We start from the raw sequence: 117,902 nt of genomic DNA, 5'->3' as shown, positions 1-117,902 counted from the left end.
GTCACCACATATTTAACCTCATCCTAATATATCTCTTTGATTTAAAAAGAGACAATAACACTGTCACACACCTCCCTTTGTGCCAGTTTACTTAAACCGTGTAAAAAGAAAAAGAAAAAAGAAAGCCAAGATTTCTCTGTGACAGAGTCGATATTGATGTAATTCTTCCTGTCTGTAAAACAACAGAAACTATTTGTATATGATTTACAGCCTCTCCATTTCACGTTGCACTTACAGCATGTTTGAGTTTTGTGTGGGGAGAGGAGCGAAAGTGAATGGTAAGTTCTCATGACTAATCTCTGAGTCTGTTTCAGTCCATATGCCTCCACTTGCCCCCGTATTGTCTACATTTCCTCTCATTTGTGCCAATCAAAGCAAACCCAGGGAAGAATCCTACCTTGGGCTGTTGATATTTCAATCACAAGACAAATGATATTAGGAAAAATAGGTTACCTTTTATGCGCAGCTATCATGTGACCCAACAGACACGTACGGTAACTGTCAGGGCACGTAAATCACCTACACTTTTGGCTGCAATCTAAGAACATGCAAGAATTTCCATTAAAACGACTTCACTTTAAATCAATTGTTCAGTAGGCTGCTATACTGTATGTGATGTATGAATATGTACAATAATCTAACAAAGTGAGATGCTCTAAAATAGCAAGTACAAAAAGCGTAGCCATATATAGGCTTTAAAGGATCAAGTGTGCACATTTCAAAGTGACCAAGTAAATAAAATATCCCTGAGGCTGCAGTCAGTGGGTCTTTGCCAGTGGGAGAGCCCAAGGCTGCTGGTTGCTGCTGCCTCTTGTTAGTTAGCTGCAAGCACCCAGACATCCACTTAGCACATGGCTTTTATGTCCAGCACCTTGAAAGAAGCTGAAGCTGCCGCTTTGGTAAAGGTGTGAGTAGCCAGATAGAGTCTAAAAAAAAAAAAAACTCTTTGTACATGTGGGCTGCACATTCAAAGGCGAGAAAGCTATTTTAGCTAAAAAAAAAAAAAGCTGTGATGAAATATCTTAGCCCTAATCAGTCACTAAGAAGACTGGAAAAATACTGCATTAAAAATATCTAAAAAAAACAACAACTGAACTACTGCCAGCAAACTGCCTGAGCTCGGTGAGGAGATCTGTGTTCCTGAGTAAGTGTCAGATTAGATAACATTCCTGCAAGGTAGGAAGATACAGGGTCTTGCAGTTTCCTCTGCATATCAAACCACACCTGGATGAGGCCAGTCCAAGCATTACTGGTTTCCACAGCCTCGGGGCTCCTTTCACACTGACAACACTGGGGCGAAAAACACCAGTTTCCTCATATATTTTAATGAGACCACTGCATTGGCACGATGGGGGTTCATGACGAAGAAGCCCCGGGGCAACAAAAGCACACGGCTGCACAGCTAAAAAAGATTGTTCTGACTCAGCCTTGTTTGTGGAGAAATGCAGCATCATCGCGCGATGTCTGGAAGCCAAACTGTGACGCTAAATGGCACGAAGTGTGCTCAGTGTAGCATTTCGGTCGAGGTTAAACGATTGCTGGTGTGCAATGTCTTGGCATTTCATAAACCTTTAATCTCGGTTTATTAATTTAGATTTCAGAGTCTGCTTGTAGCCCGCAGCAGCGCGCTAACACCATTTCAGCACCCTGAGTTGTGTTGCCAATCGTTACAGAGAAAGCGAGCATTCAACCTCATCTGTCACCCGACTGAGAGAAACGTTTGCTACACATGTCGTCTGCAGCCCACTCAGTTCATCCGAGGACTGAATCTTAACATTGCATTAACACAACTACTCAGACTTGGAATAGCATCCAAGTCTGAATAGTTGGAGTCAGACTTTTTTATTTTTTATTATTTTAAAAAGATCAATTCTAACATTCATGCACTGTTTCGCCTATTAAATCACAATGTTTTTGGTCCAACTAACCTTCAACACACAGTTATATATGTTCACACCCATACACCAGGCAGAATTCAATCACTCAACTTTAATAGCTAGTATTCCCTAATTGGATGATTAAATTCTCTCTGGTGAACGGGTGCTGGATGCTTACGTGTGTGGAGGTTATAATTAAATTATTTTCCCTCGTGCTCACCTGTCATTCACTCAGGTGTGCAGAGTTTTTAAACCAGCCATTTGTTTTAATTATTATAGTTTTGAACATGAAAATGTTATGTTAATGTTATGTTCCATCTTCTTTTAATTAATAGGTACCAAAAGCTTTAAACAATTCATTCTCATAATATCAGACAATATGTCAGACACCGCCTCATTTGGTGTCTACATGCTGACAACATTTACTGAGAAATTTGAACCCCCATTAATTTTAGGAAAGCTACACATGGACGCTGATAAAATACCAAGTATTCACAGATCACAAAACAAATATTCAATCTATGGTCCCTTGAGCAGTGAAAATAAATTTTATATACCAACCAGTCTGTGAATATACAATTTCACAGACTCTTAAATCTGTACAGTAAGCAACGCCCTCTGTTCTTGGGCAATTATCTCGCTTATAACAAGCCAAGTGTTGAGGCTTTGTGGATTCTTGATATATGAGCAAGAAGATGTGGTCAGTACACCTCTAACCATCTTAATGTTCTCAAACAGACTTCAGAAACTGACTCATGCAAAGTGCAAGTGGCAATGCAAAGCAGTTTTCACACGTGTACTGATTCGCATTCAATCAGATGAGCACATTTGGGTGTGGGAGCTTTCTGAGCATAGAGCATGCAGGAGGCAGGCCCAAGCGACAGCCTCCAGGGCTGGTAAATGAAGCCAAGGAGAAACTGCAGTTCCTCAAGTGGCCACTTAGTAAGACTGTCTTCAAAAGCAGTTGAACCCCCACAAACGTCTATGTTAAAATGTTTTTAGAGCATTAAAAACCATACTTACAGCCTGCTACAAAACCCGTTTTGGCCTCTATTGATACTGCTCTTTTCATAGTCATTTGAATGCTTGAGTAAAGGGCACGGCTGTCCTAACACTGACATCTGGCAACTGTTGGTGACTTCTTGGGCATTTTAATGGAAATACCTGATGAATAATATATAATACTCACTTATGGTGAGTGAAATTCTAAAGTTTCTAAATAGTTACTGTTACTTTGAACGAATTCAGAGCTGCTGTGCATCTGTGAAAGCAGCTTAACACAAGTGCAATGTCATGCATGCTTTTGTGGAGAGACTCACTCTTTCATTTATTAGTTAATTTCTGTCTCCCATGTCTCTCAGTTGATCTGATTTTGAACCCGTCCGTTAGATCCTATGTCCCATGACCTCCTGAACAGCAGCAATTGGAGCTGGTTTAGAGGGGTGAAGGGTGTAAGGGTCAAACAGTTTAACCTCAGGTACATTGAATGTAGTGCACAGAGTGGCTATAAGCCTGTTGAATGTAACAAGTAATTTCTAAGACTCCTTGGGAAGTGCTAAAACTGCTACAACAGACTAAAAAGCTAGTACAGTTTGCTGCTTCATTTGCACTGAAAAATACAGGGAAACAATGTTTTTCCTGAAGTAAAATGACCTCTTTGTCTCAGTACAGAGGACGCATAGTGTTTTGGGTAACTTTTCCAGATGGCTGACATATGTGCATTTGCTTTCCAGCTGCTATCACTCTCTTCCTTTTTTTTTTTTTGCAGTAAGGTGATCTGTGCTTATGATCCCAGCTGTATCTTTGCAGCAAATTCCACAGTATCAGCAGTCAAACACAGCTCTCGTCTGAAACGCTAAAACACACCATAGGAGGAAATACAACAGAGTGTGGTGCAGAAAGATGCGAATGCATGTGAACGTAACGCACTTTTAGGCGTGTTTGTGAAACTGGAAATAAATTGAGAACTCTTTGTCAGGTGGTTCCTACAGCCTAGGGAGGGGAAAAAAAAACTTTAGCTCACTCTGCCATTTTAGATAAGAAACTCAATTTCTGTCAGATCCCACAGCCAAGAATTCTACTCTGCAAAATCTGGAGATACACTACTGCCTGTACTTGTCTTCCAATGCAGTTCAGCAGTATTGATTGACTTTATTGACTGTTTCCCAAGTAGCTTTAAAACAGCCATAGTGAGAGCGAGGAATAAGAGCACCACCTTTTATCCTTTTGTCAAGCGTTTCTAAAAATTTTCACCTTTGACCTAAACACATTAAAATACCCAAGGGCATACTTGCATCGTAACACCCCCCTCAAACTTTTCTTTGTCTTGCACCTGTCTCTTTGGAATCTGTCCTTCTTTTGCATGTGCACTGTGAATTTTTTTCCATTCATTTACCAACGCCTAGTTTTTGCACCTGAGACTCTTCTGTCACAATGCAGCAGCCTGACAAAGCTCTGAAAGCCCAGTTTCATACAGGCAACTGTCAGCCAGTATGGTTTTTACACAATGGAAGGTAGGGGAAAAAAAGTCTTCTAAGCCATCCGATTGGAACGGCACAGGAAAACAGCTCAAATAAAACCAGGCAGGGAAGACGAAGATACAGGGAGGTGTATGAAAAGGGAGCAGGAGCATCTGGAGCTGAGCATATCCAGGCTGCCTAGCGATCTACAACGCTGCTGACATCCACACAGCTGGATTCCTGCTTTTATGAACACAAGCGAAAGCGAAGCAAATGCATCAAGTTTATTTGGTGTACACATAAAAAAATCGTCCATTATATACACAGCTATGCATGCAGTGACAGCATCGGTCTTTATTCTTGATTAATTAGTACTTTCGTCTTTTTCTTCTTAAGCTTCCTTTGCAAACACACATCAGAGGTTGATATACGATCAAGCGGAGAATAAGGCATCTTCCATAAAACTGTGAGAACAATTGGGGACAGTTTATTTGGTGAACAAATAAAAGCTCTGAGAAAACAAAGAGTCTGACTAAAACGCCATTCATTTCCAAAAGATGACTGGATTGTGGATGAAAGCGGCTTACTCTAACGATTTAACCCATTCCCTACAGTATGTTTCTAACCACCTTGCTTCGGAGGCCATTAATCCTTCCCTGCTGCTTTTAGTCCAGCGCTCTGAACCTCTGGGTTGTGACATAAGTGTGCAACGCTAATTGGACTTGATGGCTCGCGCTGTTCTTTGGTCAGAAACCAGTTAGAAACAACTGGACGCCTTTTATGCTGTGGTGTGAGCACAGTGATAAAACTCTTAAGTTGTCAGGCTAGTTAAATTATTTCCCAACTCTCTGGATTATCTGTTCAGCCGTTTTTGCATTTTTTTAATGCCGTGCTCTTTGGATAGATTTTACTCTTTTAAACTCTGACACCACTGGGTCCTGCTGATACTTTCACTGCATGTGGGACAGCCCTGTGTCATATCCTCAGGAATTTACCAGTGGCTTTAACTGTGAGGGTATGTGAGAAAACGGAAGCAGCAATTTCAGCGTGTCTCTCTGTGGCTGCAGCGTATCTGCTCTCCTAATCCTTGACACAAAGCTGGGATGTGCAGCACCTTTGTGTGTGTAAGAAATGCAGGCTTAAGAAACAGGCCTCGGCATGCAGGGCTCCTCGCACAGCCGCAACACTGTGGAAACTTAGCTGACACCGAGAACAACTACAGTGATACAGAGCAAAATTGTTGGCGGGGATGAGAACACGCCTACAAGAAAAATAAATGTCTCTTTTCCACTGTTAGTGTTTGTTTTGTAGATGCTCGGTAATTTTTTCCTGCAATATTTCACAGCTGTCTGCTCACTTGAATTGAAACTTAACATGTCCGTCAGTTCAGGAAGAATATTTGGTTTGGGGTTAAAAAGAAAGGAATAATATTAATACTATGCTTATTACTGCATGGGAGAATGTTTTTAAGTAAACTATATCGAGCTTGAAGAAAATGGTGAAGATAGGTTATTGAATCTACTGCTACATTTTTCTGAAATTTGTAAATTGAGATTAAGTTTTGACATTAAAATGCATCCTACCTTGCTAATAGGAAACAATATGAAACCGCCCCATTACCAATAAACCTCTTTCAATCAGCAGCTTTCTTAGAAAAAGTAACAGCATTATCAGCCATATGACATTTGTTCTATAGAAGACCTTTTTAATAAATATATGAACGTTTAAATTGTATTTTACAGCAATAGTTCCCATTCTAGGATTAACAAGCTGACTCTGAGATGATGGGACTGAATTTTTGTTCATGTATGGAATGTACATCCCCATAATGTGCCTGCAGATATACTAGGTCCCTACAGCTCGAGTAATAACTAGCTATAAAAATGTGTACACGTTTTTTTTGGGACTAATTTTTATTTCTAATCTAGCTTTTTTTTAAGATACTCATCTGAAACGTGAGGTGGAATCTGAATATCCATATTTAGGTAAGGGATCACAAGTAAAAATAGTTGGTAACCACTGTTTTAATCATTTAAAATGTGTTAGTTTTACAAAAGATAGATTTTTTAAATTGGAAATCTTAATTCAAATGTAACTAAACTGGCAACTAAAACCTTTGTCTATATTTTGGTCTGAAAAGTGTCATTGAACACCTACAATCTGTACCCTACTGTACCCAGCCTTTTTTTTTTTTTTTAAAAGCCATTACAAAAGGCAGTGTCTGTTTGGGGTCTCTTGTCTTAAAGATTTTCCAAAAAAATTTGGCCAAAAAGTCAAGATTGCAGATCCAAAGTAGCAGAACTTTATTTCATAAATTGGGAGATTTCAGCAGGGCCCCAAAAATTTAGTTGAACTTACATGTTTAAGCATAAACAAGTAGATGTAAATAAATGATTTAGGAAACTTCAAGCCTTTGTTGGATACATTGTTTGTTGCTGTTGTTGCTTCTGTAGCTCTGAAAGACAACGCAGTGTATCGAGGGACGAGTGGTTCTATTCTTGCAGGCAACAAGAACTTTCCTGAAAAAAAAATTCCTTGCATGTCTTTGTGCTCGTATGTGTGTCAGTCAGCCGTGTTGCTGCACCTGGGGGTATCTGCTTTTACTTCCTGAGGTATTTAGAGCAGCTCCCACTGAGACCCAAAAACTTACAGAGAACATCATGTTGCGGAAAAATGTTGGCGTTCTCCAAGGCTGCTCCACAAAGACTGTTTTTGACTCTAATATGTACATCTAGAACATCTCTTCTGACCAAGAATTCAGATTAACCCCTTTCGATCAGTGATCGGTGAGATTTAAAATGATATTAAGAACCAAATTTTAGGGTTTAGACTTAGACCTAAATGTATTAACTGGGAAAATATGTTCCATTTTTGTGGAATTCATAAATTTCTATTTTAGGTCATTCACACCTCCTTTTTTTTTTTTACTGTCCTAACCTTGGGATGGGCTATTGTAGGGCGTAACACATTTAAATGCTGCTATTTTCATTAACACTGTCATGTTTCTCTGGTGCTCCCAAAGGCAGACTCATTTTGGCAGCCATGTGTTGGATCAGGCCACCTGTCATCTTATTTCTGCACATGGCCTCCGCTGTCAAACACTCACTGACATTCCTCTCCGTGCCCCACACAGCACCTGTGATTGGCTTGCCTCTTGCCATCACAGCTGCCAGGCTCAAACTCACTGTTAATTAAAGTGACAGACCTCCCAAAAAGCTGTTTGTTCCAAGAGCTCTGTTTTCTAGCCAAACGTATTACAGCCGAAATGTTAAGTGTCAGGGCTGTAATTACTGAAAACATGTAATATTGATAATATTGCACAGATCATTTGGTTTCATCTTAAACTGCAGCACTGAAGTTAACACTTGGTTTTAGAGCTGAAAACAGTGAAAAGCAATTTTACAATTTTGTGATTTATTGAAGCATCAGCATCCACCTTAACATTACTCTATGTCACATTGCTGGCTTCACCATTCTGTTAGTTATTCACACATGGAACAGAGGCCAAGGCAGCATGATACATGTGGTTTTTGCCATACATGCAAAAAAATTTGTAGCAACAACAGCACTGCCTTTGCCCCTCCCACCTAGGCTCACACAGGTTTGTGCTGGGATCAATGAAAATCCACAAGTACAGTTAAATTTTACATCAGCCTATCCAGTTATAGTTACAGTAGTAACTGACATTCCTCTCTGTGCCCCACGCAGCGCTCTTGCCTCTATAGTTACAGTAGTGACGATACCCTTAGTAGTATACACTTTGAACTTTACATTTTAGTAGTTGAAATTGGGATTTTTCAGTTTTTAGATGATCAAAAAACAAGAAAATAAAATCCACATCTTTTTTTTTTCATAAACACAAAATCTAAACACTAACTTTTACTCGTTGACCAATTACAAGATATTTAAAGACATCATCATCAGATTTTGTGCCCCAGCTTCTGATACCCTGTAGATAAATAACACAACAAGTATATTGGACCTATTAAATTAGGAGAATGCTTTTTTTAAATGATGCAAGTCTTTTTAAATTCTTCCCCAAGTCAACCAACGCTATTATCATTTACAGCTGAATTTAATACCATTGCTTATCTTGAAACAATGACATTTGTGAAGTTCTGGGATATATTAGACGCTAGTGAACAGCCAGTTCTCAGAGAACACATTGGGCGAGAGAAAAATTGGCAGGTGTAAAGACCTGAGCTACTTTAAAAAGGCCAGACTCAATCTGGCTACAGGACTCAGTGGGAACATCTCCCACATGGCAACACTTAAATGGTCCAAGGGGGACAAAGCATGATCTGGCAATAGGGTGAACAAGTCAGATCCACACAGGCTTCCAATTGCAACTTGCAAGGACTTCCTGCTAATGTCTTGGAGTCCCTGCCTTGGCGTGATGGAGCGTTTTGGCGGCTTATGAAGGACCAGCAGCCTATTAGGCAGAGGTGGTCTTCCAGTTTTGGCTCATCACCGTGCATCACATTACTCCAAAAAGCTGAAACTCCAATTGTACAGACGCAACTCAGTTACAACAGACTGAATGAAACACAAATGTACAACATGCCCACGCAAATGGATTTTTTTCAACCTCATCTCCGGGGATGTTTGTTCCCAGAAAGTTGTAATATTTGTCCAAGGAGACAACAGACGTTGCAACACATTGATCTGATCCATCCAGGGACTGGAAAAAAAACGACTTAGTTTCAAACTCATTTGTGATTTCAAAGTGGTCATGCAACAAATTTGTCAAAATGTTTCTTAAACAAAAGAATAAAATATTCAATTTCTGAGAATAAAAAACAGCTGCCTTAATCTTTTTCAACAGGAGATACATTAATATGAAAAGGCTATGCGTGATTATGTGACAGGCTTACTGAAAGCCTCTCTGCCATCACCAAATAAGTGCATGCAGTGTGAGTATCAGTCTTTAATTTTGGGTGCACAACAAAAACGAGCAAAAGTTAGGAGGAAGAAAAGCAGACCAAAGAATCTGGCAGCCACCGAGCCAGTGAGCTTCCTGCTGTTCTCTCTGTCTGTGCATTAGTCCACATTATGGATGATTTTTACAACAATGTTATTGGATTCGCCTCATTATGCAGCAATGGCAATGCCTCTGCAAATACCGTCCTTTGATCCATTTCGTCGTGCTAATTCCTCACTGGAAATACGACAAGGGCGTCAGCAAATATTACCCCCCTGTCCTTCTTATGAGGAGGAAAATAGACTCAACAAGAAGCAAATGGCAGTATGTTTATTTGTATGAGAATTCCTTTAAAGCTGCAGAAAAGATTAATATGATGAAATATGTTATCCATCATATCAATGGAAACCAAACAAAAAAATCAGAATGCAATGAATGATTAAGTAGCAAATTGACCCAATACCCCTGAATGCGATGCATTATTCATGACCTTTACAGTTTAACCGGTCCATGTGGAAGCCAATCTGATGTTGTGTTTAAAGGCATTTCTGCGTTTTTCTACTCTGTATGTGTTCCTTTTTCTGCGATTCAGCTCTGACAGTGACCGACTTTGATGTTTTGTACAGAGAGTGAATAGGCACAGAGTTCAATGAACCAACTGGGTATCTCTGTGTGACTGACTTTTCTTTTCATTTGTGAACACCAGTAGCTAAGCAGAGCCTTAGCCACGGATGAAGCATCCGATCTGTGGCCTCAAACATTGTCCAGCCCCTAACATATTTACTAACTAGAGCTGTTACAATTATTAGTTATCCCTATATGACAAAACAGAAGCAACAGACAAGGGGAAAGCTTCTAAATGAGGGAATCTTTGCTGCAGTGATACTCAATCAAATTAGCCAGTAATGAGGCTTTATTTTCCCTGAATGGCAGCAGTGTTTTTGTTCGGCTGACAGAGGACGGAGGCTATTGCTGAAGGAGTTCCTGAAAAAACGTCCGGTTTTTGAAATGCCCCCATTCAAGCCAAAGGAAAGGATTTTTTCCCAAGCCCACTGTTCTCACACTTGTGCTTGCATCTTAAATAAGCCTCCTATGGATCCCTAAGTTCACAGAAAAGCAGCAGGGGGAGGGGAGCTGGGGGTCGATGGAACTAGGAGGGACATCGAGGGGGAGAAAGGCGGAATGTGTGTGTGCCAAAAAGAGTGGTTTATTAAGATGCTGATTTCTTATTCACTAGTCCTCTGTACGGACAGAAACCCAAAGGAATGCACGTTGAAAGCGACAATTCTCTTTCAGGGGCCATAATGCAAGCTTCGTATATGAGCTGAAAAAGAGTTTTCCCGGTGGGAAAATAGTGACCCCCCGAACCCGGTGAAAAGATAGCTGCTGTGCAGGGGTCTCTGAAAACCAAGGTGCATTGTGGAACAAGCCTGCCGCTGCTTCTCACCTGCACAGAAAGAGAGTGAAAGCCCTCTGTAGGTGTTTACACCAAGCCCTCCTCTGCCTTCCCAGTGGAGCAAAGGAATAACAACGCAAGTCCTGGCTGAAAGTGCAGAAATGTTGCTAGATCTTAATCAAGCCTTTCACGAGAGGCATGGATGACACATCTTTCTGCATCCCTGCTTATTTCACAGATATGCTCACTTTGATCTCTCTACTGGTCTGTGGTAGATTATGTTAAAGACATTGTGAAGCATGAAGATCGTCACAACAGAGAGCTGTCACACCTGATAAGCATCATAAAACACCAGCCAAATCCAAGAGGGTAGATGGAGTAAACAGGCTGAGGGAACCAAACGCGTAGACTAATGTTTTTAAATGTGTTCCTAACAGCCCAGTGGTTGCGGAAAACTTAAACGCTGGTGTAACCTAAAAATAAAATGTCAAATAAATAAAGTATGAACTTCCATGCTTATATTTTTTGACTGGTGGAGCTGAAGGAATACTGTAAAATTCAGATGCATAAATAAGAACCACTTGCACTTAGTCTAAATTCTGGAAGAGCTGCTTGGACGTGCATTTGTTTTCATATATTCCCCGTCTTGAAGCCAACATTATGCACAACTTGTGCCCCATTTGGAGGAATTAGAGATTATCGACCGTTCCAGTTGACAGGAGTGTGAAACAGATGTTGAGCTGGAGACAGATATCCTCAGTGGAGTGTCTCCAAGAATGCCAACTGAACTGACAGACTGCACCGATGGACACATGACATTTTGGTTTAGCATGTGTGTAACAAAGACCGAAAATATAGACCGCATGTTTGACACATGAAAAAAACAAAAGCACCTACACAACAGAGCTGTGATTGCTATAATGACAGCATACTGGCAGCTCCACACATAACTAGTTTCCTGGGTGATATTAGTATTTGTGGAGAGCTGTGCATGTCAGTCACATTAGAGATGCTCTTTATATAGAACCTCAGAAGAACGTCAGTTCAATGGGTCTATAGTGTGGGCAATGCTTTGTAGAGAGCCAAAGGTCAGGGCTTTTCTTCCGACCCGACCCCTCCCTTCTTCTTCCAAACTGTGTGGTGTTGCTGGGGCCATATGTTTCGCTTGCAATAAGAACATTTTTATTTGTTAAATACTATTAACACACATATTCTACATGTGCTTTCCAGTGATGCTTTGCATGAATTTGCATTTCAGAAAAGTTAATCAGTATAATAATAATAATTAAAAAACAACAGACAGGAAAAGCAGTGTTTTTAATGCACCGTGTTCATCAACGCTGAGCGAGTATCCACACTAATAATTTGCAGTTACACAAACATCAACGAGTAGCACAAAGTATTCATTCATCATTTAACGCTCAATATGACTCCTTTGATGGTTTGGGTTAATAAGTAATGACTAATATTAAAATTGGTAGGAATATGGTTAGCTTGTGGCAGCACCTCTTTGTTGTTGGTTCTTCACACTGTTCAAAGTAATGCTTGCGTAAGAGGCATAGTCATTATATGAGCTGATGACGTGCAGTTCCTCTTTTGGCCACTTGAGGCTGGCCAAAAAAAAAAAAGTAGGTTAATTTATCTTTACATAAACACACACACACACACACACACACACACACACACACACACACACACACACACACACACACACACACACACACACGACCTTGTGGGGACATCTCATTGACATAATGCATTCCCTAGCTGCTTACCCTAACCATCAAAAATGAATGCCTAGCCCTGACCCTTACCCTAAACCTAACCATAACCTAATTGTAACCCTGACACTAAAACCACATTTTGAGTCTCAAAAATGCCTTCAAACTCATGGGGACCGGGATTTTGGTCCCCACAAGGGCTGTTGGTCCCCACAGTATAGTAAACTTCCAATTTTTGGTTCCCACAAAGATGTTAATACCTGCCCACACCCCCCCACCCCCCCCCCAACACACACACACTAAGAGATTTGTTTTCTTTGCAAGCTACATGGAAACCTGTTCAGTTTTATTAGAGAAAAACAATCTAAACCTGTAAACCTAATTGTGATAAAAAAAAAAAAATGTAAGGAACACAGCATTATCTGTAAAACTGATAACATTGATTTATTTAGTCAAAAACTTAAGATTCCAGCTGTGATATACATTATTCAACATGTATGTGAGGAGAAGGATTTTAAATTGGATTCTGGATTTAATAGGAAGCCAAGCTAGTTCTCAGTTCTCAGCTATATTATCGCTATTGTGTGTATATTGTATTACTGTATGTGAATGATTTCCCATGACACGCCCTAGGACACTTATTACCTAGTTTAGTTGTGACAAAAGGTGCTTTACATTATTTCAAGTTAAATATTAAAGTTTAGCAAGTGAAATGCTATATTTGTTAGCTGCAATGTTGATATGAAGTTAAAATAATATTACTATCAGCAGGTTCACAGTAGGATATTCATTCTGACTAGAAAAGAAAAACAATATAAATCATATCAATGACAAAATCAGTCTTAAACATTGCTTGAGATTTCAAAATGTAGAAGCATGTAGCAAGAATTCATACATCCATGGGTGGAGTATTTCAGTCCATGCTGAAACAGTGCAAGTTTGTTATATCAACTGAACTCTTTGGGTGGTCTTACACTATAAGCTACTGCTGCAGGAGAGCTGAGAGATACTTTTGTTCTACCTTCATTTACCTTGAACAGCTGATATCTTCTCATGACTTTTGGCAGTTATTGCGTTTGTTCTTGTCTTGATTTATTAGAAGCCAATCTGAATCTGACTTTACAGAAATATTTGTGACTGAATATAGGCTTGTGCCACAAATGTGTGAGCTGTGCATCTGCTTAAAAAAGCTCCTGGTTCAGTAAATGCAGCTTAAATAAAGGTGATGCTGCAGCTGAAGCTGGCATTGATTTAAGCGCAACAAATCTTGTCTCACTGTTGTATAACGGCATATTTAGAGGTGATTTATAATTGACTAATAAAAATGAAAGGGCTGAAAAGCCGTGTTTTTAACATTTATAAATTCTCAGCTGAAATAGTGATCTAACAGTAAAACAGCGCTTGATTTAAGCATGTTGGATGTCTGTTTGGATAGAAAAAGTTGTGTTATTTATGGACAAACTACTAATCAATTTAAAGACAACTGCACAGAATTACAGTGTTTCGAGTCCCATGCCAGAGAGTTGCTAATTATTTCAGTGCACATGGCAGTGCTTGGCAACTGGCTCCTCAAAGCAAAGAGCAGAGAAAAATCCCTCTGGATGGGCTCAGACCTCTAACTGGGTTCTTGATGACACCCGTCTCTAATACAGAGCGCTGGTCAAAATACAAACAGAGACAAGAGGGAAGGTTTATTACTTTAGAGACTAAGGAAAAGTAAAGGTGGCTTCCTTCTGGAGGGACCACAGTGGGATTAGTATGAAGCTGGAAGACTGCATCTATTCCCAGCAGAGAGACGTGGTTGACATTCAGACTGAAAACAAAGCTCATTGTTGAGCCATCCCAGTGCTGCTGGCGTTATTGTTTTCTCTGGCAATCTGCTTTATTCTCAAAACCTAGATCAAGATGATAATTGAACCAATATGTCTATGTTGGGAAATTAGAGAATAAATAAAAAACAGATATTGGCAATGTACCTTCAGTTCTTGGATCTTTGTTGCTTGGAGATGATTTTTATACTTTTTCAGATGAGTAAAGTCATCTCAAGAGATTTTTTTTTTTAAGCACTCATGATGGAGTCTAATAGAAGACAGGCGAGCTGTAAGAGTGTAAGAATTAATAACTCACAAACCAAAAAATAATAAGTGGTACTGTAGCCTCATTATTCAGTAAATTATTCATGAAACAGTTTTTTTTATCAAACTCAGAGTTTTTAAATAGCTGCTAACATCATGAAATATATCTTGTTTGAAACTGAATGCTAGCTTTTAGAAAAACACAGGAACCAATTATCCGGTCGTTAAGTGACGACGTGATGAATCCTACTTCCGGGCCTAAAGTAGTCTGCGTTTAATATGGCTTTTGTGTTGTTAACATGTTTAATGTTTTGTATTTTCTTCTATTTAATCTCAAAAAGCTCCTAAAACAGTCAGTGATCACTGTTGACCTCCCTCGGCTTTTATTACCGCTAATCATTTATTTAAGCTCAGTTTTTAAAACCCTAGGATGTAACTACAGCCCAGCCCATGCAGCAGTATATGAATGACTAACCTCGTATTGTGGATGGATTATCTCAGTTGTTCTCCTGGCTGAAGTTTGGTCCTTTTACAGCATCCTGCCATGCGATTACATTTGTTCCTGACCACCGAGAACACTCACGTTAACTTTTATCGAGTGGAAAAAAAGTTAGCTTGTTTATATTATGCTAACATAGCTGTGTCGCTAGCGGTCACGTAGCACATCATTATATACCAGCTAGCCCAACTTCAGTAACCCTACAAACGTCACTGCTGTTTAGTTTTCTGTCTTCATTTATGTTGGAAGTGATAACGGAGCTGTACGTTTTCATTTGTTTCCAAAACCCCGCAGTCAGGACATGCTATATTGTATTTAGATAGAAGCTAGCGAGCTAACTTCCTGCTAACTTCTAACTCCGTTAAATGTCATAATGTTCGTGAATGCCTGGATGTTAAACTCAATTGTTGCACCTGGTAGAGCAGAACGCTGATCATTTTATTAAAGATGAAAGACTTTAGACAGTTTTTCAACTCTCAGTAATGCCATAGTGATCATTTGATATATGGACCTGCAGCGGAGTTTAGGCCCAGACACGGCTAGTGACGTCAGACTTAACGACCGGATAGTGAAGATGCATTTGTATAATTGACAGTTTTTGCATGTTTACATTGCTCGGTCTGTGCAATCGAGTGACTCACTGCTATCTCTAATTGGAAGCCTTCAAATTTTCTGAAAAAACAGAGGTTCTTATATTCGGCTCTGACAGCTTCTCTGAGTCTTTACACTGGATCATCTGCCAGGAACCTTGGTCCTATTTTTGGGAAGCGTTTGATTAATGAATCTCACATTCATAAGATCATCCAGTCTTATTTCTTTCATCTAAGAAATATAAAAAAAAATCTAACCTATACTGTTCCTCAAAAATCTAAAACTTTTAGTAGACACATTAATTTTCTCCTGTGCTGATTATAGCAACTCTCATAACATGCATTCAGTTCAGGTGGTCCAGAAAAGAGGGGCTAGGCTCAGCTAGCCGATGCTCATACATCGCCCTTATTCTTGTTTCCCTTCACAGCTCATGAAAACCTTTTATTTTATAGGCTTGTTATTCTTTAATCTTCCGCTCACTATTTTTGTCTAAAGTTCTTATCTAATGTATTTATGGAAGTAAGTTTATGTGACCAAATATAAGACGGTATGTTTGAATTTTTATCGCTTATTTTTTTAAAATAAGAGCACTTTATACAAAAGTGGTCGTAAAAGTCTTTATTATTATTTTTTTATTGTTATAACTAGCAAAAATCCAGCCCGTAGGCAGGCCTGCAGTGCTTGTTTTATACTTGTGAATGAAAACACAGACATGTACATTACCTTATGTTCATTAAATAACTGTTTACACCATAAGATGGCAAAGAAACAGCTGTTCATAAACACCAGTTTCATCTAGATTGATTGATACAAGAGGGTGGCATCGGCTATTACAGAAATGCTTTTATGCAGTGAGTCCACTTATGAAACCACATGAAATAATAACAGTGGAGAAAGAGGAAAATGTTTTGTTGCTAAAAACAATGTGTTTATATAAATTATTAAAAAAAAAAAAAAAACCCTTTAAAATTCAAGATGAAATGACAAATGACACCATAGAAGCAAAACATATTTCCAAACAAAACAACAAACGTCTCAGGTTGAAGAACTTTTTTAATCTGTTGCTGTGTCTGTGCTGTTTCAGCTCTCACGGGTGCAGACGATTGCCCCGTTAAATGGTTTGTTGAGGCACACTAAAATGCCAGAGAGACAACAACAGATGGTCTGATATCGTACCTGTCAGCAGACATGTGGGACGCTCTGCTGTGGAGCTGCTGAGCGTTCTCAGACCTCCCATGTGTTTTTGGAGTGGTCATCAACTCATTAGCAAACGAGTGTTTGCACCGATTTTACAAAGTGACACATGTGACACTGATAAATGGTGAAAAGGATTTCAGACATTATGATTAAAATAAGTAGATCAGAACAGAAATGAATCCTTTTTAGCATTTATTTTAATACTATATGACATATTGTTTAATATTTCTCGTCTGATTTGAGAAGATTTATTCAAACCACACCTAAAGGGTGTTGATTAGCTGTTTATAGCTGGAGATTCTTGTTTTTCTTTAAAAAGATTTGAGAGAACCCCCCCCCCCCCCAAAAGACTATGCCCTGGGATGATTTATTGTCTGTGCTGTAAAGTCATCAAGCTGATTTTAGTATTTCTCATGTGAAGTCATCAAAGCGTGAAAACTTGTTGAGTTTTTGGACAAAAGGATCCCTCTCAAATCAAAAAAATTAGTCAGCTATTCATCACACTGACATGTTGTGTTTGCGGCTGGTTTAACTGGCTGGGTGGGATTGCAAAGAGATTTTTGTTTTGTTTTTTAAGCTCAAATGTGCAATAAAACCAAAAATAGATACTCTTTTGTTTTATGGGCCTCTGATTGTTGCATAACTGACGTTATTCTGATGAGACATGGGTAGTCCTGACACATTTTTTTTAAACTGCCCGCCCTCTCAGTTTGTGTCAGTGTCACAAGTTGATGGATGCAACAAAGGCAGGCATGAGAAGGCAGACCAGAGGCGCAGGCCTCAGGTGTGAACAGGTGTGTGGGTTCACTGCCATGCGGGAATGGGAGCGATTCCAGGTGCACAGCTGCAGGGTGTGGCTTTCACTCACATGCACACACACGCGCGCGTGCGCGCGCACACACACACACACACACACACATATATGTATACATACATGTACAGCCAGCATGTGTTGAAATAGTGAGTCTCTGGGAAAGAGTGAGAGGCGGGCTGGGTGGGGTTTCTGTGTAAACTTGATCTTGCTTTAACTTTGAACAAGGAAGTCTGAGACAGAAGAGAGAGTTAATTTATTGAGCTGAGGGTTAGAGGGCAAAAGAAAGGAAATCGTGAAGGGGAAATCAAAGGTTCTTGAATTTTTCACCCGTGTGGGCGCTGCTGTGTGTTCCTGTGTGTGTTTCTAGGTGTGTAGGTGTGAGTGATCTTTGTATATTTAAGAGACAGTAGGGCCAAAAGCAAACAGAATGACAAAGAACGATGTTTGGGAGGCTGCTTGTCTGGCGGTTAAATGCATAGTAGTCTGGTTTCCCGGGAAACCATTGTTCTTATCAATCCGTGATTAAACAACTTTGGTAATTTGCAATCATGCTGTAACACATCCTGGTGAATGTCTGTTGAAAGAATCGAGCTTCTCTAAACCCTGGACAGCATCAATCTCAGCCTCAGGACAGATTAGGGTTGAGACAGGCTCTCTGTCTGCGGGGTACTTCATATCTGGGTCTTCTCTATCAAAGGTCAGAGCATACAAGTGAGGAGGCATTGTGTGGCTGTTGGAAAAACGGGTCACTGGCTTCTGTGGATGGACTCACTTGTCCACAAGCCCACACCTGCTGTCAGGGGACATGCAGGCTGTGTGTGTGTGTGTGGACAGTGATGAAAGGAAGTGATGCACACAAGATTGCATGTGTGGATTTGGAGCTTGACATTCTGCAGCTTTAAATCCCAATTTTTCTTGTACAACGTGATCCCACAGTCCCAATCGACTGCTAGACAGTGTGCCAGATGAGCAGTCTGACCTTTGCTGTCCTTGGAAGAGTTGATGCTGTGTAATGTATTCTGCAGTTGATTCCTTTTTTCGTCGTATGAATTTTAACGTTTTTTTTCCCCTTCTTCCCTCTACCTTCCCTCTACAGACGCGCCGATTCTTTCGCTCTATATCTTTGCACTGCTGGATATTATTCTTCCTATTACCTCTCAGAACTCCAATCACCACATGTCCTGTGGAGAAACAAAGCTGCGAGACACAGTCAGAAATGGAAACAGCAAAGAGAATGTCAATTTCCTCCAATCGGCTCAGAGGGCAGTTTTTTTCCTGCGGGGGAAGATTAGGTTGATGTCAAACCTGAGGTCCAATGAGTTTAAATGTGCTGAAGCCAGCTTGGGTGAATCTGAAAATGCACTGAATTCCCTACAAAGAAGCTCTAAAATATCAGTGTCAACCTATTTCAGTTCACCTACAATCCCGCGTTATAGGTATATTTGGAGTGTGCAGCTGCTAGTGATATTCCTTTTAGTATCAAGTCAGCCGAGAGTGACTCTGAGGATGCCAAGAGTATCCATCAGAATCCATTAGTCGTCTGTTACTAATTACCAGTGACTCCGGGGTTGATTAAAAGAAATCACCAAGCAGCAGCACACACCATTATGCTAATGAAAACTCATTTAAAGAGGCAGAGTGGGGGCGCCGCCAAGTATCTGGGCGACTTTCCTGTGCAGCCGGGCTGGCGGGAGTAAATGGCTTCTTGGACAGCGTGTCATTGCAGGACTGGAAGAGAAGCGAGCCTTGTGATAATGGCAGTGATGAGGAGCAGGATGATGATGATGATTATGACAGAATTTTAATAAAGTGTCTTTCAACACTTTTTAAAATTCTGTTGCTCATTTGCATGTTTCCTATTTGTTTGCCTGTACTTGCCCTGTGGCTCCGAATACCAAATATCTTCTTGGCAAGAAGATAAGACACGTTTGGTGTGTTTTCATCATAATTGATTTCCTCATTAATTAGAAACCCTTCAGGGGAGAGAGAGCGGGATGCCGAAGCAAGCTCCTAATCGCCAAACGCTGATTGCTTTGGTGACAGTGAAGTTCAATAGGAAGATTACAGAAGTTACAGACACATGTTCATTATGAGACATTATTGATCTTTCATTGCACAAGTGATTCGAAGGTCAATTGTCTACTTCATTATATAATTACACACACAAAGACAATTAAAAATGACCAAAGAGAGATATAATTAAATACAATATCTGATTTTTATTATATCTCATAAACAACTCCAACAACTTTGTTAACAGAAGCAGGAGAAAGAAGAAGCCTTAAATTTAGCTACTCACCTCATATACGCCAAAGAAACATAATAAGTAAATGTAACCAAGGCATTGGTGGAAGAAGCAGTAGGACCTACTACCCAATCATCCCACTGCCCACACAGCCCAAATTATTCTTATTTAAGTTACTGTGACCTGGTGCAATCTCTCTGTTCATCGTTTATCTCCAATGGCTGTTTGAGATGGCCCCATGCTCCCTTTAAGCCCGGGTTAGATTTGCTCTCACTGACATCATATGGAGCGAAAAGTATAAAAAACAAAACCAGAACAGAGCGTTTAGAGCACTGTGATGTTTCACCCTCCATAAAGTAAGCTTTAGGCATATTCAATGTGCAACAATATTGTAAAACTCCAATTACATAATACTGAGATACTGTATAAGCATGTAAATAAAACAGAGCTCACCAAACTCACATTTTATGCAGTTAAAACATATAATGTTTAAACTAAGAAAATTTAACATTTTAAGAGTGAAAATGAGAACTTTTTGAGTTTGACGGCAGCACTGTATAAAGTGCTTTAAATAAATAGTTTCACATTTGCTTTTTACTAAGAATTAAATGAAAGAATTGCAGGTCTGTTTGCTCATTACAAGGACAAAATCAAGAGATGTTTGACTGTGTCTGTTCAAAGTGGCAGATGCAAATCTCACACATGTTATCAATGTATTTGTTATTTATTCAGGTATAGTGTAATAAGTGTTTCTAATGGCTAAATACTACAAAATATTTCCCTGAGATGTACTGAAATATAAACTACAGATGACCAAGTGCCTCAAATTTAATTACATGGAGGAAAATGGTAAATTAATTAGCTTCATCCACTTTATGAAGTCGTGAAACTTTTATTTTTCATGTTGTCATCCAATACATAACCTGGAATTATTTCTGACATCTAGCAAGAAACCCCGAGGATTTTATAGTAACTGCCCTAATCCCCTGCTTCCTTTATTTGATGAAAAATGCCCCGGGGCTTTCAAAGGGTTTCATCCTCATGAAGTTCAACTCCAGATCCCCCATCCAGCCCCTGAGCACCTGTTAAAGGCCAACTACTTCATGGCATCCAATAAACAGCTCCAACTCTTGATCCTCTCTCACAGTGTAGGGGCCACTTTTCATCCCTCACATCTGTGATTCCCCGAGCATTACCCAAAAATCCCCTTGGCAGTTCAGTGATCTTTCTCAGCTGTTAGCGTGCCCTCGGACCGGGGTAGCCTTGCTGTGTGCTCCAGCTGCAAGCTTTGCTGTGATCGTGGGGCCCAACTGAAGGGCACTATTGTCCATTCAAGGGGTTCACTGTGTGAAAGGTCAGCTGAGGCAGAGCCTGTGCTGCCTGGCAGGAAATGAAGGTGGAGTGGCAATTTGGGTGATAGTGTGAGGCTGGCCTGAATAAATAAAGCAGTTCAAACAAGGACAGATTAAGCTGAGTCCCCACCTTTTTTAAAAGTTTGTGTTAAACTAAAAGACAAAAATCTGTATATACGAGCAGCTGCTTTTTAAAAGAAGCCATGCAGGGACAGGTTGAGATACGCCGTGTGACCGGGAGAGCAGAGCGCGTCACAGATGTGGAGATAAATCTTCATTTCTTACCCCGTTAAGCAATTGAGTCATCTTCAGAGGCAGCTCTGCTTCAAGCCAAAGGCACCTTTCAGAATTCAGAGAAAGTGCAGAACAAATTGGAGAACAAATAGTCACACTGGGTCATTCACATAAGCCTCAGGAGGTGGGCTGGCTACAAGCAACAATGAATACTACGCTGACACTTTTTAAAGTGGAATTTATCATAAATCTTTTATTAGCTAATGTCTGAGTTCTCCAACCCAAAGCATCCAAACGGACAAAGCTTTTATCAAAGACAAGCAGACTGCAGATATGAGAGCGATTTCACTGAGAACAGAAGACACCTTTGATGTTTGTTTGGCACCGCTGAAAAAAGTTAAGGGTGCAGTGTTGTAATGTTTGAACCTTTATACATATAATCCTACTCAGACTCAGCATCTTATTTAGCGAGGGACCTGTAGCAGACAAAGCAAAGTAAAATCACAAAAATGAGCAAACATTGTCTCATTTTTATACAAACGTATTAAAAACAAGAACAAGTTCCCAGTGATGATTTTATAAGATCATTTCTGTGCCCTGCAAACAAAACTCAATTAAGAGAGCTGCAAAGAAAAGGAGAACAAATTCTTTCCAAGCTCTATATGAACTGATGACTGACTGTAATGAAATCCTGAGACCTCAGACTATTACAGGAAGCCAGAGATTCCCAACTTTTTTTGCCCAGAGCATTTTCATAGCTCTATCAGATGGGCTCAAATGTCTCTAAACACACACACAAAAACCATTGGCTGAATATGCCAATCTTGAGTAAGTTGTCGCACTTTATTATCACGTTAACTTCAGTGTCTGCATTTTTGCTCACTTGCTAACTATTTTACAGCTACTGTTATTCTCCATACTTGTTTATAAAGTGTTAAAGTTGCCTGAAGTGAAAAACTGAGACCTTTTAACTAGACAGCTGACAGTTATTGTTGTGTACAATTAACTAATAGCACTGACATTTATTGTCATGATTTACACTTACATCAGCTGATGATTATTATTAACTAGTAAAATTACCTAGTTAGTTTTTAAATGTCATAAAATAGCAACAACAAAAAAAAAAAAGGAAAAAGAAAGCTATTCAGTGCAAAAGAAAGAAAAACATCAAATTTTGGTCTTTGTTTTCATAAACAGGGTTCAGGTTTTACTCTAAATGCTACATTCAGTGGCTCTCTTAGTCACCTTATTCACAAGATTTGAATTTGAATTTGAAATTCGAGATTCCAGAAACTTGTTGTCAAATGTGTAAACCACTACACTTACAGACCCTCTCCTCTTTGTTTTTGTTTTGTTGTTTTCCTCTAAATACTAAATAATATATTAACGATTAAGGGCAGCATGGTGGTTAGCACTGTTGCCTCACAGCAAGAAGTTCCTGAGTCCAATTCCATCATCAGGCCGAGGTCTTTGTGTGTGGAGTTTGCATGTTCTCCCCGTGTGTGTGTGGGTTCTCCCCAGGTCCTCCAGCTTCCTCCCACTGTCCAAAGACGTGCACTTAGTGGGGACAGGTTAATTGGAAATCCTAAATTGCCCATAGGTGTGAATGTGGGAGTGAATGTGATCACGATTGGTTGTCTGTGTATATTTGTTAGTCCTGCGTCAGACTGGCGGCCTGTTCAGGGTGTACTCTGCCTCTCACCCTAAGACAGCTGGGATAGGCTCCAGCACCCCCGTGACCCTGAAAAAGGATAAGGGGAAGCGAATGGATGGATATTAAAGATCATTATCAAATGCCTATGTCATCTAATTTCAGAGCTTATTATAATTTAAACCCAAATATGTGTGCATGGACTCAAATTCTTTCTTCTAATCTATCTTTCTTGATAACGCCTGCTGATGTTTTCTAGAATTTAATACATTATTAAACAGTTTTCAGGAGCTTTTGCCAAAACTTAGATTTGCTTTTAAATGTACATGCAACCAGTAGGGGACACAGGAAGCAGCAAGTACCTACTTTACTACCTGTCTACCTATAGGCACTGATACAAAAGGTCTGGAACAAAGCCAGTATAAACTCTAAAGATGCATTGGAGTTTCACGAAGTAAGGCAAAATGAAGGATTTTCACTTCAGGAGTGAGATACCTGTATTGCTGCATGTAATATAGCCAATTATTTCTGTGCTAGCAAAATTACATAAAGGAGAGAAAAAACACTGAGGAGGCTTAAGGGAATTTTTCGAAGCCCTTGTGAAGCCTAACGAGAGTCGAAAATGAAGAAAAGAGAAAAGAAGCAATTGTTTTTCAGACAGTGCACCACTGCTAAGTCTGTTTTCTTGTGGTTCCAAACAAGGTCACATATTTTCAGCTGAAGATAATGAGCGATCGGTGGTTGTGTTTTCTAATAAAAGGAAATGCAGTCCACATCCACAGAGCTGCGACATCAGCTGCACCATCTACTTGTTTTCTGTCCGCCGAGCAGTGAAGGGAGGAGAGCAGCAATTAGAGTAGGATTCAGACAATAACAGACCGCAGTAATGCTCCAGATCACTCTGCATGCTCAGAGGTGTATGGGAGGGGGGAGGGGATGACACCGACACACGGTGTTGAGGGATTATGGACCAAAAGGGTGTCTGAGTAGCAGAATGGCTGACCTTTCTCTACACTGAACTGGATAGTGGTAATCAGGGGCAATTATGAAGGCCTGTTGGCTGCAAATCACCTAATCCTGTTGTGGTAGTGGGAGCCAAACGTAATTACGCCACTCTGGTACGCTGACTCTGTGCCTAGTGGAACTAAGTCCAGAGATTCAAACCACCAACTTTAGCTCAGTCCATAGCAGACAGGAGGTTCTCATTAGGTCAGAAAAGAGATAGCCACCTGTTTCCTGCAGCAACTGCCTTTTTTACTCCCCTGACAGAAATCCAATCAGCGTGGGCTTTGCTGGGGCATCAAGTACGACAAAATCAGATTAGGGCGAGGGTGGGAGTTTTTAATTTATGTATATTTACATGTAAATTATATTCCCATCTTATCATGTACTGCATGGACAGTATAGTTCTTCGAGCCTGGTGGACCTTTACAGTGTGTAAAGTTCATCTTTCTGCCCTTTCACTATCCTGTTCAACATGATTTGACTAATGGCCCCAGGAGATATCCCAGTTGACAGCAGAACTTAGATTCTGGAAATATTTCTGAGCTATAGTGGCACATCTTGATTCAATTTTCAAACAATAGTCATTCTCTTCTCATCCAGTCTTCTCAGCGGTTGCTTGGATATTGCCCATCAAAATAATCATGATTTTCTTTTTTCACATGATGATTATAATTAACCATGTAAAGTGGCTGCCTGTGCTAATTAGCATTGTGCATAATGTGAGCACATGTATGTGCTACAACAAGGGTTCTTCAGCTTGATCCAACTCAGATCCTAAGTGTGGTTATTTTGTACATGAACGCTAAGTGATACTTCATACTGAAATAATATGCTTCTCCAGCAGCTTCTTCTGTCGTGTCCTTTGAATAAAATTGCCGTACCAGAACCCTAACTCGTAGCACTTTCATCAAGAGCGCAAATTTGGTGAACTTCAGCATGCTAATTTGTGCCGTTCACAAGTAGGAAAACCTTCTGACAACGATGACCTTTAAAAGATTAGAAAACTCTTGGTGTAAAACTCGGAAAACTCGCTATGCTGCACCATTCAGTGTTGGAGTATTTACTGCTCTGAAGCAGAGAGATTATTTTCAGATGAAAAATGCTTTTAATAGCTAAGCCTGGTGATGTATTATTGTTAGTCAAAACAAATTTTACACAACAATAAAACCAAGACCAAACACATCTTTTAAATAAATATAGCCTGTCTAGTCGAAAACGTGTATTCCTCTGTGCTGCAGAGCTCCATTGTTGTCCAAAATCCTTAAAAACACTTGAGTGAGCCACGTGGTTGCTCTGACATGCTTTTGTTTTAGCATCACCACACTGTATTTTGTATAAAATCATCCTAGATTCTGGGATTGCAACAAATATCACTGTTTGAGTAGCCTTTGGCAGAAACTAAAGAGATGGATTCATGAGCTATTTTTAAAGGTTTTCATACTGGAGGATTATGGTAGGGCTTCAGACCGAGTGCCGTATAAAAGCAATGAAAGAAAGTTTTATTACATGGACTCATATGTTGTCTTTTTATGAGATTTATTATTTGTTGCATTGTTAGTTTGATGACTGGGAAGCAGCAGGTTGGCCATGTTCAGTGGGAGAGCACACTGCTTCAAAAATGGTAACAAATCAAAATCTTTCACATGCTACAGTCACATTTGAGAAAACAAATGTTGAAGACTTTGGCTTGACCAAAGTCATTAGGACCATGTGCACTGAACTTGCAGCCTTGTTGCCTTTAAAATGATTGCATTAAAGGTCTGCGAGCACTTCCCGTCAGTTGCTGTCTTCAAAGAGACTTTGGTGCATCGACACGGTGATAAAAGTTGGCAGTTATAGGACAATTAACTGTGATAGATCATTGAAAATTGCTCGTTACCATCTACATACACAGATATTCACATTAAATGGTAAATGGATTGGTTCTTATATAGAGCTTTTCTTGATGCAACATGCCTCATTCATCTGTCCATACAAGCACCTTTTCTACACCTTTATCTAGCATTTACATTGGAGTTCATTATCTTGTCCAAGAATACTCGGGTATGCAGACTGGAGACCGGAGCAGCCGAGGATCAAATCACCAAGCTTCTAATTAGCAGATGACCTGCTCTACCTCGCCAGCTTCAGCAGTAACTGCTGACATTTGAAACTAACGTAAATGTAGGAATTCCTGCAAACTGACACAGGTTCTCAGGAACCTTGCTTTTATGTAGGAATATAACCAGAATACAAACAGTTGAGTCAAATCCCACATTGCAGTGACACATCGCAGCCGCGTTGTGCTCATCAGTGCAGACTGACTCAGATTGATTGCAATGCTTTGGTGATCTGTCTGTGCTTATAATTAGATGCAAATTACATTCCAACTTTTGCCAGTCTGTCTGAGAGTGATTGCAATCAGTCGGTTGCCACAATTACTAGCGATCACTCAATGTGCATAAATTCAGCACCATCATCGGGCAACCATCAGGTTTTCATAGTTGCAAGGAGATTGCAACCTTATTTATTTTCCATTAAGCTGCAGAGAAATTAGTGACTCTGCAGTCTGTGCTGCAGTCGGTCATCAATACAATGTGTGCATCAGGCTGCAGAGTGAGCTCCATTACCTCCCACCAACCCAACTTCAACAGAGGCCTAATCCATGCAACAAATCCCTGCTACGAACTCTGACAATCAGCATTGCCTGAAGTTTTTATGTCCTTGCCGACTTTGTCTACGAACTTTCCTCAAGTTTCTTTTTTTTTAGACACAAAAGAAAGAAACACCCAACTCCAGTTTTACAGCAGATTTCTTTCTATGTGATTGAGTTTTAATATGTTTCTATCAATTTTAACGACAGCAGGTTTGTAGGTAATGCTCAAAATATTCAACTTGGAATCAGTTCCACAAAGAAACTTCATGACTGATTGAATGTTTAGAGAAATATATGAATTTTCTGTTTTTCCCTCAAGGGCAATTGAAAGGCTCAGCTTGGATCAACGTCACTTTAGAGTTTTGCCAGCAGCAACAGTGGACCTTTGTCAGATTAGATTTGAACCAATTCCAACGTCACACTTAACACCGTTTATTTAATGGATCTTTGACGTAACAACATAATTTATTTGACACAGCATTGATTTTACTTCACGGCATAATCACCTGATGGATTTCTTTGGCTTTCAACCTGGAATAACCTGAACTATTGTGAAACACCACAGCTGAAACGAACAGCGGTAATCACTGTTCAGTGTCTCTGATATGATGTAGATTTACAATCACATGGCAAAAAATATAGAAATATTTCTGTTTTTTTAATGAATTCTCTTTCCCAACCCGTGTAGCAACAAGACAGTTTTTAATATTTTAGTAAAATAAATTTTTTTAAATTGTAGTGTGTCAGAAGCATAATTGAAAGATATCTGAAGAATTGAAAAACTAGTTTTCCATGTTTATCAGGTGAATTTAGTTGTCACATGTGAGAGAATCTAACTGAGCTGAGGTGTCAGGGAGTGACACAATAATTCTTGTCTGTCAGTTAAAATAATGTTGGCATATTAAATGTCAGTCAAACTGTGGTGATTTATACCCAGCATTCAACGCCCACTTATAGAATAGACGTACCAACTCACAATTCATTCACCTGTCTTATAGCCCTACTCTAAGATGAAACAGAAATGGCAATCAGTCATTTCATAGCAGGGTAAAAGCCTCTGGGGACAGTCAGTGTCTGAGAAGTGGAACAGGTTGGGGAGTAAAGCACATAAAGAAACCAACAGCGGGGAATTGAGTTTTAGTAGATAGTGGTGCAATCAGACAGATTTATTTGTAAGATGTAAGCACAGCCAGGTCTTCTGGAATCTGCAATCGATTTTTAGGGCTTAAGGAGGATTTTAAATTAGGTAGTCTTTAACTGTGGTTACATTATTTTTTTTCTGTTAGGATAAAAGACAACATTTCTCTCAAACACATAAATAATCGTTAAGTGTACATAGAAAACTGCAATATTTACCCACAGAGGGGCTACAGTAAGCAAAGCGGTGTCCTGGCTGTAAAACGTCTTACATATATTTTTGCTTTGTAAGCCGTCATATCAATCCTTTCTTAAACCCTAAACCTGCAGGGAGTACTGAAGAATTATATCTTATCCTTTGATGAATGCAGGTAAATAACCCCAATCACATGTCTAGACTCTTAGAAAAGTGGAAACTAACTTTGCGTTTAAATCCAACTAAATCGTAGCCAGCAAACATTTTGACATTAACTTCCATCTTGATCTTTTCTTGACATCTCATCAGGGTTGAAAAATTGTTGAGAAATAAAGGTTGAACCAAATTTTGAGGATAAAACCTCAACATCAGCTTGTGTACTTCCTAAACGTTGCTTGGATGGCCTCATTAGACTCTTTCTAGAAAGAGTTTATGTTCAAGAAATGTTTTCTAATACCTCATTTTGATTAGAGTCAAATGAGATGAACAAAATGGGACGTATTTTTGATAAAAAAAGAGTTAGAAAAAAAAGAGAAAAAACTTAGAGTCACACTCAGAATCACAACCTCACACTTTCAGTCCAGCCATTATCCTTTTGAATTGTTTACCTTCCCATTTAAATCATAGCAATAAAAAGCTTAAAGTTCTTGTTGTTGTTGTTATGTTAGTCTGTGTACCTGGAAAAGAGGTTGTGTGGATGTTGTTTCGCAACCATGTACTAACCATATTTCTTTTTTATTTTATTATTTTGGCCTGTCCCGTTTGGCTCTTTTGCCATCAGAATTATTGTCTAAAGGCGAAGAAAGCTGCCCAACGGATTTACTTTGCCAAATGGACCATCCCAGCCTTGCTGTAATGGTCTATTTGATTCACCTTTTATTGTTTATTTTATTTTATTTTCATTTGCTAAATACAGGACAGACTTGACTGGGGAAAAGAAAGAGGGAAAGAAAGAGGGAAAGAAAAACAGCGGGGAAGAGGAAAGGTGATAAAGGGAAAACAACAAAAACCAACAAAATAAGCAGACAAAAAATACATGTATCAATCACCTGGATCACCTGTTGAGAAAGAAAAAAGAGAAAACAAGCAGAAGAAGAAAAAAAAGAGCAACATAATAAACAATATCATGATGATCTATGGGAATATAACAGTAAATACTAAATATTAAACATTATTGTGCAGCACGTAAGATCGACAGCGCACAGTGTGCTTTGAGGTAGTAGCCAAAAAGGGTGTAGTTTGTGTGTGAGCACCCGTGTGTACACCTGTGAGCATGAGCGCGCTTGTATTTAAAAGGTTCCTTCATGTAATGATCTGCTAGAGGGTGTGGGGAGCCACAGTCCCGTCCTCCAGGGCATGAAGCAGGTATGGAGGAGATCAAAACTCCAGACATCCAGAGGCCCCCAGAACACAAGAGACCAAGGAAGACCAACAGAGGGGCAGCCGCGCCACTGTCCCAGAAAGAGCTGAGGAGAGCCCCAGATGAGGGGTCACTCAGCAGCCGCGGAGCAGAAGCCAGGGGGGCTATTTCTTGTTGTTTAAAAAACACACAAAGACATTTAACATGCATATCTCACTTTCTAAGAACGTTTCTGACACACCCTCCATTCTTTGTGGAAACAACATCGACATCGGCCCATATATGGTTCTGTTTTTTATGTTGTACTTCAACCAGAGAGACAACATCAGGGTTTCAGCCATGTTTGGTGGGTAACCACTTCACTTCTCTGTCCAAGAAAGAATGGACATAACTTGGGCTCAGTAAATCTATGTTTATTGACTTTTCAGCTCCTTGAAATAAGCATAAACAAGCTATAAATGGGAAAGTTGCAAAATATAGTCCGCAAACAGCTTCTTGGACCTCAGTCACACAGACCTAGAGACCGGTTGTCAACTGCTGGCAACAATGCTAGGAGAAAGTTTGTCTTACCTCACAGTTTGCAAACAGGGTTCTGCAACAGAAACCTTGTGATTGCTCTGGTCACTCTTAATTGAGAATATTAAGGCAAACAGTGCAAAGAATATACAAATTTCATATGAATCTAATTAAGCAGATGTTTATACGTAAAACAATCAATGTGGGGCTCATTTATAAATACCTGACTGAAATCATAAAACTCTTTCAGTTTCAAAATCTGTTTAAAAAATATTGCACTCATAATTTGGATTTTAATTAGGGACTAAAAATAATCTTTTTACGTTTGCATGTCTCCACTCTCTTTCCTTTCTGTATCTGATGCTTACTGACTGCTATTTATTATTTTTGTTTAATGTTTTAAACAATATTAACTAAAAATATGGTTTTGTGCAATAGATGTGTCTGATATAGTTTTTGAGCAATCTTTTTAAATAACCTCTCTTAAAAATACTTGAAATTACATGTTTTCTTTACCGCCGACTTAACAAAAGCCAGACGTCAGTTAGCCTAGATTGGACATTATTGCTGCACATGAAGGCTGTTTACAAATCAATTTTGGACGCTGTGTAAAATGTAAATAATTGTTAGATTATTTAAACTCTGAAAATAGAATGAGGAAAACACAAAAGGTTTAAACTGAGAAATTTGATTTTTAAGAAAACCATTTAATTTAATGTCAGCACAGTATAACAAAAAATGTAACTTAATTAACTTGTAGATGATTTTCATTTTTCATCAACAGATTCAGAGCGTCTAGACTGTCCTGTAATAATAAGTTTATGCTTGAATGCATTTTGGTTTTTCAATTTCAATTGTAGATGGTGAAAAAAACAGACTGTTTTATCATTTCATTGGTTATCTTTTTTCCTAGTTACTTTAGCCTAGTATGAATGGCTATGGGGCAGGTCTTCATCAGTAGGAAAATCTTCACGGGTCGATTCTCAACCCCGGGCCTTATCTTTGACACCCCTGCATCTCCTGAATGTCAAACAGAACTACTCTGTTCTTCCACTCACAGGCTCAGAAATTGAGTCCACAAATGAAAATTTTAAACTTATCGTTAGCTTCATAGCATAAGTGCCTAAGTCATTTTTTTGTGTTTTCGGAAAACAAGAAAAAGGATGATGCAGCAGTGGTAGAGGAGTAAAGTTAGGCAAAAATCTCAATTTGACCAAAAAATGACTTAGGCACTTATGCTATGAAGCTAACGTTATGTAAACAATATCTAGAAGCCGCATTCTCTGAATATGAAGGCGTTTAATATGGACTGGGATATAGTGGAAAACTCTCCCGTGGTCTGACCAGTCAAATTGCAGGAGAGAAACCAAAGCCAGCATCTGTGATGAGGTGCATTACCATATATGGCATGAGTAACTTGTACATCATTGAAGGTTTCATTTATCCTGGCTCATGTATATAGAAAGAGGTTTTGGAGCAGCATGTCATCCAGTAGCATATGTTGCTTGTTGATGATGAATTTTTCAGCAAGACAATGCCAAACCACATTCTACCCATATTAAATCAGCAGTGCAGGTGCTACACTGGGCTATAGTTCAGGTCAGTCACCGAGTGAACACCTTTTTCTCATGAAGCAAAGAATAAAAGAAAATGACAGCATTTGTTCTCCTTATTTCCCAGATGCTTAGACTCAAAGAGACGTGAAAATGTGACAGCACTTCGTTGAAACATGTTTCTGGCATCAAATTCAAAATGAGCAGGCTGTTTCGAAAAACAATAACATTTCTCAGTTTCAACCACAAGTTGTCCTTGTGTTTTGTTAAAAAAAAAAAAAAATCCAACAAAGGGCTTAAATCATTTGTAAATTATCGCTTTATCCTGTTGTTTACATTTTACACAACCCCAACCCAAGTTTTTGGGAACCAGGGGTGTAATTTACGAAGAGTGACATCATCACATAGGTCTAGTATTTCAAACAGTGCACTTGCAAGTTGATTTCTACAATACAAAAGGTTTTGTTTGATCTAGTTAAAGCACAGTTACCACTGCTATCGCATTTTCCCCACAACTCTTTAAAACTGATCTCGGTATCTGTTTAAAATATATAGTGCATGTAGTTAGGCAGCAATTTTCCACATCACATCACACAGATCATGTATAAATGTGGTTCAACATATATCTCTAAACTAGGCTTAAAGTGAACATAGAGAAACAGAAAACTGCACCAGATCCAAATACAAATAAGGTACCAAGAAAAAACACCTGTTTTGATTTGATTTGATGACTTTAAATGGCCAGTGTTTCCAGATTGCTGTGAAAATCAACATGTAAGAAATTTAAATAAACATAATCATCCCCATATTTGTTCAGAAACAGCTCCACAGCCATAAATATGAGCATGTTTATTTCTACCTAATCAAAACTGCAGATTAGAGTAACAGCCCTGAAAATGAGTCAGCCAACACTGATGTTTCTCAGCTGCTCTACTCTACTGTAGTTGATGCAATAGAAACAAAACAAAATGCTACATGTCTTCTAATCAAGCTCTGTAGCATGAAGAGAATAGAAAAATATGTGCTTGGTCCCAACCTGGAGATCTCTGACGCGGAGCGAGGACAACAAATCTGTGAAGGTATGGATTAATTTCCTGGAAAATAGACAGGAAGGAAAAGAAAGCGGAAGGTTAAACCTAGCTCCAAGAAGAACTAAAGCAAAAAGACAAGCTTTTCAAAGGGGTCAGAAAAAATAAGGCTCATGAATCTCACTTTGGTTCTTAAAAATAAAAGGAGCTGCAGAAGAGTGAAGAATAATGAACGAGCACGAAGAAGCGAGCCCCACAGAGGAGAGCAGTGTGATGGAAAGGTGAAGAGGCAGGAAAGTTGAGGAAGAAGACGGGAAGAGAAGCAGCTGACCAAAACAATCTCCTTATTTCCAGCAACAACAAACCCCGGGGTATGCTGTCTCAACTTATTGATTAACTTTCCAGCTTGTTTCACACTGCTTCTCTGTGTAATAGACTCTAAAATATGTCTGTCTCTCTCCAGGACAGTTTGCATCTAACCTAAAGGAGGAGGACTGTTGTTCAAATTTAGATGATGAGCAAATGATTAAGATGTAAACCTAAGGGGGTAGGGCTGAATAAGTATATACTTCTGCCTAGTCCTTTAAAAACAACGTCACGGAATGATATTATGAAATGTTGGTGAATGTATATGTTTGAAATAAAAATGAACTGAACTGAAAAGTATTGAATAAGAAAGGTTAAAGGAAACAAGAGGAGACTAAGAGAGAAAGCGGTGGAGAAACAGAAGGAGCAAAGAGTGTGTTGACAATGAAGAGAAGAAAAATAGAAAGGAAAGATGAGGAGAAAACAGAGGAAACAGAAAAGTAATAAAACATAATAATAATAATAATAGGTTAAAAAAAGGTTAAACCCAATCTTTCTTGCTCCCTCTTTCCATATCCCTTACCCAATTCTGTTTCTCCTTCCTCTCTCCTTAACCAATCACATTTATCCCAGCTGTGACCTCCTACCCCCATAACACTCTTAACCAACCCCCTTTAGCTTTACTGCAACCTTCTGCCCATATAATGTAAATACGTTAGAAACAGTCAGATATAGTTCTGTTAAAATCTGTCTTTTTGAAGTGCAGATTACACAACATTGCTCTTTGCAGTGTTTATATATGTCAACTTTCTAAGATTTACCAAATCAGAGTTAATATTAAGGTGATAGTGTTCCTTCTAGGCATCTATATTTCAGGTGTGTCCATTGCTCATGATGCTATTTTAATGACTCTCAGCACTGACATTGGCTGAGTTTTCCTTGACAACAGCAGAGAGTGAAAATAGTATTTTTATTACCCCTTAATAATGGATCGTGCAGATGAACCCTCCACCACTGCTCAGAGCTGTACCCTTTAGCTAAAACTGAGGATGAGTTCATCATTTAATGCAAAACATGTAAAATATTTTAAAATTTAGTTGCGCTTTGGTGTAGAAGAATTTTACTAGGCTGCATGCAAAGTGTGTGGAATAGCAAAGCAAGAGTTTGTTGACTAAATGTCTCTAAAATACCACAAGTGTTCACAGGTCTGGTCTCCCAATATTTCGACATATGTTACACTCAAAAAACTAATCTAAATGATATCTAATTAACACCGGATTGGCTGTTTCAGTTACCCTTGCTGCTCTGTCCATGAACACACTGGAGAAGACAGCGGGTGTGAACCTCAGTCAGTGCATTTATGGATGATACCACAGTTACAACAACTTTACCAAGACGCAGGCCTGAAAGAGGTCATCAGCGGGGCAAGGGATGAGCTTAAGAGCCGTCAAGTCGATATCTGTGGTGTTAAGGAAAGAGAGGATTCAGGTAAACTTAAGTATCTATCATCCTGTCTATCATCTATATATCTTTGTTTTTTGGCATCTCAAACTTTACTGGAGTCCCAAATCTCCAGCTGCTGTTATTCCTTGGTGTTACGGTACAGCACCTTTATATTTTTTATTTCTAAGGATGACTGTTCTTTTGCAGGCTTTCAGGTGCGTCTGTGAAGTGCACAACTTGCTCTCATCTTGTTATCTTTATCAGGCCTACATTGTTTAACAAATTAATTAGACCACCTGTCATAAAAACAAGAACTTAATTAAAAATAAAAGATTATATATCTATTTTTAGGCAAATAACAAAATGAATTTACATTTTTGTAGCCAAATTTGAGTCGGCACAGTGGACTTATCTGAGAAATCCATCAAAACTAACAATCAATCACTAAAGCTAATTTTTCTGTTCTAGAGTGCAAATTAATTTCAGGCACTGGATAATAATAATAATAATAATAATAATAATAATTTTTTGGGGAATAAAATAATATTTCTATTAAGGAGCTCACACATATTGGTGAATTAAGCATTATAGAAACATGATTAAAAATAGAAATTCAAATACGAAATAAAATAAAAAACGATGTGGCATAAATTAAACACTGGGGTGTGATTGTTAAGCACTGCACTTAATGTAATTTAGGATTTTCTTTTTGAATAAAAAAAGATTTTACAAAAAACAAACAAACATCAAAAACATTATTATGCTCAAAAAGTCCAAGTTTTCATTCCCTGCAAAAAAATCCACAAAAATGTTTGCTGAGAATTTCCGTCGAGTTTATCGAAACCCGTCTAGAGTTCCAGACAACACGGCTCACGGTGTGACACAACAAAGAGTTAAACCTTTCGTTCTGATTTCAGCATCTCCTGTGTCCGGCAAAGGTCTTTGAGGGGGTAAAATAATGAGGGATGAAGATGCAACGGATGCATCTAGCATTACACAGAAGTGCTCCCCTGAGTGAGCAGGGCAAGAGGAGAGGGAGCGTGAGATGTACAAGTACAGGCAGAGGGCAAACTGGATCTGAGCTCAGACTGATGACTGCAGAGAAAACCTGATGAGGCATCCAGAAGCATTCATTCATCAGAGAGTTACAGATACAGAGTCCTGAGGTCAGATTTTATTAGACTCTAATATATAGCTAAAGCAGGTACGTGACATACAGAGAATAACCTTTTCTGGGTAAACGACAAAGAATCTGTTGTTGCTTTTGCATTAGCGTGTTTAGAGGAACGTCACTTACAATGCAACATTGTTACCAATTAATACCGAGTATTCACAGAGTGCATTTTGCATTTGACTTCCTACACACAAAGTGCAGTAATATCATCACACCTCAGGGAAATCAGAGGCTTTTTGTTCTCACTGTCTCTGTAAGAGGATTTCGAATAAACTCCTCTGAAAGGGAAAGTGGAGTTATCAGATGACTGCAGTGATTCTCCTGCGAGAGTTTGCAGCCAACTGACTGCTAATGAGTTTTCTGCAGAAACAATTAGATATCAGCCATGCAAGACATAAGAAACCAGGCATCATGCCACACTGATTCAGCCCAACAATTCATTCTTACATTTCATCTAAATGTCATTGTTTTGTTTTATGTTGCTGGATAATGGGGATTTTTATTACGCACTTTATTTTGTTGTATCCACGACAAAAAAGCACATAAAGGTGTTCACATATTATAATTCCCTCCACACTCACCACCAAGCTGGAGCATCTGGGACTCAGCTCATCTATGTGTCAGTGGATCTCCAACTTCCTAACTGGCAGACCACAGGCAGTAAGGATGGGCGGACATGTCTCAGCCTCCACCACTCTCAGCACTGGAGCACCCCAGGGGTGTGTTCTGAGCCCCCTGCTGTACTCTTTGTACACATATGACTGTGTGGCCACTACCAGCTCCACCACCATCATCAAGTTTGCTGACGACACCGTCGTGGTGGGCCTGATCTCTGATAACAACGAGACGGCCTACCTGAAGGAGATTAGGAATCTGGAGAACTGGTGCCAGAGGAACAACCTCCTTCTAAACGTCAGTAAGACAAAGGAGCTGATAGTGGACTTCAGCACTAAGCAGGAGAGGAACTACCAGACCCCCGTCATCAACGAGTGCCCAGTGGAGAGAGTGGACAGCTTCAAATACCTCGGAGTTCACATCACGCAGGACCTGTCATGGTCCTGTCACATCAACACCGTGGTGAAAAAGGCCCGACAGCGTCTCTACCACCTCAGACGCTTGAGAGACTTCCAACTGCCCTCCAAGGTGCTCAGGAACTTTTACTCGTGCACCATAGAGAGCATCCTGGCGGGAAACATCTTAACCTGGTTCGGGAACAGCACCATGCAGGACAGACGAGCTCTACAGAGGGTTGTGCGGTCAGCTGAGCGCACCATCCGTTCCGAGCTCCCTGACCTGCACTCAATCTACAGCAGGCGGTGCTGGACCAAGGCCAGGAAGATCGTGAAGGACCTCAGCCATCCCAACAACAGACTGTTCTCTCTGTTGAGGTCAGGAAAGCGATTCCGCTCCCTGAAGACCAACACAGAGAGACTGAGGAGGAGCTTCTTCCCGCAGGCGATACGGTCTCTCAATCACACCACCACACAGTACTGACCCACACATATGGTTCTTACACACACACTGGATTTTCTGGACTTTGTTTTTGCACAACACTGGTCACTATATTCTTCATTTCCGGTTAATACTTGTACAGCTGCTGTTATTGTGTATATATTTATTTATATTTAGATTTTCTTCATACATTCTTATATAGTTCTATATTGTGTATTGTGTATTTGTTGTACAGTTATTTTATTTTCAACGTTAATTTATATATTTTATCTTATTCTTCCAGTTAAATTTACCCTTCATTCTAATTTGTGTTGTACAGTTATTTCATTTTTAACCTTAATTTATATTTTATTCCTTCCTAGTTAAATTTACCCTTTTTAATTTTTCTTTTTAATTTTTCATATTTATTTCCTATCTTATTCATAGCCTTTCCTTTTTTTGTTTTCTTTGGGTCACGAGCAGTTGTCCAAGCATTTCACTGCATATCGTACTGTGTATGACTGTGTACGTGACAAATAAAATTTGAATTTGAATTTGATATTGGCAGAAATTTACAAGATCATACCTCTATAGTTGTCAGTTTGATGCTGAAATATGTCTGGAATATTTTGGAATGAAAATTGAAGCCAAGTATGCTTTTTTTAAATGCTAAAACCCACTTCTTTTCTTTTTTTTTGTTCCTTTTTGTTTGTCCGTGTCACTCCTCTGATGTGCTTTTGAAGCTGCCATCAGTCAGAAATTTAGATTCTCTATTTTGCTTTCCGTCCCGTTTTTATCAGTGGCGCTAAGTTGCTAAAAGGCTCATAGGAATATTTGTTCGGCCTCAGAAGCTTGTTTCTAAAAGAGATGGCACGCTCATCAGAGCAGCAGCATTCATGAGGCTCGCTCATAACCTGGCAGCATTTGTGCCACTGCGAAGTTTCAGCTGGCTGCTGGATGTCTCTTCCCGACAACATTCATACAAGAGAAACAAAACTCTGCAGATGGAAGATAAAATATAAATAGCGCCCCGCTGAAGCACGCATGAATGTCAGGTATTCCTCTTTATTGTAGTAGTACAAAGGGAGCTATCTGAGAGAAGACTTTGTCACTGAGCCCAATCGATATTCTTTGACATTTGTAGTAAGGTGCAGGGCAGCAGGGGTGAGGCTGGAGCAGAGTGTGCACAAAGGATGGGCTTTAGAGAGGTCTGACAGGCCCCAGTATGACCATTAGCTCTGTGAGAGACCCTGCAGAGCTTGAAGAGTGGGAGGTTGGCGAGGCGCTGCGGGCTTTTTATTTAAGAGACGCGACAGGAGACCCATATGAATAACTCAGCCAGAGAACTGAGGATAATGGTGGGTTTCAATCCTCAATGCAGTGTTCAATGGGCATAAACACAACAAGGCTTAGCGATGCTTTTAAATGGAAGGCAAATAACCATTTTTTCCACCCATGAAGATCCACTGTCGACTCTTAAATATGTGTACTTTGTGCTGTGATGTAATCAGTCAGCCTAATGAATTCATGCTTCGTTTAGACTCAAACTGCATCAGTCACGGGAAACAATCTCTGTCAAGTCTTCAATGGAGCCTATACAGTAAATGCCACACTGATAGTGAAACAAAGCACACTAGATGAATGGAGCTATAGGAGCCTTTATAGTCTTGCTGTAACATTTGTTTAATATAATGAGGTTTTCTCTTTGTTTCTGCTAGAATAGGACCAGTGCTTGTGCACGGGCAGGTTCATATTTAAAATTCATTAAGAAACAGTGAATCAGTAATGAGTCCAGGAGCAACAGATGAGACTGCTGTTCGCTGCTTTTAAAGTCACCTAATTAGACGGCACGAGTAAACAACAGGAATTAAACTCCGTTTATAGAAAGGTGTCCGTCACGCAGTTTGAAAATTTGAAGCGTCTGAGCGGTCACTTTCATCAGATTTTCTATCATGATGCAATGGCGCGATATATGCGAAAGTCTTTGTTCTCTGTGACTGCAACTCAAAAAAATGAAATTTTCTCTCGGTACCTGCTGTGTCTAATTCAAGAGACGCAACAGCAAAAACGACTCATGGATGAGAATATTAATTTTATCTGAGCGGGGCCTCGCTGCTGTTCCCGTGCGTCACACATCTTTTCTTTGTGAGGGCAGAGCTGTGCAGACTCTGCCCTTTAACAGGTGCTGTGAAATAATGAGGGATTTGAGTCAAGCAGATCGATATTTCCAACTTTTTCGCGCTTTTATGCTGTCAAGGTCTGCACTGCAAACCGCTGCTGTATTAACATGTTGCAGTGATGCTGCTGTCAGTTTATTCCTCCTGCTGTGAATTTGACCACAGGCCAGCCGCAGGGCAGCAACACCTGGGATGACTGTATTTCCATTTAATGCAGTCCGTACCCGTTTCTCCTTTCAACCTGCTATTAAACTCTGCTTTGTCTTCTTGCTATTATGTTTCCCACTCTTTACACCGTGCAAAAACAACAAGAAAGGATTAAATCTAAACAGAAATGTTGGATCGCTTTGCACAAGTTATTTGTTTTCAAATGAATCCAGTTCTTTGTGTGCAAGACTGTTGAGGCTACAATATTTCTCTCTCGCCAGTGAAACCCAGGAGATAATCAATATGACATGCCAAACAATAGAACACAATGATTTGAGTTTAATACCCTTGGCTCGAGAATCACTAATGTTCCTGTTGCAGAAAATCGATCTCCTCCACACCGGAGCGGCTCTAACTGAAACACACGGAGCGATGAAGAGTGAAAGAACATCAAACACATAGAGTGCTAAACATAGCGAATGACGTCACCATGTAGCTGTTATATGTACTGTGTGAGCTGATGTATTGTGGGAGTCTGAAATTAGTACAGTGGCTTTGGTCAGTTTTATTTATATATTGCCAAATCAGAACAACTGTCATCAGGAGAATTGGTTGAGGGTTATGGGAAATATAGGTGCACCCTCTCCTATTTGCATCTTACAGATTTCACATTCTCTTATCTTTGTTGTATTGAGTGTTTACTGTCAAACTGAGAAAATGTGATCATGAATACAATCTATATCTACAAAATAAACATTAGCTTCCAAACAGGTGCCTGCTAGCATTGTCACTATAGGAGCATTATCATTTCCTACAGTTTAGTTTAGTTCTACTATTTTTTTGTCTCAACAGTTCACAGCAAGAGTCATCACAAGACACTTTATAGTCTAAAAGGGACTGAAATAGTTGAGCGTTGGTTCCATGCTGAACACAGATTTACAGGCAATCATCTAGATATTAGAGCTGCTTAATGTCACAAGGGGATGATGTCACAAATGTGTGGGCTACTTGAGCTGCTTGTGTTGTTGTTGGTCCTTGTTGGTACAAAGACCTAAAATGAAACCAAGAGTTACAAACAATGAAAATTCACACTTCTCTCTCTACATGGCGAACTACATGAGAACTGCACATAAAGTATGTCTTCATATGTTGCAAACCCATAATCCTTCAGTCATGCAGAGTTAACCTCGTGAAAGTATGTATTTTACCCCAAACTATGACTTTTTCCCAAACTTGGACTGTGGGAAGGAAGAAGCCCCTTTTAACAGGAAGAGACATATGGCAGAAACCAGCTCGGGGAGGGCCAGCCTTAAAGGGGGGCACACAGAGAGACCACTGATTTTTGCACAGCTTCTCGATGTGTGATGATTCTTATCTCAGCCACACAGCCCTAGTAACCAGTCAGTAAGCTCCAGTAACCACTCACTGCTAGGAAAAAAGATGTATTCTTCAACCAATGGATGATTGTTTGCTGTCGCTAGGTATAGTGGCAAATGGTATACGGTGTTGCACCAAATTGGTCACCCATAGTTTGCAAGGAAGATGCTGAGCTGTCAGCAAACACCAGCTACTTACTCGCTAAGTCAGGGGTGGGCAACTCCAGGCCTCGAGGGCCGGTGTCCTGCAGGTTTTAGATCTCACCCTGGGTCCACACACCTAGATCACATGATTAGTTCGTTACCAGGCCTCTGGAGAACTACAAGACATGTTGAGGAGGTAATTTAGCCCTTTAAATCAGCTGTGTTGGATCAAGGACAAATCTGAAACCTGTGGGACACCAGCCCTACAGGCCTGGAGTTGCCCACCCCTGCGCTAAGTGGTAGTGAAAAAGATTACAGTGCCCTCATAAAACATTCACCTTCAAAGTAAAACTTTGAAATATGTACAGCTTCTACTTTTAATGTGAACGTTCTGTTTTTCTGGTTTGTGTTGCACTTTTTGGGGCAATTGTGGTTCAAGAGTTGGGAGTTCACCTTGTAATAGGAAGGTTGCCGGTTCGAGCCCCGGCTTGGACAGTCTCGGTCGTTGTGTCCTTGGGCAAGACACTTCACCCACTGCCTACTGGTGGTGGTCAGAGGGCCCGGTGACGCCAGTGTCCGGCAGCCTCGCCTCTGTCAGTGCGCCCCAGGGCGGCTGTGGCTACAATGTAGCTTGCCATCACCAGTGTGTGTGAATGGGTGGATGACTGGATGTGTAAAGCGCTATACAAATACAGGCCATTTACTTTTCCAAGTTACCGCAGTACTGCTCCATGGTTAGTTAGTTAGGAAGTGTTGCCAGGCAGATTGGGAGGCATGCTTGTAAAAATGCAATCGCAGTGAGGTTTTTGGAGCAGCATTCTATTTGCTACCGATTTCCCTCAGCAACAGTATGATTGGGACTTTATGTCAGCAACCAGTCTTTGGGCCTCTGTGACTGAGCCCTAAGATTTATCTGTTTACTCGTGCTATTGTTTTAATGTGAAATTTAAGAGTCCACTGAGAGGCATGGGTGGTAAAATAGGTTGATACTTACATGTTATTGTCTTCTCTGTTGCCTGTACTTCTTTATGTGTGAAGCTGGGGCTTTCCTTTCCTCCCGCTCCACCCGATTGTTGACATTTCAACAGTTTTTCCCAGCTTTCTGTGCTTTCATTGCTAAGGCTCCATCACCTGACTGATTTGTATTAAAATGCTTCCAGAGACATGTACTGTACTTTACTGACAGTCAAGTGACGCGTTCGAGTTACTCTGTGTCTGGTTTGGAGCTGCATTTCTTATTCTCTCAGATGACTACATACAGTATTTCACAGCACAGCACTGGCAGCACAGAGAGCTGGGGTAAACTTGTGAAATAACATAGAGAGGTTTGCTCAAAGAGTTAAGGCTAACGTGTAATTAATTAACCATGTCCCAGAGGCAGAAAACGACAGCCACATTTTAAGGTTTCTATTACAGGGTGTTGAGTTGCAGGCCTCAGGGGGGAGCTGCCACATCTCAGGAATCTCTCCCCGTCAAATCAGATACATGATAAATATTCAATGACACATGGGCTTATGGGTAACAACGGGCTCTGTTTTCCTGAACTTGATGGAAGAAGGGCTGGACGGAGCAACGTAATACAGATCCTCAAACCAAAGCGCGAGTCTGCATCAACACCCCCCCGGGATTCACCCTCTGATCTCCAAAACCGTAGACGCCAGTGTCAGTAAATGATCCCTGCAGCACTCTCCTCTCCTTACAGGTATAAAGCACTGCAGGACCAACCCTAATTCACACAGTGTGTGTATGCGTCGTGGAGGGAGGGAGTGTGATGTTATGAAAGCGTTTTACTTTTTAAAATGGTATCATCATCTGGTATAATTTAGTCTTTGTTGGTGCCTATGAATAAAGGGTTAATTCTCACTGTGTTTCCCTCAGCAACACTACGCGACAGCATGATCAATAGAGCAGATTACTGCACACTGTCAGCTATCACCTTTCCCTCAGTGCCGGGCAAATGAGCTCAACACAGCGGCAGCGGAGAATGCAAGCAGGTTGCGAGAGTGTCTGTTTTATTAATGACTGTTTGGGTAAAGAAGTCGCACTGTAAAGCTTTTCTTAGGCTTTATAAAAACAAAATATCCAGTTGAGTAAAAAGATCTAAAACCTTTTTTCTTTTTTGTGGCACTTTGGCATAATTAGAAAAGCAACACTGAAGCTGAGTAACTGTAAATTATTGTTTTGCACCAGCATATTGAACAAAGAGAAATGTTAATGAGGCAGAGGAGAGGCAAACTGTGCTCTCAGCCGGTGACCTTAATTAAGTCATCAGACAGAGCTACTTGACCAGCGGTCAGGATGCTCACTCACTCCTCATCCTGAAGCTCAAATGGGACACAAAGCCAGCCTTTACAAATGAGAATCACAAGGGTCTGTGTCTACACTGAGAATGCGATTCAGAAATGCGTGTCTTATCTGTAATATATTATTTGCAACAACAATGAAACAGCTATAGTTAAAGCAGCTATGATAAAAACGGTCATAAAAAGATGATTCAAAGAGGTTTTTACCAAAGGGGTCGCCTTTACGGAAAACCTACTTTGCATTTTGATTGCATTTGGCAGACTTCGTTTTGCATTTCAGCTCATTGTTTAACTGCTCGTCTCTAAGGCTTCTGTTTACCTCACAGCCACAGCTTTCACAGGACAGTATGTAAGTGATCTTAACAGAAAAAACAGGTGAGTGTTTTCTGTTAAAAAGCACACAGAGACTGTTATTGTAATGATGATCTGGTGGGATATTTAGTAACTAAAGAGCTACTTATCTTTTTTCTAGAGTTGGAAGACAAAGTAACTCAGCTAACATGATTCTGGGTGTTTGTTCTTACTTCCTTGTTGGTTTCACGCCCAGTTTGTTTATTACAATACTCATAATGTCCACCAAAGAGTTAGCTATTTGGCAGGGTGGTTTAACAGGTCAAATGCAAATTTCATCCATTACATATAGTTAACTACAGTTTCGCTGCATGACACACCAAAAATGAATGTACAGGAGCTTGTCTTCTCATGTTTCACAGGGGAATATACACCAATCAGGCATAACATTAGTACCACTTGCCTAATACTACGATAGCCCACTTTTTGTTCCCGAAACAGCCCTGAGGCATGGACACTAGACCCCTGAAGGTGTGCTGTGGTATTTGTCACCAAGATGCTAGCTACAGATCCTGTAAAATGCAAGGTGGGACCTCCATGGATTGGACTTGTTTTTTCAGATCCAAAAGATGCGTGATTGGACTGAGATGCGAGGAATTTAAATGCTAAGTCAACATCTCAGACTTATTGTTATGCTTCTCAAACCATTCCTGGACCATTTTTGCTTTGTGACAGGGAACATCATCCTGCTGAAAGAGGCCAGAGGCATCAGGCAATACCATTTCCATGAAAGGCTACAAAGTTGCTGGTACATGTCAAAGTAACATCCACATGAATTCGATGGATGCTGAGATTTCCCAGCAGAACATTGCCCAAAGCATCACATTGCCTCCATCCATGCCTTGGGCAAACCAGGTTAGCCTTGGTTTGCTTAAGTCATCCATTCCATTCTTGCCATAGTCCAACCTGATGCCAGGTTTTCCCCCGGCAAGCAGCACAGTTACAAGAGCTGCAGTTTTGGAATAGAGCAAGCCGCCAAGCCCAGCCCTTGTCAAACTCGCACACATCCTTACAATTGATGATTTTTCTTGCTTCCAATACATCAACTCTTGGGACAAAGTGTTCACTTCCTCCCTAAAATACCCCACTCACTAACAGGTGTTATTCACTTCAGCTACCAGTGGTCACGATGTTATGCACTATTGGTGTATATGCACTATCTGTCTGCTTTGCATGGGGTGAACAAACATGGTTTAGATGCCAGCAACTATCCAGTGCACACTGTTGTACCAGCATTTCATCCAAATAGTGTCCAAAACCAGCACCTGTGTGCACTAGTTCCCCTGTTAATATATTAAGAAACACTTTGTGTCTCTTTGTATCATTCATGTTTTTTTTTGTTTCTGTAAACACCTACTTGTGCATCTTTGGTTGTTTTACGTCCTGTCTTTGTCCTTTTCCCCCTTTATCATTCTCTGCACCGCCCTCATCAGCATTGTATTCAACTAATTTAGTTCTCCGTGTATTTACAGACCTCCCCTTCACCTTCCTGCTAGTCTGTGTACCCTGTCTTTTCTGGCTGGGCAGTTCCCTGCGTTTCAGTGTTTTTTGATAACATTTGTGTAAATACCATATCATATCAGCTTCAAGCATGTCAGTGTTGTGTATACAGCTTGTTTCCTTTGCTCCCCAGAGTTCCTTTTAATGTACTGATTAAAGGTGTTTGTGCATAATGTGTGTCTCATTAGAGGCGAAAGAGTTTCATCGCATTTCCAGTATTTCTTATGCAGTAACAGGTTCAAGATTAGTGAAAGGCCATCCATCTGTCCATCTGGATGGGGACACAGAATCGTTCTCAAGCCACCCAGGAGATACAATCGCTCCAGCGAAAGAGAAAGACTTCTAGTGCAAGACTGTGTTTTCAATACATAAAAAGGTAAACATTAATAAGATTTGTGAGACTGCTGAAAAACTGGGCTCCGGGATGAAAGAGTCTGACTCACCACATGCACATCCCCCAATCAAGGCACAAAACCCACACTGCCCACCTTGTTAGATCGAGGGTGCTGGATGGAGGCATTAATGTAAATCATACAGATTTATTCAATGTAGATGTGATTCCCTTGGATACAGAATAATATTATTCAACAGAGACAAGTCCGTCAGGCAGCGTTGGTGCACTGTTTGCCATGAAAAGGTGATTTCTATCAGTGCTGCCGCACAGCCTCAAGCACAGGTATTTCCATCTTTGTGTTGTTTTATTCCTAACAGTAAAATTGACATTCACCAACAGCAGAGGTGCATTACATGCAAACTGGATTTAGCTTCCAATCTTCCCCAGACTGATTGCTGATCCACTGGAGAAGAGATATGATGGAAGGATTTGTAATGAAACAATTCTGCAGAGTTTTGAAAGGAAATTAGAGTCATATCATTGGCTGTTCGGTGCTATGGTGCAAGGCTCAAATCTCAGGTAATCAGATGATTCAGTGGTTCAGACGCTAAAACTTAGTGGACACACTGATGCTTGCTCCTTCAGAGTCCTGGTAGCCACACAACATGTCTTAATCCTTTTTAAGTAGATCACTTACATGCTGTATAATACCAAGTCAATAGGGATACATGTAATCTCATTGCCTCTGAAAAAAATGATTGCCCTAAAGATACTTTAAGTGGTATTAATTTCACTCTATTGATGGGGACCAGAGAAGGCGATGAGGCTGATATTGAATCTCTGGTGAAGCATTCAACAGAAGGAAACCGATTACATGAATACTTCATGGGCTTTGTGTGCATACTTCCACACATCCATAATATGATTGTCCTGCTAGATTTTTTTTTTTCGCTAGAGTGCAACTGTCAGACATATGACATTCGGTATATTTTAAATACACCGTGGCTAACTGTGCTCACACTGAGGCGGACAAATGTAGGGCCATCACCATGGCGATCAGTGACTGTCTATGAAGCCTGGTGGCGGATGATCAGTCTGAATGAGTATTAGTAACTGAACTCTAGAAATTAATCAACAAGTGGAAGGGATTTGAATTAATTACACACTAATTAGTCGCTCTTTACATTCAGCCAATCAGAGAGCAAAGTGCGAACCGTCAATCATCTAACCTCACATCATTAAACCTGAAAATGAACTAACTCACTTTCAGGGTAGCTTGTCGGCTTAGCTGTGACCCAATTAACACCACAGGGCAGAGCCTTGGAGAGTTGTGTTGCCGTGCTTCTCCAGGATAATGAGCTCAACCTATGAACAGGTATCGGCTGCCGAGTAAGTTTGACTTTATAAAACAATTAAAAGATTAAATATCGGCATCGACAGCAGAGACGTTTATATGTTTGCAAAGTAATAATAGTTAAAACAATCCGACCCTGCAGCTGAAACTGAGCATGATAGTGCACTCGATTTGCCTATTAATACATGCACAGCATGTTTGTGTGACATGGAGGCTCATTTTGCATGTATATGTTTAAATAAATATCTAAAATGGTATAAAGTTTGCAAGTGGGGCTTGAGAAGGGATTGACATGATGTTATTAAAATGTAGGAACAGGAACCCTGTCACGCTCACCTCAGTGAGATTACGTTATCATTTCTGGGGAAGCATGAACGCTATGATGAAGTGTAAATGTGCTCGGTGCCTTCAGAGATTGGACGACCTGTCTTTCCAATTACATCCAGTGAAGCATCAAATGGATGTCAGCGTGCGATAAAATTATCCTTCTGTGGGTGTGAATACATGAACTTAAGCATCAGCAGTGTTTTTCATCAACACTATTTTCCATGCCTGCATAAACAACAAGGCTGATTTTTTATTTTTTTTTATTTTAAGTTGCCTGAAGTACACTCTGCTACGTGCTTCACTTTTAAGAGCTTGTGCCACAGTCAGAACATAGAGGTGACTATTACATGCTGCTCTGCTCCAGCAAGCAGGAGGAGATGCAGGCAGAGCTCAGCGGTCATTCAAGAGGAAAAAACAACCAGATATATGGTATATCTGAGAATTTATGGCTCCTGCCATTTGAAATTTGCTGCATATACAAGACAAAATCCAAAACACGGTAATGGAAAACAAATTGTTTTCCTGCTACTTTGAAACAGACATAACCTTTCTGCCTGGGAACATACAGCCCTACAGTTCTATGTTGTGTTGTAATAGACTGGCAGGAAAAAATGGGAGGAAAATAGATTTAGTGAATCAAAGTGTAATTAATATTAAAGAAAAAATGTATACAGCTTACGAAACCGTGACTTTTCCTCGCCGACTTTCCCAGGAAACCTTAATGAAACAGAGGCTTTATTATTCTGCTGATGTCCTTTGCAGACTAGCACTTCTCAGTTTACTCTTCATAAAGCACTTTAAAATGTAAATGACTTGTTAACACACTTCTTCCTACTGGGAGAGTCTAATGATGCGAAACAAAACACTGGCTTATTATTCTATACGGCAGCAGGAGCGAAATCTCTGATGTATTCACGGGATGACTGTTTGAAATCCTTTTCTTCCTGTTTGTGCGGAGCTGAGTCACAACATCCAGAATCCTGTTCTGGAAAGGAGGTTGGATAGTATTAACTATAAGATGGAAGATTGTTTGTTATCACAGAAAACTAGTCTATTTAATAAAGCATTAAATGAACAAAACACTGATGACATTTTTTTTCTTCCAGAAAAAAGAGTGTGACATCGTGGTACAAATGGAGCAGATTGAACAAATCATTATCATTTACAGCTTTACAGTTTAATATTTACTGTAAATCAGATATGCGTCTTATTATTATTATTATTTTTTGTTTTGGCACATAGGGGAACTGGTGTAGAAGTGCAGCATGGGAAAATGACTCACTTAGAAATGACTCAGCTCTGAGGTTTAGGTTTTGAGGAGGAATTAGCCAACTATATTCAGCAATATGAATGCAAATGAATATAAATATATAACGTAAGCAGATGTTACATGATAAATCATGGCTCACATTTAGTATAAAGCTAAAGTTGGAATTTGTGCCGCTAAAGAACAAAATCAGATGATGATTCTTACCAAAGTCCTGTTTTTGTTATATTTGCTCTTCTTCAGCACTTTTAAGGTCATTTCTTATCACAGCTTTGTAGATGACATTTAGTTATATATCTCTTTTAAGCTCCAAGATGTTTTTTTTTGTTATAGATCTTGCATAGGTGCTTGGACTCTATTAAAACTTTAATGGAGAGAAAGCAGGAGTCCTTGTTCTTGTTTCTGTGAGATTTATGCCTGAGGTAATGGAAACTCAAGGTCTCCTTGCCATTTTTGCTTAATATTTCTATCCAGAACTTTGGAGTAACTTTTGACTCAGGCTTCACTCTGGATGTTCTTGTTCACCTCTGGTTCATTCTTATTTTTATGACTTAAAATTTTTGCCAAGTTGAGAACACACGTGTCACGTTCTGAACTGGATTTTGTTATTCATGCTTTTATTTCATCATGTTTGCATTACTCTAATTCAGTGTTCATTTTTGTTAATAAAGCTGCCTTGGAGCGTCTGCAGGTTGTTCAGAATGCTGATGTGAGGCATTCTGAACACTAATTTCACCAGCTCCCCATTAACTTCAGAGTTTACTTTAATACTCTGGTTTTGGATTTTAGAACCCTGCATAGAGAAGCATCTTCATACACCAGTGAACTTCTACATCCCTGATCACATGACCTCAGGGACCAGCTGGAGACGGTCCCAGAGGTCATGTGATCAGGGTCAGCTAGCTGTACAGCACACCAGAGTTTGGAACTCTCTCCCTCTGAGCCTGACTGGTCTTTTTTTTAAAAAGCATTTTAAACTCGCCCTTGGGTAACTTTTTATATTTATATTTTTGAGCAGTTTGTTGTGAAGCACTTGTTTATTATATTTATTTAGAAAGGTGCTATATAAATTTTACTTACTACTACTACTATTTTACTTACCTAAATCAGCAGTTATAATGAAATGCACCTTGGCAAGTACCATTTTTTAAAAAGTAATAACTGAATCAACTTGTTTATGTTACAGAATATCTGATTAAATGATATGTAAATGCTTGCCCACTTTTTCTCCTGAGAGTAATACTTCTGGAACAGTCTTTGCTTTTGCAAAATTATCCAATAAATTACAATTCAAAATCCTTTCTATCTTTTGTAAGCGCTAAACTAGCAAAGAGCACAGTTGCCCAATGCAACATAGTCACTGCAAACTCTACAGCTATTAATTAAATTAATCCAATTAAATGATATATGAATTATTTACATGATATTATTATTATATAATTTGTTGTGAAAAACATTGATCTGTAATAAATCCACTATAATTAAAAACCACATTAATAATAGAACATAAATTAAGAACTTCAATTGCCAGTTAATTAGTTTACTGTCACTTGCTGATCGGTCTTTACATTTGTAAATAATCTTTCATTTTCCCCTTTTGATGGCTTTTTAAATCTATCTCCATTGCTGAGAAAGAACATATGTGACAGGCTGACCTATTTTTCCCCCAGGAAAATACAGCAACTGCACCTTTAGCTAGCAGACAAACACAGTGCAAAATTACACACATGCAGTATGTGTGTTTGCTAACATTAGTTGAGATGCTTTAAAAATAGTGTACAAGTGCCACAAATGCAACTTTATTAGCATCTGTAGCATGAAGGCACAATGAAAGGGTGCAGCCAGGAGCCATGCAAGCTACTTGCCTTGCAGTCTGCATCACTTCAGGCTACAGCCTATGAAAAATTCTCTCGCTTGATAGTATTTTTTATTAAACTGCCTATCAGATTTAATTAACTGAGTCACTGAAGGTGCTGCGATGCCATTCTGGCCAACTTTATCTCTGCTTGCACTATGCAATGACAGATAACGGAGTCAGTATGTTGTTGTATTGCATTCATTCACACAACCATGTTCTTGGGCAAGGAAGCACATGTTAAATGTCAGCATTCAACAGCCATCTCTGCAACATCTCTGGGGCCTTAAAAATGCTAAAAGGTGTCCAAAAAACATTTTCATCCACAGTAAACACTTCAAAGCACCACGGCTTCTTTGATGGAACAATCCAGAGTATCATCCCATCACAGCACTGAACAACCTCTAATTTATATTATAGATACAAAGATACAAGTACACTCACAGTTGTGTTCAGAAGCTGGTCATGAGTGTCATGGTAATTTAAGGCTTTTAATGATTTCTTTGAACTGTTCTTTTTCCAGAGCCAAATGATTGTCGAGCATATTTCTCCAAGGTCTTTAAATAACAAGAACTGGGTGCACAAGTTTGAACTTAATTTTTTCTAATCCTTCAATGTGATAACAATGAGATATGTCTGCCACTACATAGCTTATGAACTTAAAGAGTGACACAGCAACACAATTGGCTTGTACCTGTAAGTGTTTCCCCAGTTAGGCTCTTATAAAGCAGACGATTGGCTCTTTGGTGAGGGGGCAGGACAACCTCTGTCTTTGGATCTTCAGATTTCCTGCATGGATTTACACTGTTTGACTGCCATAACTCTTTCTAATAATGTGTTTGCTGCTATAGCATCTGAACTAAACTCAGTCTTACTGATCTTAAAAGCTCTAGCTGATGGTTGAAAAAAAATTAAATATTTCCACTTGAATTTGCTCACACAGTCATACTTGTAGTATATTTATTTAGTATACTTATGCTATTCCTGTAGTGTCAAAATTGAAATTATTTGTTTAATACCTTAATATTCTGTGAACAAAACATCCTGCCCTGTTTTCTTCATTTTTTGTTCTGCATCTCCATCTGTGCGTCAGTGTCAACTATTCACACTTCTTGTAAACAAAGACAACACGTATTAAGTTTATACTAAATCTGAACTGTGTCCACACGGTTAAATTCTATATCAAGTCACGTTTTTAAAAGCAGAGACGCAGAAAAGGATCCTCAGCTCTGGGTAACCACTGGGGATATTCAGAGTCTGTTCAGAGGTAGAAAACATGCCATCTGAAATGCAAGGCGGGATCATCAGCTTCGGTCCTTATCTCTGTCTAGATGGAGGTATTTATCTCCGAGGGGATGCCTGCTTTGATACGCCTTTGCAATAAATCTGTCTCCAGTCTCAAAGAGACAATGCACTCTCTGTGAAACATATTATACCAGCATGATGGCTTAAAATCTTCTTATGGGCTTTAGTTGACTCACTGACTCAGAGTCTAATTGATTCTCTAACCTATGCGTGATAAAGTAATCGAGATTTTTAACGGCTGACTATCTTGTATTGCCTTCCCTCTTTGTTGCGTTAAGCTATTATACTGAATGATATTTTAGCAATGTCAGGATCGCAGAAGAAGCTCTATTGCAAATCAATCATATCTACTCTCTCCAAAGAGACTCGCTCTACAGAGAACAATAGGAAGAGGTACGAGTTCCAGGTTTGGCACACACTGTGATAAAAAGCAGGTTTTTAAGAAACACACTGGCTTTAGGTTAGCTAATTGCTTTTCAAATTGACCCATTTATCTTAATCTGAAAGGCTTCGAGATAAGACTGTATTACTTAGCAGTACTGAAAATGCTTTGTTATGGGTGGATAATGAATGGATGTCATAAAAACAAAAGAATAAAGGTATGAGATTAAAGCATGGAGGGAAACAGTTTAGCCTACAAGTGTTGAAACGCTCAATGTAGTTATTATCCATGGGCAAATAAAATAACCTGTTGTGGGTACTGTTCTTTAAATTCACCTTTAAATGTTATATTTACTTGTATTCTGGGAAATTTAAAAATGAAGGAGCATAGTGTTCTTCATGGTTTAGGTTTTAATGATGCATCGGTCACAGCGTGAGTGATCCCCAGATGACCCAACACACCATGTGGGTGCTTGGTTAGAACCCCCCATTTTAGTGCACTTGTACCCTTTTAGGCCATGCAGGTTTATTATTTAGGCATATTTTACAAACGCGCAACCTTTTTCTAAATGTAACTGGGTGCTTTAGGGGATTTAAGTGTGTGAGAATAAAGTCAAAAAAAGAACAAGGACAAGAACTGTGGCCTTCTGATTGACAGTCTTGCTAACAAAACAAACTCTTCTCACCTAAGAATCACATGAAACCGCTTTGAAGTCTGCACTGGGAAACTAAATAGTGTTGCAGAAAACTTAAGAGATTTATGTTCTTTCTCTGAACTACAGAACAACTTATATACACCAACTTTTTTTTTTTAATTTGCAGAGTTTGGATTGGAGTTTTGGAGCAGTTTGAAAGCAAAATTTTCCCTCCAACTGATTAACAGCACCTACTAGCTTCTGTGCTAAGCCAGGCATTAAAAAATAAGCTTAAATCTGCATTAAAGCTTTGTTTATGGTAACTGAATTGGTTAGTATATCTTAGTATATGGTTAAAATGGTGGTCTAGACCGACCTACTCGTATGCCCGAGACCTTTCGTGCACGCTGCTATTCGGGAGGGCTACAATGGTGAGTATAACCAAGGTGTAACTCCTGATTAGACATTTTCCCAAAAGAGTATTGACATTCTAATTTAACATGTGCTCACAGAACATGTCAAACACAATGAAGAAACAGTCAACTTCTGCTCCAAGCACCTGCCCTCCTGAGGTTTTTGCGTGAGTCACACAGTTGCATCTTGTTTCAGGGGTGAATAATGTCCAACTCAAAGGACAAGCCAAAAAGACATCATTTGTCCCCACCACCTCATATAAATGAAGCATTTTAAAGAAAACCCACACAATTGTAGGTATAGTGGGAGCAATAAAACACCCGGCTTTGAAGCAGGACTCTGGAGTTCCAATTATTTCTGGGATCAAGTTTTACTTTTGTTTTGTTATTTACTTTGTGTTTCACTTGCAGTTTTGTTGGGTTCAAGCTGTTTCTTCTGGTTTAAAATACACGCATTTACAAAAATTACACAACTCTGTTTTGTTTGTTGCCAGGGCGCCGAGTTTGGGCCCATGTAGAAAGAGATAACAGCCGCACACCTTTTACACATATTTATTCACAGATCCTTAAAGGCCAGTTAGAAATGTATCTATAAGTCATAATAAGAACCTTCACAAATGACCTATAGCGTCATTTTCTTGGGGAGGACAGTCTCATTGTAACACATTCAGCACAACAGTAATGAGTAATGCACTACACCTTAGATACAGGGCAGGTTTTCAGAGGGCGGATTTGTTTTTCTCTAAAGCTTGACATGGACCATGCCAATTGTGAAGACAGTCTCATTAAAGACTGCCTCCCTTTGTGTGACAGCAGCCATTTGTTTAAGAGCCTATCTTCTCTCCAGCCAACCCACATGTGATAAGTCAAAACATAGAAGCACTAGCAGAGACACCTGACAAATGGCAGTGTACACCTGCCTCAGATCATTGCTCCGTCTCTCTGGAAGAATAACGTCCGAGAGGATTCAATTTCCTGTAATGAATCTCAGTTAGGATATTAAAAAAATTGCAAGATGTTAATATGCTGTGCACATATGTGGGCTGACAAGAAGTCAGTCTTAAAAAGGAAGAAAGAATATAATATTTGCAGCCACATATGTAGGTCAGATTAAGTGATTCGGAAAAATTAATTTACCACAATATCTCAACGGCCTTGTCTAAAACCGTTAAATCTGTAGGTCAGCATTTTGTCTTTGAACAAGTATTTTTATATTAATTTAAAATCCAGGAAAACTGAATATTACATCTACAGAAAAATATTGTATCGGTGCTCGGATCATTGCTCAGGGCGAGCTACTCAGCCGCATCGTGTGAGTGACAGAGAATGACAATGTTTCCCATAAAACAACCTGAGGCAAACTATTGCTCAGCAACCTCCAACTCATTAAATATCTAATAATAGTGTAAGTCTTTCAACAACAAATACCATGTGGTGGCAACACTAGAAAAGAATGCAGCTGCACTTTAAGAGACAATTCTTGCGTGACGATACGTCAGGAAATGATCACACTATGAACATTTTTCAGCTTTTAGTCTTAAAATAATAAACAAAACCAAAATCATGAGAAAAAACCTATTAATTGCCATCCCCTGCACATCATTATTACTGTTGTTATTGAGACATAAAACATGTTATTGGAGCCGTGAAGGGTTAAGCTCCTGTAGCTGTGTGCTGTCTGTATTTCAGTTCCATTATAGCAGTGTCCCTCTGGCTGTATCGAGTGTCTGGTCCTCAGGATGTGGTGCAACAATTAATCCTCAGATTGATTCACTTCCTATTGAATTGCCCCCAAACTCAAGCTGTAACTCAACCTGTCCTTGTTAATCTAAGACACTGCTTTACTCAAACAACCTACAAAAAGAGGTGAGACATATAGCAACTGTTTGATCATCAATTTAAGCTCGACTGAAACTGTACTTGTGCTGACTTAAATGCAATTCTGTATTTATGGACAGGCACAAAGTAAATACAATGAATGAACAGCTAAATTGAAAGGGAAGTACATACAGGAGTAACTGATCAAATTATATGGCATCTCTATGTAATGCAAAAAATGTCATTATAAGGCTTCAAAAATCTCATTTTGGTGTGTGATGGCTGCACTTACAGCCACACAGTGGTAATATCGGTGTAGAGGCTGACACACAACACTGCATTCACATTTGTCTTTCTTTAAATATAAGGTTTAATTTACGGGATTATGATTTACGGGATTTTTGTGTGTTTTACCCGTTTTTGTGGGCTGACCAGCCACTATTTAAGTTTCCCCTTTGTCTCGTTAAGTTAGGTCAGTTTTTCTGAGTTATCAGTATGATTTGTCAACTTCGAGTTCTGTTATTTTGACCTCTTTTATGGGCCCAAGATTTTGATTCTTTTTGCATAATGTAACCAATTATGTTTTTTGGTTAAATAAAAAGTTGCCTAAGTTCCTTCGCTGCTCAGTCCATCACATGGTGCCTTCTTCAGAACAGTACGAATCTCTTGAGGTTTCTTTGCCAGCTCTGGATTCAGATCCAGTGTGAACTTTTAGTTTTTATAGGTAGGAAATATATTTTTCAGACTGACATTCTAATAACTGACAGTATCTTTCTGTAGTCTACAATCAGGTAATGGTTAATGTAGCATAGGCTAAATACTCTCGCACAAACTGTAAATACCAACTTGTCTTAAATTCTGTAAATATTTAATACTTCTATTCTCTATTTTTTCTCTTTTATTGTTATGATTACAGCTATTCTCTTATTTTCTTCTTAATATAACTGCACACTTTCTATATGCTCATGTAAAGTGAGGAGCACGAGCCAAAAGAACTTCATTATGGGTAAATGTGGCTACACTGTTTATCTGTACATGACAATAAAACTTGAAACTAGGCTTCAGTCACACAAGCCTAGAGTCACTGTAGGTACTAGCTAACAGTTGCTGTTATTATAGTAGCTTTAGATAACCTTGTTGATTCTGACCTAAGAGTAGGTTGCACTTTACCTTATTCCTGATCTTTCTTGCTTTAAAAATAAAGGTAAGTTTATATCTCCAGAAAGAGTTGGCTTTCTTTTTTCAAGAAGACATCTTAGTTTTTTCTCTATCAAAAACAAGCACAACAACAAACAAACAATATAAAGCATAGTGTGATTGCGTAATACATTTCTTTGGAACAAATGACACCAAACACTGCAGACACTGATCATTAATCAAGACATTCAGTGACTGCTGAGAACACTGATTTTCATCATTAGATGTTTAACAGTGAGAACAAAGTGCATTTCGGTACTCAGCAGCAGCAAAATGAAGAGATGACAATATTTAAGGTGAAAGGAGGAACCCTATTTCCTTTCTTCGTGAAGCCTAAATATTGATATTAAGATGTACTGAAGCTGCAGAATTTAAAATGTGCTGCAGTCCTAGATCGCCTCAGATTATATTTCCACCGATAAAGTGTTAGCGCAGCATTTTTTTGGGGTGAGATTTCATATCACTTCTGGGAGATAATATATTTATATTAAAAGGCTCTCAGTGCAATCAATCTTTCCATAGGGACATGAAAAAGGAGCTTAATACGTTTTATCAGGAGTACCTTTTTAGAGCATATAGTAGTCCTGTTCATTATGATTATAGTGCTGCAGTATAGGGCTCAAGGGGCCGCTTTGAAATTGTGAGAACAAATATTCCACAACTGGGAAATTTGTGTGGGGCTCAGTTGGCCAGACAGTTTAAACCACTGAGTTCTGGGGACAGTATGCTGTGAACATCATTGTGCAACATGAGACGGTAACAATACTAATCCGCTTCAAAGGCAATGTGCTTGTCACAAGTCCTTTAAAAGCTCCCTTCCCTAGTCAGAAACTGCCAGAGGGAAAACCACTAGGCTGCACTTTGATCTTGCCAGGTCTATCACTTTTGATAAGAGCCTCTGAAGCAAATTAGGAAAACATTGTCATTCAAGAAGCAAGCCTGGCTGCACGGCATGTTAATTAATGTAAACTGCTGGAAGCTCAAACGGCACTGCAAGGGGTTGAAATTCTCTACTTTCTGTTGGTTCTTCATTGGTTTGGCAAAGATTTAATCCTTTGAACACATGCGTTAGCTGTTTCTGACAGTGCTTTAAGATAACGCAGATCTGAAATATCTGAACTTTGTAACACTCTACATGACAAGAGTGTCAGAGAAATGTAGTCGAGATTAGTTGAAACCTGGTGGAGCAGAATGCTGATATGGGTAATGTGTATATTATAGATCAGCTGCAGAATTTATGTCCTGTGCATCAGTGCAGAGAAATATTTGATTTATTGTAATGTTTACGTTCCACATCGGTTCCTTAGTGTGTAAAACTAATTCACCCATTTGACATGTTATCAGCCCATTGAGTGGACGTTATCAGCTGTAACCACCTCCATGCAACTGCACTGGCAGATGATGGCCTCGTTCACCTGCCTGTGATATCGCCTCGCCTTAGTTGTTGAACCTGGTGCCATTTAAAAACAATTCAAAACAGCAACAAAAGTCCAAGTCATTGGAGTTTTACATATCTTAATTCACTGAAAATCCAATTTCTGTGCCATTAGCGAACACAAAAACCAAGTTTTAAATCCCAGTATGTCACATTTGAGGACACTTCAATGTGTCATTTTAACACATTTTAAGGTTTCAAACTACAGTCATGTTAAAAAAAGAACATTTTGATTCTATGGAGTCCCATTGAAACCTAGAGTACATCCTCCTGCATCCACAGGAATTAGGAGGCTAAGTAGCAGCTAGGTGCTGCTAACCAAATGCACTTGATTAGCTAAGAATCAGCAAGTGTGAGTGCCTCTATGCTGGTAGTTTGCTGTTCTGGAGCACTGAGGTGTGTGTTTACACAATGCCAAGGAAGAATTTGATACCCAGAAATCTGGCAAGGTTTATGAGACTTTTTCCAAATAATTTAAAATCTATCATTCTACAGTGAGAGAGATTATTCACAAGTGGAAACCTATTAAGACAGTTGCCATTCTTCCCAGGAGTTGACGTCCCACCAAATTCACCCCAAAGTCAGACTATGCAATGCTCAGAGAAACTGCAAAACTTTGGAGAATCTACAGGCTTCAGTTAGCATATACAATTCGAAAAAGACTGTACAGGTATAGGTTGTGTTGTTATGTCAGCAGAAATACGTCATACAAACTGTCAAACATGGTAGTCGAGGCCACAAGACCTGGGCACCTTGTAGTCACTGATTTGACCATTAACTCCAAGTATTCTAGAGTTAGATGTGAGGCAACATCCAACAACTAAAGCTTGGCAAGCCTCAAGATGACTGAATGACACAGTCAGACTCTAAACCTCAGCCTGTGCATATGGGAATGACTGCACACCTCAATGAACTGAAGAAACACTGCAAGCCTGAAATTCCTCCACAATGATGGATTTTATACAGAAAGTCATATAGATTATGAAAATGATTAAGAAAAACTGTAGAGTACGATTAGCTCAAACAGATTACTGAATTACAAGAACAAATCATAATTTGGATTCGGGAGACAGACACTATCTCTATACTTTTAAGATTAGGCTTAAAACTTTCCTTTTTGCTAAAGCATATGGTTAGGGCTGGACCAGGTGACCCTGAATCCTCCCTTAGTTATGCTGCAATAGACGTAGGCTGCCGGGGGATTCCCATGATGCATTGAGTTTTTCCTTTCCAGTCACCTTTCTCACTCACTTTGTTAAACCTCTCTGCATTGAATCACACTTGTTATTAATCTCCATCTCTCTTCCACAGCATGTCTTTTATTCTGTCTCCCTTCTTTCACCCCAGCCGGTCGCGGTAGATGGCCGCCCCTCCCTGAGCCTGGTTCTGCTGGAGGTTTCTTCCTGTTAAAAGGGAGTTTTTCCTTCCCACTGTTGCCAAAGTGCTTGTTCATAGGGGGTCATATGATTGGTGTTTTCTTTTCTCTGTATGCATTATTGTAGGGTCTACCTTACAATATAAAGCACCTTGAGGCAACTGTTATTGTGATTTGGTGCTATATAAATAAAATTGAATTGAATTAATTCTTTGTTGCTTTTATTCAATAAATAAATCAACAGTTCTTCATTTAGATTCTTGAAATAATTAAACATAAAATTTTGAAACAGAGAGCTTCTTGTGTTTTCATTCGCAGCAGACACATGCAGCCGTATGCATATGTGAAGCTGGATTAGCAGATAATCCTCAGCAGAGAGAGCGTCTGTGCTCTTAAAATGCCACCTGTGCTCGGCTCTGCCTGTTAGTGGAGAGAGCTAAGCTTGTATTGATTCCTCCAGGAGACAAGATGAGAAAATATTTCTCAGAGCTCTTTGATGTGTGAAACCATTTATAGCTTTTCTTTAACTTCAAACCTCTTTAGGTCGTCTGCCATTCACAGTCAGCTTCTGACATTACTGAACGTTATAGTGTCTCTCTCTCTCTCAGATCGTAGCCCAAAGACGGCCATTACCAGGCTTCTCTTTACTCCCCATCCTCTGTGAGGTGGTGCATTTGTAAAGAAATAGATAGGGTGGTATGGACTGTGGATATAGAGTCTGTAAGTGATTCATGGACTGCACTGGCCAGAAGGCTTTGGGAATACTAAATAAAACATGTCATTATATATAAATAATGTCTTCGCTTCTCGTCTCAGTTTGAGAGAAAAACAAAACTGGCATTCGAGTGACATTCCCCAACCACAATGTAACCTGAAAATAAACAGGAGAAGAAGAGAAAACATTTACAGCTCATTCTCCTCTTGATAATGAGAGCCCGCTGAGTCAATCAGCAGAAAACTAACATGCCAGGGGGCGCCTCTTGTGGAGGCACCCCGCGTCTACTGAGCCCGAAAATCTAAATACTCTGAAGGCGTTGACTTATTTAAATGAGATGGATGTTCCTCCCATGCTACACAGAACTCCTCAGACATTTGCAGGATTATTTGAGACTCTTGGATGGGGCGTTTTTCGTTTTCTTTTTTTTCTCACATGCATTTCTGGGCACAATTTGGAGTAATTTCCTGCAACTGTTTGTATAGTGAAGCGCTTTAGGCTGCGTTTTTAGAGAGTTTTGTTGTAAAAGCTCTACAGTATATCAATCTTACTGAGGGGAAGCTGGTTACTATTACTGCCACAGCTCTAACTTTGAAATAGTTGAATGATGACATCATACGTCACTTTATGGCCATTTTGCGTCTCTTCTCGGTTGAACTGTGCCTCTTTGTGATCATTTTGCGTGTATTTGTGGTCACCTTGTCACTTTATGGCTGCTTTACATCGCTACGTGTGGTAACTTTGTAAGTCTTTGTAGATGTTTTGCTCTTTTTGAAGCCATTTTAAATGTCTTTGTTTGCTTAGTTTCCAGATGTAGCTGCGTACCATTTACTTTTTCCTGTAAACCGTATTTAATTGGAACTATGCGATCATTGAGGATGCATTTCGCTTTTTCTTTCTTTGAATTGATGCCTTGCCACAAACACCCATAAATGGCCGTGAAGATATCTAACCCTCCGAGCTCACTCTGCGTTATTGGAACTCATACTTGTTTTATTTTACACTTCTGAGGCGGCGCAAAGGTCACATAAGAGTGATGAGACTATGGCAAGAGACAACCAACTGTGAACATGAGAAGCATCAGTCTCTGATCAATAATGAGCTTATGACAGTGATGGAGTGTAGGAATTGCAGAGAAATTGGAGAGACAATTTGTTCAGAGATTGGGATACAAAGCTCCACCTTGTTTCAAGGTCGCTATTGCAGCTTAATGGGAAATGTTTGCTGTATGATTTTGTTCAAAGATGCTCCAAAAATCCCCGATACTTTAATAAGAGAAAAGAAACAAGCTTTACCATCTTCCGAATGAGTATAGAGTAGCTGTAAACTATCCTTTCACACGTAAAAAATTGTCTTGATATGTCACCAAATCACACTCTGCTGTACTCATTATTGTCAAGCAAATCTAAAAATGTTTTGTTTTCAAATCTGCTTGGATTCGGCCCAAAACGATTCATGCACAGTTGGTGAATTGTGGTGCAGTGTCTCAGCACATGGTTCACAGTAATGCTCGCGTTCACCCTTTGATTATGAAATTTACATGACGTGGAAGCAAAGGGTATCCTCTGAAAATGAAACGTTAACATTGGTGCAGGTATAGTTTTTAACCTTATGTGCTACCTGGGTAACTGAAGTGACATGTCTGTATCTTACTACTTTGAGCTCCAAATGTTGAACCCAGTGAAGAGAGGAGATACATATATTCATGTTTAATATGGACATTTCTTATGCAGGCTTTTAATTTTCTATCTATCTATCTATCTATCTATCTATCTATCTATCTATCTATCTATCTATCTATCTATCTATCTATCTATCTATCTATCTATCTATCTATCTATCCTGTACCTAAAGCTACTGACACCATCTTGTCTGCCAGATGCAAACCACAGATGGAGAATGTTTGACTTCAAAGTAAAAGCAGCACCTTTTGAAACGTATTGGTTTCTGGAGTAAGGCAAAAACTTTTACTTTGAAGTCAAATTTTCACTGATTCTGTTTTTCAAAGCACCTTTTCAGTGCAAGTTTCACTACAGCTGAGAGACTACAGTTTTTTTTATTGGTTTGGCGCAGTTTTCACAAGCAATTGGTACATTTTCAAAACTCTTCGTACTTATATCACAACAGATCATCAAAAGTGCACCTTTTTCAAACATTTCAGCATATTTCCAATTGTGTTAGTACAATACACATTATGACAAAATATCCTTTTCACTACACAAAATAAGTGTTTCATCTAAATAAATGTTTCGTTCACAGTTACCGCCTTTCATAATGTTATCTCTATAAAATTTTTGATTTGCATCTCTTATTATTCAGTTTAATACATTATTTTATCATTTAATTCAACTGATCTTAATGTTTAATCAATGAATCATTCATTATGTCCTTGGATTTTCAACTTGACTGATTGTTGTCTGGTCATTTGTAAGTTACACATTGCTGCAAGAGCTTTCAATCTAGAAATACTACAATTGCCTTAATTGTTTCTTCTCCCCTTCATCAAGATCACAATTTAGTTAACAGTAAAGTAACGACACATGTCTTTGAGATCTTGTTGCACTGGTTCAAATTCATGCTCCCGACCGGCATAGGATCAGGATGACTCGTCGGGAGAGGCAACACTTCATCGAAGAGTGTGGTGCATACTACGACATAGTAGAGTGAACACATGACAACGAGTAATGAGGTGTGATGCTCCTCACAGATAGTGGTCTTACAGAGAAACTGTAGGCAAAGACAACGCACCAGCATTCTCAATTGATAATGACCGGGAAATCAAACAGGGTATTGAGAACAGCAATGACACCTTTGCCAATGTGCCATCAATTAGCCTTCCAACGATTGCCCGGCTTTTGAAGAAGCACCAGGTTTCCATGAAACAAATTTACTTGGTTCCTTTTGAGAGGAACAATGTCCGAGTGAAACAACTGCGTTCAGAATATATTCAGGTACAACACTAAACTGGCATGCAATTACTGTAACAGTACTGACAAACATTAGTTGTAAAAAAAAAACGAACTAAATTATCATTTTAGAGGGTGATGGAGCTGGACGCTGCTGTGAATCATCACAAGTATATTTTTGTTGATGAGGCCGGTTTCAATCTGGCAAAAACTAGACGCAGAGGACATAACCTTATTGGACAAAGGGCTACCATCCAAGTCCCTGGACAACGTGGAGGAAACATCTCAATGGGTGCAGCTATATCTGAAGATGGTGTGGTAGGCTGTAGACCAGTTCTAGGGTCATGCAACACTGAACACCTGATAGTCTTTTTTTAATTTTATTTTTCAAATGAACTGGAGCAGGCCTGTCAGGGAGAAGACATCGTCTATGTTGTTGTGTGGGACAATGTCAGCTTCCACCATGCACAGCTGGTTCAGGAATGGTTTCAAACACATCCTCGCTTCATGACCTTCCATGATCTTCCACCATATTCCCCTTTACTCAACCCCAATTGAGGAATTCTTCTCTACATGGAGGTGGAAGGTGTATGATCGCCATCCCCATGAGCATGTCTCCCTTCTTCAAGCCATGTGTGAAGCTTGTGGTGATATAACTGCTGGGCAATGTCAAGCCTGGATTCGTCATGCCAGGGGATTTTTTCCCACGGTGCCTGAACAACGAAGACATCCACTGTGATGTTGATGAAAATTTATGGCCCAATGTTAATGTTAATTTTGCTTATGTAAATGACTTGTTTTGTTTTTCCTCCCTTTTCCGTGTGTGTGTGTGTGTGTGTGTGTGTGTGTGTGTGTGTGTGTGTGTGTGTGTGTGTGTAATTTTTGCTGTGTGAAGTTTTACAGTTCAGTTACACTCATTCATCACCAAGGACAATTTGAAACGCTTACCTTGTATTATTTGCTCCTGAATGAAATGATTGGTAAAAGTACTAAGTTGAAAAAAAGATCTTACTGTTTTGTTTGGGTGATTAAAGCAAATGTTCTCAAAATATATCCCAATGATCATGTGTTCTGAAACAATGATTAAGCGGAATGAAAATATGTACAAATACAATGAAATCATGACATCAGATTTGAAAGAATGACTAGTGGTGTTACAAATGTGAGTTTTGTACTGAGAGATTTGAAAATGCACACTTTAGTTATGAAAATAGTACCAAACCAATTAAAAAAAACTGTAAATGTATGCAGACAAGTTGGTATCTTCCACACAAACTACAACCGCAGTAATCTCCTTGTGACCATAACCATAAGCCTTTAGGTGCAGCATCTACTTTCCGAGTGATTTCACCTCAGGAATACACATTTTCCCCCTAACAACAGGAGGTTGCCAGGGGACTGTCCTGTGTGACTGAGGCCTAAATCTAACAAATGAGTAAACAGTTCCACAATGGGCTACACCCCAATTTAGTGGGGCCTCTGGCAGCCATTGTGCCCTTTTTATCTCCATGTGACTCTCAACAGCAACGGCAATCTCTGTCTATATAGTCAGTTTGTTAAATTAACTTAAACAGATGCTTGATGGTCTCATTTGGCACTTCCTGGGTCCAACCTACACAGTAGATAAGGACAGTCTGGAGGAGAGTAACGAAACAAATGTATCAAATCTCACAACTAGCATGTTTTAATCAGGTTACGGAAAATGTTACAAACACTGCATTCTGTTTAGAAGGGACCTCCTGTGACAAATGCATAAAGTAGATTAGCAAGAAGACTCTACCAGCCTGTGTTGACTCTTTCTTTGGCTGCTTTTATTCATGGCACAAGTTTTATATTTAAGTGAACCTTTGGCTTAAAGCTGAATCACAATGTTATTGCGATATTAAGACGAAGAGCCTGAAATGTGTTGAATGCCAAAGTCAGTAAATTTACATTCGACTTGTTCAAAAAATGTGTTTCCCAAGTTTTGTGTATGTGTGAAGCAGAAAAACATGCACTGCATAACTAAAATATGCACAGTCATGTTGTCAGTGCAGTACTGAACAATTTGTTTTGTTATGTTGTGCAGATTGCTTTAAATACACTGGTATGAGTATCTTAACAGGTTAAATATAAGTAAAGCTGAGCTGTTTCTTTCTTATTTAGCCTGAAACCAGTTAAAGTAGTTGGATGGTCATAGCATTTGGGCAAGCCTCTGCCTACACTGCTATGGAAGCACAGAAAACATTGATTTGGAGTCAGCAGGTTTGAAAATACCACAGCCAACAATACAAAGCAGAAAATCAATACCTAAGCATAGTCAGTTTCACTGCCAATTGCAGTTTCTTAAGTGGACTAAACCTGGAATTACAGTAATGAAAACATGATTGATTTCTCACTTGCTACTCGGGGATACAAGCAGCAACGCACGCTGCTTTAAGAGATGAGACGTGCTACTTGACCAACTTCACAATGGAAAACCACATTTGTGCTTAAGGCAAAGTGTGGATGTAATCTTGCTGCAAGCCTGAGAGCAATAGAAAATATTAATCACACGCAGGAGGCAAAGGGGGCGTTCGGTTAAAACACACACACATTACGCATTGCAGAAAGGGAGGGAAAGAGAAAGAAAGAGCATTTTATTGCCTGTCTTCATTCCCCTGGTACAATGACAGGCTTCACATAAAAGACATGATTTTTCTGTGGAAGAAAAGGCAAGTGAAGTACAGCCTGTGACAAAGAAAGATAGCAAGTTCCCAGAATATTTTTTGTGCAAAAAGAGGCACAGTCATGATAAGTGTCTGGTACTTTTTTTGGTCTTTTTCATTTTCAGTTCGGGTTAACTGTGAGATATATGATCATTTTCAGTCCAATCAAGCACTTATAAGTAGTAACTTAAGCACTCTCGGGGAGAAGATTGCATTAGACAGTCCAAAGGCAGGGTGGAGGTGATAAGTGCTTCTGCCATCTCTGCACAGCTTGGTGGGTGATCTATTGCAACGCGGGATCCCATCTAGAGCTGTGCTGTAGTTTGTGGGTGATACTAAAGGGCGTCAACCACACTCCAGTGAGCCATTAATTCACATTGCAATCCAAGGCCTCTGCCACACACAGAGAGCCCCTTTGCTTTCCCAAACATACGTACATATTCCAGCACACAGCCGCATTTTGGCACCCAGCTGAACCCAAGTGGGAAAGTTAGAGTGGGGGGAAAAAAAAGAAAGAGAAAAAAAATTGGACAAACTTGAAAACAGCCTCTGTCAGAGTTTTAAATAATGCACAGTGCGAGTCAGCGTAGACAGTCTAGCCTGAAAGGAGTCATAAATACCACACAGATGTCAAACCTTCACTGTCTGCCACATCTGAGCTGCAGACAGCAGTACTTGGTCTGCTGACAGCGTTACAACCCACACATAACGCACAACTTTTGCAGTTTCAAGCCATCATGTTACTTCTTGTAAATAATTATCTATCTTTATTGGTTAAATGAATTTACACACAGCCGTCTCAATATAACGAAAGCTTTTGGGGAATTGATATTACTTATTTTCTTTCCAAAAGTCTGGATTGAGACCTCTTCTATATTTGAACAGCATAAAGATACAGGCAGCAGTTGGACTAGCATAGCTGGTAAACCAACTGGGTCATGCTAATCTGGGTCATAGCCTAACAAAATCCACCAAGCACCACATTATTTAACATGTTTTTTTGTTTATTCCATACAAATACACAAGCATAAAACTGTGAATTTGTAGCTTTGACTGGGCCTTTTATGCAAATCATATCAGTTATAGCTGATCACTATCACTGATCTGCCACTTCATATTTAATATTTAAGATGTGAGGGTATAATTATAATACTTTCTAGAAGAAAGTACTTGGCCAACACTTCTAGGCAGGTAATCTAACGAGAGAGCTCTAACTGTAAGGTGAACAATGATAGAGAGCAGTGTTTGGTGTGATGTATTACAACGCAAACGTTACATTACAGCTAAATTTATGTTGTTAGTTGCGTTATAAACACCTTTTCAGTGATCTGCACAAGGGGTGGATAGAAAGACAAACAAACACATCAAATGTGTCTCTTTTTCCCTGCACATCTGTGCTGCAATCTGCCGATTGCAGTTTGTGTGCAGGGAGGAGGAAATAATCTACAGATTTTTAGGAGTGAGATATGGTCATTACTTTCATTTTTATTGCACAAAAGGGCAAGAGCACGATGGTAAAGGGCAAGCCACACGAAGCCTAATTACATGTCAGTGCACCAGTGCAAATGTGGTACAAATTTCTTTCTCTGGGGATTAATTAAGTAATCATTGCTGTAAGTTTTTTGTTTTTTTTTGTAAGTGATGCATTGCTTTTTTTGATACCCCAACACTGATAAGGACATAAAAATTACAGCTATCAAATCACCGGTCCAGTCTAATTAAAGAATAAAAAAGAGTTGGCAGCATTGCCCCCAAATTTAATGTACACATATGGGTTGTTCAAGACCACCGTGGGCTGAAGAAGACTTTTATGTTCATCAGAAGTCATTTATATTTATATATGGTGATAGGACTTCATCCATGGCCCTCCTTACCCTTCTGCCCCTTCTGGAGAGTCACATGTGGGTAAAAAAGCAGCAGGACCCACTGTCACTAAGCTCGACTGTGCTGTGTATAAACTATTTCACAAAATTTCAGCTTCAGAGAGCCAACACAATCAGCACTGTATGAATACCATGCTAATTCATGTTACAGAGAAGCAAGATAATCTATACTGTAGGTACACTTCTGAACATTTCTACTACAGTAACAGCCATATTTGTTACCACTGGCCGGCACTATTAGCTAATAGTTGTTTCCAGGTTGGCTATTATAAACAAGGTGATTGGCTGTTTGAGGAGAGGGCTGGACACCAGAATTCTCAAATACATTTCTCTCCTGGATTTTAAGAGTGTCATATCTCTTCCTTACAAGGTCTCTTTTCAATCTTAGCTTCACAAATAAACTCATTTAAAATGTGGTGACTTCCTTGTGAATAAGAGAACAGAAAAAAACAGCTATTTAACACTTTTCCATTTTAATTTTCTTTCAACAATCCTTTTTTCCCCCCAAATCTGTGAAGAGCTGTACGATTTTGCTCTGCACTGAATAATCAGGTGGACATCTGCTGGAACAAAGTCGTCTGAATATTGACATTGCCACCATCAGAAAGTCCCTCTCCTTAGTATAGCCTGTTTCCTTGGAAACGTGCCCTGCTCTCTCTGTCAGTCTCCTGGCCTCTGTTCTAATCTCTTCAAGTCCTGTGAGATGCTGCTGATGCTGCAACACACAATAGTCTACTCTGTTTTTGGGCGATGTCTTCCTTTTTACTTATCTCGATTCACTGGGTTTTGCAAAAATGGAATATATCCCTGTGCCCTTTAATGACTTAATACTCTCCTTGACTATTAGCTGTGATCCGTGGGTGGAGGGTTTGTCACACAGGAATGAATAAAATATATTCGTGACCTCCAAGGAGAGCGATAAGGACTGTTTAAGCCTTTTATGATGAGACAGTTGAAACCATTATTACAGTACGGAAAGAATATTTTATCATTAGCAGTGTAGTTTTAAAAGGAAACATTTAGAGCATCGCAGACCTGTATCCGCACAACTCCTCCTCCTCTTCTCTCTGTCTTTTTTCCCCTTGAGATCTCAGTTCATAAAACAGTTTGATCAACAAAATCTCCTCTGCTGCTGCTGCCATAAACACAAATATTGTTCTGCAGATGCATCTTTCAGCCCCCGTGGGAGCTGCATGCATCTCAAACTGAGGTTGTGGCAGACGGGGCTGAGGATGAATTTTGGTGAGGGGGGTAACAAAGCACACCTGAGCCTAACAGCTGCATCATGTTGGATAAACTCTCTGGCTTTGACACTTTACTGTTAGCTCTGGTTGTAATGAATACATCTGACTTTTTATGAAAAATGGATACATCCACCATGACTTAAAAAATTTATTTGGAAAGTACCATTTCTGACATAGTAGTCCTTGCCACAACCTCGAAGTTTGACATATACAGACAAGAGCTACGGCTCACACACTAGGTAAGTGTGTGAGCTTGGTTTTTAAGGTAGTCTTTCCATCTCAAATCATGAAATGTTTCTGCTTGGCCACCTGTGATATTCTTGAAAATGTTATGGTTTCAAATTTTGATACACATAATGATTGCTGTAAATTTTAGTTTCATATATGAAATACTTTTAAAGACACTTTTCTTTAAAAAAAAAATTGCTCGTCCACCCACCTCCAGCTTGTTTTTTCTGTACACTTGTTTGAACGTGAGTATGAATAACTAAATATTAAAGCCTGAAATTTTCACTGATCTTTTTCACCATAAAATTGAATCAGGGTCAGTTTGGTGCAAATATACCCCAAAACAATTTCTCTGTGTGGGCTTGTTAGAATGGAAAAAGTTAAAATAAAATTAACGTAAATGAATAAATTGAAAAAGTCCTGTGAAGTCTCATTCTTGAACACACACTAGCACGGCTTGTGATAGTTTCTGTATTTCACAATACTGCAAAACAAAACATGCAGAATGCTCAATCACATACATGAAGAAAATGATATTTTTATTCAATGCTCATGCTGGCCGGCTAACCCACCCTAACCCTTGTGTTAGGGTGGGTTAGCCACATGAGTGCCACAGGCAAGCACAGATCAGGATCATAGTGCCATCTATATTTTATTGCATTTGGATTAGACTAATATCTACTAGTATTTTTGTTTAGTATAGTGGTTCAACTAAAGCTAGCCAGAACTTTTTAGGTGTATCTTTCCCAAACTCCAGGTCCTTTTATTTTAAGAAAGGCCAGTAAAATATTTCAGGCTTTTATCTTTAATGCTTTTTGAGATATTCATGTTCGAACATTGCCTCAGATTTCAAAGTGTAATAAAACTTGCTGGAAGTGGGTCGATGGAACATTTTTCAAAGAACTGTATCTAGAAGAGTATTTGATATATGAAGCTAAAATTTCACAGCAAACTTTGGACTAGAAAGTTTTCAGGCAAATCAGAGGTGGTTGAGCTGAAGGCCCACGGTCATACTGAATGACCCAAGGTGGATCAGTAATTCAGTATGACATTAAATGCTACAAAATGGGAAAACTAAACTTGGAAGTCGAGCAGCTGAGCCCTAAGAGCACCTTTGAGTTCAACCAAATGACAATGAAAGGCACCAGGCTGTAAATTTATTTATTTCTGCAACACAGTTGCATGGACTCACTTTTATATCAAACCTCACGTGAGCATTCAGATGGGGTGTGGGTGAGATTGTTGGTAATGGCTGACTGAATTGGAGTTTCATGCTTCCTGATTGTTCTTCAGCAATATTTGTCAGGACATTCATTTTATTAAGCACACGAGCCAAATACATCATTTTCCTAGAAATATATAATCTGTGCAGCCTCGTGTTTTTTTTCTCAAATAAACTGAGTGAACCATCATATCAAAAAGAGCAAAGTCTCCTTGGTAAGAAGGTCATATACATTTTAAGCTCAACAGAAAAGCTCTGACAGCTCCAGATTAATGTCGTCCCCAAACTAACCGTCGGCTGACAAAAATAAGCAGGCTGAATCTATCCTGACCTCAGGAGTGCATATAATTTACAAACAAGCATAATCATACACACAGTGACAGCCAGGCTCACAGAAACACACACCTACATCATTAGAGACCCATTATCAACAAACACAAACAGATACATGGGGGAAGATTAAGAGACATGTACTGGACTATAAAAGATAGCATGTGACTGCACAAATTCCTCGACAAAGCGAAAAATAGTAGTCTCCATTCTGAGAGCTACTTTGATGTAGTTTTCATTTTCAGTCACAGAGGAAAAATTAAATAAACAGAAAATCTAACATTAACCATCCACCAGTGGAACCATCGAATTAAAATAATGTTTGCAAGCAAGTTGGAACTTCTAGTACTAAATGAACTGGAAACTGCAGTTCCACAAGTGGCCACTTGAGGCTGGCTCAAAGAAAAGAGTCAACACCATTGTATAAAGGATGGACATAGCTACTGCGACATTAGTGATTACAGGCTGCTATTGGAAGACTCTTTAAAACTACAGCTATCGCTATCTGGTGGCCTGAAGACTACATCCATGTTTTATGTTACCCAGGCAACTGGGTTTCTTTAGGTTTGTGAATACATTTCACCTCTCATCCAAAATGCTTGTTCAGTTCTAAAACCCAGTGGTGTTTTTTCAGTATTCAGCTGTTTAAAATAGAAAATATTTTAAACATCATTTTCTTCAGCACGTACACTGTTTTAAGTTTATGTTTTGCAAGTAAATTAACACCCTGTTTAATATCACATTGAATTAATTCATTTTCACTGCTATGCTGTTGACACCCAGCTCTATCTGTCCATGAAGCCAGATAACACACACCAATTAGTTAAACTGCAGGAATGTCTTAAAGACATAAAGACCTGGATGGACAGACACTATCTCTACTTTTAAGATTAGGCTTAAAACTTTCCTTTTTGCTAAAGCATATAGATAGGACTGGACCAGGTGACCCTGAATCCTCCCTTAGTTATGCTGCAATAGACGTAGGCTGCCGGGGATTCCCATGATGCATTGAGTTTTTCCTTTCCAGTCACCTTTCTCACTCAGTATGTGTTAATAGACCTCTCTGCTTTGAATCATATCTGTTATTAATCTCTGTCTCTCTTCCACAGCATGTCTTTTATCCTGTCTTCGTTCTCTCACCCCAACTGGTGGATGCAGATGGCCCCGCCCCTTCCTGAGCCTGGTTCTGCCGGATGTTTCTTCCTGTTAAAAGGGAGTTTTTCCTTCCCCCTGTCACCAAAGTGCTTGCTCATAGGGGGTCATATGATTGTTGGGTTTTTCTCTGTATCTACTGTACAAATATAAAGCACCTTGAGGCGGCTGCTGTTGTGATTTGGCGCTAAATAAATAAAATTTAATTGAATTACCGATTCATCTTGCTAACCAAACTAGCTTGCCATCGCTTGTGTAATCGCTTCCCAAGTCAACCATCTCAAACAAATATAGTATTTAAAAAAAAAAAAAAAAACTGTGTATGATGCCAGTTTTTATTATAACCAGTATAAAGCTGAATGTATCTTGGAAATAGGAACAATTGTTTGAAATCAAACTTTTTTTCAGAATTCCCAAACTGATCTTATGGGCTAGAATATCCTTGATCCAAGGTACCAAATAAATAAATTAATAAACCATGATTGAAGTCTACAACCTATATCTTGTACCAGATGCATGTTGAATGTAGTCAGATGCATATGAAGAATGAAAAATACAGAGAGTGAGAGGGAGATAGAGTGTTATTGATTTGACAGTCATGAATCATGTCATTTGTTGCGATCGAGTCTTGTCAATAACCAACTGAAATCTGCTGCTGAGTACTAAATGCGATTTGCCCTGAGCATGTTGATCCTCTTCTGGTAAGACACTTGGGAAAACATGAATAAATAATAACAAAAATAAGGGATTTTTAAAACCGTGCCTGATCCAGTACTGACAAGCTAACCTTTATTACACTTACCACCGGGAGTGTTTTAAAAAAACAAAACAAAAAAAACCTTAACAACGTAAGGTCTGATATCATTTTAGATACCTGAATTCCTTAAAAAACAGTGTCTATATAAAATATCATAACTATACAATATAATAAAAACCCCCCCCAAAAAACAAGATTTCAACTCAGTAAGAAACAAGACGTCTCAAAGACACTGAATGAATACGTGCTTATTATTGTTGCAGCACTTCATCACTGTTAGCTGAGTACATGTTAATGAATAAAAATGTCCTACTAAACCTTGCATTCATTATGTGTGATGAATATGGATATATTCGGCGAGCATGCTCTATTACCAGAATCATGCATTAAGAGCCTCTTCCAGCCCCGAGATCTGCACTGTCAAGTGATTTCCTGCTATATATGAGCTGAAACCCTCTGTTTATTCCAGTGTCTAAATCCAGTGAATAACTTGTTTTCTTTACACTGTTGTCCACCTGCACATACATGGAACCAGATAGTTTGGTGTTAGTCATGAAGTGATATTCCCAGCAGACCTAACCCGATTAGAAAACATATGAAGGAGTGGTAGTATCAAAAACTCCCTCAAGAAACTGTCCAGTCTGACTGCAGATATAAGTTGTGAAAACTGCAGTTTCTGTCTTTGCAAGCCAAATTTTAAATGCCTTTTGAATGAAACAGCACATGAATGGCTATAGCGTCTCTGATGCTCTAAAAACAAATAGCATATAAAATAAATGTGCTCATTATTTTAACTTTGAATAATTTTCAAAGCATTACTTGACTTTCTTGAGGTAGAACAGACTCTCTTTAATCCAGGCAAGAGCTTATTTGATGCAGGCAGAGATAGGAGCCCAGTCAAAACTAAATCAGCCAATAAACCATAAAGCTGCAACGCTGCAAATCTGATGTTATCCCTGTGCAACCAGTTGAGCATGAACTTGGCTTTGTGATTCAAATTGGTATTTTCTCCATGCTTAAGCTAAACAGATGGAAGATAAAGGCAGGAGCATGTGGCTGTAAAATCCCCAGAAGTATACAAACGCATGTAGGACAATTTCCTGTTTTTACATTTTAAACTATCCATGTTTATGTCATTTATTTCTGAATTCTTATTAATTTTAGAATATTTTACCACAGGAATCAGGGAAATTCCCCAAATTAAATATGCACTTGTTTTTTTAAGGCTATGCAACGAAATACCAACCTTTCTCCTGCTTTTAGTGTCCAATGAAGCAGTTTATCTGTCAATTAACACTGGCTGATAATTAAATATGGTAGGAGCAGATCCCCTGATACCATTAAAAGGTGGCAGTGAACATAAATACTGAAATCACAGAGGACTGGGTTTCAAGTGGAACAGATCCTTTCTGCGATAAGTTTTTCTTTCTTTTTGTTCTTCTGCTATGTGTATATTTTTTAGCTGATGTTTAAATCAAAATGAAAATATCTTCCAACCTAGCTAATAGAAAATTCACAGGTTTCAACTGAGCTATTGTTGCTGCGACAGGCTGGTGACCTGTCCAGGGTCCTGCCTGTCACCCTTTGACACCTGGGATAGTGACGCCTATTTAGAATTAAAATGAATATGTATGAACTATTTTTGCCATTTTAAGATATCTTCTCTTATCAAAACACTGTCTGCATTAATACATGTAAAGCTAGGATAAAAAAAGCACATGTGATAGACATAACAGGTAATGGATCCTAATAGGTGTAAGAAAATCACGACAAACTGAAATATAGAAAAGAGATGCAGCCCTCTGCCTGTTTTATTTATTTATTATTTTTGATAAAGTCAGTTCAGTAAAGAGACTCGAGTTTTTGTTTTATAGATATGTCTTAAATATGTGGACCATACAGAATCATTTTGTAATGAGAAACAGTTGTATACAAGCAGCTTCTTAAAGCAGTGTTGTCATAACATAAACCAGATGTACTGTGGGCTGCATGTCTTGACAAAGAAACACCTCTTTGGCACACAACGTACAGCTCAGTTTGAAGCCGAGTGAGTTCAAATAAGAGTAATAATAACTACTCTTTAAAACGGCACAAAACAGGACAGAAAGCGACGGGACAGTGCATCAGTTTAATAAGCCATTACACGCTAGATAAAGCAAAAACACTGAGTGATACAAGTGGCTTCACTCTGTGTGTAACCTATGCAGAGTGCATCTGGATTGCAAGGGAATTACTTACACCCTGTTGTGGTCCTTCCTCTGGCTGTTTGGGTTTGGATATGTCCCAGACAAAAGCCTGTCCAAATAAGATCAATGTGTTCATGCTTCTCGCCTCTGAATAGGCACTCTCCCACAACTCTAGAAGCCTGACATGAAGAATAAATGAGAGTTCAACCTTATGCTAGAGAGCAAGAATCTTGTTTGCATCAAATAATAGATCCACAGTATCAGGGGAAATAATTCAGATGGACTGGTGCATAACTCCTTTGCATGTTGGCACAAGTTGAAAATTTAGCACGGCGTCAACTATAAACCTCTTACATATATAATGGATTATTCTGGTTTCTTGTGCATCTGTGCCAAAGTGACATATTCGGGCCATCAGTACTGTACAGAGCCTTGCCTGACACCTTTACAGCACAGTTAAGGTGGTGTGCCTAATTGTGTAACAGCTAATTGCAGCATGGTGAAAGCTGTGTAAAAAAGGAACCAGGATAATGATCCATTACAACAGAGGAAGATCATCGGGACTTCTAGCACCTAGCGGGCCTACTCAGTGCTGTGGTTGTAAACATATAATAGCTTAATGGCAGGACAATTTGGAAGCAGCTGGAGGCGAAGCAGCCTAGGCAGCTGTTTTGTTTCAGAGCAGCAGTGAGGGGGGGGGCGCATTGCAACCCAAAAAACCACATTACCATACAGCTCTGCACGAGCAAACACATGCATACGCATGCACACGGACACACATTAATGCACCACATGTCATTAAAGTAGCATAACTCCACTTTTGCAGATAAAAAAACCCCACAAAAAAACAAAGAGGCAGTCAAGAATGTCAAACTGTTTGATCCTCTGGCCCCATACGGAGGAGATGGGCTTCAATACAAGGACAGACGCACATGTTTAATACATAGTCAAAACAAGAAAACACCATCGAGTTTTGCAACAAGACCATCACATTGTTTGGCTTTTGGGTTCTTGCCTGTTGGAACCACTGTCTCACTCATCGCTGATAATGAAAACGCATGACAGATGAGGTATTACAGCAAATATTAAATCCAAATGCAATGCCACAGTGCCCGTAGATGAGACATGACTTTAGTTTCTAATATTTAAGCTGGTCACAGCAAACAGCATTTGCATGCACCAGGACCTAGATTTTGTTTCTAGTGGCCTTACAGTAGGAGCTACAACGCCCTCTACTGGCACCAGGTCCTGGTCTTTTTAGGTCTGTGGTTCCTGAAAACATAACCCCGGTCCACAAGAAAAACCTTCAGTCACATTCTCTTGCCCACAAGCTTAGAAGCTATAATTTCGTGGCTTGGGCAAAGTGATTTAGTCGGAGAAGATGACTGAGGTTTTGTGCTCCGGCTGATGTCAGTTCCTTAGCATGAATATGTCGTGTTTGTTGTTGGTTTTTTGAAACAATGGGCATTAAAAATATCATTTGGTAATCCGTGTGTTAAACAAAAACAGAAAGTGTTTGCTTTGCCCTTTATCCTTTTTTTTTTTTTTCATGAGGCTGGTTTCAAATGATCTGCAAAGAAGTACTGCAACATGAGATGTAAGCTGTCTCCCTGCGATCTACATGATCCACACTTTGTTACAGAGTGCGATTATAAACAATAACGCTGACTGTTATGCAGAGCTGTTTTCAAGTGCCGAGCCACTCCATTCACTCTCAGCTCAAGCACATATTGTGCACACCGCTGCATTCTTGTGCCACCTGCACAAACAGACAGCCATGTACACAAAGCCGCACATGAGCATGCACACATAATCATAACACCTTTTTTTTTTTTTTTTTTTAAATATTGTGCCTCTAGAGTGGCTCAAAACGAGAGAATGCTATGACTGGGGGAAAAAATTCTCTAACTTTTCTCTGGTCTTTACAAATATAAACACTGGTACACTTCTAAATCCTGCAAATCTAAATTACTTCTCGATTTAAAATAAGAGACAATGATAAAGAAACTGGATCATCAAAAACTGTATCCCAGGCTCTGATGCTTCAAACCCAACAAGAAGAGACGCCTTCATTACAACAACAACCTCATTCTAATGTCAAAATCCTACAGAAACACTTGACAGGGCATTATTTACACTCGTCCGCTTCAATAGATAAATGGTGGGCGCGTCTTCACAATAACACGGCACATACAGTGACCAAGTAGCAGAGGGCTAGGAAGGCTTACAGCTGCACCACTTCACCTACTGAAGTAAGTGTACACAAACACTTTCTTCCTTTAGAGCTTTACTTCTATTTTGCAAGTGATTATGAAAAATATGGTAACGGTTGACCCGTGAATGTGACAAATAGGAAGCAGGCTCTCCATACAGCTGTGAACAATTACAAACAGTGGATGGAATGTTTCTCTGCTGCTGCTCTCAGGAATGTGCATCACGGCCCTTTGTCCTGTGAACAAATTGGGGGAACAGACAGTTCAAGCCAGTATAATCTATGCATTGGGCTTCTAAAGCGCTCACAGTTTACATTATTTGAACTTAAACTGATCCTGACACCTGTGAAAATGACAGTGTCACGTTGCATTTTTCCAGTATGCACAATTTAGATTTGACTGCAAGTAAAATGTATTACTCTTACTAAAGTTTGAGGCATCTTCATATCAAAAGGCATATGCTAAGATTTTAGAGCTTTTTCTTAGAGAATGTACACAGTGTGTACTACATGCAATATAAAGTCACATTTCGCTAAAATGCATGGATGTAGAGCGGGTGAACGCAGTGACTTAAGTTAAACTGTCAGTTTAAGTATAATGTCTGAGTGCAGCTGAAGTATCAATCAAATTAAAAGTGCTGAAAATTCAGCTGAAGTTGAGGCACTCAAAGCAGCTCAGATGTCAGACATGTTGAAGAGACTGCGGCGGTTTGAGTACATAAAATAAGAGGTGATTGTTAGTTAAAGTGTCGACTGAACCGTAAGCGCTGGAGCGAGGCTGGAAGTTGTGTGACTTAGACATTTTCCTTGTTGCTCATAGGAGAATACCTGAGACGTGAGAAAAGGTCTTGAAGTGTCAGTCAGAGTAAGCAGCTGAAAGCCGCTGGAACGTCAAGTGAAAAGAAAGAAATGGATGAATGCAGATGAAATGTCCGTTGATGTGTGAATGGTAAAGGAACTTTTAGCTTAACAGAAGCCTCGGCGGTGTTTTCGGTGAGATGTCAGCGTGTCTTTTATTGAAGGAAAATCAAAGTGTCACGACAGAAAAGGTACAACAATAGATGCGTGCTATATGCTCATTATACACTTTCTTAGTTACACTTTGCTAGTGCCAGGTTGGAAGATTTGCCTTCAAGAAGGTGCTGAAAACATTCCTCAGAGATTCTGGTCCATGTTGACATCACAGCGTCACACAGTTGAACATCCATAATGAGAATTTCCTGTTTGACAGCATCTCAGAGGTGCTCTATTGGATTCAGATCTAGTGACTGTGGAGTGCAATGAACCCTAACATCAGCTAGGTTGTAGTGTTTAAACAATGCTCATTTGGTACTAAGGAGCCCAAAGTGTTCCAATAAAATATTCCCCACATCATTTCCCCACCAGCAGCCTGATCTGTTGATCCAAGGCAGGATGGATCCATGCTTTCATGTTGTTTATGCAAAATTCTGACCCTACCATCTGAATGTTGCTGAATCCGTTGTCTGTTCTAATTGTAGTATCAATTTCCTGTTCTCAGCTGACAGGAGAGGCACCCAGTGTGGTCTTCTGCTGCCATAGCCCACGTACTGTAAGGTTAGATGTGGATGTTGCGTACCTTCGTTTTAATGAGCAATCATTTGAGTTTCTGAGCAGTCTCAGCATTCTCCTCTGATTTCTGGCATCAACAAGGCGTTGTTGCCAAGAGAAATACCCCTCACTGGACATTTTATCCTTTGTGGACCATCCCTTGAAAACAACCTAGACACTGGTCGGGCAGAAAACTCTCTCTAGATCAGCAGTTCATCTAGCACCAACAATCATGCCGCATTCAAAGTCACTTAAATCACCTTTGTTTCCTATTCTGATGCTCAATGTGCAGTTCAGAAGGTCGCCTTGACCATGAATATATGCCTAAATGCAATAAGTTGCTGCCATGCAATTAGCTAAATAGAAATGTCAGTTTTTTCAGTGTGTTACAATAACATTACTGAAGAAAAAGAAGAAAAAGAAGAAGAAATAAAAACTACAGAGCAGAGATACTATGCGAATGCACCCAGTTATGGAGGAAACTGTCCATTTTACATGAAAGAAAACCTTCTGAATCTCCTCAAACTTTAATATGATTTATTATTTTTTACATATTTTGACATTCCATGCCTGAGCTTCTCTGTTTAATAAGTGTAACACAAGGGGGAGAGGGGAAAAGAAGTACACATCAATATTTAGAAAACCAAAAACGTATTATAATGAGAGGGAACAAAGTATTCGGTACTGGCAGCCCCCTTTTTAAAAAGCAAGCATCAAAATTCAAATTCTAAAAATGGTCTCTCTTTAAAAAACAACAGCAGTGTGGAGTTTAACCCTCTGTAGGTTTGCAGCGAGCTTTAGCCGTGCAAATTGGGACAAATCCCTTTTGAAAATCTCCATTCCAACTTGACAAGTTTAAACAAAGCAATTTCAGGCACAACTGCACCTGCAGTATTGACGCGCCTTGTCAGGGAGGTGTCTAGCAGGAAGACAATAATTTGTCTACTAACACGACTGAAATGAGCTCAGACTCTGGACGCTGTAGGCCGGGGGGAGATGAAGTGACACCTCGTAATAGAATGGATTTATAGAGGACATCTCACATTAGGCAGAGGCCTTTGGATACACATTTATACGCTCACAATGTGCAGCTTTGAGAGCAGCTCAGTAATGACTTTTTTATTGAAGGTTTTACAGAGATTCTACATTTTTAAATGGATTGCACGTTAGACTGTAAATCACAGCAATGATAAAACTATTGTGATAATTCCTGCTTTTTTTAAAAAAAAAAAAAAGCAACAATGAATTCGTCTCCTAATTGTTTTTATTTGTTTTGTCTATACAATAGAAATGCATTTCTACACAATGAAAGAACTTATCGGTCTGGTTGTATTGCTCACTCATGCCTGTTTTCCACAGACAATGTTGGTTCTTCTGGTCTCTCAATGGGACTTTGTCGACACTAGCAAAAATATAGGATTTTCACAGCTTTGTCCTTTAAAGACACAAAACAAAGGCAGAATGTGTTTTTTCCCTTCAAATTTAGACATTTGTCTGCTTGAAAAGGAGCATATTTTTGAATTGGATCAGCTTTCTCTTTGCACTTCCTCCAGTCGGCCTGAAGGCTGAGGTTGCTAGGCAATGGTGGCTATCTCTACGGTGACGTGATCCCCCTTGGGCTTGATTCTCACTCATCACCTGCGCAGACAGATACAGGGCACACAGACCCCCCCCCCACCACACACACACACACACACACACACACACACACACACACACACACACACACACACACAGTGAGGGATCACTGCTATCCGGAGTTCTTTCTCTCACTCTGCTCTTATCTCTGGGAAGCTGTTGTCACTCACTCATTGCCGTGCTGAGAGGAGCTTCAATGATTGCACCTGATGAGGCTTAGAGAACACCTTGGAAAACCTCTCAGGTGTCAAGCAGAACCAGATGGTGACAATGAAGAGAGCCCGGGAGCATTTTGGCAGCTCAGCACCTCCTCTGTCCACTGCTCAAATAAGTTGTGAACAGAAAGGTGTGTTTATTCTCCAAGCCTGGATAAAGGTAGGGATTTATTTTGATTCTGAAAATTGAAGACAAATTCGCCTTGAAACGCTTGGAGCTCCTGAAACGACCCATCCGCATCGCTGAGATCATTTTCGCTTTTGTACTTTATTTGTTATCTGTGCGTATGCAGACACAAAGAGTCTGACTGATGACAGTTTGGCAGGTTTCTGTGCCAGTCTTTTAGATTTGATGAGCACACTGAATTACGATGGTATAGAAAAGCTGAAAAGTTCGATTCCAGCTGGAGACAGAAATCTGTTTTTGTGGTTGTGACAGGAGAGATATATAAATGAGGAAATAACTAAATAACTGATCTTCTAAATTATTTTGTGTCTTAATTGGTATTTTTATTTGTACAGTTACATGCATCAAACTATATGTTTCAACAGGGGTATTGATAATGGAAGACCAGTTTCTTACTGGAAATGATGATGGCAACATTTTACTACTGTTGTTACAAAAGCCGGGGCTACTCGTCTAATCTCATATGCAAAATGTTTTCAAAGTGAATAAAAAATTTTTACATGCATAAACTCTTATAAATGTCAATAGCCAAAAAGCTTGTTAAAATGACACATCCTTTGATCTACTGGTTGAAAATGTTTTGGTAGTCCCTCCCCGTACACTTCGCCAAAATGCCAACTACTGAGTGCACTTCATGTAGCCATGCTCGAACTGTGAACCAGGGAAATGGCTAAAGGGGAATGCCATTGCATGTCTACGAGTAGAGCAGGTCTGTCAACAGTTAAATCTGTTAAAACTCACTGACTTTGCCACCCACTTAAAAGAAAAAATGACCTTAATGTGAACACACTCAAACATGTTCAAAAGCGTGTCAACAAAGAAAGTAAGCAGTTGGTCTCTGTGCGTCTGCTGCCACGAGTGTTTGTGCGTGCATCCAATGGTTCGGGGAACAATGTTGCTGTCTTTAGAGCAAAGCAGCCCGCGCATTTAAATAATAAGAATAATAATGAAGACATACAAACAAACAACACAAAGCATCCACTTTGTTTCCACAAATTGACCACAGAAAGCAAACAGCAGCTCAATAGAACTAAAATGAAACAGAAGTTAAGCCATGGTTCACCACAACATTATCCCCCACTCCACAAAAAAAATGTCCAGTGAAACACTGTCAGCTGATTACTGGAACTGACACATGGTCTGCTATTACAGCACTTAGAGTTTACTAGTCTGACTAACTGAGTGACAGAACAGCACACATACACATGATTTACACAGTGGTTGTCACACTACATGAAGCTTAAAGTTGGATGCACACCTCATCACTGATCTGACTTTATTTTTCAAGCTTGGACCAAAAGCCTGAACTTTACATGAGGTTACAGTGTGCTGGGAGGCTTCAGTGTGAACGCTCTGACACACAAACAGCCTGTGTACAGCGTACATGCAGGCATAGAAAGGAATCATGTTTTCCATTCCCCCACTCTTCCTTCTGCAGCTGTATCCATGGGAGCACAAATCAGGTCAGGAAAACATATCAGCTCAGGGAAAATCATATCAAGTCCAGTGTGTGTGTGTGTGTGTGTGTGTGTGTGTGTGTCTAAAGCAGGGGCGGGCAACTCCAGGCCTCGAGGGGCGGTGTCCCTGCAGGTTTTAGATGTGTCCTTGATCCAACACAGCTGATTTAAATGGCTAAATTAGCTCCTCAACATGTCCTGAAGTTCTCCAGAGGCCTGGTAACGAACGAATCATTTGATTCAGGTGTGTTGACCCAAGGTGAGATTTAAAACCTGCAGGACACCGGCCCTCGAGGCCTGGAATTGCCCACCCCTGGTCTAAAGCATCAGAGTGACGACTATAGAGTGTGTCGAATAACTTCCCCAGTTCATAGCTGATCAGTTTCATATTAAAGAGTCAGTTTTCCCCATCTGTTAGCCCTAAAGAAAATAAAATCTTGACTCATATATTGATGGATTCATATGCATGTTTGTACAGGAAAAGCACAGTGGTTTTCACCTAGCAATGGTGGGTTCAAATCTACTGGCCAGCTGGGAGTCTGGAGTTTGTATGTTGCTTGTGTGAGTTTTCTTCAGTTACTCAAGCTTCCTCCCACAGTCCATAGAAACGCATGAGGTGAGGTTAATTGTTGTTTCAAAATCGCCCACAGGTGTGAATGTGACCGTGATTGGCTGTCTGCTGCTCTGTGTTGGCCCTGTGATAGATTGAAGACCTGTCCTGGGTGTATCCCGCCTCTTGCTCTATGACAGCTGATGGGCTCCATCCCCCTGTGGCCCTGAGTCGAATAAGTGGACGGAAGGATGGCATATATAAAGTGCACTCCCCTTGTGACACTCAATGTGGCAGCATGTTAAATTTAATAAATGAAAAACTCAGCAGCAATGTCTCTTTCCAGCAATCATATCCTATTTATGAGACACTAGCGCAGTATAAGTTTTCCTCCCCAAACAAAGGCTATTTCTGTTCATTATTGGCTTTTTTGATTTTCCAGAACTCTAAATCATGTGGAAAGTGTAAAGAAATATGTAAAATGTTTTTGCAACTTTGTGCATCTGCTTTTTATTAACTTTAATTTGCCCCCAAAAGTGTGTGCATGCTTGAATCTACTTGAATATTTAGCAGCATCTACAGTATTAAGACAGACCACAGCAAGTCTGAGGCTCGCTGCAGCTCTGTGATCTTTTTCTGTACACAAGTGCAGGCCTGGGATTTATCACAGAGCTGAGAGATGCAGGCAGAAGAGAGTGCTTACATTTCTCAAGGGGCATATTCCACTAATCCTGATTGCTATCTTCGTACTACTAAAGCAAGAGCATCTATGCCTACAGTTGAAAAGAGCTGATTAGCTCTGCATCAAGGGCATTTGCTGATGCACAAGTATCTCTGTGATAGGCTTCATTGGGACTGAGGAAAATTGAGGAAGGTGCTTTATGAGATATGGTGCTTTTGCAGCATTAATTACAAAAAAAAGGACTTTAAAATCCTACAACAACTTGATCCAGAAACCTTTCACAAACTGAACATAAGTGACCTTCTTATGAATATTTTTGTAGCTTAGTCAGATAATTCATTCCAATTCTCCTGGCTCACTGATTAGAGTTTCCAGCTTTGAGACTGGCAATTATTTGGCCTAAAGATTTTTCTTTAAAGGGGATGGGACGTATTTTTAGCAATGCTGTCGGCTTAGCCCCAGGGTAATTGCAACCAGCTGGTCAGCAAAAAAAAGAGAAAAAAAATCCAAAATTAAGTAAAAAAAAATTGAATGGTTGTCAGTGAAATGTTTGTGGTCCTCAAAGGATAAATCCTGACATCAAACAGCCTCTGACTCAACATTATAGTACCCCAAGTAAACAGTTTATGAAACATATTGCCTTTGTTGTTGGCAAAGTACTCTCCGTTTCCTTTTGGTGGGTTGTAGTGTCTGGTGCAGGATTTTACCACCTTATGGCTTAAAAAGTACATTAAAAAATTAATAATCTTCTTTGTACGTTGAACTTACTTTTACTTACACTGCCAGCATACCACTGTGTTCATGTCTATTTCTAACTGAGCTGTTAGCTAAAGCACAATGAACAATCCTGCTGCATTTTTCTCCATTTCAAGTATGAGAGCAGCTAATACTTTGATCAGTGCAGGTAAGTACGTTTCTATTGATAGCACTTTACTTGAAGGAGATCTGCCTACAAGAAAGTCTTTGTTTAGATGTGATCAGCTATAATTAGATTAGCAATTGGACTGCACATCCCTTGCTGGAGTTTTTTCCTGTTATTACACAAGTCTTAATTTTCCATCTCTCATGCAGTAGAACATAAAAAAATTGCAGCCATAACCCTGAATTTATGCGCCGCCTGTAATCTGCTGAAAGATCTGCTTGTGTCTGGAGAACTAATGAGTAATCAAGCTGACTGTGCACACAAACACATGGATCAGTTTTAATTTTCCAAGCCTGCATATTTGTATCTATAAAACGTCAAAATATAAATAGCCGATCAAGGTTGCTTGCAGTCATCAGCCTTGTTTTGAACTGAAAAGGTCCTTCCACAGCCAGCTTTTGTCTGTCTCCCCAGTGGCAAATTATATTCAAGGTTACAATTCAGTCTCGAGTTATAAAGGGTCCGTCTCCGTCTCTATCTGGCCTTGGATCGGGGACTGCCTGCCAAAGGGAAAGGTCTGACAAGTATTCCCGCTTGTATGGCAGCTTTGTGAGTTCTGTGATGAAAGATAGATGCTTGTTCCCTGTGCCCATCCTCACTGTTGTTCAAGTACACTGTCTTCCTTTCTTTAGCTTCGTTTGACCTTAACATTCAGAAATGCTCTGCTTGACAGTCAAGGATAAGATGTAGCCTAGAAGTGTAATGTCAAACACTGTTGTAACAAATAATAGAATAATTAGCATATAACTGTTATCAATATTTATATTAAATAGGTACATTTGTTAGCACTTCTCTTGGGCGTTATTCTATGAGGAAATGATAGAAATGACTTGCAAACACCAACCTTTGCGTGGACATGTGAGAAACAGCACATGTGAGCACGGTTTTCGCAAGCAAATAACTTTTCCTTTGAAAGACACCTCCAGGAACATCTGCATGGGAACACATGTGAAAGGCAGGAAATTCGGCATCTGTCAGCGTGACGTGCAATGTGTTTTTCAAGCACTTCAGAGGGATGAGCAGACTTTTGAGCCCTGGAATCTCCGAGTCCTGAGAGAATTTATGGAGTCCAGAAGCAAGTGGTTTTCATTACCCATGTCATCTTCCACATAAATTGCTGTATTGGGCTCACAGCTGGGGTGCTTTTTGTCTCCTGGCATAATTATTGTTATTGTGTGTTTTCACAATATGTCCACGAGATTGTTCCAGTTGTTGTTAACAATACACTCGGTGTGATGTGACTTGAATGAGAAGGACAGAGGAGGATTTTCATATCATTAACACTCACTACAGTCTACATACTTGCATTATCCTCCCTTTTATTTCACAAAAATCCCCAAAGTCCTTGAATGGAATAAAACCACAAAGACTACTAACAACAGGAATCCCCTACCAGTGTGCGGGGGCATTCCTGTTCCAGTTTAAAAACCATGCACTTTTAACAGTATTCATCTGGCAGAGAGGAGCTGTGAATTATCCGCCAGGAATTGTGGTATAAATTGTGCACAAATTGTGACTGGAAAAATGAACGAACTGCACCTGGTCTGACACAGCTGTTTTACACACATCTCTGCAGCTAAGATCAAGAGGCTGGATTTTGCATTAAGGCCTTGAAAATGTCTTAAAGGCATAAAAAAAAAAGAACAGTGTAATTGTCTCTTTAGTAGATTGAAAGCCAGTGAGTCTTAGGTGTTTAATTTGGTATGCAGAAGGCAGAATGGAATAAAAGATGGAAATATATTCTCCATCCACATAAAATGAAAATCTTTCCATATCTTCATTCAAAATACAGACTTTCCCTGTTGTAGTTCCCCATCAACACAATGCATTTACCAAACGTGCCAAACTAAATGCACTCCAGGGAATCCTTAGCACACTGTGTTGTTAAAGACAACATCACATGAGATGTGTTTTAAGGCCTGACCCACAAAGAATGAAGATCTAACCTCATTCCTTCTGTTTGATTTTGCCTCAAATGCATCGATTTTGCCACAGTAGACTATTTTGAAGAAAAGTAAAACTCTAATTGCATGGATGCAGTGATATAGTGTCTGATGAGCAGAACCCAAAATGTTCCAAACCTGTGTGTACTTGTGTTTGCTTCACATATCATTCCAACTTGCTTTGCCCTGCAGTGTTTTTATTTTTGCTGTCAGTGCGTGTTGTGCTTTGTGTCTTTATTCAAATTATTATTTTTTTGTGTGTGTTTGCAAAACCTTTTTAGAACAGAGTTTCAAAGATGGTTTAAAATAAATCTGTAAGAAAAAAGTGGATATCTCTGCGCATTGTTTACTAGTGTCACTGAAGGTGTGTATGAAGGCGCCCACCTAATTTCTGGTTTCACGGCTTCTACCAAACTCTGTTTCCCCTGTATTTACTAAAAGCTTCTGGAGCTGAGGCTGTAATTAGAGGACATGGGTTCAGAGGGGGGTTGCAGATAAGAGTTTAATTTTATCAGGTGTAATGTGCTATCGGAGCTCATTTTGAACCTCCTGTTTATTGCCTTGTTGTGCTTCTTTAGGCCTAGCAGGTGTTCGCTTGACTTGGATACAGTGATTTAGAACAGCGTGTCCAACCAATCATCCTCCCTTCATCCATGCCCGTCTCAGTGGATTCTTTCTAGCTGCCAGCATTTTCCTTTGTCCTTTGCAGATAACAAGGACACAAAGAAGTGAACATTTGATCTGATAATGCAGATGACCCCAGTGACACCAAATAAAAAAGGATTTTAAAAAATAGTTTAAAGATATTTGCAAAAAGATCTGTTGGTCTGTAAAAATCAAATTCTCAAACCGCAATGACCATGAAATATAATGATCATCAGTAAAACGAAACATCTTTCCATAACAAGAAACATTAAATTTCTACCAATTGAATGATAAATTAAATTAAATGTGAAAAATAAGCTCCACAGGTAAATTAATAACTTACCACAAGAGTAGCAAAAGAGCGCGATGATGAGGAAGTGGATGAAAAACAATTTAAGGGTCGAGTCGTCATGGCTCTGCAGCTCCCCCACAGCTCAACAAGGGAGAAAACTCCTTAGAGCACAGGATTCTCAGGAGGATGTCTAAAAATACTGTTTGAGGTATTTGTATCATCTCACTACTACAGGTGGTATGATGCTTCCTGGGATGCATTACTCAATACATTTATTTAGACAATAAAAAAAAAATTGAGAGAATGTATGTTTTTTGTAGGTTTCTAATTCCTATTATGTGTTCATGCTATTTTATATAGGTTAGTGTAGTTCTATTTTGAGCATTGCAACAATAGATAATATATAGCAAAAAAAAACCCAAAACAAAATACAAAGGACGAGCGGAAACAAGCAGAATGTGCAATTTAGAAAAAGGCAAAAACCAGAAGATAGACATTTAAAGCTGTCTTTATGACAGGCCTTTGTACATAGAGGTATATGGAATCTATAAATATTACCAACCTGCCCACGGACTTAGTATACCTGTGAAGCAAAATACAATTACTAAGAATTTACTAAGAAATCAGTTCTTTTTCACAATATCCAGAAACTAGCAGAAGCTAATATGTTACCAGATTTTATTTATTTCTTTATTTTTTACTTACTTACTTTAATTGAAGTTAAATTAATTTAAATTTTGTGTATCACTGGTTGCTTTTTAAAACTTAAAGAATCGTGTAGATACAGTACTTTAGTTCTGAACCCAATGGTAACAGCACACATATGTTAGTGGAAAGCCTCACACACCCATTAATGCGCTGGGAGCATTTTGGATTTCAATATCTTGTTAATTTTTTGCATTGCATGCTAACCACAGGTACACACTATATTTTTCTTTTCTTTTGATATTGGCTTACTTGATACTGTGTTTTTTTTTTAACATTAAAGCCATGTTTTTTTGCTGTTGCATTGAATCCCAATAGATCTGTATGGGCATTCCAAATTAGGTAACAGCATTTCTAAAAAATAATATAACAAGTGTGTTGTTGAATTCAAGATTTTTAAACATAAAGAATGCGAGGTGGAGCCCCCTGTAAACAACTAGCAACACTGAGGTGCATTATATGACATGCAAACAAAGAATTGCTTTAAGCAATAGTAAACAGTAGTACAGTATATTGATACTGCTATGGTATTGTGCAGTATGTATACCTCAGGCGCTGACAACATGTGAAAAGTGGAGTAGGGAAAGCTCACTAGTGTGAACAATCAAAGTGTGGACACTAGATACAGCACTGGAGCTTCGAGACTATTCTAGGTGTCACAAAGACTCAACAGACAACTTTAATGAAAGACTATGTAACTTTGCCCTCTTCATATAATCCATCTGTGTAGTCTGACTACAACAATCCGTCAAGCGAAGACCTTTCAAGCACTGGGTGGAATTTAAAACAGGTGCTGCACAATTGGTTCCTCCACTGCAACAGAGAAAGAAAAACAGCCACGCCTGCAAGAACATAACTGACAGAACATCACATTCTCCATCCAGCTGTGTTGTCAGTCCAGGGATAACATACAGCATGCACGCAATATACTATGCATTTCCATTCATTTTTAAAAAAAAAGCTGTATTCTTGGAGAAGCACATTTTGTCTCTCTTTTTTTTTCTTGGTGAATTAGTTATGATAGTCTTGATGTAAGACAAAAGATATGCGGGTTAAAACACATTTCATTCTGAGCTTATTCTCTGACACCTTGTGTGTTCTTCAAGTGGCGCTAGAACATCTGGAGCGGATTTAAACTCTGAAATTCTGGCTGGAGATTCAAAGTGGCGACTTTTTAATTGAATCCACTCCAAAGTCTTCTGGCAGGACCTTTCAAATCCATACTCATGTTGCTTTGTCATGTGACCTCTTTCGCAGTGCTTTTTGACTCCTGTGTCAAACTGATAGTGCCTTTTCATGTGGGTACACAAAGGGGTGAAAAGTAATCTCTTTCAGTTGAATGGATTGTCTTGTCAAAAGATGTCTTGATTAATTTAAAAAGATGTCAAATAAAGTGTTAAATATATGCATATGCAATAATCTATTTCGTGTACAGTGTTTACTCACTTTTCATGGTTTCTCTGTGACTTGTGAATACTGCCTCCCTTCCATCAATCCAGGCCTAACCATAGCACATACCGGCTACAACTAAAACCTAGGCTACTGCTGTGTAACAAAACACACATTCACATGCCACAGACAGCAAATTGCTTCTCTCATTCCCCACCACGCCCTGCCTTCATTCTCAGCCACCTGCAAAACAAACTGCGCTGGAAATTTCACTACAAATTACCCTGTGTCTGCCAAATCCCCCTGGGAGCGTAGGAAATCAAAACCCGGGATCTCCCTGCCCTGTAGAAACAGACTGTAGCCCCACACGGGCGCGCAAAATATCTCGACTGAATTTTGTTTAAAATAAGAATCACTATGTGCGTGTGTGCTTTTTAAAGATATTCATTTACTCTACTATTCTTACATTTGCGCTGTGGATTTCAGGTTTTCAGTTTCTACCTTTGAGTATTTCGTAAGATGATCCTAGAAATCACGGCAAGAAACATGTAGTCTCACAAATAAAGCTGAAACTCATTTAAAAAAAAAAAAAGTTTGGCGTTAAAGGAAAAGGTGACCATGTAAAAGTCACCAATTTAACTTCTGACAACGCCAATGCTGTGAACATGCCCCCTACTTCTGTTGCATTTCAAGTCACATTACATTTTGAAACCAGGCCTCCATTACTGCTAAGAAAGAGTGAAAACTGAGACCTGCTTCGCTTCATGGGAAAATCAAAGGAAGGCACATACCTTAGCAGTGAATAATGATCAACAGCATAAACCCAACAGTATGTACTGTTAGTGCCACAGTGCCTCCTGGTGACGTCTCCGCATAACTCCAAACAGACAGGAATGTCGGAGAGAGAGTGAGTCCGTGCCCGATGTGCCAGAGAGATGAGTGCTGAAAGCTCCTTGGAAAAAGGATTAGGACTGTTTATGTTGGCCAAGTGGCCCGCTGCCAGCTGCTCAAGTGTGCAAACTTCTTAAAGCTGCAGAGCTTCGGGTTGGCCATGAATCTTCTCACTCTATTTACCCTCCTCTCTGACTGTTTGGATGATTGTGCTTTGTTCAGGAGGGGGGGAAACCCTCCATTTCAACCCCCACCTCTAAGAAAGCCCTGCTGCTTGATTCCAAACCAGCTTTTCTGGGACACCACCTCCACAGCACACCCATGCACAAAGTCTTTGCTTTACTCCTGGTATGTCTGTGTAGGTTCTCAATAATCCAGGTTATGGTAAACTTAAGAGCTTGAAAAAAAGAAGGCAACTAGACTTTAGGTTTGTGAGGAAGGTAGAAGGTCTTCACAAACCTGAAGTCCACTCCCTTTAATGTTTTCTCCTGGTATGTTTTTCTATTTTTTTTACTTAAATATCCAAGCAAAAAACAACAACAAAAAACTACTTAATAAACTAGAGTGATATCAAAAAGATGTATCAGCAGTAGGATAAGACTGAGCCTGGAGGTGGCAGGATGCCAGAGCTCTGTGGCCTGGAGCTAGATCAGAGCAGGGTTCATGAGCTGTCGTTATGAGATGGGGGTGGGGGGGGTCTCAGGTCAGGGAATAATAAAAGGCAGCCTCAGCAGCAACACAGCTCAACCCCAACTTCTGTTATTGAGCTTTGGAAATCACGAAGATAACGTATTCTTCCCATCGCATGTAGGCTTCAGGGTTACCATTGACAGTAGAGTATTTAAACATGCGTATCCAGTTACTTTAACAGATATAATCTTACATTTAAACAAAACCCTCTAGATTATTAAGCTTTTAAATTGCTACAGCACTTGGATGCAAATTCTCACAGCTCCAATGAGCATCCATGGGGCAAGCATCACATTTCTCATATATTTTAGCTATGCTGATCTAACTGCATGCTGTTATTTCTGTATGCAGTGAGAAAACATAACACTCTGGAGCTTTGAAATTCAGCTGGCTGTGTTATAGAGCTCAGTTAAATTTAATTTCTGCTTGCCAGTTTGATCTATTTTTGCAATCTTTGTTGATTTATAAATAAATCGCTTTGACTTTGATGTCCATTAAAGTCACACAGCAGCAGTTGTTCACAGACCGAAAGTGTCACATTTCTAGTGGATACAAAGAGTAACCGAGTCCACACTGAACAAACTCTTAGCAGGCTCAGCTTCACTATAATGTACTGTATGTAGCCAATGTGAGGTATTTATCCTGCCAACCTGGTTTGTGATAAAGACATTTGCCAAAAGCTGAAAATCCATTATATACACAATTTCAAAATTTAAAAACATACCAAACAGCTGACCGATCTTTCATAGATCCTTGAGGTGATAAGAGCAGCACCTTAAATTTATATTAGAGATATTTTGTTATATTTTTTTTAAACTTAGACCAGCTGTGACTAATGACTGTACAGTCACTGGCTGTGATCACATAATATCCTCTGGGATTAATCAAGTATTCTGATTCTTGCCAATGCTGCCATCTTTTGATATGCAGTGGTACTGCAAAAAAAAAAAAAAATACATTTTTAATTTAAATACATCAAAACACATTTTTATGGGAAAGGTCTGTTATCATTTTGTTTTCTGTCTCTATGTACAGCTGTGTGTGTGTGTGTGTGTGTGTGTGTGTGTGTGTGTGTGTGTATATATATATATATATATATATATATATATATATATATATATATATATATATATATATCTTAATCTTATTATACAAAGACAAGTGCATTAAAAGAATTAAAAACCACCACCACATAAGAGCATACTTTATAGACAATCACACTTAAAACTTTGCATTCAAACACTGGAACATGCAAAATACAGAGTCTTGCACCACTGTCAGTTTTCCATTGAATTAAAAAAAAATAATGCACCAACAAATATATTCAACATGTTTGTTGAGTTCATTAAATTAAAATATCCAGCCACTAAAATGTGCATAAGCCATGCAAATTCATCAGCCTTCCCTGGTGGACGTCTGCAAAGACAATAAAAACTTGACATTAAGGCACTTAATCAGGCAGAGAACTCAGGCACTCTTTAAAAATAATGAACGTTTAAAAATTAATTATCTTTAAAGTTCACAAGAGTTCACAAGAAGTACCAACATAAGGTATATTGCACTCCATTATTACTGTAAACAAATTCACATATTTGGCACTGTGTACTAAAAAGTCATGAGGTACATTCACAGATACAAAGATTAGACGAGAACAAACACACATGATGCTAAACCCAATGTGTAATAACATAGCTTACCCTTGTTTAAAATAAATGTTATACTCTGATATGATACTAATATGATAAAATCTTGATGCTGACAGTCTTGGACTCTACATTATTACCATGTCGTCATCCGTTGGTTTGCAGGCTACTATCCAAAACACCGATTTGGCACATTAGAACACCAATATGAGAATGGCCAAACTGATAATCCAAAGCATATTTGGATGAAGCTACTCAGATAATGCTGAGCTCAGGCTCAGCAGATCACTTACAAAAGTAAAGAAGAGGTGTAAAGTAAAAGTAAGAGACGAGAGAAAATCTCTTCGACCATGTTGAGTGTTGTTGCAGAGTCACGTTCCCTGTTGGCAGCTCACATATGGAACGCCACAAGAATGTCTCTCTCAAAAAAACTAAACAAGGACACTACCTGTTAACTAAATCATACTTTTTTCATTATTGTTTTACACTTAGTGATAGACCATAAACTCTTGGGAAAAGTGTCCATTCGCTGAGGTAATAAATCATGTGAGCAGTAATTTTCTCATAATCTTTTTACCATTATGATTTTCTTTCATGACTAGAGAAGTCGCCCCATAGCAGGACATTAGGAAAAAAAATACAAGTTCAAGGCACTTGAGCATTAATTTCACATGTCAGAGCTGAAACCATTCATCCATTCATACAGTGGTGTAAAGGCAGACTGTGATAAACATTTTTCTCCCAGAGAAATACTCTGTGTGGTTGCTATTGATGTTCAGGCTGTAGAGTGATTATTTTCACAATGCATATGCAATAATGCTCCAAATTAAGTGAAGCACCTGAGGATCTGGGACATCAGCTGACTGTTTTTCAGTAAAAGTGATTTTCCATGAAAGTGTATTTTACAAAAAATGTACAAATTGTTGGTGTCCTAAAATGTGACAATAATTAGAACAGTATTCAGACATTTCACTTGAAGGTAGAGGCTCCACTGAGTTAAAATCTTGAAAGATTTTGCATCATTGTGATCGTGGTCTACTACCAAGCCCAAGAAGAGAATAGTATTAATTACGTTTCAGGTTTTCCAAAGATCAAAGCCTTCCGATCCTGATTCGTGAAGATCCTTATGCCTTACTGTACTGAGGCTTATCCTTGAGGCATAACTGATGTGTTTTTTGGCTGTAGAGCACCTTTTGTTTTATAAATTATGTAAAATAATGGAAGGACGATGCCTATCAGGAGCATGGCAACTACAGCGTTCCACCAGTTGATTCCCCAGTCAGCACCATAACTGGTCCGACGCTGTCCTTTCAACCCAAAATGCTGTTGTTTTTGCGAGTTATCCAGAAATTCCTCATCTCGATCAGTTGTGGTTTGAATTAGTTTGTTTATATCATTATCCACCTCCATGAGAAAGTCTGTGGCCTCTTGTATATGAGGCTGGGCTCTGGCTTTGTTCTGAGGCTCCACTGGTGTTTGAGAAGCATGGGGCATTTCTTCTTGAGGATCACTCGGATTTGAGAAAGTTTCAGTTAAGAAGCTGTGTTGCTGAACTGGTATTTTGATGAATTTCAGTGCAAATAGATCTTGTTCCTTCATTAGGTTGTTCACCCGTTTTATATCGGCTACCTGTTGAAAAAGTGACAAACGTACATCAATATAAGCACATGAAGAAAAATAATTTAACAAAAATGTCTGCAGCTATGAAAAAGCTTTTACCTTGCAGCCATATTGCAGTGCAAGCTTGCTGAGATTATCATCGGCTAACACTTCCCGCACCAGCAAGCGGGACATTTTTCAGTCTGTCCTCCTGGTCCTGGAAATCCCGTGGTCTCAACTCCATGACACCGAGTTCCTCATCGTCTGAAGATGCAGCACATTCATTTGTTTTCCTCCTGAACATATAGACCTGGCCATCTGCACTGGCGTGAACATCCACCGGGGCCTGGAAAGCCCGCGGACCATTCTCCCCCCGCCACATAATTAAAACACCAACCTGTAAATGTAAGCACATAGCTAATATTTACACATGCACAGTCATGCTTGCACAGTAGATAAAGTTACATGGAACATATGTTCTATGTTTAAGTAAGTTCTGTACAAATTTATGTTTTGTCATTCATAATTAAATGTGCAATGTAGACACAGTTGGGTTATGTTAGTGTTATAAACGGCCCAAAATCTTCACTCCACTAAAATGATCAATGTGCTTTTCTGCCATGTTTTACAATAACATTGGATGGTAATCAAAAGAGAATTAACAAGGTTGGCTAGTTTCTATTTAAAGATGATTAACCATGCTCTGACTGGAGGTGTTCTAAAAAATGAACAAAAAAAAAAAAAAAAAAAAATACAGTTTTGCTATCTACAAGGCAATCATACAGCAGGAAGAAGTCAACGAAATTGAACCAAGCTTCAGCCAAGACAGTATCTGAGATGATCCACCCACAACACAAGGTTAGTCTACAGTATTCAGTTGTGTGTGAATATGTACTGATGCTGAGCTTAATCTCCACATTGAAATCTTAAGCCAGCCGAGAGTGATTTAGCAAGTCCATGGGCTACAGTTGCATCATGAGGTTTTAAAAATTAACAGACGTACTGAATGTGAATAGTGCTAATAAAAAGGCAGAGTGGCTGACAATCACCACTGGTTATTTGGGGTAAGTGGGGGCTTGTTTCTACTAAATAAAACAAGACACAAAGCACTGCAGCCTGCCTGTTCTTAAAAAGACAGCAGCCTCAATAAATACAGTATACTCCTGAACCTGAAGCATAAATGATACCTCATTACTTAACAAGCAAAACCCATCCACCAGGCTCTAGTTATTATGGCATAAGAGAGGTGGGCAATCTTCCCAGTGGGTCATATGAGAAACTGAGACTGTGGAGTGCTGCACCAAAAAGCTTATAAAAAGATAGAATTATCACTGGGTAGATGATTGATGATCCAGTTCCCAAGAAACACTAAAACTATGGCATGCTCTTTTGTTTTCATTTACAAGCTGAAAATGTTAAGTTTGTTTTCCTTTTCAGTGTCTTTATTTTAGATTAGGAGAACATTGTTCACCTGATTGTTGCAAATTTATTTGGGATACACACTACTGCATCCAAAACAAAAATGAATCAACTCTGAATGATAAACCAAAAAGACACAGGAGTTACAACCGCTATATTGTGTGAAACGCCTTTTCGAGTACGTAAAACACTTTTTTACATTACATTATATTTTACATTAGGCGGCAGACAACATTTTTCCGGGTTAAGTACAGCCAGAAAAAAATTCTATTACATTAAACGCAACATTTGTCTAATCTACCAACTTTTCGACATCATAACTTGGGGCAATTTAAATACACTTTGTGATGGAAATTGTAACCCCCACCAGGGCAAAAATTCTTACCATATACAGTACTAACAGAACATGTTTCCTAAGAACGGAGCTTACTGTGCGCACTTGAATGCAGCAGTAACTTGAGCTAAAAGGAGCTAATGCTAGCAGGTTAGCTTAAGGAGTTCGACTTCGGTTCACAAACTATCGTCATCGCGACAAAAACCAAGCAAGCGACTCGGTTTACTTCTATTATAAGTACAACAGGGTCATTCGTTGGAGAATAAAGACCAAAGGAAAACACTTTTACTGACTTCAAACGCCCAGAGTACATTGTTTCTTTCCAATTACCTTATCCAAAATGCATGGGTCACTAATTCCTAGACCAGTCTGGTTGGCTTTTCTTCTTCGTCGCACTCTAAAACGTGTTGGTATTATACGAGCATGCAATAGCGCCACCCGCGATGTTTCAGGCTAAACACATCGGTTACAATCGGTTAAAGATGATAGACCAAAGTGTTATAAAGAGTTATTAAAGTTTTTTTAAATTGGGTTTTAAAATTTGTTGTCAGTTCAATTAAATTTTATTTAATTTTCAGTCTTTTTGCTTGTTACTCTAAAGTTTGTAGTGGTCACGCAAACAGAGGAGGAGGATCTCAGAGTATGACGAGTGGTGAGGAGGATATGCAGCAGATTAGAGTGATATACAGGAATGAGATTATAGAGATACTAAGAAGTAGAATCTTAACATTAATCCAATATTCTACAGAAAGCCAGTGAAGCTGTTTAAGTACTGGAGGGATATACTCTATAGAAAGTCTTCTGGTAATAACACAAACAGCTTCTGAATAGGAGTCAACTATAATGTATTTTCACAGTTGTAGTTTTTGTTTGTAGTTTTGTTGCTTTAATCTTATCAGGGTAGTGGTTTAAATACCTGAGTTCAACTATGCAAAGCAATGGACAGTGCACAAGAGAGACAAAGAACAGAGTGCAAATGAAGTTGAGTGGGTGGAGCTGAGTGCAAGAGTGAAAGATAGTAGTGAACCTGTTATGACGTATGGTCTAGAGACAGTGGCACTAAAAATGCTGAAGGTGTAGGTAGCAGAGTTGAAGATAAAGGAATTTTCATGAGTGTATCATGAGTGTTATGAAACCCAATAACCAGTTGTGCCACCCTTAGCAGCAACAAGTACAATCAAATGTTTGTGATAAACATTAACACGTTTTTCACATCACTTTTGCCCCACTCTTCTTTGTAGAAATTATTTTAATTCAACCACACTGGAGGGTTTTCTAGCATAAACCAGAGCATCTCAATCAGATTTAAGTCCGGGCAGATCACCCCAAAACCTTCATTTTGTCTTTTTTTGAGCCATTCAGATGTGAACTTGCTGAGGTGTTGTCCTGCTGCATAACCTGAATTTGAGATTCAGAACACAAAGTGATGGTTGGTCTTTCTCCAAGACTTTTTGGCATATAGCAGAATTCATAGTTCATCAATTACACAAGTTGTCAAGGTCCCAAAGCAGCAGAGCAGCCCCAGACCATCACACTACCACCACCATGTTTGACTGTATGATGTTCCTTAATGAAACACTGTCTTAGTTTTATTCGAGATATAACAGCACTCAAACTTCCAAAAAGTTTCACTTTTTTCTCATCAGGCTGCAGAATATTTTCACAAGCGTCTTGGGGATCATGAAGATGTTGTTTGGCAAATGTAACATGAAGCTCTGCGTTCTTTTTGGTTTGGTTTCCGGGTTCTTTTGTGACCTCCTGGATGAGTCATTGATGTGTTCTTGGAGTAATTTTGGTATGCAGTCTCCATTTGTGAATAATCGTACACTAGAGTTGCAATGCCTTAGAAATGGCTTTGAATTTGTTTGATGATATGTAATATTTAAGTATGACAAATATGCAAAGTCATTTAAAAAATCAGGAAGGGGATTAAATACTTTTTCACTGCACTGTATAAATTCTGATTCCAATTGCTGTACTATTTTTGGTCCTAAATCTGTTACCTGTGCAACAATAACATCGGAGTGAATGCAAACTAGTACAAATGGCAAATGTCAAGGTGGATTCATTAGTAAAGAGACATGCTGTGAGGTGTTTTTACTTATAATGTTGCTTCAGTCCATAAAACAACTCACAAATATTATATTTGTTGTGTTTCTATACCTATTTTGGGGTGTAAACAAAATCAACATGAACTTAAAAGTTGAAGAATCTGTTTTACAGTTAGGGGACTGCTGCTGAATATTAAGATAGCAGAATTAATGACCAAAAGTATTAATTACAAAATGCAAGACAGTAGTAATGCCCAATGCAAAAACCCATTTTACAGATAGATGACAAGAAACTGTTCATAAACATAAAATGAGGTATAATGTATATTAAAAAAAAGACAGCCCTTTAGTGTTTTCTGCTTAAAACGATCATTTTCTATGATTGTGACATCTGTTGGTGGAAAATAATCATTACAGCTCATCTAAGTTGCTGAGACTCAAGTTATTTGCCTGCTGTAATTTTGCTGGTGAAAAAAATGGGATGGTGAGCACAGTATCAAGCAGCACACAGTCTTGAGCTGAGAGTCTGTCATAACCTTAGTATTAGTCCCTCTGTCCTAAGGCAAAGGACCGGAGTTTATAAAAAACAAGAAAAAGAAAAAAACTCACCGTAGTGGTGGTATCTCATTTTACCACTAGATGGGGCTATTAGTCTTTCAGAACTTGCCAATTTAAGTTCGTCTGTTAGGCGATACAAAGTGTTTTCTGGCATTATTTTAATCCTTTCCTGTTATTAGTTAGTCACTGATGTCTTCTGATGTCTCAACTTCTCATAGATGAGAAGCTCCTCCCGTCTTCTCAAAGACATAGACTGAGTAAAAACATGGAAATAACTGATTAATAAAATGTGTTTATGTATTTCATCTAGCTATATCCAGCTGTACTGAAATAAATTCCAAAATAATGCAGCTCATTCTGGTGCATCTGTGGTTAATATAACTATTTGTCAGACATAGAAAATAATAATTAACATTATTATGGAAGCCTGCTTTTATCACACAATATGCTTTAATCACTATTTGGTAAAAAACAAAAAACAAAACAAACAAACATCCATCCATCCACTTCCGCTTATCCTTTTCAGGGTCGCGGGGGGCGCTGGAGCCTATCCCAGCTGTCATAGGGCGAGATACACCCTGGACAGGTCGCCAGTCTGTCGCAAGGCTAACACACAGGGACAAACAACCATTCACACTCACATTCATTTGCACATTCACACCTAGTGACAATTTGGGTTATCCAATTAACCTATCCCCACAAGCTGCATGTCTTTGGACGGTGGGAGGAAGCCGGAGTACCCGGAGGGAACCCACGCAGACACGGGGAGAACATGCAAACTCCACACAGAAAGACCCCGGCCTGATGTTGGAATTGAACTCAGGACCTTCTTGCTGTGCGGCAACAGTGCTAACCACCGTGCCACCGTGCTGCCAACAAACAAACAAACAAACAAAAAAAACCCCAGCATCTTACTGTAATCACATTACATTTTTCAGTAGTGCAGTAATGTAATGTGTTAATGTATTAACAACAACCCCAAACATGCTTTTTTCTTTCTGCACACTTGTTTTACAATCAAATGATTTCAGTTTGTGCACAGGAGGAGAAAAATGGTGAAATTGTCTTTAAGGAGTGGAAATCAGGAAATTACTTTTATGTTTATTGCACAAAAGGACAAGAGTGTGCTTGAAGTGAAAACTACATCCAGGACAGAAACAGCCCGCTACAATCAGCATGCTAACACAAAGATAGTGAAAAGAAACAGCACTAAGCACAAGTCCAAAACTGTACTGTTTGTATGAAATATATTTGAGACCTGAAATGCCATTATCTGGTTTACTCTCATTAGTCTTGTGAATCAGACAGTCAAACACTTTGTAGGTTGCAGCACATTGGCATGGGTCAGCTCAAGAGCTGCTGGTACATAGAAGATAAATGCTAAGCTAATTATTAACTGACCATTGCCACCAGTTTTCACAGTTCTTTGTCCAAAGCCCTATAATGTCACTTAAGTAGCAAACTTGAATGATAATCAAACTCATTCTCCATGCTGAAAGACTGAAACATAACTTAAAAGGTATTAATTTAACACACGGGGGACTTTAGCCAAAAAGAGTTAGCTTAAGCAATATAAAAACAACACATTAAAAACATGCACTACTTGAAGATTTCCCAGATAAATTTATTTGAGAAAGAAAGAAAGCACTGCTGAACTCACCAACACAAAAAAGACCTGGGCGTCCCAAAAGACAACAGTGGTGGATGATCCCAGAATTATTTCCACGGTGAAGTGAAACCCCTTCACAACAGCCAACCAAGTTAACAACACTCTCCAGCAGGAAGGCATATCGATATCCAAGTCTACCATAAAGAGACAACTGCATGGAAGTAGATACGAGGGTTCACTGCAAGGTGCAAGCTACTTATAAGCCTTAGAAATAGAAGGGTTTGATTGGAGTTTTCTAAAAAATAACATCTAAAAAAATCAGTTCTGGATAAACATTCTTTGGACAGATTAAACCACAACCAACCTCTACCAGAATGATCACAAGAAAAAAGTATGGAGAAGATGTGAAACAGTACATGATCCAAAGCCTCCTACATCATTTGTAAAAGATGGGGGAGGCAGTGTGATGGCTTGGGTGTTCATGGCTGCCAGTGGCACTGAGACACAAGTGTTTATTGATGATGTGACACAGGACAGAAGTGGCTGAATTAATTCTGAGGTGTTTAGAGTTAAATACATTGTTTCATAATGGTTCATAATACAGATGGACAATGACCCAAAACATACTGTCAAAGCAACCCAGTTGTTTCTTAAAGAAAGAAAGAAAGAAGTGCAATATTCTTGAATGGTCAGTCACCTGATCTTAACCCAACTGAGCATGCATTTCACTTTTTGAAGACTAAACTTCAGACAGAAAGGCTCACAAACAAACTAAACTAAAAGCCGCTGCAGTAAAGGCCTGGCAGAGCATTAAAAAGGAGGAAACCCAGCATCTGGTGATGTCCATGAGTTCAAGACTATCCAATTTTTATCCAATCATATTGTTCAGTCCACTGAATTAAAGCTGAAAGTCTGCACTTTAATGGCATCTGAGGCTTTACATTTAAAATGAATTGTGGTGATGTACAGAATCAAAGTTAGAAAAAAGTTGTCTATGTCCAAATATTAGTGGACCTAAGTGTATATGACAAAGATTTGGTGCTGTAGTAAAACAAAGAAATCTTTAACTACTCATCCACTGACACATTTTACAGTTGACCCAGCAACAGTCATAAACTGTGTCTGACCGTGTTTAAAATGCATGCATTAACTTGGACAGGAAGTTGAATTCAGGTAGCAAAAAATGATCGGATATGTGACTAAGAGTCAAATTCAGAAAATAAGCACACTTAACTGTGATTGACTGTCCGCGAATAGAAGCAGTCTGTAATTTCTAAACTGACCTCTGCAGCAAAGTGTAGTGCTTATTTGAGTGTTCTTTGGAATAGCTAGTCTCTACTTTGTTTTTACTCTATGCTTTCATATGAATCCCTTCAGAGTAGCATTCAGTAACACATCTGTTCAGTCAATTGGGTGTGTCTATTGCACAGAGATGTGTCAGTGTCAGCTCCTTTCCCAGACATCTAGTAACAAAATTGTGACTTTTGAAGTAATTTTTAACAAACTTCCCACTTGCTTTACCATATTTTCTGCACTAAGGTGCACTTAAAATCCTTTAATTTTCTTAAATATCGACAGTGCGCCTTATAATCCAGTGCTCCTTATGGTCCAAAAAATACGGTACATTTAGATAAACAATTTTCAGTGCAGTGGTACTTTCAGGTCACTGGAACGTGTCAGGCATATCTGCCATAACGTGTGTCCTTCACATTGGAAATCAAACTACAGAAATCAATTTTAAGTTACACTGCAAGTTGTTCATTGACATTAAAGAAGCATTTGATATTTGACAAGTGCTACAGAGTGCACAGTTAAGTGAGTAAAGTAGCACTGCGTCGCTAACTAACTACTGTATATAGCTTACCGTTAACTATGGCTATTGGGTGGCTGTCCAAACTCTTAATTCCTCCCAAGCCACACGGGTGAATTATCAGTTTTAAATACTTCTTACAGATGAAGACATGACCCATGTTCTGCCATACCACAATAGCAGACCTGCTATTGCTATTGTAGTGTTGCTTTCAACTTGTGCATACTCATTCAGCCCGAAACCACAAATGACCTCCAGCTGACTCCTTTAACAAGACACCAAAGTAACCTCAAATGCCAGTCTGATTTTGTAGTGACAATATAAACCTGTCTCTTAATTAAAGAAAATCATTCTGCAGTAATTGATATCATGTTCTCTGATTAACTCTTACTCCCAAGGAGTTGTTTTTGTTGTATGTTCTGCCAGCACAACCTCTGCATTATTGAAGTGAAGCTTACTGTTGACTTCATTGTCTCATAAAGTCACCTTTCACTTAAAGAAGCTGAATGAAAGTAAAGTTAATGTTTCCTTAGAGGGAATCATCATATCATTTACATTGCATTCAGACTCAAGGTGTAACACTGAATGGTGATCAACAGAGCGGCATGATTTGCGATATTTCAGGGCCACTGAACAGCTTGTCCAGATGACAGAGAGATAGGGAGAGATAGAGATAGAGAGAAGAAACGCAAAACAAGTGAAAGAGAGGTGGGAGAGGGACAGAGATAAAACCACGTTGCCCACAGAATACCAGAAGGGGTTTGCCTTAAATGATTCAGAATGAGGATTAAATATTCATTGAGGTGAAAGATTCATGTACGCCACATCTGTGAACTCACGGCTGTATGGCCACATTACTGCATGTTTCACTATCCTGTGTTCAAAGTTTCAATTTGTATTGTGTGATTAATTTGTGATACCTTCACATATACTTCTAAAGCCAAAGGTTTGAACCTTTACTCACAAAACCACACAAAAACAAAGATATGATCACATATGATGTTGCAGTATTTATATGCCCAACACTGGTTTCATTCACTTTTCTTTGACCCACATCTGCCAACTTTTTCTTTCTTTTCTTTTTTTGGTAACATTGTTCCTAAACTTTTGTTCACTTACACCCAAATTATCTTTATAGAAACTATCAGAAAGTTGTTCGGGTAAAATAAAACTAGCTCATAATCAGTGTATGCGCACATTTAGTTTGCAATCAACAAGGGCAACAGTAGTTCTGTTCATTTTTATTGAAGTGTTGACACAGGCCCGATTATACCTGATTGCTGTATACTGTGAAAGACACTTGATTATTTGTCTTGCAAAAAATAGAGCGTGAGAGTTTTGGCTTCATCTGCTGGATGGATGTTGAGATGAACCACAGGTAACTGCAGCTTTGTCTTAGGAATCCGTGGGGGTCCTGCAGTAGTCGGCGTGGGGAAACCAAACTGAATCGTTATGACTCGGGGTCATGGCAGCAGTTCAGATGTTTATTGATTAAACGTCAGCTGCCCAGGTGAACGTGATTCACAACACTGAGGGGCGTAATTCAACAATCCATCACCAGTAGAGGAACATTCAAACCAAAACATCATCGCTGCGTGCTTAGATCTCATGCTACTGCAAGAGTGGTGGTGTGCTGTAATAGTTAGGAGAGGCTGCACATAAGTTCTCAGAGTCCTGGAACGACTAAATGTTGAGTTGTCAAGGGAGGTACAGCTGTTATGAAAATTGATGTTATCTATGCTTTGAGAGAACACAATAATGCTGGGTTATTTGTATATGTGGACTGAGCAAGGTTTATTTCTTGATGGGTTCAAATAATCTTTTGATTCAGCTTAGTAGTATTTAGTATTTATTCTTCAACCGGAGAGAGGGAGTATATAATCAGGTTTTATCTGTCTGTTTGTTATTGGGTCTAGTGTCTACAGTTTTCAAGATATAATTTTCAAATTTTGCCTGATGGTCAATACCAGTAACAGCTCGAGCGGATTTAATTTAGATGAAAATCAGGTCAAGGTCACACCAAATGTGGAAATCATTTAAAACTTTAAAATTTCTTCAAACTTTACAAGAATATACTAGGTCTTGGTAGACATAAATACCTAGGTTGGCTAAGCATTTGACATTGACTGTTAGAACCCAAAGTTTGCCTCTTATCTGTAGTTATTTGTAGTTATTGTTATTTAATTTAATAACTGTACAGTACTCTGTTTATAGTAACCATTGTCCATATGTAAATATGTAAGAAAAATTGTGTATGTTTCTGTTCTGTGTCCTGTGTACTGTTTGTTTGTTTAAGTGTCTTTCTGGCTGCTGTTACAACCAAATTTCCCCTTGTGGGACAATTAAAGGATTATTCTATTCTATTCCATTCTATTCTATTCTATTCTATTCTAAACAATGACCTTGAATTTTTTTTTCATAAAACCATATCGAGTATAATGTATCATATTGAAGGCATGGAAAGAGCTTTACAGAGCTTTTTATTTTCCAATGTGGCGCCCTACGGCACCACATCAAAGTTTTTGCACAGTCCTTGGGTGCTGTTGTTAAAGCCTTTGCAATTATCTTTGGAGTATCTAACTCAATTATAAAGTGAAAATTACCTTTTTTAAGGTTCTTACATTTGATGTATTTTCTGCATTTTAATATATTTTTAACCTGAATATGTTTAATATTACTATTAAACTCTTAATATTCACTAATCAGCTTTGCAATTTATTGTTAAATTAACCCGTTATTTACCAGTAACTGATTAAATGTTTGTATAACCCACAGTGTACCAGAGTTGGGGCATTTGGTATGTGTTCAATTTAAGAAGAACAAAATCATTCACATAGATAACAGAAATAATTATATTTTAGCATTAAAATTTGAATTTGAATTAAAGAGACTGTGAATATTGGTGAATTAACTTAAAAAATGATTTTGGTAGTACTGTGTGTATATACATTTGATTATTCTCTAAAAACCAGGATGGGGGTCATTCATAATAAGTAAATAAATATTAATACCATCTGCATAATGAGAAAGACAGGAACTGCATGCACAACAAGCATCCTTGCATATTATAATATAATGTCAGTGCTGATGTGCTCTCTGGGTACTATTCAAGTCAACAAAGGCCTTCATCCAGGGGACTGGGGAGCGGTTTGCTCAGAGGTGCAGTGGAACTGTGTGTGGGGTATATTAATTTGGATTCTGGACCCTAAGGGTGACCCCTCACATGAGACATAGCTCTGGCAGTCCTGGTCTTCATGCAGGCCATGAGCGTACAGTGACACATAACCTTGCCCTGTCACCACCCTCACCACTGTGTCAGATATCATTACTGTGATTGACGTTGAGCTAACACTCCAGTCCTATGAGATTTGAGGCTCTGTATAACCTCGCCCTAGTTGCGTACCAGGGCTAGGACATTTGGGGCATTGTACTGGATCATGATGCCATCTGTGTTTCTAGCTTGTACTTCAGTTTAACAAGGTCACAAGCTTTGGTAACCTTGTGTTAATGCGCGGTCTTTTCAGCCAAAATGTTTTTGGAAAGTAGTAGATTTCTAAAGAATAGTGAACAGCTGGTGTTATACACCAGTATCACATTAACACTATAACTTGAATGAATGTGCATAGTCTTATTTACTGTAATCTATAGATCACTAGTGACAGCAAACTATAAATGACACACAGTGTAATTAAATGCTTTAAATGGGAATGGACAAGTGTGCAATTCATTAAAAGGTGCGGGACAAGATATTAACATTGCATTTTAAGTTATGGCTTCCTCCTGCAATGCGATTATTAGCATTCTGGTGCAAATATAAGTTTTCTACTGAAACATGCAACTGTTGTAAACAAATACGCAAACTAACTTGATTTACCAGAGAGGGCAAAGTGAAGGTATGTAGACACAGTCAAGCCAAGCATCTGAAAGTAAAAAGGTGATTTAAGGGACTTTGAATGGGACATGGTTCTCGGTGGCAAACCAACTGGTCGAAGTATTTCAGAAACTGATGATCTACTGGGATTTTCTTGCACAGCCATCTCCAGGGTTTATATCAGCTTTAAGCTGATAGGAAGGCACGAGAACTCAAAAAGCCACTGGCAGATGGGCTACAGCAGCAGCAGATCACACCAGATGCCACTCATGTCAGCTAAGAACAAAAAAAAACTGAGGCTACAATTCACACAGGCTCACTAAAATCAGGCAACAGAAGATTGGAAAAAGATTTCCTGGTCTGATGAGTCTTGATTTCTGTTACAGCATTTGAATGGTACAGAATTTGGTGCAAACATGAATGCATCCTGACTGGTGCCAACGGTTCAGTCTGCTGATGGTGTGGGGAATATTTTCTCCACACACTTTGAGCTCCTTAAAATCAGTCTGAGGTGGGAGGGAACAAAGTGCAAATATGTTGTTTCTGTACTTAAGTAGAATTTTCAGGTATCTGTAATTTATGTGAGTAGTTATTTTTCTGACTGCTTTTTACTTTTACTCCCTTCTTTTTTAAAACAAGCATCTGTACTTTCTACTCCTCACATTTTCAAAACAGGCTTGTTACTTTTGCCCTAATGCATTTGGGTGGAGTTATTATTTCGTCACCGCCAGCCTTCAAACACCAAGCCGATTTGAGCTTAAACAGAAACACGTGAATGGCAGTCCTGTTCGTGTATTGATCACCAGAAGATGTCGCATATAAAGAGATGATGCGTGCCAAAGTCAGGGGTTAAAAGTGTTGTTTTTGCTAAAACACTGGAACCACTGCGGGTGTCCGTAAGTTGCGGGTACTTCAGCACCTAGCTAGTGCTACAAAAGCGGAGTGGGGAGCATAAAGGGAGTGACTTTTTTTTTTTAAGTGTCAGGTCATTTCAAATGCAGCGTTTCTATTAGCTTAACAAACATCAGCATCTTTCTTGGTCTTCAGACAATAATTCTGATGGCAAAAGAACCAAACGGGACAGGCGAAAAAACCCCAAACAAACATCAGCAAACACACAAGCTGTTTGTGTTCAGTTTCTTGCGGTGTGTTGCTAGCCAAAGGTCCAGCCTGCTGTATTTCAAAAGGAGAGAAAAGAAAGAGCTCTACTTCACTCAGAGATGGAGAAAGATAAGAAAGCCAGGACAGGACAGGACAGGACAGGAGAGCAAGAAGAGAGGTTAGATTTAAAGGTAAAGACTGTTTAGTTAAAGCTTACATCAAGTCCTCATGTTTTTAAGTTAGATATTGGGTCTGTACATGTGACATTATGTTTTTTCATATTGTGAAACATGCTACAAATCAAACTGAGGTAGTAATGAAAATCCTGCATGAAATGCATGAACATCCTCTGCAGGTTAGTGCAGGATAAACAGGTTAGTTTGCGCTATTGTGATGGATTTAAAGTACTGAACAGTGTGTGACTGGTGGGCAGTGGCTATGGTTTCATGGTCAGAGTAAGGTTACATCAAGTGCAACACAGATTCATATGAATTTTGGCTGATGATGCTTAGATTAATTCACTGAATTCCACCCTTATATCAACTTTATACCATCTAGAAAAAAGACAGCACAAACAGTGTACTGTCAGTGTAGAGGATGGAAATCAGCCAGGACAACTCATGAAACATCTGCTGACATCTGGTTGAATTCAGTTGTCTACATCCACAAAGAGCAGCAGGTCAGCTGATCACACCCTGTACACTAAGAAAATCAGCTCTCAGTAAATATTATTGTATTGTTATGATTCTTTTTGCCACACTGAGCCATTACAACTAATTTTAGGGTTCCCCCACCTGCTGAGTCCACTTTAAGCCCCGACTGTACTCATTTTCCTGTTTAAAGGCAAAGTCACCTATCTACTAATATTATTTTATCATTATGTTAATAAAGTACATGGTTCAATTAGCATTGCAAAAAAATAGAAGTATCCTCCAAAGAGATACTTTTTACATGAGTACATTTCAGAGCCGGTACCTTTCTACTTTTACTTCAGTAAAGAAGTTGAATCAGTACTTCAACTTATAATGCAGTATTTTTTAATAGTAGTATTTGTATTTCTATTTAAGTACAGAATGTCTGTACTTTTGCCAACTCTGGTATCAGTTGAGCATTGTTTAAATGCCACAGCTTAGTATTTTTGCTGACCATGTCCATCCTTTATGACCCCAGTGTACCCATCTTCAGATGGCTTTCTTCTAGCTGCATAATGCAAAAAGGTCAAATCACCTCAAACTTAAACATTCGTGAACACGACACTGAGTTAACTGAGCATGATCCAATAAAACATTTTTGGAATGTGGTGAAATGGAAGATTCACATCATGGATGCGCAGACATCTGCAGCAACTGTGTGATATCATCATGTTAAAATTGAGGAATGTTTCCAGCAACTTATTGAATCTATGCTATAAAGAATTAAGTCAGTTCTGAAAGCAAAAGGAGATCCAGCACAGTACTAGTACGGTGTATATAATTTGTTCAGTGAGTGCATTTTTCCAAATGTAGTGACTTCTGTCTTATATTAACCTAATGAACCAAATGCCAAGTTAGCTAATGAGCAGTTGTCAGAAAAATTGGTTTGATTCACAGTTATGTTTTGTTTGTTATAGTACAAGAGGGGATGCTCTGGAATTCCATGCACTGAGAACAAATGTAGAAGATGAAGTGACTTGTAAATTGTCAGATTGTTTTTACATGTGCAACGCTGGCAGTCAGTGACCGCTAGATGAACCACGGTAAAAAGCAAAAGAAGCAACACGTTGGAGGGATGCTGTAGTACAAATTGCATTTTTGTAATCTCTGCAAGCCAAACAATCACTGACTGCAGTACCACAACTAATATAGCTTAAGATAAAGACAAATTCTTACTGATATATTAAAACAATACCTGACTAAAAATAAACACAAATTGATTTTCAGGGAAAGAAAATCACAATGAATATAATATTACTACACAGTGTTTTAAGTATCTGCCTGTATTACAAACAAAACATACTTTCACTTGTCTTCCATTTGAAGGTATTTTATACAATACAATACACACCAGCACTGTATTAACCTTTTGTGGATAATGCCATGACCTACTGATGAAACATATCCTTGTTCTATTTTTTGTGGGCATCCACGGGGAAAGAAAACAATTAGAGCAAAAAAGGAAATGGTCAACATCAGGAAAAGGTATTTTTGTTTCCAACCCTGCCATCCCTTTTCCACTTTTTCAAGAAGACAATAAAAGAGGACAGGCAAAACTGAGAGTCAAATTGAAGGTTAATTGGAGCCAGGGAAATGTCAACCAATGTTACCGATCACCCACAAGGGATATGCAGCCCTTGGTAAAAAAGATGCCGGAATATCTGCACAGTATATTAGCTTCCTTTCTATAATGGCCTCCTGAAGAGAGTGATGATGACATCTTTTCAGCACTCTGTTCCCCCCTAAAGCATTCGCGTTCACACGAAAGGCAAAGAGAGAGAGAGAGAGAGAGTGTGTTTGTGTGTTAGAGATTGCATGTATACAGGTATGCATTTTATGTTTTCTGTCAAAATCAGTATTGTTATTAGTGATGCAAACGTCATGGGAACCAGCAGGTGTTGGCAACACATCACTGACACCTCTGTTGTCTGGACCTATTCATCCTCAAAACTGATGGATAGTCATTGTCTCCTTTTGGGTTTGCTAGTATATAAAATATATTTGTGAAAATCAAATTACCTTAATTGAAGATCTTTCTTCTTTTTGTTAGGGAACGATTCATTTAATATTTGGATATATTAATTTATAATAATATATAAAAATATTTTAAGCTTAATCTATATCAGAATGCCACAACGCTCAACAGGAGAAGTTAACCTGAAGAGAATTGTCCCATAAAGTTGTTACATGCAGTTAATATATTGGCATATCATGATGTAATATTTTATAAATATCATTTATTTTTGTTAATATTTTGTTAATTTATCAACTAAAAAAAGCATGTTTATTGCAACCTCACTTAAAGTCTTTTTAGCAGCCGAGGTATCCGTGCTATCACTAAAATTAAGTGATGCTGTCAAAGTCTATAGCTTTTTTTGTGCCTTTGACAAAGGGCAACTTAGCCTTGATCTTCCTCATAGAACTATAAAGACTAATGATAAAAGGATTACTCTTGGTATAAGAAAAGGTGGTGTAGTCCAATGTTAATTGCTGAGTTCCCTTGCTAAGTTGATCTTGTCTTGAGGCTGCCAGTCAGTGAACTGGTCAATTAATCTTTCCCCTCTCTCATAATGAGGTGGGGGATTTCAGATGGCTGGTCCTTCACACAAAGACAGACAATGTGCCCAAAGGATCTTCTGTCCCTGCACCAAGTGACCTGACAATTAAAAAATGTACCTCCCTTCTTCCCCTACCCCACCAGGTGGCAAATTGGTCTGACCCAACATCATATCAAAAGGACAAACCATGACTTCAAATCAACTTCAGAGGCACAAAAGGGGCAAGAGGGCAGTATCCTCCATGAAATAAGATTGTTGTATTAAGGCTTATGGCCCTGTATCATTCTGCCTTCCCCATTTTGAGGTAAATGAAAAGAGACTTGTTGGATCCTCCCTGGTGTGCTTCACAAAGGTTTACCCTCTCAGAGGCAAAAATATGTTGTAGTTTGACATTAATTTGATGATGCAGATGTGACAGTGGAATAAGCTGAATGCTAAGGGTTAAATGTTCTCGACCTTGAATTGTATCAGTCTTTAAATCTATTTATGTCATGGTTTGTCTGGCTGGACTCAAACACAGGACTCAGGAGTGAAAGTTCAGTGAGTATGTTTACAATGTTGGTGCAGATAGTGCTATATACCAAGGCTTTTTGAAGCGCTGAGTTCAAAAGACCAGTCTATCAAAATCTAATGGAAGGATGGTCCCCAAAACACAATCTCCTAACAAAGCCTCACTTGGCATGCTGCTGGGCCATCCGTGGATAGACAACACTCAGGCAATGACTAAAGGTCAGGTCCCAGCTTAAGTAGGAAACAGCTGATTGCCAAATGATTCACAGGTGCTTGATTGATGCAGATGCACCCAAGAGAGGGCGGAGATCCTAGGAGGATCCCACCCTTGTAAGATAGATAAACACACCCACACACAGAGCAGTAAGAACATAAACAGAGAGAGAGGAAGAGAACAAAGTGGAGATAGAATAGAAAAATGGTAGAGACACGAGGACCATGACAGGTAAGTTAGAAAGAGGATAATAGAAAAGACAGTAAAAGACAAAGGCAAAAAAAATTAGACATTTGACTTTCACATAGTTGCTATCTGTGCTCTCGTTATGTATTTAATCTATGCTGAAAGAAAAACAGCACTCATTTCACTTATTTATCAAGGTACATATCAACAAGGTTTTGATATGTCTCCATCTTTAGTTAATGAATTGTCACATCAACCTTTTTACAGTTCTGCAACTTGAATTCTGTCAGAGTGTCCTTGTATGGATGTTCATAAAAACATGCCGTAAATCAACTTGTAAATGAACTCTCACTCATTTATAAAACTTTCTTGACATGCACAATCTAACACAAAGAGTTCTTCTGACACACTGCAGCTGCGAGAGGAATCCATGCTTTTCAATGGTAGTCCTTTAGGAAGATGTCTGAACAATAGGTATGCACAGAAAGTCACAGATGTGCACCTTTTCCCATGAATAAGCTGGGAAGGAAAAATATGCAGCAAGAATGAAAACATGAAGTGGAGCTGAGGCACAATTTGATATAAAAAAGCATTTATTTGTTGATTTCCAACACAGCTACCCATATTAGTAGTATGCACACTTTACCATTTACAGTCTTCATTTATCTGAATTTGCAGAGTTGATAGATTTTTATTAAGAAAGGTATAATAAGTTTTTTGATCAGCAAAAAAGAATGCCTTTATTTTCAATACTGTGCAGGCAGTCAGTTTTGCTTTGTTAAGCTGTGAAGAGAAACGTTTCACACTTTAGTGAGCAACAATCGCTTGGTTACAGCTCAGTGGCTAAACATTGAGGTTGCTGATTACTTTGTAATCTTCACTGTTGTAAGTTCACTGTTGACTGTCATTTGCTACAATCCTCAGTGATCCATGACTTTACCAGGTTCTGCCATGCAGAATGGTGTACAAACCAGGAATTAGTCCACTCAGTGATTCAGCCTGGTGGTTTGACCCCTGACATTTTGACTTTGTCTTCTAGACTTCGGAACCTGCACAATTTGACAGTATGACCTGCTTAGACGTCTCAGTCCATAAACACAAGGTAAAACTAACTTTGAGTTTAAAGGCTTGCTTGACTTTTAAGCTCATAAATGTAAACTGGAACATAATAAAATCAGAGTGAATTAGTAAACTAAACCTGCTAAAGACTGTGGCAAGTGACAGGCTTTTGTAGCTTAAGTTTAAATGAATAAAAAATGACAAATGGTCATTTGGCCAGTGACATGCGGCGAGTGCTACGCTGTGCGCTCTTGCTGAATGAAGCTAGGACAGCCACTGATGTTTCTTCATTAGTGACAGTTTTCTTGCATCCACATTTTGGCAAATCCAACACGAACCAGTTTCACGAAACTTAGCAAGCAGTTTGCTAACTGTAGCATGGGAGATGGGTGGTCTCGTAGGGTGTCTTGCATTGAAATCTGCTGCAATGACCCAGTTACTGCGTTCACCAGATATCAACACAATTTTGATCCGCTCCTCACGTGTTAACCTCTTCGACATGTCAATGGCTGTGAACAAAGAGAAACTTGTAAATAACTCATGAAAGAATAAAGTTACATTGAAACCAAGCACACCATTGTTTTTCTTGTGACATTACCAATAAGTTTGATGTGTCACATGGCCAGTGTTGGGAAGGTTACTTTTAAAATGTATTCCATTACAGAATACAGAATACATGCCCTAAAATGTATTCTGTAACGTATTTCGTTACGTTACTCAATGAGAGTAATGTATTCTGAATACTTTGGATTACTTAACATATTATCATGCATTTTACAACTACCTGAATGTACTATTGCTGTGTGATTTATTACTGTTACTGAAGGTCCGCGGCTCCGAACCGTAGTAAAGGGACCTCTGACTAATACGGGTTCCATGTCGGACTCGTAGCCGAAAAATAGCTTTACTTTGTTGTGTGGGTCAACTCTGCTTGCGAGAGACAGAGGCGAGGCGTTGAAAGGCTGCTCCAACGGAAATTTTTGTTTCGGAGGAAAACACGAACACAGTGTACAGTCGAGTTTTAATAGCTTACTTACAACTGGGCTTGTCAGGCACTCTTCTTGGCTGCAGTGGTTATTATTATATTTACATGCTTCCAGCTTGTAAATATAAGCTGGAAGCATTCTGTACAGTACAGAATCGCTGCATCGATCGCTAGCAGTGTGACTCTGAAGTGCAGTACTGTATGTCCACGATGTCCACGAAACATTTTGCACCGTCAAAAAATAAAATTGGCTACTTGATTTCACCTATCACTGGTTATTTTTAGAACATAACACCCGCGATAAACGAGGGACAGCTGAGAAATATAACATTTGAATCCCTTTTCTCTTTTGCTCTGAGGCGCAGGGAAAAAATATCGACAAGTCGATGAACATCATTTACAGATATATTGGGTAAATGCCCAAGACATCTATAGAAATGTAAATCGCCGCTTGATTCATTCATTTGCTTAGCTTGTTTTGGACCGTAAACAGGGCGTGAATAGGACACCGGAAACAAAGCTCCCCACAGGAGTTTCCGCACCGGAAGTAGCATATGCTAACGTGCACATAGTCAATTAGCTTAGCACAACAACAACAACAAAAAGGTGCTCTCTCACCCAGGAAACACGCAGAGCGAGAGCGTCACCCTGTAACCATGGCAACCGTAACGCTGCTGCCTGGAACTACAGAACGTAGCTGTCAAACAAAACCGAAACAGTCCTGACCTGCCACAATATGAAACAGGAAAGTACCGCCGTGTAATCCATTTATTTCAACAAAGTAACTGTATTCTAAATACCACCTTTTTAAACGGTACCTGTAACGGAATACAGTTACTCATATTTTGTATTTTAAATACGTAACGGCGGTACATGTATTCCGTTACTCCCCAACACTGCACATGGCCCTCTTCCTATTGAAAAAACAAAAGTTGTATCCAAGATGGCCGACTTCTAAATGGCCACCATGGTCACCACCCATCTTGAGGAGTTTGCCCCCTCACATATACTAATGTGCTACAAACAGGACTTTAATATCACCAACCATTCCCATGTTATTACGGTGTATCCATATAAATGGCCCACCCTGTATAGTGGTTCTCCAGTATTAGGAGTGTAACACTCATTTTGAGCAGTCAGTGTGAAACATTAATATTTACCTAAACCTACCTTTTCTTTTAAAACTTACCAAGTCTCACCATAAGTGTCTCTTTAGGAACAGTGATCCATTAATAGCAGTACATATTACTGGTCTTATAAAACCAGTTTGAAACTAGAAACAATGTTGAACTCAAGAAAATCAACTGTTTGTGATCTGGAAACTTCAGCTGGATGTTTAGTGCTTTGATTGGGTCTTTCCATAGTTTTCATGTAACGTCAAAGCTACAGACATGCCCACCTGGAAGGCAAAAACTGTACTGTCGACCTTTGCCCTGCAGCCACCCTTTGAACATCTTCGAGTATAACTTAGCCAAAATGCCAGATAGCTGCTGTGATATCAAATGCACCAATCAGCGTTTATTTACAGCTGCCAGAAGAGCGTAGGGTATGGCACCAACATGTCAACACTCCTCTTCAAACCCTGGCTTACAGGCCAAATCACACCCTTCCCTGCTTCTCCACCGTGATCCATGCTGCCGGGGCAGAATATGGATCACAAGTCGCCCAAATTTATGATTTCTCTCCATATCTTTGTTTTTCCTGCATGGACAGGTGATCCAAGTAGCCTTGGATAGAGACAAAGTTAAAAAATAACAACACTTTTGTCCTGCAGAACTAATGACCCTCCACTGTTTGCGTTCATTTTGGAGCACTGTTTTGCACGCCAGGGCAGCGATTGGGTCATGTGACTGAAAACTATGGATAGATAGACCATTAAATTGATCAGATATGTCAGTCAATATTATTTCATTGTAGCTAAATCAGCATGAATCCATGTAATAACAAGGTGCATTGAAAAAAAACCCCATCTAATGTTAAAGTGCTTCAATTCCACTAAAAAATGTTCAAAAAGGGGATCGGCAAGTTTCACATGGTTGCCAGCAGGTAGCAAAACAACTACAGTGGCTGCAGTGACTCCTGACATGCTAGCAAAAGGACAACTTTGTCTATCGTATGGACATATCCTGTGCGTCCAGAAGGGGACACATTGAACAGTTGTCAACACTGGAAGTTTGAATGTTGTAAGTTTTGAATGTCAAAGTTTATATTCAGCCATGTATTTTAAAATTTACTATAAGGTCCTACTTTAAAAAATAAAGCTTTTTGAAATCGGATGATTCTTTTTGATACATCCTGTATAATAACATAAAATGCATGTGCATAAATGCACAATTATTTTCTTTTCTAAATGTACTTGTATATTGTTCACATGTTGAAATGTTGAAATAAATTACCAATCAATCAATCAATCAATCAATGCCAAGACAAATGTGAGATACTCAAGAAGCATTGACTGCATTACAATGTTTGCCCACCAGACAACGAAGAGTTTCTATTCTTATAACATAGTTATAGAAAAAAGACATCCACACAAGGTCCAGTTGTAACATCGTGAACAAGTTTTGTTTAAGGGCTAGAGAGCACTGATGGTTGGCAAAGTCTGTTTCTTAACCAGTAGGTGGTAGTCATATTACATCAGTGATGCATAATCATTTAAAGTCTTTAAATATGCATTTCGGAGGGAATCAGTGCTTAATTCTATTTCTTATTGCCTCTGTTGTTGATGTCAGCAGCTCCATATACAGTTGGTGAAAGTAACATCCCTATCCTGCTTAATAGCACTATTTGGTACTTTACACTACCATGTAGTACTACTGGTACTGTGTGTGTTTGCTGTGTGTTTCTATAACTCAGCGTGATTATGTATAATTTAAATATGACATTTAATGGGAATCCTGCACATATTTCTTCTGTGAATGGTGTGTAGCCTCTGACATTTATCACTAAACAAATATGTCTAAACATAAGCTTGACCTTACTCATATTCAATTTATGGTGACTGAATTGTTCAAATAATAAAACCCCTGTGAGGGATGATTTAATAGTGAGAGTACCCTAGGTATGGGTCAAGATCAGAGTCAAGTTTTTTTGGCTGTGTCTTGAGCAGTACAGACTCCACCGAGAGTAATTATTTGTGGAGGGTTTAGGGCCCTGGGGGTGATCGTGTGGGCGGGAGGGGCAGAGGGTGCGCTGAAACGGAAAGCACGCCAGTCCCACTCATGGTTGATGCTCAGTGAATCTGAAAGGTCATGTCATGTTTTCTGGCAATTGACTCGATTGGTTTGGATTCTGCAGCATAAGGCCGGGATACTGGAGTGGTGTGTCTGTGTGTTTACTTGCGTGCATGTGTGTTTCTACACATTTGCTGGGAAATGTGGCCCAGGGTTATTTTTTGCATTGACCTTATTACCCTGCACAGTGACGAGCTTGCCACATAACTTGCTCCGTCTGACTCTTTAACACACTAATCTGCATGCAGACACGTTGATTGCTTACTGCTAATATCCCTAAACATTTTTGATTTTCTTTAATTTTCTATAATTATACAATAAACTATGAAAAATGTATAGTCATGGGAATTGCAACCAAACTGCAATTCACTGGTTTTAATTTTATATATTTAGCACATATGGATACAGCCCTAGAATATGTGTGTGTTATTATACCTTTGGAATTTGAGTGTGAACTCTTCCCCAAGTTAGTTAATGTGAAGCCAATGTTGGCACATTTAATTAATGTTGATTGCAATCATCAAACACAGACAGCTTACAAGGAGAGCTAGCCAGACATATTGTATGTACTCTGCAGCAGTCTTTAAGGATTAAGCCACTGATATGGCTCCTGCCTTGCAGCCATTCTCTCAACTAATTTACCAGAACAATGTAATCTTAACCTCTCCCCTTTATTCATCATCTGGGAGGCTCAACTCATGATATAAATAAAGAAACACTATGAGCACGAGAAAGATTCCCGTATAAGGTACAAAGTTGAGCAGCTTCATTAAAACCTTTGCATCACAAGTTGTTATAACAAATGTAGCATTTAGCAAGTGCTTAATGTGCATGTTTTGGCTCTTACTTATGGATACAAGCATGCAAGTGGTTTATATGTCTTATTATAATATGTCTTAGTTAGGGAAAAAATATATAATGATGAAACCACCACATGGAATGAGTTTGTCCCCTAGGCGTTAGCACGCTACATGCAGTTTTACCAGCAAATCCGCAGCTAGTCTTCACTCTGCCATGCCTACGCGGTTGACTCCTGCACTCCAGCGGATCGGTGGCAGAGGTCCAGAATCACTTAGATCATTTTACCCGGGGCACAAAGGGGGCAGAGAGGAGCCACTGACCCTGCACTCGTCAGGCAGGGCTTTACGCCTCACTGACTTCCCTAGTGTGACATTTCTCCTGTATTTGCCCCCTCCCAACGCCTCCCTATGTAACCACCACTGCAGTGCAGAAAAAGATCATTGTCTGTAGAGATATCAATCAAATGAACAGCATCTGGGGTCAATCTGCTGTCAGTGCTCCCTCTTTGCAGTCCCAGCTTTCATGTAAAGTGACAATAATGACAGAATGTCAGAAAAGTTACCAATTGCACTCTGTTAACACAAGATGACACTTTGGAGCTCACTGTTCTTAAACACAGATATTGTACCTGCTTCTCTCTCTCATTCACACTAGAACTAACACACTCTTCACTTCTCTACTACGCCCTCCAAGAACAAATATACCTCCTGCCAAGGGTCATACAGCAGCCATGACATTATTAAAGGATCAATTGTGCCTTGAAACGCTGCCTCTTCTCCATAGGATTTGTAGTAGAACAGATGAGCCTTATGCAGAGTGGCTTTAACATCTATTTAAAGTGTGTCAGAGACAATAATCTAATGAGACATTAACATTTTGTTGTGCTGGGTTTAGAAAGCTCACACTGAATAAGCCGTCATCTTATAGCGCTAGCATCAAACACCTTTAAGTTTACTGCTGATATCTTCATATCATTATTTAATAAAGAATTCCAATGTTCAAGCTTTTAACATAAATGCTGGTAGTAATAGTTAAGATGTTCTGTGCTACATCTTTTTATCTTTTTCTATATCTTAGACTATAGTAAAAAATATTATTAAGATGCTCGTCTGTCCATCATATCATTTACTCATGTGATGAACGAAAGCAGCAGTAAAGCAAAAAGCTGGGATATATTCTCCCTGCCCATAAGCTGCTGTCAGGGGAGTTGTGAAGAAGGATAGTAAGGTAAAGGCGAGGACATGCTGTGCTGGGTTCAACACGTGTCTGCAAAAGCCTGGAGGTTCCACAACAATCTGTTCCAGTTGGTTCACTCTTGTGCTATGACCTCAATTTTTGACTGCTGTTGGAGCTTCCTTGCACTCTGGTTTGACACAACAACTGCACAGGCAGCTCTACACCCGCCCATCCAAGCAGAGGGGGACATAGTGGAAGAGCTGTTGAAATATCAAACAATGCAGCTGAGCGAAGAACGTTGAAATAATATCCCCACATCCTGGGCTGCACAAGCATCTCTTGCTTGGCAGTCCTGTGAAATGACACTTTCAATTGGGGTCAATTGGACCCCTGCCTCTGGATTTCATGCAACTTCCCTGCCTAGGGGTAATCAAACGCCATAGATATAATTAGAGTAACTGCCGTTCAAGCAGTGTAACTGGAAATTTGAGTAACACTAGGGGTCACTGACAGTCCATGCAAAACTGTAGTAAAGACTTAAAGACCCTTCCCAATACAACTCACAGGTGTCTTCACAAGATAGATTAAGTAGTTTCTGACAAAAAGTGGCCGTTAAAACAGTTAGATGACAGTTAGCATTTTAATTGTGATCCTAAATACTTTTTTTTTTACTGCAAAACTTTTCC

At 39.2% G+C, this 117,902-nt stretch overlaps 1 protein-coding gene and 1 long non-coding RNA gene across 2 annotated transcripts; both read right to left on the bottom strand.

The window, feature by feature from the left end:
* Window positions 1-29,489: 29,489 nt before the first annotated feature.
* Window positions 29,490-90,848, bottom strand: LOC120729777. Its single transcript, XR_005694996.1, has 3 exons — window positions 89,018-90,848; window positions 31,133-34,227; window positions 29,490-30,976 (listed from the first exon to the last, which is right to left on the bottom strand). It is a non-coding gene; the product is annotated as an uncharacterized LOC120729777 (long non-coding RNA).
* A 134-nt stretch (window positions 90,849-90,982) lies between these two features.
* lysmd4 (LysM, putative peptidoglycan-binding, domain containing 4) lies at window positions 90,983-95,227 on the bottom strand. The gene is given in 4 exon segments (XM_040025660.1): window positions 90,983-93,079; window positions 93,170-93,239; window positions 93,241-93,446; window positions 95,133-95,227. Coding segments are annotated over 3 exon segments (744 nt in total). The 5' UTR covers window positions 93,432-93,446; window positions 95,133-95,227; the 3' UTR covers window positions 90,983-92,596.
* Window positions 95,228-117,902: the final 22,675 nt, after the last annotated feature.

Source organism: Simochromis diagramma, unplaced genomic scaffold, assembly GCF_900408965.1.
Source record: "Simochromis diagramma unplaced genomic scaffold, fSimDia1.1 OVJJ01000293.1, whole genome shotgun sequence".
In the NCBI taxonomy this organism is placed as follows: domain Eukaryota; kingdom Metazoa; phylum Chordata; class Actinopteri; order Cichliformes; family Cichlidae; genus Simochromis; species Simochromis diagramma.
The sequence above is the reverse complement of the archived record's forward strand: the minus strand, read 5'-3'. Positions and strand labels throughout refer to the sequence as shown.